The 144,179-nt window shown below is 42.0% G+C and overlaps 2 protein-coding genes and 1 pseudogene across 3 annotated transcripts in view; 2 read left to right on the forward strand and 1 right to left on the reverse strand.

The window, feature by feature from the left end:
• Positions 1-16,423: 16,423 nt before the first annotated feature.
• LOC139280631 (zinc finger C3H1 domain-containing protein-like) lies at positions 16,424-92,987 on the forward strand. 2 transcript variants are annotated; one of them, XM_070900203.1, is made up of 35 exons: positions 16,424-16,998; positions 23,689-24,093; positions 24,182-24,249; positions 24,368-24,596; positions 28,210-28,445; positions 29,396-29,516; positions 31,713-31,789; positions 32,280-32,489; positions 33,751-33,906; positions 35,462-35,599; positions 39,076-39,194; positions 39,807-39,953; positions 41,485-41,659; positions 42,911-43,039; positions 43,782-44,327; positions 51,548-51,657; positions 57,613-57,744; positions 59,953-60,074; positions 60,262-60,363; positions 61,386-61,511; positions 65,517-65,703; positions 69,834-70,020; positions 70,915-71,106; positions 80,417-80,657; positions 80,752-80,857; positions 81,075-81,273; positions 82,336-82,430; positions 85,127-85,237; positions 85,469-85,573; positions 85,705-85,870; positions 90,153-90,253; positions 90,423-90,524; positions 91,186-91,228; positions 91,698-91,760; positions 91,986-92,987. In XM_070900203.1, exons 1-35 carry the CDS (start codon positions 16,485-16,487, stop codon positions 92,115-92,117), a joined length of 5,892 nt encoding a protein of 1,963 aa, XP_070756304.1. In that variant the 5' UTR covers positions 16,424-16,484; the 3' UTR covers positions 92,118-92,987. The 2 variants fall into 2 exon arrangements, with proteins under 2 accessions (XP_070756304.1, XP_070756305.1); XM_070900204.1 differs by lacking the exon at positions 85,469-85,573.
• On the forward strand, positions 77,740-77,840 carry LOC139226001 (U2 spliceosomal RNA; annotated as a pseudogene).
• A 37,622-nt stretch (positions 92,988-130,609) lies between the features above and the next one.
• LOC139281364 (leucine-rich repeat-containing G-protein coupled receptor 5A-like) overlaps positions 130,610-144,179 on the reverse strand; it is a 250,652-nt gene continuing 237,082 nt past the window's right edge. The window contains exons 14-18 of the mRNA XM_070901516.1: positions 142,065-142,136; positions 139,622-139,747; positions 137,572-137,717; positions 136,701-136,784; positions 130,610-131,700 (exon numbers count right to left, since the gene is read on the reverse strand). Of these exons, the coding sequence (XP_070757617.1) occupies positions 130,610-131,700; positions 136,701-136,784; positions 137,572-137,717; positions 139,622-139,747; positions 142,065-142,136 (1,519 nt within the window). The remainder of the gene's footprint in view (positions 131,701-136,700; positions 136,785-137,571; positions 137,718-139,621; positions 139,748-142,064; positions 142,137-144,179) is intronic.

Genomic DNA, 144,179 nt, shown 5'->3' on the forward strand with positions numbered 1-144,179 from the left:
AGTCACTGTTGATATCATCATAGCCAGTCCCTCGGAATCGAGGAAGACTTGCTTCTACTCTTAAAAATGAGTTCTTAGGTGACTGAACAGTCCACTACAAGAACTACAGTCCCTGTCACAGGTGGGGCAGATAGTCGTTGAGGGAAAGGGTGGCTGGGACAGGTTTGCCGCATGCTCTTTCCGCTGCCTGCACTTGATTTCTGCATGCTCTCAGCGATGAGACTCGAGGTGCTCAGTGCCCTCCCGGATGCTCTTCCTCCACTTAGGGCAGTCTTTGGCCAGGGATTCCCAGGTGTCGGTGGGGATGTTGCACTTTATCAGGGAGGCTTTGAGGGTGTCCTTGAAATGTTTCCTCTGCCCACTTTTGGCTCGTTTGCCGCGAAGGAGTTCCGAGTAGAGCGCTTGCTTTGTATCTAACAATGGTGGCAACCAATTTGTGCACTCTCGGGTCCAGCAATAAGAGAATGGACAGTTAATCTGTTCTTGGTGGTGTTGGTTGAAAGATATATGTTGGTCAAGACCCTGGGCAAATTCTTGCTCTTCTTTAATTAGCACCATGAATTCGGGTGTCAGCCTGCGCTCAGTGGCAGTCTCTGAGTTTGTAAGTCATAGCTTCAAGCATCACTCCAGAGGCTTGAGCACATAATCTAGGCTGACGCTTCAGTGCAGTACTGAGGGAGTACTCCTTTACCAGAGATGCCATCTTTTGGTTGAGATGTTAAACCGATCTCTGCTCTCTCAAGTTGGCACAAAAGATCCTATGGCAATATGCAAAGCAGAGCACAGGAGTTCTCCTGGTCCTGGTGTCCTAGCCAATATTTATCCCTCAACCAACATCACTAAAACATATTACCCAGTCATTTATCTCTCTCATTGGCATTTGTGGGACTTAGAACAGTGACTACACTACAAAAGAAACTGTGTCATTAACTGTGAAGCACTTTTGGGATGTCATGAAACTCGCGATACTCAAATGCAAATTCTTTCTTTGTTTAGGATGGGATCTATAACATCCTTTTGCACAGTCAGATGGGCTTCAGTTTAGCATCACAATGTTTCAAAAGATGAATTGTTGCATAATATTTGGAGACTCCTTCTCAGAGAACTGTCTTGTTTTTGTTCAGGGGCAGTCATCAGAACTACAGGCCCAGCTTCCCCCCAGTGGCTGGAGGATAACACTAATAAAACTGCATATGCTGTTCAATTTTCTTTTATCACAGGAGTCTAATGTAAATGATAATTTGGATGTTGAAGTTAATGAAACAGTCAGAGCAGATAAGGAACTATGCAAGTTGAGGTTAGTGAGAGTTTAATTTCACTTGAGGCTGCAAGGCTGAACTCAGGATGATGAAATGTTCAACTTTCTTTAAGTGTGATTGTTAAGGTTACTTTTCAGATCAGAAGTTACAGGCATTCATATTTCTGTTTTAAGATATTGACACAAAAATTGCTGTCAAAATAATGGCGCGAGTAATAATGCTTGACGTTATTTATGTGCAAATGCCACAGGAACTTTAGGCGAGGGCAGATGCACGATTAAACGTGGAAATTGAAAAGTCACTGTTGGAGATGTGCCGCTCCACTGTTACCTTTGCAAAAATATCATTGCGTTGTCTGGCTCCCCATTCAAATGCATTGAACAGTGTTTAGTTCCTATACTTGCGCAGTAAACACAAAGTAAACTCGCCACAGAAAGTTAAGTCAAGTCATTTCATTCTAAGTACCCTTTTAACAAAGGTTAAGTGTTAATTACTGCCAGTCAAACTCGTTGGCACTGAAAAATAACTATTACAAGTGTGGAGTCTCATTGCTTCAGGTTTAATTGTTTTGGGAGATTTATTTTAAAAATGTTTTTAAATTATTTATTTTTTTACTTTTTCTTTCAGTCTCTTATTTCTCTCTCTATTTTTCCCATCTTTCTTATCCTGCGCTGTTAATTTCACAATGCTTCAATCTGATTGATTAAGAAGATACACAGTTGCTTACCTTGTTCACTCATAACCCAGATGCCCTGTAGATGTATTGGCACATGCGGCGGAGCCTGGTCTCTAGTCGTCTTGGATCCCCTTGTCACTGGACCAAGACCTTGCTCCGTCAAGCCCGTGTGGTGGCTGGTGTGCAATGGCCATCCCACATTAAAAGAATTCACGCACAGGCACCTTCCACCGTTAAAAATGTGTTCATCAGTCACCTGAGTACTCATTTTCAGTGTGGAAGCAAGTCATCCTCGATCCCGAGGGACTGCCTATGATGATGACGATGATGATGCCCTGTAGAGAGTGCTGTGCCATTTCCATCATGCATTTCCATCAGCTTGCAGCGTAAAATATCATCAACATTAAATGGGCAAGGACAAATCTAACTGACAGTGAGCCCAATGTTCCTGTTTAGCTGCACAGAAGTTTGAATGGGTTGTGCAGCCCCTTAAAGGGGTCATGCACCCAATAAAAATTATAAGGAACATTGAGTGGGCACCAATTGTTGCCCTCCAATAGCAAATTTTGTGTCAATATCTATATTGAATTTTACAGCACAGATATAGGCCATTTGGTCCAACAGGTTTATGCTCCACCCACCTGACTTCATCTCACCCTATCAACATATCCTTCTCTTTCTTTCTCCCTCATGCATTTATCTAGCTTCCCCTTAAATGCATCTCTGTATCTGTTGATGCAGGAGCACCATTAGGACTGTACAATTACACGGGGCTCTGAGTCAGTGACTTTTTCCACCATGTTGCTGTGTTTCTGATCTCTGGTCAAATAAAAGAGCTTGTGACAAAAATGATGCATGTTTAGTTTATGATGTACGATATTAACTTCCTTCTTTCTGTCGTGGTAGATACAGGGTTAAAAAAAATCAGAATCACTCAAAGAAAATGGTCCAGTTCTTTTTGATACACAAGAGCACCAGAAGATAAATTAGGGTTGTTCAAGATATTCAGGGTAGGCTGCCAAGCCATTCAATTCAAATCAACCTGGAACATTAACCTCACGTTCCTCTCTCCACAAATGCTGCCTGAGCGTTTCCAGCATTTTCTGTTTTTATTTCTGATTTTATATCTGCAGTATTTTGTATTTTACAATCATCTTGTGGGTTTCCTTTGAATATATATGTTTAATTGGCAGCCCTTTTTGAGTGTTAGAGAGACTTCATGGATGGTCAGTAACCAATCACTAGGTAAGGAAGTTCAGGTGAGGGCATGTAACGTAACCAATAAGATGAAATGTAATGATTCAGTGTTCAATCTCTGGGATTGTGACTAACTATCTAGGTATTGAGAGGTAAAGGCACACACTAGGTCACAGGGAGTGAACGCTTGCCTATAGGTGTGGTCTGAAACACTGAACCACTGAACCAAAAAATGAATTATTACAAAGTAGCACAGTTAGAGAGTAAGAACTTTGATTGTTGAATCCTACCTTTTCTGATTTACAAAAATCTTGAACATATTCATTTTCATTGCTTGATTACACATAAAATCCATAGTTTATAGGCATAAATAATTTCAATACAACATCAATCTGTATTTATATAATGCCCGTAAAGTAGAAAAGCTTTCCATGTTGCCACACAGAGGTGTAATCAAAAAAATGTACGCTCAGCCAAACAAAGAAATATTGGTCAAAAAGATGCGATTTAAGGGAAAGGTCTTAAAGGAGGTGGGAGGTGGAGGGGTAGAAATGTTTAGGGACATGGCCACCAATGGTGAGGCGAAGGAGGGGGGGTGGCAGGGGGGAGCCAAAGTCAGAGGAAAAGAGAGTTTGGTCAGGGAGGTTTAGAGCTAGATGAGGTTACAGAGATATTGAAAGACATGGCCATATATTTAATGTGTTGGAGGCCCAGGAGCCAAAGTAGGTCAGTGAGGACAGTGGGTGACAGCTGAAGGGGATTTGGTGTGATAGTGTTATATTTCTCTTTCACCAAAAGTTTAATTGTACAGAACCAGCTGAAACTATTGCGTTGGCATTTATTAACTTTTATTTGACTCAGGAGCAGAGGGAATCAGGAACCAGTTATGTTTTATTTAAAAGTTGATGTCAGAGGTCCTGTGATGGGATGAACTTGACTTGTGGACAGGATGGGGTCAGTATGGAGCACGGGTAAACTAATGTCCAGATTCAGAGAAGGTTTTCATGTGGAAAGTGGAGGAGGTGTGGAGAATCGACCATGAGCCAGCCTTAGGTTGATCCAGGGGTCCAGCGGAGGTGAATCGTGGCCTTGGTGATGAGTAGTGCACACCAATAGATCGCGTATAACAGTGGAAAGCAGCAGAGCAAAGGTCATTCAGTAGCCGTGGAGCAGAATCTAGAGCAGGGTGGGAACCAGCAAAAACAGATCAGAGCTAACTCATGGTAGAGTGGAAAATTCCCAACAGAGAAGTAAAAAACTGAGAATCCAGTAGCAGATAAGATACTAGAATCGAGACGACCCAGCAGAAAATAGCATCTCCATGGAAACAACGATGATGTTGGAGGTCCAGAAGCAGTGAAGAAATGGTCTACACCACACCTTGCCATTCTTTGTGTGTAAGTCATTGGCGGTCATAAAAAACTTTTCACGACCACCGGATATCTCAAAACACTTTACAGCCAATGAAGTAATTTTGAAGTGGAGTCACTGGTTGTAATGTGGGAATTTGTGCACAGCAGCCAATTTGTGCACAGCAAGCTCCCACAAACAGCAATGTGATAATGACCAGAAAATCTGTTTTGTTATGTTGGTTGAGGGATTCAGGAGTTATTTATTCAACTTATTTTCCGATTGGAAATTGCACTGAGAAAAAAATCGCCGCACAGATGTAACTTCCTGCATATAGTGTAAAATGAGTCCGAAACCATGTTTAGCGAGCTGGCACAGGTAAGATGGGCCTAATGGCCTCCTTTTGCACTGTAACATTCTATGATTCTCTGATATACCTGCAATCTGTAAACCTATTTGGAAAAGTTGATCGGTTGTATTTTCTTGTATAATATCATCCATTTGCATGGCACCTGCTACAGTTTGGGGTACATCAATTCAGCACAATACAAAGATAGTGGAAGCATGGAAAGAGGTCCAGATGCAAAGTGCAAGATTGTGGCGTCGAAGGAGTTTGACTGAAAATTTGATTTACGTTAAAAGTCCACTCCCGCCTCCATAATTTAATGGTCAAGTGGCCACCTGGTTGGCTATAAACCCTGCAGATCAGGTTTTATTTCTGCTCTGTGATGATTAAAGGCATTTCAATGGGTTGACACTTTGACATTTTTTTTCATTTTTAAAAAATTATGTGGTCATTCACACCTGTGAGTTTTATAATTGATTTGGAAATCTACTAATACTCTCTTTTTGAAGTTGTAATTGCATTATTCAGATTCCTTGTGCAAATTGGACCATACCACTCTTGCTTCAAACCTTTGGCTATTTGTATTTCCGATGTCATTTACTGCATGCTGCATTTTAATGGCCATAAATCCATTATCACTTTTAAAATCTACTTCAACTATATTAAAGAAAGACTTGCGTTTATATAGCTTCTTTCACGACCACTGGACATCTCAAAGCATTTTGCAGCCAATGAAGTACTTTTGGAATGTAGTCACTGTTGTAATTTAGGAAACACGGCAGCCAATTTGCGCACAGCAATCTCCCACAAACAGCAATGTGATAATGACCAGATAATCTGTTTTTATTATGTTGATTGAGGGATAAATATTTGCCAGGACACCGGGGATAATTCCCCACTCTTCTTCGAAATAAACTCCCTCAGCACTGCACTGGAGTGTCAGCCTAGATTTGTGTGCCTAAGTCCCTGGAGTGGAATTTGAACCCACAACCTTCTGACTCAGAGGTGATAAGTGCTAGGCACTGAGCCACAGCTGACACTCAAACAAAGTCTTGCATTTATAGCACCTTTCACAACCACAGGACATCCCAAAACGCTTTGCAGCCGTAATGTTCCTACATTACAACAGTGACTATACTCCAAAAGTACTTCATTGGATGTAAAGTGCTTTGGGAAGTCCTGAGGTCATGAAAGGTGCTGTAGAAATGCAAGTCTTTTCTTTTAATGATTATGGCATTGGGTGCCAGGTTGATCAGCGTTTACTGAGCGTGTTGCACGTTATATTCAAGTAATGCTCGATCAGCTCACTATTATTTCTTTATTTTGGATGGGGGATGGGGCCGGGAAGGAATGGCTTACAACGCTTTGAAGTTTTCAGTGCACTCAACAAAGGGGCTTGCCAGGATCACACACAACCACAGCGAGCAGCGGGTGCATGCAGGTGCAAAACATGCAAAAAATAGCACAGATCCTGGCAAATAGGAATGATACAAAGAACAGCAAAGGTCACAAAACAGATAGTAAGAGCTCTAAAAAGGGAGTATGAAAGGAAACTTGCAAGGGATATCAAAATCAATACAAAGAATTTTTACAATTATATTAAGGAAAATAGGTAATCAGGAGCAACGTAAGCCCCTTAAAAACTGAAAGCGGTGATATTGTACTGTCAATGATAATAAGGAAATGGCAGACGTGTTGAATAATTACTTTGCGCCAGTATTTACAGTAAAAGAACAGGATAGCATGCCGGAAATCCCAAGGAAACTAATACTGAATCGGGGCCAGGTACTCAATGAAATTAACCTAAGTAAAATAACAGTAATGAAGACAATAATGGCACTAAAGAGTAACAAATCCTCAGGACCAGATTGTTTCCATCCAAGGGTTTAAAGGAAGCAGGTGTGCACATTGCAGATGCCCTAACTATAATCTTGCAAACTCCTCTCAACTCAGGAACCGTTTCTTTAGATTGGAAAATTGCATATTTCACTCTGCTATTTAAGAATGGCAAGAGAAAAAAAACAGGCAATTATGGACCAGTTAACCTAACATCTGTTGTCAGGAAATTGCTAGAGTGTATAATTAAGGAAAGGATGACTGATAGTGCTACGGACCAAGAGCTGGAAAGTAGGATTAGGCTGGATAGCTCTTGGTCGGTCGGCGCGGACACAATGGGCCGAAATGGCCTCCTTCCGTGCTGTAAATTTCTATGATTCCATGAACTCCTTGAAAATTTTCAGTTGATCAGAGAGAGCCAGCATGGATTTATGAAAGGTAGGTCATGCCTGATAAACCTGATTGAATTTTTTGAAGAGATGACCAAAATAGTGAATAAGGGAATGTCTATGGATGTTATTTATAAGGACTTCCAGAAGGCATTTGATAAAGTTCCACATAAGAGACTGTTAACTAAGGTAGAAGCCCATAGAATTGAGGGCAAATTATTAACCTGGTTAGGAAATTGGCTGAACAGCAGGAGACGAAGAGCAGGGATAATGGGTAGGTACTCAAATTGACAGGATGTGACTAGTGGTGTCCCGCAAGGATCTGTGTTGGGGCCTCAACTATTCACAGTATTTATTAATGACTTAAATGATGGCATAGAAAGTCTTATATCGAAATTTGCTGATGACACAAAGCTAGGGGGCATTATAAGCAGTGTAGATGAAACCTTAAAATTACAAAGGGATATTGATAAATTGAGTGAATGGGCAAAACTATGGCAAATGGATTTTAATGTAAGCAAATGGGAGGTCATTCACTTTGAACCTAAAATGGATAGAACAGGGTACAGTCTAAATGGTGAAAAGCTAAAAAGAGTGGAGGTCAAAAGAGACTTGGGGGTTCAGGTACATAGATCATTAAAATGTCATGAACGGGTACAGAAGATAATCAAAAAGGCTAATGGAATGCTAACCTTTGTATCGAGAAGACAATTAGAATACAAGGGGGTACCAAGTTCTGCTGCAGCTCTACAAAACTCTGGTTAGACCACACCTGGAGTACTGTGAGCAGTTCTGGGCACCACATCTTAGGAAGGATATATTGGCCTTGGAGGGAGTACAGCGTAGTTTTACCAGAATTATACCCGGACTTCAAGGGTTAAGTTATGAGACGAGATTACACAAATTAGAATTGTATTCCTTATTATTCAGAAGGGTAAGGGGTAGTCTGATCAAAGTTTTCAGGATATTAATGGGAACAGATAGGCTTTTTCAGCAGCACCTCCCAAACTCGTGACCTCTACCATCTCGAAGGAGCACCATTACCTGCAAATTACCCTCCAAGTTACACACCATCCTGACTTGGAACTATATTGCTGTTCCTTCATCGTCGCTGGGTCAAAAGCCTGGAACTCCCTCCCTAACAACACTGTGGGAGTACCTTCATCACAAGGACTGCAGCAGTTCAAGAAGGTGGCTCACTCATCATCATCATAGGCAGTCCTTGACATCGAGGAAGACTAGCTTCCACTCTAAAAGTGAGTTCTCAGATGGCCATACAGTCCAATGCAGGAATTTCAGTCTCTGTCACAGGTGGGGCAGACAGTGGTTGAAGGAAAGGGTGGGTGGGGAGCTGGGTTTGCCGTACGCTCCTTCCGCTGCCTGCACTCAGCGCCCTCCCGGATGCTCCTCCTCCATTTTAGATGGTCTTGGGCCAGGGATTCCCGGGTGCCGGTGGGGATGTTGCACTTTATCAAGGAGGCTTTGAGGGTCTCTTTGAAATGTTTTCTCTGCCCACCTGGGGCTCGCTTGCCGTGTAGGAGTTCCGAGTAGAGCGCTAGCTTTGGGTGTCTCGTGTCAGGCATGCGGACAATGTGGCCTGCCCAACAGAGCTGGTTGAGCGTGCTTAGTGCTTCGATGCTGGTTGGCTCACTACCACCTGTCATGTTTGTAACTACAATGTAACACCACTGTATAAGAACATAAGAACATAAGAATTAGGAACAGGAGTAGGCCATCTAGTCCCTCGAGCCTGCTCCACCATTCAACAAGATCATGGCTGATCTGGCCGTGGACTCAGCTCCACTTACCCGCCCGCTCCCCGTAACCCTTAATTCCCTTATTGGTTAAAAATCTATCTATCTGCGACTTGAATACATTCAATGAGCTAGCCTCAACTGTTTTCTTGGGCAGAGAATTTCACAGATTCACAACCCTCTGGGAGAAGAAATTCCTTCTCAACTCGGTTTTAAATTGGCTCCCCCGTATTTTGAGGCTGTGCCCCCTAGTTCTAGTCTCACCGACCAGTGGAAACAATCTCTCTGCCTCTATCTTGTCTATCCCTTTCATTATTTTAAATGTTTCTATAAGATCACCCCTCATCCTTCTGAACTCCAACGAGTAAAGACCCAGTCTACTCAATCTATCATCATAAGGTAACCCCCTCATCTCCGGAATCAGCCGAGTGAATCGTCTCTGTACCCCCTCCAAAACTAGTATATCCTTCCTTAAGTAAGGTGACCAAAACTGCACGCAGTACTCCAGGTGCGGCCTCACCAATACCCTGTACAGTTGCAGCAGGACCTCCCTGCTTTTGTACTCCATCCCTCTTGCAATGAAGGCCAACATTCCATTCGCCTTCCTGATTACCTGCTGTACCTGCAAACTAACCTTTTGGGATTCATGCACAAGGACCCCCAGGTCCCTCTGCACCGCAGCATGTTATAATTTCTCCCCATTCAAATAATATTCCCTTTTACTGTTTTTTTTCCCAAGGTGGATGACCTCACATTTTCCAACATTGTATTCCATCTGCCAACCCTTAGCTCATTCGCTTAACCTATCTAAATCTCTTTGCAGCCTCTCTGTGTCCTCTACATAACCCGCTTCCCCATTAATCTTTGTGTCATCTGCAAATTTTGTTACACTACACTCTGCTCCCTCCTCCAGGTCATCTATGTATATTGTAAACAGTTGTGGTCCCAGCACCGATCCCTGTGGCACACCACTAACCACCGATTTTCAACCCGAAAAGGACCCATTTATCCCAACTCTCTGCTTTCTGTTCGCCAGCCAATTCTCGATTCATGCTAATACATTTCCTCTGACGCCGCGTATCTTTATCTTCTGCAGTAACCTTTTGTGTGGCACCTTATCGAATGCCTTTTGGAAATCTAAATACACCACATCCATCGGTACACCTCTATCCACCATGCTCGTTATATCTTCAAAGAATTCCAGTAAATTAGTTAAACATGATTTCCCCTTCATGAATCCATGTTGCGTCTGCTTGATTGCACTATTCCTATCTAGTTGTCCCGCTATTTCTTCCTTAATGATATCTTCAAGCATTTTCCCCACTGCAGATGTTAAACTAACCGGCCTATAGTTACCTGCCTTTTGTCTACCCCCTTTTTTAAACAGAGGCGTTACATTAGCTGCTTTCCAATCCACTGGTACCTCCCCAGAGTCCAGAGAATTTTGATAGATTATAACCAATGCATCTGCTATAATTTCTGCCATCTCTTTTAATACCCTGGGATGCATTTCATCAGGACCAGGGGACTTGTCTACCTTGAGTCCCATTAGCCTGTCCAGCACTACCCCGCTCGTGATAGTGATTGTCTCAAGGTCCTCCCTTCCCACATTCCCGTGACCAGCAATTTTTGGCATGGTTTTTGTGTCTTCCACTGTGAAGACCGAAGCAAAATAATTGTTTAAGGTCTCAGCCATTTCCACATTTCCCATTATTAAATCCCCCTTCTCATCTTCTGAAGGACCAACATTTACTTTAGTCACTCTTTTCCTTTTTATGTATCGGTAAAAGCTTTTACTATCTGTTTTTATGTTTTGCTATATCGGTAAAAGCTTTTACTATCTGTTTTTATGTTTTGCTGTATACACTCAACACAGATGCACACCTTGACCACAGGTGGTGAACTTGTGGGAGACACTCCTTACCTGATCACTCACGTATATAAAGGGAGGTCCCACACAGGGTCATCACTTCTGGAGTGCTGTAATAAAGAGTTAAGGTCACTGAGTGGCCTTGTCCCTGGAATGTGCCTCGTGTGGTTTCATGCTGTAGAGTAAGGACTTTACATTGGCGACGAGAAACGGGAATTCACGACCCACGAGAATGGCCACCGGTAGCATAGATGAACGGTATTGTGTTGGGGAAGACTGGGACGATTTTGTTGAGAGGCTTCAGCAGAGCTTTGTCACGAAAGACTGGCTGGCCGACAAGCGTCGGGCTCATCTTTTGACCAGCTGTGGGCCAAAGACTTGTGCGCTCATTAAGGACTTACTGGCACCCGAAAAGCCGTCGAACAAAAGCTTTGAAGAGCTTAGCAAGTTGATTGGGGAGCACCTCAAGCCAGCGAGCAGCATACACATGGCTCGACACAGATTCTACACCCACCGATGTCATGAAGGACAGAGCATACCGGACTTTGTAGCGGACCTCAGGCGCTTGGCCAGCCTCTGTAAGTTCACAGATGCCTACAGGAGGAAAATGCTCAGGGACTTCTTTATCGAGGGTATCAGTCACGTGGGAATTTTTCACAAGTTAATTGAGACCAAGGGCTTGACCTTGGAAGCGGCGGCGTTGTTGACTCAGACTTTCATGGTGGGGGAGGAAGAGACGAAAATGATTTACGCACACAATTCTGCCTCCAATGCGGCGATGGATCAGGGAGTCAATGTCCTCAATGCTACTCAGAGCCCCGCGGGCAGGCAGGGGCAGTCCGACATTCATCAGGCAGTAATAGACCCGAGAGTAGGACCTCAACAGAGACAAAGGCAGGCTGAACGGACATTCACGCCATCACAGTGGACAATGCGGCCCAGGATAGGCCATTGATACCTACTAATAGGGTACTTAGGAGCAGTCAGAGGGACAGTCAGCACGGAATTCCTGACCACAACCCTTTTGTCCCTAACAATGGAAACTTTAACTCGTGCTGGAGGTGTGGGGGAAAACACTCAGCCAGATCTTGCAGATTCCATCAGTTTGTCTGCAGAAACTGAAACCTCAGTGGCCATTTAGCTCGTATGTGCAGAAAAGCCTGCAACCAGACTTATATATGAGGCAGATGGACCAGAAGAGGGTTCTGTGAGGCAGGATGACTTTTGGGGCAAATTGATGGACGCCGAGGTTCAGCGGGTCCATGCGGCGACTATTCACAGTTCATACACCAAAACGCCACCAATGATGATGAGGGTTTTATTGAACGGTATCCCAGTACGCATGGAGCTGGACACGGGGGCCAGCTAGTCACTCATGGGCGTTCAACAATTCGAGAAGCTATGGACACTTCAAGCCAGTAGACCCAAATTAGAACGTATCGAGACACAATTAAGGACTTACACCAAAGAAATCATTCCGGTGCTAGGCAGTACAATGTTGGCTGTCACGCACGATGGCTTAGTGAACCGGCTGCTGCTCTGGATTGTCCCGGGCAATGGTCCCGCACTGTTGGGGAGGAGCTGGTTAGCCGAGATGAACTGGAAATGGGGGGATGTTCACGCAATGTCCTCGGTGGAGCGAAGTTCGTGGTCACAAGTCCTACAACAATTTGAGTCACTTTTCCAACCGGGGGTCGGGACTTTCAAAGACACTAAAGTAGTGATACTCATCACCCCGGATGCCAGGCCAGTGCACCACAAAGCCAGAGCGGTGCCGTATGTGATTTGGGAGAAAATCGAGAGCGAATTGGACCGGCTATTTTGAGAGGGCATCATCTCGCCTGTTGAATTCAGCGACTGGGCGAGCCCCATCGTCCCCACCTTAAAGCGGATGGCTCTGTCAGGATCTGTGGCGACTACAAGGCCACCATCAATCGGGTGTCCTTACAAGACCAATACCCGCTCCCAAGTGCGGAGGACCTCTTCACCACGCTGGCAGGCGGCAAGCTGTTCAACAAGTTGGACCTCACTTCAGCCTATATGACCCAGGAACTGGCCGACGAATCTAAACTACTGACCACCATCACCACGCACAAGGGACTGTTCGTTTATAACAGGTGCCCGTTTGGCATTCGATCAGCGGCCGTGATTTTTCAACGTAACATGGAAAGCCTACTTAAATCCATCCCTGGAACAATCGTATTCCAGGACGACATCCTCATCACGGGTCGAGACACCGAGGAACACCTCCACAACCTGGAGGAGGTGCTACGCCGACTGGACCGGGTAGGCCTGCGACTCAAGAAGTCTAAATGCGTGTTCTTAGCTCTTGAGGTTGAGTTTCTGGGCGGGAGGGTTGCTGCAGATGGGATTCGGCCCACCGAATCCAAGACAAAGGCAATTCGACGAGCACCCAGGCCGTGCAACACATCGGAGCTGCGTTCATTCCTGGGACCGTTGAACTATTTCGGGAACTTTCTGCTGAACTTGGAGCACGTTGTTGGAAACGCTACACGTGCTCCTGCGTAAGGGTTGCGATTGGTTTTGGGGAGACTGTCAGGAACGGGCTTTTCATCGGGCGCGAAACCGACTGTGTTCAAACAAGCTGTTGACCCTGTACGACCCTTGCAAAAGTTTAGTTCTGACATGTGATGCATCGTCCTATGGGGTTGGGTGCGTGTTGCAGCAGGGTAATGCTGAGGGTCAAGCAGAACGGGGCTATGGGATGGTTGAGAAGGAAGCGCTTGCATGTGTCTATGGTGTAAAGAAAATGCATCCGTGCCTCTTTGTTCGGAAGTTTGAATTAGAGATGGACCATAAGCCACTCACATCCCTGTTGTCAGACAGCAAGGCTGTCAATGCCATCGCATCAGCCCGCATACACCGATGGACTCTTATGCTAGCGGCCTATGATTACTCCATCCGGCACTGCGCTGGCGCGCTCAGCAGGCTCCCACTGGCCACCACCAAGGGGACAGCTGTGCAAAGTGCTGAGATGGTCATGGCTGTCGATGCTTTCGACAGTGGAGGCTCCCCTATCACAGCCCGCCAGATCAAAATCTGGACAAACAGGGATCCCCTCCTATCCCTGATTAAGAAATGTGTGCTGACTGGGGATTGGGCGCCCGCACACGGAGCATGCCCTGAGGAGGTCAGACCATTCCACAGATGGATGGATGAGCTCTCCATCCAAGCTGACTCTGGGGCAGCCGTGTAGTCATGCCCCAAAGGGCAGGGAGGCATTCATCAGGGAACTCCACAGCGAGCACCCAGGCATTGTGATGATGAAGGCCATTGCCCGGTCACACAATGGCCCGGAAATGACTCAGACCTGGAACACTGTGTTTGCAGGTGCACGACGTGTGCCCAGCTGGGTAATGCCCCCAGGGAGGCCCCGCTCAGCCCGTGGCCCTGGCCCACCAGGCCACGGTCAGGCATTCACGCTGACTACGCGGGCCCGTTCATGGGGAAGATGTTCCTTATCGTTGTAGATGCGTACTCGAAATGGATCGAGTGCATCATCCTGAATTCATGCACGTCATCCACCACCATGGAAAGCCTACATGCGATCTTCGCAACCCATGGCTTGCCGGACTTCCTGGTTAGTGATAATGGCCCGTGTTTCACGAGCTATGAATTCCAGGAGTTTAAGTCGGGCAATGGCATCAACCACGTCAGGACTGCTCCATTCAAGCCGGCCTCCAATGGCCAGGGAGAACATACAGTCCAAATCGTTAAGCAAGGGATGCTCAGGATTTAAGGACCCTCCCTACAATGCCGCCTATCGCGCCTCCTGCTGGCCTATAGGTCCCGCCTGCACTCGCTCACGGGGGTCCCGCCCGCAGAGCTACTCATGAAACGGACACTCAAAACTCGGTTGTCCCTCATCCACCCATTGCTGACCGACATAGTTGAGGGCAAGCGTAAGGCACAAAACGAGTACCATGACCGTAATTCAAGGGGGAGATGTATGGAAATAAATGATGCTGTATTCGTCCTCAATCACACCATGGGGCCCAAATGGCTCGAGGGTACCATAATTGACAAAGAAGGGAATAGGGTCATTGTGGTAAAACTCACAATGGCCAGATATGCCGTAAGCATCTGGACCAAGTTAAAAAAAGGTTCAGCAATAACACGGAGGAACCTGAAGAAGACCATGAGATGGAGCTCACACTACCGCCAGTGAATGTGCAACAAAAGCAATCAGAGGAATGCACAGTTCCTGAGGTCAGCCCGGACAGGTCGGAATCACCACAGGTGACAGACACTCACGTCAGTGTCCAACAACCAGAGCCCCAACTGCGGCGCTCCACGAGGGAGCGCAGACCACCTGAAAGACTAAACCTATGATCCCAATAAGACTTTGGGGGTGGGGAAGGTGATGTCATGTTTGTAACTACAATGTAACACCACTGCATTACTGTATACACTCAACACAGATGCACACCTTGACCACAGGGGGTAAACTTGTGGGAGGCACTCCTTACCTGATCGCTCAGGTATATAAAGGGAGGTCCCATGCAGGGTCATCACTTCTGGAGTGCTGCAATAAAGAGTTAAGGTCACTGAGTGGCCTTGTCCCTGGAATGTGCCTCGTGTGGTTTCATGCTGTAGAGTAAGGACTTTACACCACCTTTTCAAGGGCAATTAGGGATGGACAATAAATGCTGGCGTTGCCAGCGACGCCCACATCCCAGAACAAATTTTTTAAAAGATAGACTGGCCAGGGGTGGGGCACAGTCTAAAAATTAGAGCCAGACCTTTCAGGAGTGAAATTAGGAAACAATTCTACACACAAAGGATGGTAGAAGTTTGGAACTCTCTTCCGCAAACGACAATTGATGCTGGGCCAATTGTTAAATTTAAATCGGAGATCGATATCTTTTTGTTAACCAAGAGGTATTAAGGTCGTGAATATGGAGTTACGTTGCAGGTCATTGAATGGCGAACAGGCTCGAAGGACTGAATGGTCAAGGGTTATAGGGAGCGGGCAGGGAAGCGGAGTTGAGGCCAGGATCAGATCAGCCGTGATCTTATTGAATGGTGGAGCAGGCTCGAGGGGCCAAATGGCCTACGCCTGCTCCTATTTCTTATGTTCTTACTGTGTACTCATATATAATTATGGAATATACTATTTAATTGTGTTTCATTATAATGAATTATACTGATTTTACTATTGTATACTCCTTATTGTATTATTTACAATATATTTTGAAATTCTTTTATTTACATTTTTTTCGCCTGTGTCTATCTGCCGCTTCAGACCCGCGCCTTTAACCTCTTTTTACACTTTCTTCTCCGGCTTTTTCTCTCTTTCCCTCAATGGATAATATTCGTTAGATATATTCAAAAGGGAGTGAGATATGGCCCTTCCGGCTAAAGGGATCGAGGGGTATGGAGAGAAAGCAGGAAAGGGGTACTGAGGGGAATGATCAGCCATGATCTTATTGAATGGTGGTGCAGGCTCGAAGGGCCGAATGGCCTACTCCTGCACCTATTTTCTATGTTTCTATGCTGTTTTAATAAAAGTTCTGATTCGTCCACTTCCTCTGTTCGAGTGAGCGCGCACCGCATCCCCTTCCCCTGGGAGCGCGCACGCCTAGCCTTTCCCTGGGAGCGCGCACGCACGAACCTCTGGGGGGGGCACACGTCCGCGCTCTCTAGGAACGCGCACTTCTCCCTCGGCGAAAGTGCGCACGCACCCCCCCCTTTTCGGGCAGCACGTCATTTCCGCTTCCGCCGACTGTTCGGGTGGTGCTGACGGAGTCGGGCTGTCGCCCTCAGTCTCTGCGACAGGCGACGCCATGGAGCTTGGTGCCGAGCAGCTGTCGCCCAAGGAGGAAGGCGAGCTGGAGGACGGCGAGATCGGCGACGACGACAATGACGAGAATGTCTTCCCGGAGCCCCTGCCAGCCCCGCCACCCGCCGCCAAGCCGAGGCCCAGCAACAGCGGCTCGGCCCCCAAGGCTCACCGGCCCGGCGCTCGCCTCTCGTCGCAGCCGCAGGGCTCGGGCAACGGCCTGCTGTACCGGCTCAAGGAGCCGTACCGGGGCTTCATGCAGCCACCGCCGCTGCCGCCGCCCGCTCTGCTGGGCGAGTCGCCTCGCTCCAATTTCTGGGAGCGGAGTCACGGCACCTTCGGCCGCTTCCGCTTTCGGGAAGGCTCGAACCGCGGCCGCTGGGGCCGAGGATGTCCGGGTCCTGGCGCGGGCCCTCGGGGCTGCAAGAGAGGGAGACCGGGCCCCGGTCCCAACTTCATCGGCGGCGGCGGCGGCGGCGGCAGCAACAACATCCGCAGGGAATCGCCACCCAGGAAACGTATCCTTGCCCGTCACCCTGACTCCCTGTGACCCCAGGCTGCGGGCCCAGCTCTGGCCCTGCCCCAGGTCACGGGCTGTCTGACCAAGCCAATTGGAAGCATCAGGAAAGAAAAAACACCCACTCACTCTGGAATCTCCCTTCGGAACCGGCTCATTTCCAGCAGCCGGATCAGAATCGAAACTTGGGATTGCTAATGGCAATGTTTTATCCACACAGAGAGAGAAAGTTCGGTGTCAGGGTGCCATGGTCTGATTTAAGAGTGTTACTGCTTTGGAGGAGCAGAGAGTGAACTTCCTTTTTAGGAGATGCCTTGGGGAGGGGAGGATGCAGGTGATCTATACATGGGGAGGGTCGCATGATCTCATTGAATGCTAATCTGTGTATGGCAATGCGACAGTATCTTCACTAATGGCTGGGGAAAGTAGCTGCTAATTTAATTTGAGGGCAGGGTTGGGACCATTCGGGTGTGACCCTAAGTCTGGAAAGTAGAGATTGTGTCATTAGTCTTATGAGCCCTTTGATTCAGTTACAACATGACTATTTGTGTGAATAGTGTACGTATATGTGTGCATGCAAGAATAGTACCCCATGACTCACAAGAGGTTGTTACGAAATATACTGATGTGGCAATACCAGATTATCACAATGCAGGGTGCATTGAATGCATAAAATATGTACCACTTACAATTTGAATGACGTGCAAGTCTCCATGGAGATGTGTTTGGATAAATTGGCAAATATTTAATTCAAATTTTTATGTATATGTTGATGTTTTAAGATATTGCCATTTCAGTTGTAGTTGAAATCAGTGTTACAAGGCCAGGCTTCGAATCCTATTGGTTGAATGTATATCACGGGTGGTTTGTAACTTGTGGGTTTAACCCGTTTTGTCATGAGGTATATAGATTGTGTTATTCCTTGCATCGAACCTTCAATCACGGAAAATACTTTGAATGAAAGGTTAATGTTTCAAGCCCATCAATTCTCTCTTTGGGTGCTAAATGGCCTGGAATTCACCAACAGTGATATTGGCGATTGATGCCATAAGTTAGATTGTTCTGCTCCCAGATCTACTGGCGAATTGTGCCAAAAGTTGCTGGAGAATTGACTAGAATATGTCGCAGCGAGCATAGTGGCAAGTCCGAAGCATGTAGTAAAGGGGCCCTTGGGAAAGAGTGACCATAATGTTATAGAATTTAATATTAAATTTGAAAGTGATATTGTTAAATCGAAACTAAGGTCTTAAATCTAAACAAAGCAAACTACGTAGGTATGAGGGGTGAGTTGGCTAAGGTAGATTGAGAAACTACATTAAAAGGTATGACAGTAGATGAGCAATGGCCAGTATTTAAATAATTAATAATTTACAACAGATATACATTCTTTTCAGGCACAAAAACCCCACAGGAAACAAGAGAAATTAAAGATAGTATTAGATCAAAGGAAGAGGCTTATAATGTTCAGCAAAGGAGGACCAAGAAATTGATTTTAAAAAAAATATAGAAAATAGGTACAGTAGTAGGCCATTCGGCCCTTCGAGCCTGCACCACCATTCAATATGATCATGGTTGATTATGCAACTTCAGTATCCCATTCCTGATTTCTCTCCATACCCGTTGATCCCTTTAGCTGCCTTTTGAATATATCTAACGAACTGGCCTCAACAACTTTCTGTGGTAGAGAATTCCACAGGTTCCATAGAACATGAGAATAAACTAGCGAGATACATAAAAACAGATGATAAAAGCTTCTATAGGTATGTAAAAAGGAAAAGATTAGTGGAAGTAAATGTGGGTCCCTTACAGGATGAGACAGGAGAAGTTATAATGGGACATAAGTAAATGGTAGAGAAATTAAACAAATACTTTGTCTGTATTCATGAAATAAGATGCAAAAAAGCCTCCTGGAAATAGTGGAGAACAAAGGGTCTAGTGAGAATGAGGAACTGGAAGATATTAGTATTAGTTAAAAAAAAAAAGTACTGGAGAAATGAATGGGACTGAAAGCCAATAAATCCCCTGGACCTGATGGCCCATATCCTAGAGTTTTAAAAGAGATGGCTATAGAGATAGTGGATGCATTGGTTGTCATCTTCCAAAATTCCATAGATTCTAGAAAGTTTCCCACAGACTGGAAGGTAGCTAATGTAACCCCGCTATTTAAGAAAGGAGGGAGAGAAAACGGGGGACTACAGACCATTTAGCCTAACATCAGTAGTAGGGAAAATGCTCAAATCTATTAAGGACGTGGTAACAGGGCACTTAGAAAAGAATAATAGGATTGGGCACAGTCAACATAGATTTATGAAAGGGAAATCATGTTTGACAAATATGTTTTTTGAGGTTGTAACTAGCAGAATATATAAAGGGGAGCCAGTGGATGTGGTGTATTTGGATTTTCAGAAGGCATTCAATAAAGTGCCACAGAAGAGGTTATTAAACAAAATGAGGGCTCATGGCATTGGGGTTTATATGCATGGATTGAGGATTAGTTAACGGACAGATAACAGAGTAGGAATAAATGGGTCATTTTCGGGTTGGCAGACTATAACTAGTGCGGTACCGCAAGGATCAGTGCTTGGACCTCAGCTATTCACAATCTATATCAATGATTTGGGTGAGGAGATCAAATGTAATATATCCAAATTTGCTGATGATACAAAGCTAGGTGGGAATGTAAGTTGTGAGGAGGATGCAAAGAAACTTCAGGGGGATATAGACATACTAAGTGAGTGGGCAATAACATGGCAAATGGAATATAATGTGGAGAAATGTGAAATTAGCCACTTTGGTAGTAAAAATAGAAAAAGAGTATTTTTTTATACGCAGAGATTGGGAAATGTTGGTGTTCAGAGGGACCTCTGTGTCCTTGTACACGAATCATTGAAAGTTAACATGCAGGTACAGTAAGCAATTAAGAAAGCAAATGGTATGTTGGCTTTTATTACAAGAGGATTTGAGTATAAGAGTGAAGATGTCTTACTGCAATTATATCGGGCCCTGGTGAGACCACACCTGGAGTATTATGTGCAGCTTTGGTCTCCTTACCTAAGGAAGGATATACTTGCCATAGAGAGAGTGCAACAAAGGTTCACCAGACTGATTCCTGGCTGGAGGGGATTATCCTATGAGCAGAGATTGAGTAGACTTGGCCTATATTTTCTAGAGTTTAGAAGAACGTGAGGTGATTTAATTGAAACATACAAATTTCTTAGGGGTTGGCAGGGTAGATGCAGGGAGGATGTTTCCTCTGGGTGGGGAGTCTAAAACTGGGGATCAGATTATCAGAATAAGGGGTCGGCCATTTAGGACTGAGATGAGGATAATTTTCTTCACTCAGAGGATGGTGAATCTTTGGAATTCTCTACCCCAGATGGCTGTGAATGCTCGGGCGTTGAATATATTCAAGACAGATTGATAGATTTTTGAATGTTAAGGGAATCAAGGGATAGTGCAGGAAAGTGGAGTTGAGGTAGAAGATCAGCCATGATCTCATTGAATGGTGGAACAGGCTCGAGGGGCCAAATGGCCGACTCCTGCTTCTAATTCTTACGAAACTGCAGTCAATGTTAAATGCACACGTTACCAGGGCCAAACACAAAATGGGACAGGTTATTTAACACTTCCATAAAAGTTTGAAGAGCTAAATGATTTGTGTATGTTTCCCATTTTTTGTCATATTAAGAATCTTTATACCTTGATCTGAGTTTATTATAAGTAGTTAGTTTTCTTATTTTGTAATTAATTCTCGTTACTTATCGGAATGGCATGAAAACAAAGGCCACTCATTATTGCACGTCGTGGTGTCTGGTTAATTTCCCTTCTGACCGTCTGTCCTGTCAACTGTCTGAGATCACATTTATTTTCCACATTCAGTACCCATTCAATGCAATTCCAGTGGATTAGCTCAGTGAAAGTAACAATCAATCTTCCTTTTCCATGGCCCGTTTTTAATTAATTTTCCTTCAGTTTTCTTGTAAGAATGATCATTGACTGGTAGTTTGTTGGTAAATGAAACGGGTTGAATGCCTTGCAGCTGATGCACAGTTTTGAGGCAAATGCCAGGGACGCTGACTCTTGATGTTGTTTTTGAAAGTAACACATCAGATTGAACAGGGGTGGATCAGAGCCACTCAGGATTGGCCACTGTACCGAGTGCACCGTACCCATGATATGTAGTTAATGAAAGTTCACTCTACCCAACTAAATTGGTTCTTTTAAAAGGAGAGATGGCAGGAGTCTTTTGACCCAATAAATAATCGATTGATATAATCATTCTGGCTTTTAAGCATTTTGCTGCACTCTCTGGCTGTGTTCGTTCCTCATTTATTTCTAAAACCTCCGAGATAGTACTAACGTGTATCCTCCTATATATTTGGGAGACGTCGCAAGTTGTGAATGAGGAATTGAATTCAGAGCCCACCAGCAACATTCTGTAATGGTCTAAGTGACAGCAGCGATTCAAGCAGTGTCATTTCATAAATTAGCGATCGCCTGAATTTGATGGGGGCCCAACAGTTTTTTTTAACTGTTCCGGTGAGGGTTTCGGCGGAGTGGTACAAAGGTTGCAGGAAATTATGCCCGTGCGTAAGTAATGGCATAAGTCGCTCACATCATTATTTCCTGGAATGCACTGACTTGTTCTGTAGCTGTACCATTTGCAAGTTTTCAGAAAATTCCAGCCCATTGTTTATTTCCAGCAATTTCTGTTTATATTTAATGCTGAGATGACCTCGATGTTCACTTTCACCCATTACTTGCTGATAATCCTGCCTCCACTCCATAAATTACAACATATCTATAACACCATGGCCCACATGCTCAACTGATTGCTTACAGAATTACCATACGGCAGCAGATTGATAAAAAATATTCACCTTAAATCCCTCCACGGACTTTCCCCACCTTACTCTGCAATCTTCTCCAGCTGTATGACTCCACACACAACCCTCTGCACCCAACATCAGGTTGTGCTTTTCTGCCTCCTGCCATCCTTTTGTCTCACCACAATCTTCCCTGCTTTCAGAAACCTCACTAAAATCCTTCTGTTTGAGCGTGCCCCATCCTAACTACTTCTTCTCCTTTTCTTAGTCACTCGGTTTTGCCTTTTCTCTTTCCTCTGCCTTGTGAAGTGCTTTGAAGTGCTCTGTGAAGGGTTGTGAAAATGTAAATTGTTGTAACTGGGCATATATTGTGTAAATCTAATGACATTGCTTGAGTTGAAATGATGGTATTGGCTTTGGATATGCTTATTCTTTCCTGGATGAATCTGGCAATATTCTGCAAGCTTTAGCAATTAAATTGGTTTCATTTGATGATTTAGCCAACCTCATACCAGTGAGTCAGCTGCTCAGTTCTTGCTGATTGCTCAGAAATCTGTTGAGCAACTGTGGATCGATATCACTCTGATTTTCAATTCCTTGTTAAGTTTCTTTTTCTACCATTTAGCCGTGAGATCGAAATCTCATTGGTTGATTTGTGGGTGTCAACCCATATCCTGTTTTGAGGCAGCTTATTGGTGCACTAATATCTTGTCCTACCTGTTTGTAAACTGACTTGTTTCCACTACATTTACAGCTCTGGAAAGTTTTGCATGTAGGAGATTTGCATTGATGGAAGACAGTTCTGGTGCTACCCTGTACCTTGAGATTTGGAAGCATTTGTAGCAGTTACACTTAGGAATACTTGCGTGTTTGTGCCGAATACTTTTCACTCTTTTGTTACAAAGTTTCTGGTGCAAATTGTTTCTTCTTCACTACAAGTGTTTTTCACAGATGAGCTGCTCTCTTTGATGTGCATTGATTGAGTTTTGCGTATGTGTCTTTGGACCTAAATGATTGCTTTCTGTTTATAGTAGGCTTAAAATAGAAAAGTGAATTTCGTTTCCCAGTACAATATATTAAGTCAGTTTTAAAACTGTATGTATTGAATTGTGTGTGTGTATAGTTAGTTACCTCTCAACTTTGAGTTATAGATTAGCTGTTCTGAGTGATTATACCTGTGCCATTAAGACTGTCAGTATAGGCTACTACTAGTAGTCACATTTTTGCTTATGAAGACATTGTAGTGCTTTTTCAGTTAAGCCACCAAGTTTTAATTTGGGCTACTTTGGGGATCTGCATCTATATTTCTACCCTTTTTTCTATTTCTCTTCTTGCCTTGCCCTCCCTTAGCAAAAGCAGCCTTGTCTGAACATGTATGACACCATGCCTCAGTTGGGTTACTAACTGGGTTTCTTGATACCCTGCCTCCTGGGTGACTGCCGAGTTCATGAATTATCTAAGTTGAGGGTGTACTATGAGAAACGTATAATTACATTTTTAAAAAAGAGCAATGGATTGATACGTGCTCTCATTTAAGCCCATGGTATGAGATCCTGAACCAATACATAAGAAATAGGAGCAGGAGTAGGCCATACAGCCCCTCAAGTCTGCTCCGTCATTCAATAAGATCATGGCTGATCATCGACCTCGACTTCACTTTCCTGTAATAAAGGATAACTTCCCCATGCCAGAATTGTACAAGCTTTTGCAGAATTTTTTAAAGTATGGAATTGGAACTCAAAATGCTGATTACAGAATAATATAGAAACTTTGACAACTCCATATTACAGGGTCATGTCAGATAGGGTCCAGTATTTAGTTAATTGGATATTGAAAATGTTAAGTTTCCTTTACGTTTAACTCAGCAAAATTTTTTGGGCGGTCACCATTAAGAAGACCGGCTCACTACTACAGAAATGAAGATGACATGGATGAAACGTTTGAAGACCTGCTTAGGAAATACAAGGAGATTCAGCTGGAACTAGAATGTATTAACAGAGAAGAAAAGATGTCTCAGAGTACCAAGGGTGAAAACTTGCTGGAAGAGGACGCTGGAGTTGTGCCTGGGAACAATAGTATAGATGCCAACAGTATTGAAAAGAACAATTCACAGTTATCGTCCACAGAAAAACCTCAGTTGAAAGCTTTTCAGGCATTTGAGTTAAAACCTGTCAGACATAAGCTACCTACTCCAGCTGAGATGGATCAAATCAACCAGATCAAAGACGATCATAAACCAGAGCCTGTGGTGCCAGGAACAAATAAGCAAGGTACACAGAACACAAATGATCATTCTTAAATAATTTATGAAATATTAATGTTACAATTTGTGAGTAACTCAACTGCATTTTCTTTTAGATGGTGAAAGTAAAGATCCAGACCTTTCTTCAAATAGTAAGGGGTTGTTGGTGGATTCTCCTTTGAAGGTAAATAATTTGTGAAAGTATGACTGCAGTTCTGTTTTTGCTACATGAGTTGTGTCATTTTGCTGGTAGAATATAACTGGTATTATTGTAGGGAAATTAATCTTGTGACATTTAACAGGACATTGTCAAAGTGGACGATGATGAGGATGAGGAGAAGGAGGAAGAGGAAGAATTGTCTGAACTCCAATTGCGGCTTCTTGCATTACAGTCTGCTAGTAAAAAGTGGCAACAAAAGGAACAGTGTGTAATGAAGGAGAGCAAGGAGAAGCTGACCAAGCCAAGAATCTCTCAGCAGAAGATCAGAAGTAGCCCGAAAACACTTGTGGTCAAGAAACCTCTTAGTGCAGGTAACACACAGATTTGTGGAAATCAATGTTACTTAATTCTGTTTGGAATTGGCAGAATTTGAATTGCCAATGATGGTAGAATGAGGAGCTTACACAGTCGTGAGAATGGTATTTTTAGTGAAGGGTATAGCTTTATTTACAGAAGAAACTTTATTTTAACAGGGTTTACAGTTTTTGAGTGCTAGTAAAGATTTGATACATTGTCCCCAGCTATTTACAATATACATCAATGATTTAGACGAAGGAATTGAATGTAATATCTCCAAATTTGCAGATGACGCTAAGCTGGGTGGCAGTGTGAGCTGTGAGGAGGATGCTAAGAGGCTGCAGGGTGACTTGGACAGGTTAGGTGAGTGGGCAAATGCATGGCAGATGCAGTATAGTGTAGATAAATGTGAGGTTATCCACTTTGATGGCTAAAACAGCGAGGGAGAATATTATCTGAATGGTGACAGATTAGAAAAAGGGGAGGTGCAACGAGACCTGGGTGTCATGGTACATCAGTCATTGAAAGTTGGCATGCAGGTACAGCAGGAGGTGAAGAAGGCAAATGGCATGTTGACCTTTATAGCGAGAGGATTTGAGTATAGGAGCAGGGAGGTCTTACTGCAGTTGTACAGGGCCTTGGTGAGACCACATCTTGAATATTGTGTACAGTTTTGGCCTCCAAATCTGAGGAAGGACATTCTTGCTATTGCGAGAGTGCAGCGACGTTTCACCAGACTGATTCCCAGGATGGCAGGACTGACATATGAGGAGAGACTGGATATACTGGGCCTGTATTCACTGGAGTTTAGAAGAATGAGAGGGGATCTCATAGAAACATATAAAATTCTGACGGGATTAGACAGGTTAGATGCAGGAAGAATATTCCCGATGTTAAGGAAGTCCAGAACCAGGGCTCACAGTCTAAGGACAAGGGATATGCCATTTAGGACTGGGATGAGGAGAAACATCTTCACTCACAGAATTGTGAACCTGTGGAATTCTCTATAATGGAAAGTTATTGAGGCCAGTTCGTTAGATATATTCAAAAGGGAGTTAGATGTGGCCCTTACGGCTAAAGGGATCAAAGGGTATGGAGAGAAAGCAGGAATGGGGTACTGAAGTTGCATGATCATATTGAATGGTGGTGCAGGCTCGAAGGGCTGAATGGCCTACTCCTACACCTATTTCCTATGTTTCTACCCATCATGAGTTCTTTTTAAACCACATTTCATAAGTGCCATCCATTCACCTGATTTGGGACTCATTTCATAATGAATATTTTTTAATTATTAATTGATCCTCCGTGTCATTACAAACGAATCATGACCAAGTGTGGCCTTCAGGTGAAGCGGTGTTAGGGCAGGTTATATCTTGCATTTATATAGTGTCTTTAATCTGCAAAAATGTCTCGGTGTTTCACAGTTGCATAATTCGACAAAAATGGAAGCCAAACCAAAAAGATAATAGGGGTGAAGAAAAGCTTGGTCAAAGAGGTGGGTTTAAAGAAGTCATAACGAAGGAGTGGGAAGTAAAGATGCAGAGACGTTTAGGAAGGGCAATCCAGAGCATAGGGCTTAGATGGCTGAAGGCACGGCTGCAAAAGGGGGCAAAGGAATAGAGGATGCTCAAGAGGCTAGTGTTGGAGTTCGTGGGGGTGGGGGGAGGTGTTGCAAGACTGTGTAGGAGTTTACCGAGATAGGAAGGTTATGGCCATGAAGAGATTTGAACACATGAGAATTTTAAATCTGAGTCATTGGGGGACTGGGAGCCGATGTAGGGCAGCAGGAACAGGATGGTAGCAGAGTTGTGGATGAACTCGGAGGGCATTGGAATAGTTGAGTCTGGAAGTGATGCAAGCATGTGGACGAGGGCTTCGTCAGCTGATGGACCGAGGCAGGTGTGAAGGAAGAGGAGGATGCCAGGATGGCCATGTTGGTGACACCAGAGGCAACAGTAAGAGGGTGAGAGGAGAAGCTATTGTTGGAGATGCTCTGGCTACAATTGGTTAGGTAAAAGTGAAACCAAACAAAGACAGTCCCATTGAGTTGGACAGTGGAGAGGCTTTGGAGGAGGATTGTGTGGTCGATTGTGTCAACAGCTGTTGAGAAATCGAGGCGGGTGAAGAGGGAGAGTGCACCATGGTCCCGATCACAAAGGGTGTTATTTGTGACTTTGATTAGGGCCATTCCAGTGTTGTGGCAGGGCGGAGATCTGATTGAAGAGATTCGAACATGGAGTTGCAGCAAAGATTTACATAGATTTGGGAGGCGATATTGCGTTCCAGAACTTTGGAGAGGAACGGGACCATGGAGATGGGACAGTACTTTGCAAAGTCAGAAGGGATGAGGGTTGGGTTGCTAACTCTGGTTGGACATATTCCTGAAGGTCACCCCCTAATTAATAGACAAAAGTGTTCAAAGAAAATGTTTTTGAAAAGACAATTCTTTATTGCCCTTGTGACATCTCCTGGCTGGTTCGCAGCAGTGTCCTGGAGATCAGTCTTCAATTCCTGGAGACTCCAGAGCAATCCTGGAGGGTTGGCAACCCTAGATGAGGGTATGTTTTTTGAGGATGGGAGTTTTGAAAGGGACGGGGATAGTACCTGAGACGAAAACACTTACAATGTCAGCTAGTATGGGGTCAGGTATTTTGTGTGGTCAGTTTAGTAGGAATAGGATCAGAGGGTTCCTGGACAAGATGAGCACAGAGGGCATATGGGGAGATCGGAGAGAAATCAAAGAAGGTCGTGGGTTCAGGACTTGGGCGAGGGGGAGGGAGCAGCAGAATAGCTGAACAGATTGTCCCAATCTTAGTGGAAAATAAGTCCATAAATTCCTCATACATGTAGGTGAGGGTAGAGGGGCTGGGGATATGTGTTTTAGATGACTGGTAGTGGAGAAAAATGATCTGGGGTTATCTTTGCTTACCGGGGTGGTCCTGGATTAATGATTGGTTTTGGCAGAGAGCGAGGCCTAATGGTGCTTGATGTGGTTCAGCCAGATCTGGTGATGGATGACTAAACCAGTTGTGTGTCAGGTGCACTTAAGTCTGTTCCCTTCGAGGGAGTGAAAATGGGGTCTGTACCTGGCGAACGATCAGGAAGGGAGGGGATAAAGGTTTTACTGGAGGAGAGGGAATAGTTGACCATTGCCAGCTGCAGAAATATAATGGCGAAAGGAAGGCCAAATGCTCGACAGTTGGGGATGTTTGAAAGTGCAATTGTAAGTGACTTGAGGAGGGCGAATGCAAGTAGGGTTGGATGGGATTGGGGGATGTTGATGGCAAGGAATTCAAGGAAATCATCTGATTTAAGACCATGGGAGTAGAGAGGCTACGTGAGCTGGGGCAGTCAAGGGTTTAGCTGTGAACATGGGTAAGAGAGTTTTTCTGGAGATAGTGGTTTAGGGAGGACAGGAGGGCAGTGAAATCAGGATTGAGGGCAAGTGATAATTTAAATGGAGTGAGCGGATGTAAATCAGTCCCCATATTGAGGCATAGTTTCATCCATATTTTTATATTTCCATTGTAAATTCTTATGTCCACATTTACAATGGAAGCTGCCTATATAAACTTGACACGCTGTAATTGCACCACTGTAACCATTTGCTTTAACTATTTTCTGTAGCTGCTGCTACAAAACAGGTTTTGCGAAGGCAGAAAACTAGAGCATGGAAAAAATTGCAGCAGCAAAAAGAACAGGAAAAGCAACGAAGGGAAGAAGAGGAGAGGAAACAAATGGAGGAGGAAGAGCGAAAAAAACGTGAGGATGAAATCAGAAAAATTCGTGACCTCTCCAATCAGGAGGAGCAGTACAATCGTTTTATGAAACTTGTAGGAGGGAAACGAAGATCTGGTAGCAAGGTAAGACTGATGGCTTGTATCCATTTAGCTGGGGTGTTTTTGATCAACTTTTCTTCCAAGCCAATATGCCACAAATGTTGTACAAGATGTGCATCATTTGGGGCGCTTATTACTTCAGCTTTAACTAGGTGCTGAAGAAACATTAGCCCCAATTTTCTATAAACTCATAGAAATTACTTGCTGTTCAAGAAGAATTTGGCTAAAGTAAGTTGCACTTGGATTCTGTGCAATGATAGATGCCATTTCAAATTAGCTGTTGTAAAATTGGAAATGCATTCGTTACATTATTAAACTCAAAATAGTCGCTACACCATGCAGAGTGAATGCTGAAGCTGCTCAGATCAAAAGTGATGCCCAAACTGAGATGCTTTGACAATTCATCCCAAATATTATAATGTAGCTTGTCTGTTTGAATTGATCTGTCCATTTAACTTGTTTTATTTAGCATATGTATATTGTGCAGCCAGGTTAGTGTAAAACGATCCAACTTCTCAGACTCTAAATCTACATTATTCCCAAATTGTACAGGTTTTAGTACAGTAGAATGATCGTAAGATTCTTGTTGAGAATTGGATATAATTCTGTGTATTGCATTGAAAGTAAAAGCAGGCATACTTGCAAAAATTATACGTGTGTGTTAACTCTAGGTGCAGTCAGTCATTACTGTTTCTGTCGCAGGTTACAATATGATACGTTTGGAAGTGAGCAGCATGAATAGGATGGTTTGTAATAGTGTGTAAAGTGCAACCTACATCCAGATTGTTGTGTAAGCCAATGGTTCAGAAATGGGGAGGAAAGGAGCGCAAGGGCACTTGCATTGTACTTCACAAAGTAGATATGGTTAAACACTTTATTATTAGATATGCTGTGAAATATTAAATAATCTTAAATCAATCCAAATGTAGATTTGTGTTGGTGCAGAGATGAGATTTTATTTTGGATTTTCTTAGTCAACAGATGCAGATATGAAAAAATCACAGGATAAACCAATAGAAGAGTCTGGCAACCTATACCAGTATGATAACTATGAAGAGGTTGCTATGGAAACAGATAGTGAAACCAGCTCACCAGGTAAGCGGCACCTATGATCTGTAACTAAACCACATTTAAGATCTTGTCACTAAATTGATGTTCCAAGCCATTCTTTGTTGTCAAATTGATGCCTGGATTTTGCACAGATAATAATGGTGAGGCTAACAGCACTCACTTTATTGTGGAGTAAATTGGACTGCAACTTCTGTCGTTCGCATATGCACAGTTAAGCACGGAAATCTGGAAGTTGCTGTCCGAGATACCTCACTCCTCCACAAGGTGCATAGTAACAGTGCAGCACTGAAATCAATGCAATGGCATGTAGTTGGGGTAGTTGCCCACGAAACACAGCAGATTAAGTTAGGGCTGGTGTATTCAGGTGACAGATTAGGAAAAGGGGAGGTGCAAAGAGACCTGGGTGTCATGGTACATCAGTCATTGAAGGTTGGCATGCAGGTGCAGCAGGCGGTTAAGAAAGCAAATGGCATGTTGGCCTTCATAGCAAGGGGATTTGAGTACAGGGGCAGGGAGGTGTTGCTACAGTTGTACAGGGCATTGGTGAGGCCACACCTGGAGTATTGTGTACAGTTTTGGTCTCCTAACCTGAGGAAGGACATTCTTGCTATTGAGGGAGTGCAGCGAAGGTTCACCAGACTGATTCCCGGGATGGCGGGACTGACCTATCAAGAAAGACTGGATCAACTGGGCTTGTATTCACTGGAGTTCAGAAGAATGAGAGGGGACCTCATAGAAACATATAAAATTCTGACGGGGTTAGAAACATAGAAACATAGAAAATAGGTGCAGGAGTAGGCCATTCAGCCCTTCTAGCCTGCACCGCCATTCAATGAGTTCATGGCTGAACATGAAACTTCAGTACCCCCTTCCTGCTATAGAAGGTTAGATGCAGGAAGAATGTTCCCAATGTTGGGGAAGTCCAGAACCAGGGGTCACAGTCTAAGGATAAGGGGTAAGCCATTTAGGACCGAGATGCGGAGGAACTTCTTCACCCAGAGAGTGGTGAACCTGTGGAATTCTCTACCACAGAAAGTTGTTGAGGCCAATTCACTAAATATATTCAAAAAGGAGTTAGATGAGGTCCTTACTGCTAGGGGGATCAAGGGGTATGGCGAGAAAGCAGGAATGGGGTACTGAAGTTGAATGTTCAGCCATGAACTCATTGAATGGCGGTGCAGGCTAGAAGGGCCGAATGGCCTACTCCTGCACCTATTTTCTATGTTTCTATGTTTCTATGTAAGTGAGTTTTTAACAGCATGATATGTGACAATTACTGACTAACGACCTCTCTGACCCTGGAAATTTAATTTGATCAGTATAGAGTTGTCATTCCTGCAGAAGTGAATTAGTGTTGGAGATAAAAAAAAATTGGTTGAAGAACTTGCTCACAGATTCCACAGATCCAATGTAGAGGGCGTCGTGCTGGATCAGACGGCAGATTGGAGCAATTCTCTGTTCAAACGCCCACAAAAGCTTTGTGAGCAGCTGTCAGTGAGGTGAACGGTGAGCGCCGTTCCTTCACTGCTGACCACAAAATCCAGGCCAATGACTTGAGAGACACTTGAGTTAATGGCAACATCTTTTAATTGTAAGGGACATTACACATGAATATAGGATAGTTGTGGGAAAATTAATGTATTCATGGTATTCTGTGTGAGTTTGGATTTTTTTTCATCATTAAAAGACTTTACAAATGTTTGAGAATCTTTTTGCAATGTTTTAGACAATATCTAATTGTATTTACATGCTGATGTGCAAATCATATGACAGGAAAAAGAGTAATATAGTTTACACCAAATGCTGCTAGAAATCCAATCATGTATTTATAATGATACTAAGAAGGGGCAAGCCCAAAGATCTGCGTGTGGCCACGCAGTAATCTGAAAGGTCCCACGCAGGCTGCTCACAGGCTTTTACTTTGTAAATACCGCACATGCGCAGAAATTTAAAGGGATCGCGCATTAGAAGAAACGTGCTGTGCAGAACAAAGCGCAGCTTACAGGCCACATTGTGCAAGCCCCACAAATAAATAGTTTTTGTGTCCATTGCTTAATATCTATAGGTAATTACATTTCAGGGTCGCCAGTTGAAGGGTTTTGATAACTGATTTACTCATTTCTAATAGATTGGCAGTGAACTTTCATCCATTCTGGATTTATAAAGCCATGTGAAGACTTTTGTCACTATAAAATGTATTTTCTTCCCCTTTTCTGACAGTGTCATCTCCAGTGCCACCTTCATTCTCCACGGATTACCAGGCAGGGTATTTTGTTCCAGTATCTTTACAACATCAAGTTAGTTTCTTTTCTACGTTATCCTAATACAAAAAATATGATTTTGTGATAGTGTTGCTGTGTTGTCAGCCCTTAATTAGTTCCATAGTTTGATGTGTAAATTGTCTTCCATGTAGTCTAACTCTTATTACCCTGGACGTGAACTGTCTGTACAAATCAGAACAGAATGATTGCTTTCAATATTTTTTCTGTTGTAACTGCACCTTTATTATTGTGCATGCACTGTTGCCAATTTGCAGTTGATACTATCCCAGTTAATTGCTTCAGGAGTAACTGAAGATTGCTTACTGTCGTGGTTTTATTTAATTATTGCAGGGGTGGAGACGGCGAACAAATAAGGTGAAGACTTCATACCATATACCACTATAATTGGATCGTTGTATAAGCTGCAAGAAAATAATCTGAGCCTTTTCTGTTTTATAGTAGTTTAAAAAAAAAAAAGTTAAACCTAGAAGGTATGTAAATATTTTGCAAATCTGTTCCCTTTTAGAACATGGGGGATTCTGTGATTCCAAATTTCTTGGAGTCTTACTTCCCCGGTCCCTTGGAGCTGCCTCCACCACCGCCACCACCACTTCCTCCAGAGGAGCCAGAGCAGCCACCTAAACCTCCATTTGCTGACGAGGAGGAGGAGGAAGAAATGCTCCTCAGAGAAGAATTGTTAAAATCTATCGCAAATCGGCGTGCTGTGAAACCTGAGGTGATTGAAATAGCTTTGGATTTTTAAAATTACATTTCGCCAGCAGAGGGCAATCTTTAACAAGTCAGGAGCGTTAGTTGGAATGGCTAGTTCTCGAGACTTTTTTTTTGTTTTCTCATCGATGAGTTGAGTCCAGGATGTTTGAGTTTTAGTTAAGATGCAAGCCTTTACATTTTGCTACCCTGCAGCAAGTCCTCGAGTTCAATTTCTACTCTGTTGCAGCTAGTTGGTTTTGGTTGGACCACAAGAATTTCTTGAACCAATATTCTTGCACCTGGTTGCAATCTATTGGCCCCAGCTGGAAAGTGAAGTGTGGATGGCTAATAAGGACAGGGTTTGGCTGGGCTTTGATGCTCTTCATTGTGAGGTACCCTGCTTGATACTCAGTTACTTCGCACAACTCGAGCCTCAGCGCCGAGAGCACGCAAAAAGCAAACGCTGGCAGTGGAAGGAGCGTGCGGCAAACCAGACTCTCTGCCCACCCTTTCCTTCAACGCTTTATGCGGAGCTTCACGGCAAACGAACCAAAGGTGGGCAGAGGAAACGTTACAAGGACACTCTCAAAACCTCCCTGAAAGTGCGACATCCCCACTGACACCTGGGAGTACCTAGCCAAAGCCTAAGTGGAGAAAGTGCATCTGGGAGGGCGTTGAGCACTTCTAGTCAACGGCGAGAGCATGCAGAAATCAAGCACAGGCAGCGGAAAGAGCATGCTGCAAACCAGTCCCACCCACCCTTTCCCTCGATGACTATCTGTCCCACCTGTGACAGAGACTGTAATTCCCGTATTGGACTGTTCAGTCACCTAAGATCTCATCCTTAGAGTGGAAGCAAATCTTCCTCGATTTCGAGGAACTGCCTATGATGATGATGATAACATGAAGAATGACTACTTTGTTTGCTGGTGCCTGTTGAACCATATGCCGTAGGAGTCCATGCACTGCAGAAAAGAAAAGCAAGAGAAAAACCTTCCCATCACAATGAACTCCTCTACGTAATTGCCGATACCAATGGGGAAAAAAATTGATCTTTTACTTTAAAAAAAAAAAAAAAAAATCTCATTCTAACATTTAGCTGACAATTTTTTTGGTTTATTTATGTTTATATTGTGAGTGGTGGGGGTGGGGGGGTTGGGCTGGTGGCGGTGGCACAAGGGTTAAGACTCAGGAGTGTGAGTTGAGCATTGCTAGAAATAGAAAAGAATCACATTTTCATTATGCATGGCTACAGTTGACTTACTCTCCCCAATTTTCCTATGCAGGATTCAGCTGATAACTGTGATCTATCTTTGCCACTTCTTCCTAATGAAACTGCACCAGTAAATAATTTTTCAACTGCTAGCCTGAATACATTACAACCGCGTCCCCAAACCACGAAGTTTGTGAGAGGACCTTCAGTCCCTCGGCCACTGATAATGGTAAGTATTTTGTGTAGATTGTCTTGTCAGTTTAAGCTGACAAAATGGGTTTTCATTTCAAGTACAATATTTTTGGATGTGGAGGATTACAGGTACAAAACAATTCCTGTCCACGCTGGAGTAATGCACAGTTTTAAGGTTTTTTTTCACATTTTACAATGGAGTGAACCTTTATCAAAATTGAGTCAAGCCCAAGTAAGATTTATTGTTTAATTTTGTCCAATTAAAAGCTGTATCTTGAAACCATTCATTTTGTTTTCTGTTCTGTACAATTATGTCATGGTATGTTGGATTCCTGAAGCTTCCTTTTAAATACTAAAATGTTCCAAAGTATCTTTTCAGCAGTGACTAATATAAATGTTTTTTATTGACGGTGGGATTGTGGTAGTGGAATGTATTAAACATTTTGATTTATTGGTTAAAATGGGTCGGTTTAGATCTAATACATGGAGGATAACCTTTCTACGCTACTTAATGTTTCAGTTACTGCTGGAACTTGTAAAAAAAAATAACCACTTTATTAACTTGCAAGGGGCCTAAAATATCTAAACGGAAGCAATACTGCCTTTAGCAAAATACCATTGGGTTCACACCCTCAGTCACTTCAATGCAAGAAAACTGTTATCAGATGATGTATTGTAAGTTGCAAGAAATTTTGAAACAAAATAACCAAGTTCATGCAGGTTGTTATAGAATAGATCTTCTGTGTGATTTTAGCCGTAGATTTTTGTGTAATAGTTCTCATTTTTTCATTTGAAAGTCCATCCTGCAGGTACTTGTCAACATATGGGTATATATAGTATAAGTTTCAACAGCTTCTCTGTGAAGGCAGGAAATTACATACAGTTAAATAGAATATACGGCACAGAAACAGACCATTCAGCCTAACCAGTCCATGCTGTGTTTATGTTCCACTCGAGCCTCCTCCCATCCTTCCTCCTCTAACTCTATCAGCAGAACCCTCTATTCCCTTCTCCCTCATGCTTATTTAGCTTCCCTTTAAATGCATCCATACTATTTGCTCAACTACTCCATGTGGTAGCAAATTCCACATTTTCACCCCTCTCTGGGTTAAGCAGTTTCTTCTGAATTCCCGATTTGATTTCTTGGTGACTATCTTGTATTGATGGCCTCTAATTTTGCTCTTCCCCACAAGTGGAAATGCTAATTTAGTGCATGTTTTTCTTGGCTTAATAATTTCTGAAATGTTGACTGGTCTAAATGTGCATCTCTGGGAGGTATATGGAAGCAAAATTTAATTAGTAAGTCCTTTTAAATTTCTTGTGTAAAAATTTGAGATATGGTGATCAACATTCCCTTTAAGCTGCTTGGCTGTGCAGAGCTCTGCAGGTCCCGCACAGCCAGTGAGCCGGCTTTTAAATAGAAAAACCGCGATTGCACAGAATTTTGAATGGCCTGTGCAACCTGATAGAGGCCACGCAGTCCAAAAAAAAGAGGTAACATTGACTCTTGACATCAATTGCAGTGTAGTGCAACATAGCCTGGCATTTTCCCTGTTCTCATTTTAAGTGTTTTGCTTTTTTCAAATTTGCAGATTCCAAGGCACAAATCAGTAGTCGTGAGACTGGATGACTCTGACGATAGTGAGTCTGATAATGAGCAATCCAGTTTAAATGTGGGTGTCTTTGGAGGTTTGGAGACCATGATTCGAGAAGCCAGAAGATCTGCAGAGGTGTGGAGAAACATAATCATATAGCTACAATAGTAAAACATTTTTTGTAGGGTATATAACTATTGTGTTTCCTCAAGATCTCAGGATGTACTCAAAGTGCTTTACAGCCAATTAAATACTTTTGCAGAGCAGTCACTATTGTAATGCAGGAAACGCGGCAGTCAATTTGTCCACAGCAAGGCCCCACAAACATAATGTGATAATGGGGCTGAAATTCTGGTCGGAGGCTTCCCGCGGGCTTCTGACCTGAAACATTTCTACGAATTTACCTGGTGGTCCGGGAGGAGACTGCTATTCCGGTGGGGAGGCCTTCTCTTCCCGCGCTGCGAAGCGCACTCCCATCCTCCTGGTTCCCGCACAGAAGGTGCAGTCATGTGTGACTGCTTAGTCAATCAGGTACAGTATTCCACAGTTTTCTCATTAGTAGCAATGAGAACTCTTATTACATTGCTATTAATGAGGAAAAAAACCCAAAGACACTAAATACATGTAATAAAAAATAAAAAACACACCTCACAATTAAAATTAATTGAAATTAAAGTTAATAAATATCTTGAGAATTTTTTTTCCGAGTTTTTTAAAACATTTTTTAAATTATGGTTAAAATAAATGTAACGTAGTGGGCATGGTTTTTACAAATGTTTTTAAATGTAATTTTATTATATTGTATATTTTGAAACTCTTGCGCCTGTAAAAGTAGGCTATGCACCTGCTTTTATCAAGCGCAAGAATTTTGAGGACATTTGCTGGGCAAGATATGGTAAATCCCGCAATTTTGCCCTTGCAAATGTCCTCGCTTCCGATATGTGGAGGATCTGTCAAGCTCCAGCTTGACGGATTGAAAAAGCCGGTTTTCAGCGCACGCGCATTGCGTGCTGAAAAGCGGCTTTTGCGATGTCTTCCCGGGTCCGTAGACACTCCGTACGGACCCGGGAATGCTGGAATCTCCAGGCCAATCTGTTTTAGTGATGTTAGTTGATGGATAAAATTTGGCCAGGACACTGGGTATGAGTCCTCTGCTCTTCAAAGTAGTGCTATGGGATCTTTTATATTTACATGACAGGGCAGACAGGGACCTCTGTTTAACCTCTCATCCGAAAGAAGGTGCCTCTGACAGTGCAGCACTCCTGTACTGCACTGGAATGTCAACCTAGATTGTGTGCTCAAGTCTCTAGAGTGGGACTTGAATCTACAACCACATGAGAACACATTTGCCTGATAAATTGCATATAATGTGCAAGAGTCCACCATGTGACAATTTAGTATGGAAACTGCCTTTGCAAACTTGACATGCTGTAATTACACACTCCTGCCAGTAGAAGTGCTGCAGCTGGCAGGATGGTATAATTACATGACAAGTTTCAATTCGAAATGTGGACGCAGCATTTTGTAATGGAAAACGTTGCTGGAAACGTGCACAAACTAAGATTTTACAGCTAGAACTGGGTATACACAGTTGGTTTTTCGCACTGTCCCTTTGCTTCAGTTTTTAGGTTTAAATATAACCTAAGTTAGTGAGATGAAACAATCGCTCAATTAAATATAAAGATCATAAATTTGGATTGTTTCAATCATGTCCGATAAATGCACGGTACAATCTGTTAATAATGTGGCACTGAATTGATAACTTAATTTAACCTGCAAGGAAGACAGGTGTGGGAGTTGAAAAGGAAAACTGATTGATGCAGCAGGGTAGGGATATCCAGCCTGTGATCCACCACCCCTTCCCCGGCCCCCATTCCCTGAAGCCTTGTCGATCCGGCCCTCAAAGCGAAGGCTTAATGCTGCTGTTTCTTATTAGCTTATTTGTCCTGTTTGCATTATGTGGGCTTGGAGGTATGGAAAACTGATTTTGGTAGATAAATTTTAAATTACAACTGCAACACCATATTGCACGCATCATGTTTGGCATCGAACAAAAAGTGCAAGTTCAAAAGATATTCGGCACTCAAAAGGGTTAATCGACGTTGTTGCATTTCAGTAATGTATCGACAGCAAGGTCCCACAAACAGCAATGTGACAATGACCAAATAATCTGTTTTCGTGATGTTGGTTGAGGGATAAATTTTGGCCAGGACACTGGGGAGAACTCCCCTGCTCTTCATATTGTAAGACACAAATAAATTAATGGTAACCTGGATTTTAACTTTGTGGCCTTTGGGGCTCCATATTACACACGTACCACTCATGAAGACAGAAGCTTTGACATCTGTGAATGCGATGTATTTAAATATAGTCAAAGCTTTTTTTAATACTGTCACAAAATCTATTAATCACCAAGGTATAGAAGGTCATCCAATAGGAGGCAAGCTTCTGAGGTGGATCGAAAATTCTCTAAACTAGTGAAAGCAAAAGTTATAAATGGAGTTGTCGCTAGGCATGGCATCACTAGCAGAGTGCCACGGGGATTTGTACTGGGGCCAATGCTGTTTATATTGGACATGCATTATTTGGTTTTGGGAGCAAAAACAAAGCCAGTTTGTTTGCAGCTGATACCAAATCTTGGTGGGCGTGGGGGGGCTGCTGGGGTAGGGCATTTTCAAACATTAGTGAAGACACAAACTTATATACACAAGAACCTGGATAGATTGACAAGGTGGTTAGATGAGTGACACATGATATGTAACATGCACAAATACAAAGTGATAAGACGAGGGAATGTAAACTAAATGGCTTAAGCTACAGAGCACAAAGGAAAGGGATCTGAGGGTATTGTTGGATAGCCCACTAAAACCAACAATGCAATGTGCAGCAACAGTAAAGAAAGTTAACTGAATATAGGGATGGGATGGAGCCTGATTCCCAGGAGGTGGCAATGAGGGCCTGTACTTGGCACGTGTTTGACCGCACCTGTACTTCTGTATACAATTTTAGTCACTACCAAAGAGAGAATTATGCAGACATTGGAGGTGGTTCCCAAAAGAGCAAAGAAGCTTAAGGCATCTTAAGTTATCAGGAGAGATTGAAAAGTATGTAATTGTTTACTTTGTAAGAGAAGGCTCAGGAGATATTGAGCATCCTTCAAGGAATAGATAAATTGAATAGTATGTTTGAGATTGCTACAAACTAGAACCAAAACACGTTGTTTCAAGCGAGAAGAGGGAAGGCAAGCGGAGGGTGGAGACTGTAAAACAGGCAGCAGCCCAGAGAGACAGTGGAATAATTGAAGAGATCAGTGGGTAGATATTTGAAGAAGGGGCAAGTGAGGGGCATTAATTTTTAAGAACGGGCAGATAGTATAGCAGTCTCTTCTGATACTGTACTATCCTATGATCCTATACACAACATTACACCTTTGCAGTAGGGACTGCTTTTCAGACACACAGTGGGACAGAGTAAGTCCATCAGAGTTGTCATGCTGTATCTAACCTGAGTGTTTGGTATTCAATCTAAAAGTGGATATGAGTTTCAATCCTGAGCACTGGCATTCATTGCTAACAGAATGTATGTATAAAGGTTGAATTTTTTTCTTAAAGGCCTCAAAACCAAAACCAAGACTAAAAGCAGAGAAAGAAAATGATCCTGCAGTAACCAAAGGTGGCTTTTCAGAAGGAGGGAAAAAAGAAAATAGACTTTTAAAGGAAGAAAATGCCAGGTAAATATTCAGTATTGATTTTGACTGTTTTATTTGTTTCTGTTCATTTCATGCTTAAAACAAAAATGAATACTAAACTTAATAGTGCTTTGTTTGAGATCAATTTTGTGAATAAACGTTGTCATTTGATATTGAAATTATGGCTAATTAATTCCCAATAACTGTTAAATAGGTATTTGTGCAGAAGAAATCGAATTTTGTTACCAGCTTTTCGTTAAGTTAGCGAATGTGAAATTGCAATCTTACTGTTCAATTTATATACATATTGTCCTGTAAGCTGTTTACTTTCCTTTAACTTTGAATGAAAGAAGACATCGGCAGCCAATTCTAAAACTAATCAGGATAGTTACTGCAACTTGAATATTTCCTCACTCCAGTGATGTCATTGAACTAATCTCCTGCCAAGTGAAAACCGGAAGATAAAAGAATGTCTGGGCGTAGTCTGGACAATCTAGCTTAATTCTTGTGACCACAAACTTGTACCAAATCTATTCTATTTGTGTTTGCTGCCAAGTCTAAGAACATGTCTTCTGTTTGTCAGAAGGATATGTATTAGTTTCAGTGCTTAGCACAGTGCCATTGTACTGATTGGTTTGTCTTGATTTTATTCAGTCGTGAGAAGCAGCGATTGTTGAAATTGGATTTGTCAAGGAGTAGTCCATCACCGGTTCACTCAGATGCTGAAGTAAATGCTGTTGGAAAGAGAGTTGTGGTCAGTAAACAACTATCAGAAGTTGAAGATAGACTGAGAAAACACAAGTAAGTTTTGCTTGTGCTTAATTGGTTAAGTAGGTTTTCTTTAGTCTGAACACCAAGAAAATCATGACAAACAAATTTGCATTAATAATAGAAACTTTCCCAGGATGTCGTTTAGATAGCAATTATGTAAATGACCAGACACACTGTTTTGCTGGTTGAGGGATAAATGTTGTCCAGGATGCTGGGAGAACTCCTTGGCTTATCTTCAAATAGTGCCATGGGATCTTAACAGACAGATGGGACCCAAGTTCAACATCTCATCCAAAAGATGGCATCTCTGACAGTGAAACCCTCCCTCTGTACTGCACTGAAGTGTCAGTCTAGATTTTCTGCTCCTGTTCTTGTAGAGCAGCTTGAACCTATGACAGAGGTGAGAGTGCCACCAATCAGCTCATTTGCTGTTTCCATTGGGTCTGCTTGCATTTAAAAAGTGTTTCTTCCTAATTTGAAATTCGATATAAAATACAGGTTGAGTGTCTGAAATCCAGAGTTCCAAAACTCGGAATGTTCTGAGTTACGGAATCCGGACACAGAGCCGATCCATAGCGGGGTTGTCCGGAATCCAGAAAATGTTCTGATATCCCGACATTGTTTTAAACCGATTCCCACTGTGAGTTGGGCCTAGGGAGGGGGAAACGCCCCCCAAAATTCCAAAAAAATAAAAATTCACAAAACCCTTGCCTACTAAATCGCTGAAAAAGAATTAAAAAAAAAAATTAAAACTTTAACGCGCCTTTATTTGCAGGTCTTCAATGCAGGTTTTTCCCGCCGCTGCCAGAGCCATTGATCCGGAGCTGCTGCGCACCCCACCCCACCCCACCTCTTTTTTAACCTCGGCCCAGGCGTTTTCTGGACTCTGGACGTTGTAAAGATGTTCCGAAATCCAGAAATAGCCGAACCTCGGCCTGGGCGTTTCCGGATTCGGGACGTCGGAAAGACGTTCCGAAATCCGGAATGGCCTCTGTCCCGAGAATTCTGGATTTCAGGCACTCTTACCTATACCTTCATTTCATGTTTGATTTTTGTAGGGTTCCCAACGACAGTCCTGCGTTGCTGTATTTAGGGCTAGCATAGTTCATTCCATACACTCATACTCAAAATAACTGCAGAACATGAAATAATTTGGACTTCACTTTCATATAAGTTACAGGAAGGGCCATGAAAATTCAAGCAAAATTGTAGGTGTCTCAAATTTCAAAGCACAATTTTCCACAATGGTACTACAACAACCATTCTCTATCTCCTATCTTTGAGCAGCTGGTACAGCTTCCTCAACACTTTCAAACCAAAACCTATTTTGAGTATGATGTTTACTTGAGATTTGGTAACCAAATAAACTTCCCTCAACATGGTAATGAATCTATTTCATTTTAATGTGTAATATTTCTTCTTGTAAAGTTTTTGAAAGCACACTTCATGTACAATCTACACCTAATACTCCAATGAATTCTACCTCTTCTGTGTTTATATTCTGTTTCTTAAAAAAAAAAACTTGGGGTTTATGACTTGGTGTTCTTTGTTTATATTTTAGTCTCCTGTTGACAAAAGATGAATCTCTCTTATCAAACTTACTACAACAAGAAGCAAAAAAGAAAGAAGCGCTACGCCAAGCTGAAGCCAAATATATGAAGCATAAAGAACAGTTGCAGGCAGCGGAGAAGATTGTGAATGCCAATAGAATGCTCCTTAAAAAGCTTCAAGAACAGGTCGGCAATATAATAGCTTTCTTGAGCTTCCTCTTTTCTTCCTCTTTCCTAAAGCGTTCCAAGTTTAGTTTTGAAGGACATGCTCGTTTTATAAGCGGTGCAATGAAGGTTCACTAGATTGATTCCTGGGTTCTATGAGGAGAGATTGGGCCGATACCCTCGTGTTTAGAAGAATGAGAGGTGATCTCATTGAAACATGTAAGATAAGATTCTGAGGGGGATTGACAAATGTTTCCTCTGGCTGGAGAGTCTAGAACTAGGGGGCATTGTCTTGGGATTAAGGATCGGCCATTTAAGATTGAGATGAGGAGGAATTTCTTCACTGACTGTTGTGAATCTTTGGAATTCTCTACTCCAAAGGGCTGTGGATGCTGAATCATTGAGATAGAGATTTTTGGATTCTAGGGGAAACAAAGGATATGGAGCTAGGGCGGAGTTGAGGTCGAAGATCAGCCATGATCTTATTGAATGGCGGAGCAGGCTTGAGGGGCCGTATGGTCTGTTCCTGCTCCTATTTCTTATGCTTTGTTCAATTTTATTCTGCAAGCTAAGTTGATCTGTTTAAAAAGCGATTCTTCCTGGATCAACAGTTACAGTAGTGCAATTGGTTTTTGACCCGGGTGTAGGAAGGGAATGGGAAATCAGTCAGTTTCCCGTTCTTGATTACTTTGCTGGAATGTCTTTGCTGGAATGTAAGTGTGGTCATTAGATGAGGACAAGATCAGCTGCAATGCCCTCCAAATCAAATAGTCTGCCAGCGCTCTGCTGTCTAGGTGCATAGGTGGGCACTTGAGGGTGGTACCTGAGGGCTCCTGTGGCAATGTACCCCAGCAACAATATTACTTTCAGGAAAGGAGTGAAGAAAACAGAAAGTCAGTTATTCTCCTATACAGTCTCCTACACACAGAATGAAATGAATCACCAGTTAAGTATTTTTTGAGTGGTGGTTGAGGAAAGAATCATAGCCAAGAACCTGGAGAGCTCCCACCTCTTTGAATAGTTCCATGGGATCTTTATTATTCATTTGAACCATGGAACAGAATTTGGTTTAATATCTCACCTGGCTGACAGCTTTAATAATGCAGCAGTTCCTCAGCATTGTGTGGTGTGTCAGTCTAGATTATCCATTACAAGTCTTAAACTAATTTTCTCACGTTTTGTGTATTGCCATTTTTGATTGACTAAACTGTGTCCATTTTAAGTAATTATGAATTTTTCTACAATGGCAGAAGTTTTTTTCCCCCTTTTTAGATCCATAAAGTACAACATCGAATACAATTTAAGAAGAGTTTGGCAGTAAAATATGAAGAATTTGCACGAGCGAAAGCTGTTGCTAGTCGAGAAGTGGGAAAACGTAAACGTGAACAAGATTCATTTGTAGTAAGTTGAAAACAGATTAGGACCAAGGTTTGAAATATGTTCAAAGACTTTGATTATAATCCTACAGTAATTTGGTTAAAAATGTTTTCATATAAATGGGCAAATTGCAGAACCACTGCGATTAGGGGTATAGTTTAAATAGTAAAATGGTTTATCAAATCTGCATATCAGGCCCTTTTAAATAACTTCAAAAAATACTCTAAAACTCTCTCGGTAATATATCAGCGCATAGTTTTAATGCCTAGTGTATGGCTGCTACATATAAACCTTTGTACTTAAGAAGGTTCATTTTTGGTTTTTAACTTTAAAAATGCTACAAATAAACTTAACTGTCATGCAAAATTCACAGTAAACCTGCTTGATCGCTCAGATCTCGCAATGTTTATCAAAAGATCTAATTCTCTATTCCAGCTGTATATGATGGTGTCTAGTCTGCAATATTTTGTGTACTGTCCACTGTACCATCAAATAAAATAAAACCTGAAAAATGTGCTTGCAACAAGTAAATGAGTATGCAGAGTTTGTGGGTTTGTAACTGAATTTCCCCTCTATTTTTCTATTATATTTCGTTTCTTTAATGAAACTAAATACAAATTGATTTTCTTTACCATTTGATTTTCTTTACTTCAGACATCAGGGCCAAGTTACGATAAACTTACAGCCTTTGATACTTCAGTGTTGTTTAGATTTTTCACATAAATAGTATTGGTGATTTTAAAAAGAACACACTTTTTTTTTCCAGTCTAACAAGAATATCCGATTGGATGGCTCATCTAAACATGCGGCAATCTTAAAGAAACAATCTGCTGAATATATAGCAATGGAGAAAAAACGTTTGCAGCAACTTGAGTATGAGTATCGGCTAAAGATTCAAAAACTAAAAGAGGCGCAGGCGTTAAGGAATGCAGTGCAACCTGGCATAGAGGAAGAGCGTGCATTTGTGGTGACTCAGCCTTCTCTCCATGATCTAACGCAGGATAAACTTGTCCTTGATACTGAAGAAAATGATGGAGATGAAGAAGTGCAGTCTCCATCTCTAAGGGAACGAAGGAGGTCATTTCGGGAATCAAACTCTTTCACGAAGCCAAATCTCAAGCACACTGACCTAAGTCAAGGGAAGGAAACTTTAAGCAAACCTGCAAAGAAAAGTTTTGATGAGCCTGAACTGTTTCTTGGACTCAATATTGATGATCTTAAAAAGCTTCATGGGGAGGCTGACAACTTGAAAACATTTCTACAGAAAACTTTACATTGTGTGTCTTCAAAAGCGAAACCGGTATATGGTCAGGTTAGTAGAATGGAGTTGATATGTTTGTATTGTGAAGTAATGCACAAAACTGTGGACTTTGAAGCTGATGAGCAAATGTGGTTTTCCTTTTCTCAGGATTATTAATAGATGTGTCATTAAATGGGGAAACATAGAAAATAGGTGCAGGAGTAGGCCATTTGGCTCTTTGAGCCTACACCGCCATTCAATAAGATCATGGCTGATCGTTCCCTCAGTACCCCTTTCCTGCTTTCTCTCCATACCCCTTGATCCCTTTAGCCGGAAGAGCCATATCTAACTCCCTCTTGAAAATATCCAATGAACTGGCATCAACAACTCTCTGTGGAAGGAATTCCACAGGTTAACAACTCTGAGTGAAGAAGTTTCTCCTCATCTCAGTCCTAAATGGCCTACCCCTTATCCTAAGACTATGTCCCCTGGTTCTGGACTTCCCCAACATTGGAAACATTCTGGTCCAGTCCCGTCAAAATCTTATACGTTTCTATGAGATCCCCTCTCATCCTTCTAAACTCCAGTGAATAAAGGCCCAGTTGATCCAGTCTCTCTTCATATGTCAGTCCAGCCTTCCCTCGAATTAGTTTGGTGAACCTTCGCTGCACTCCCTCAATAGCAAGAACGTCTTTCCTCGGATTAGGAGACCAAAACTGAACACACTATTCCAGGTGAGGCCTCACTAAGGCCCTGTACAACTGCAGCAAGACCTCCCTGCTCCAATACTCAAATCCCCTAGCTATGAAGGCAACATACCATTTGCCGCCTTCTCCGCCTGCTGTACCTGCATGCCAACTTTCAATGACTGATGAACCATGACACCCAGGTCTCGTTGCACCTCCCCTTTTCCTAATCTGCCGCCATTCAGATAATATTCTGCCTTCGTGTTTCTGCCACCAAAATGGATAACTTCACATTTATCCACATTATACTGCATCTGCCATGCATTTGCCCACTCACCAAACTTGTCCAAATTACCCTGCAGCCTCTTAGCATCCCCCTCACAGCTCACACCGCCACCCAGTTTAGTGTCATCTGCAAACTTGGAGATATTACACTCAATTCCTTCATCCAAATCATTAATGTATATTGTAAAGAGCTGGGGTCCCAGCACTGAGCCCTGCAGCACTCCACTAGTCACTGCCTGCCATTCTGAAAAGGACCCATTTATCCCGACGCTCTGCTTCCTGTCTGCCAACCAGTTCTCTATCCACGTCAGTACATTACCCCCAGTACCACGCGCTTTGACTTTGCACACCAATCTTTTGTGCGGGACCTTGTCGAAAGCCTTTTGAAAGTCCAAATACACCACATCCACTGGTTCTCCCTTGTCCACTGCTAGTTACATCCTCAAAAAATTCCAGAAGGTTCGTCAAGCATGATTTCCCTTTCATAAATCCATGCTGACTTGAATCCAATCCTGTCACTGCTTTCCAAATGCACTGCTATTTCATCCTTAATGATTGATTCCAACATTTTCCCCACTACTGATGTCAGGCTAACCGGTCTATAATTACCCGTTTTCTCTCCCTCCTTTTTTAAAAAGTGGTGTTACATTAGCTACCCTCCAGTCCATAGGAACTGATTCAGTCTCGTTAGACTGTTGGAAAATGATCACCAATTTCTATCACCAATTTCCAATTACCAACTGCTTATTTCTAGGGCCACTTCCTTAAGTACTCTGGGATGCACACTATCAGGACCCGGGGATTTATCAGCCTTCAATTCCATCAATTTCCCTAACACAATTTCCTGCCTAATAAGGATATCCTTCAGTTCCTCCTCCTCACTAGACCGACTGTCCCTAGTACATTCGGAAGGTTATTCGTGTCATCCTTCGTGAAGACAGAACCAAAGTATTTGTTCAATTGGTCTGCCATTTCTTTGTTCGCCATTATAAATTCACCTGAATCTGACTGCAAGGGACCTACATTTGTCTTCACTAATCTTTTTCGCTTCACATATTTATAGAAGCTTTTGCAGTCAGTTTTTATGTTCCCTGCAAGCTTCCTCTCGTACTCTCTTTTCCCCCCTCTTAATTAAACCCTTAGTCCTCCTCTGTTGAATTCTAAATTTCTCCCAGTCCTCAGGTTTGTTACTTTTTCTAGCCAATTTATATGCCTCTTCCTTGGTTTTAACACTATCCTTAATTTCCCTTGTTAGCCACGGTTGAGCCACCTTCCCCATTTTATTTTTACTCCAGACAGGGATGTATAATTGCTGAAGTTCATCCATGTGATCTTTAAATGTTTGCCATTGCTTATCCACCGTCAACCCTTTAAGTATCCTTTGCCAGTCTATTCTAGCCAGTTCACGCCTCATACCGTTGAAGTTACCTTTCCTTAAGTTCAGGACCCTAGTTTCTGAATTAACTGTGTCACTCTCCATCTTAATAAAGAATTCTACCATATTATGGTCACTTCCCCAAGGGACCTCGCACAACAAGATTGCTAATTAGTCGCTTCTCATTACACATCATTCAGTCTAGGATGACCAGCTCTCTCGTTGGTTCCTTGACATATTGGTCGAGAAAACCATCCCTAATACACACCAGGAAATCCTACTCCACCGCATTGCTACCAGTTTGGTTCGCCCAATTAATATGTAGATTAAAGTCGCCCATGATAACTGCTGTACCTATATTGCACACATCCCTTATTTCTTGTTTGATGCTGTCCCCAACCTCACTACTACTGTTTGGTGGTCTGTACACAACTCTCACTAGCGTTTTCTGCCCTTTGATATTCCGCAGCTCCACCCATACCGATTCCACATCATCCAGGCTAATGTCCCTCCTTACTATTGCATTAATTTCCTCTTTAACCAGCAACGCCACCCCGCCTCCTTTTCCACTCTGCCTATCCTTCCCTGGATGTTGAATACCCAGCCTTGATCACTCTGGAACCATGTCTCCGTGATGCCAGTTACATCATATCCGTTAACTGCTGTCTGCGCAGTTAATTCGTCCACCTTATTCCGAATACTCCATGCATTGAGGCACAGAGCCTTCAGGCTTGTCTTTTTAAACACGATTTGTCCCTTTAGAATTTTGCTGTAACGTGGCCCTTTTAGTTTTTTGCCTTGGGTTTCTCTACCCTCCACTTTTACTATTCTCCTTTCTATCTTTTGCTTCTGCCTCCATTTTATGTTCCTCTGTCTCCCTGCATAGGTTCCCATCCCCTGCCATGTTAGTTTAACTCCTCCCCAACAGCACTAGCAAACACTCCCCGCCCCCCCCCACCCCCCCACCCCCCCAGACATTGGTTCCGGTCCTGCCCAGGTGCAGACCGTCCGGTTTGTACTGATCCCACCTCCCCAGAACCGGTTCCAATGTCCCAGGAATTTGAATCCCTCCCATTTGCACCACTCCTCAAACCACGTATTCACCTGAGCTATCGTGCGATTCCTACTCTGACTAGCACATGGCACTGGCAGCAATCCTGAGAGTACTACTCTTGAGGTCCGACTTTTTAATTTAGCTCCTAGCTCCCTAAATTCATCTCGTAGGACCTCATCCTGTTTTTTACCTGTATCGTTGGTACCTATGTGCACCACGACAACTGGCTGTTCACCACCCCTTTTCAGACTGTCCTGCACCCGCTCCGAGACGTCCTTGACCCTTGCTCCAGGGAGGCAACATACCATCCTGTAGTCTCGGTTGCGGCCGCAGAAATGCCGATCTACTCACCTTACAATCGAATCCCCTATCACTTAAGCTCTCCCACTCTTTTTTCCTGCCCTCCTGTGCAGCAGAACCACCCATGGTGTGATGAACTTGGCTGCTGCTGTCCTCCCCTGATGAGTCATCCCCCTCAACAGTACCCAAAGCGGTGTATCTGTTTTGCAGGGGGATGACCACAGGGGACCCCTGCACTACCTTCCTTCCACTGCTCTTCCTGTTGGGCATCCATTCCCTATCTGGCTGTGTAACCTGTACCTGCGGTAAGACCAACACACTAAACGTGCTATTCACGTCATTCTCAGCATCGTGGATGCTCCAGAGTGAATCCACCTGCAGCTCTAGTGCCGCAATGCGGTCCGTCAGGAGCTGGAGGTGGATACACTTCCCGCATGTAGTCGTCGGACACCGGAAGCGTCCCTGACTTCCCACATATTACAGGAGGAGCATCACACGTGTTCGAGCTGTCCTGCCATGACTTAACCCCGAGATTAACTTAATTTGGCAATAACAATGCTAAATGTAACTTACTGATATAGAAAAGTAAAAGAAAAACTACTCACCAATCACTTACCCCCTTGGCTGTGACGTCATCTTCCGATTTCTTTCTACTTCTTTTTGCCTCCCTGCTGCAGCTGCACCAGCTGGCCTTTATAGGCCGCTCCGCCGATCCTGGGACTCCCCCACTGCTCGCACTCCCGCTTCCGATGACTGCTGTGCCTTTATAGCCGATCCCCGGACTCCCCCACTGCTCGCACTCCCGCCTCCGACGACTGCTGTGCCTTTTATAGGCCGATCCCCGGACTCCCCGCTGCTTGGGAAAAAGGAAAGACTTGCATTTATATAGCACCTTTCACAACCTCAAAGTTCCAAAGCATTTTATAGCCAAACTTTTGAATTGTAGTCACTGTTGTAATGTGGGAAACGCAGCAGTCAATGTGCGCGCAGCAAGCTCCCACAAACAGCAATCAGATAATGACCAGATGATCTGTTTTTGTTATGTTGATTGAGGGATAAATATTGGCATGGGGATAACTCCCCTGCTCTTAGAAATAGAAATCATAGAAACTTTCAGCACAGAAGGAGGCTGTTTTGGCCCGTTGTTCCAATGCTGCCTCTTTGAAAAAGCAGTCGTGCTTAGTCCTACATCCCCACTTTTTGTCCGTAACCCTGTAAGTTCTTCGTCCTCCGGATCTGTCCAACTTCCTTTTAAAATTATGGAATTGGCTTCCACCACCTTTTCAGGTAGTGTTCCAGATCCCAACAACTGCATGAAAAAAATCGACGACTCTCCCCTTTGGATCTTTTTGCCTATAACCTTTGGTTATTGACTCACTCGCTAGAGGAAGTCCCACAGAGAAATTTGGTATTTTTTGGAGGTGAGGAACATCCTCCAGTTTTGAGCAGACTGAATAAATCATTGTTTTCTCACCGAGACACCAAAAAAAGCAACTTCAGAAAGATAGAGATACATTTGTAGATTAGCCAAATAGATCAGGGTTGAAATTAATGCAGAAACATTTTAGGTGATACATTTTGGGGAGGAAGTCTAAGGGGAGGACATATTCATTATTTTAAAAGGCGTAGAGGAGCAAAAAGATTATCTTCTTCGAAATAGGGCCATGTGGTTACGCCCACCGGAGAGAGCAGATAGATGGCCTCTGTTTCACGTCTCATCCGAAAGAAGGCACCGCCGACAGTGCAGCACTCCTGTCAGTACTGCACTGGAGCATCAGCCTAGATTTTTGTGCTCGTCTCTGGTGGACTTGAAGTCACAACTTAGTGACTCAGGTGAGAGTACGACCAATTGAGCCACAGCTGACGTGAGTTAGTATTTTGTGCGTGTGTTGTAAGTTTGATTCTTTCCCTGTGCCATTTTGCAATTGATCATTCAGGTTGTGAAACTGCATGTCATGGACCTAAATGTAAGTTCAGTGCAATCATTTATATGATTTAACTTTAAAAAGGATACTTGGTTTTACTGGGGCAATGCAAGAAGTGGATTCCTCTGGATGGTGGCTTATGATCAAACTTCATAGACTTTTATCAGACCACTCTTGCATATTTCATCAGCACTTTAAAAGCAAGATTTCAGATTTTTAAGCTAACCTCCAAAAGATGCTAGGTTCATTTAATATGAACATAGCATGATTATGTAATTAGTCCAATTTCTAAATTGTGCTATCTGCAAAATGCCAAAAATCAATAAGTATAAAACGTACCCGTATAAAACTTGTGCATTCGTATTCTAAAGGGGTGCCACATTTTCTAACAAAATTAAATATTCGTGCTAATGTTTTAAAACTTTTTTTGTATACATCTGTTGCACATTTATTCTATTAACAAATTTTCTACGCTTTGCTTTTAAATTTGGAATTCACTTCAAGCACTTGGTAAAGTATTTCTGGGTAAAAGCCATTAAGGACATTATATTGGCCCAGAACTCCCAGTCGGCTGCTTCCCGCGGGCAATCGAGGGAAAAACTTTTTTAAAAAAAAGATGCGCGCTTACCTGAACCTGCTGCGCCCACGAGAGATCCCGGTCCTGAGGCCTCCACTGACTGCGCATCGCAGCACGTGCATGTCAGGACGCCCGCAGAGCTGGAGTTGCAGTCATGTGGCTCTAGGCAGCCAATCAAAGTAAAGTATGTTCTCATTCATAATAATGGGAACTCCGTAAGTTATTATTATGAATGAGAACCCCCTCCCCCCTCCCCCCTGCCCCCAACACCAAAAACACGAATTGAAAATATACACCACATTTTTATTAATTTAAATTAGTTATTTATGTATTTTTTTAAATTCCGATTTAATACTTTTTAAAGTTTTAAAAATAAACTTAGCGTAGTCGGGAGGGTTTTTTAACAATAAAATGTGTTTTTATAATTTTATTTTAATGTTTTTGTGTATTTTAAATCTCTTACGCCTGTAAGAGTAGGCTATGTGCCTGCTTTTATCAGGCGCATAAGTTTTGAGGACATTTGGTGGGCAAGATATGGGTAAATGCTGCAATCTTGCCTATGCGAATGTCCTTGCTCCTGATATTTGGAGGATCTGTCAAGCTCCAGCATGATAGATCGGAAAAGCCCGTTTTCAGCGCATGCGCATTGTGGGCTGAAAACCGGCTTTTGCGATGCCTTCCCAGGTCTGTACACACTCCATATGGACCCAGGAGGCAGGAATTTCTGTGCTAGTATTTCCACACTCTCACAACCTAAGTAAACTGCTGGAAATTTCTATCACTAGCAACATTATTCAGTTAAACACAGACAAAAGCTCACTATAATGAGAAATTACCGTTTATCCACATTTATAATTAGAGTGGAATTGCAATTTTTTTGGAAATGTTATAATTTTTACACCTCAAACTCCATATAATTTAAATACACAGTTTAGAAAGCTCTTGATCACAGTACTTCCTACTCAGGTTACAAGTAACTTTTTCTTTTTGAATAGTTCTTTAAACTTCAGAACATGTAAAGTGATTTTTCTAAAGGTCTTGAAATGTTAGTACTTTTAAAAAAAAAAAAAAGAATTGCTGTCTTCTACAGGAGATTCCTGTGGATTTGGATGTAGTGTTGGCACAATCAAGACAAGTCGATTTGAAACCAACTCCATTTGGAACATATAATAGCCCTCTTTTGGTCTTCAAATCTTACAGGTATGAAAGAAAAATATATTGGCTTGCTTTTACTACCCTTTTGAATACTTTTATATCTTGAAACAAACTCAATCCTGATAAAACTAATTAGTTGGAATCTAAATGGGGAAGGAGAAAAGTAAATAAGATAATTTACTTTGAGACAAACCAGAACTTTAAATGGAGCTTTTGGCTGAAGGTTCATTTGACTTCAGCACACACAAAAGCCCATTGCATCCACCAAGTCTAACAAAACAGATGTATATGGAAACATTCCTTTTAGCATTGGTTTACATAATTGGTTAGCATTAAAAGGATAATGAAACAAAGGAGCATTTATTTTTGTTAAAGGTACAAATGCCTGCTGGAAATACCATTTATAATACTAGCAAATCTCCCATGGTATTGCCCATAGTGAATTGCAGATACAGTCGGAGTGCTATACCAGGTAACAGTTAGTGGGGCCACTGGTTAACATTGTTTAAGTCAAATTTTGTTCCATTAAATCAACAAAGTGTGACGGGTAAAGGGCTAAAGGAAGCAAGTGTGACACTTGCAGAAGAGGTGCACTATACACAAAACTCTTAATATAGAAACATAGAAAATAGGTGCAGGAGTAGGCCATTCGGCCCTTCGAGCCTGCACCGCCCTTCAATGAGTTCATGGCTGAACATGCAACTTCAGTACCCCATTCCTGCTTTCTCGCCATACCCCTTGATCCCTCTAGTAGTAAGGACTTCATCTAACTCCTTTTTGAATGTATTTAGTGAATTGGCCTCAACAACTTTCTGTGGTAGAGAATTCCACAGGTTTACCACTCTCTGGGTGAAGAAGTTCCTCCTCATCTCGGTCCTAAATGGCTTATCCCTTATCCTTAGACTGTGACCCCTGGTTCTGGACTTCCCCAACATTGGGAACATTCTTCCTGCATCTAACCTGTCTAACCCCGTCAGAATTTTAAACGTTTCTATGAGGTCCCCTCTCATTCTTCTGAACTCCAGTGAATACAAGCCCAGTTGATCCAGTCTTTCTTGATAGGTCAGTCCCGCCATCCCGGGAATCAGTCTGGTGAACCTTCGCTGCACTCCCTCAATAGCAAGAATGTCCTTCCTCAGGTTAGGAGACCAAAACTGTACACAATACTCCAGGTGTGGCCTCACCAAGGCCCTGTACAACTGTAGCAACACCTCCCTGCCCCTGTACTCAAATCCCCTTGCTATGAAGGCCAACATGCCATTTGCTTTCTTAACCGCCTGCTGTACCTGCATGCCAACCTTCAATGACTGATGTAACCCAGGTCTCTTTGCACCTCCCCTTTTCCTAATCTGTCACCATTCAGATAATAGTCTGTCTCTCTGTTTTTACCACCAAAGTGGATAACCTCACATTTATCCACATTATACTTCATCTGCCATGCATTTGCCCACTCACCTAACCTATCCAAGTCGCTCTGCAGCCTCATAGCATCCTCCTCGCAGCTCACACTGCCACCCAACTTAGTGTCATCCGCAAATTTGGAGATACTACATTTAATCCCCTCGTCTAAATCATTAATGTACAGTGTAAACAGCTGGGGCCCCAGCACAGAACCTTGCGGTACCCCACTAGTCACTGCCTGCCATTCTGAAAAGTCCCCATTTACTCCTACTCTTTGCTTCCTGTCTGACAACCAGTTCTCAATCCATGTCAGCACACTACCCCCAATCCCATGTGCTTTAACTTTGCACATTAATCTCTTGTGTGGGACCTTGTCGAAAGCCTTCTGAAAGTCCAAATATACTACATCAACTGGTTCTCCCCTGTCCACTCTACTGGAAACATCCTCAAAAAATTCCAGAAGATTTGTCAAGCATGATTTCCCTTTCACAAATCCATGCTGACTTGGACCTATCATATTACCTCTTTCCAAATGCACTGCTATGACATCCTTAATAATTGATTCCATCATTTTACCCACTACCGATGTCAGGCTGACCGGTCTATAATTCCCTGTTTTCTCTCTCCCTCCTTTTTTAAAAAGTAGGGTTACATTGGCTATCCTCCACTCCATAGGAACTGATCCAGAGTCAATGGAATGTTGGAAAATGACTGTCAATGCATCCACTATTTCCAAGGCCACCTCCTTAAGTACTCTGGGATGCAGTCCATCAGGCCCTGGGGATTTATCGGCCTTCAATCCCATCAATTTCCCCAACACAATTTCCCGACTAATAAAGATTTCCCTCAGTTCCTCCTCCTTACTAGACCCTCCGACCCCTTTTATATCCGGAAGGTTGTTTGTGTCCTCCTTACTGAATACCGAACCAAAGTACTTGTTCAATTGGTCCGCCATTTCTTTGTTCCCCGTTATGACTTCCCCTGATTCTGACTGCAGGGGACCTACGTTTGTCTTTACTCACCTTTTTCTCTTTACATATCTATAGAAAGTTTTGCAATCTGTCTTAATGTTCCCTGCAAGCTTCTTCTCATACTCCATTTTCCCTGCCTTAATCAAACCCTTTGTCCTCCTCTGCTGAGTTCTAAATTTCTCCCAGTCCCCGGGTTCGCTGCTATTCCTGGCCAATTTGTATGCCACTTCCTTGGCTTTAATACTATCCCTGATTTTCCTTGATCGCCACGGTTGAGCCACCTTCCCTTTTTTATTTTTACGCCAGACAGGAATGTACAATTGTTGTAGTTCATCCATGCGGTCTCTAAATGTCTGCCATTGCCCATCCACAGTCAACCCCTTAAGTATCATTCGCCAATCTATCCTAGCCAATTCACGCCTCATACCTTCAAAGTTACCCTTCTTTAAGTTCTGGACCATGGTCTCTGAATTAACTGTTTCATTCTCCATCCTAATGCAGAATTCCACCATATTATGGTCACTCTTCCCCCAAGGGGCCTCGCACAACAAGATTGCTAATTAATCCTCTCTCATTACACAACACCCAGTCTAAGATGGCCTCCCCCCTAGTTGGTTCCTCGACATATTGGTCTAAAAAACCATCCTTTATGCACTCCAGGAAATCCTCCTCCACTGTATTGCTTTCAGTTTGGTTAGCCCAATCTATGTGCATATTAAAGTCACCCATTATAACTGCTGCACCTTTATTGCATACACCCCTAATTTCCTGTTTGATGCCCTCCCCAACATCACTACTACTGTTTGGAGGTCTGTACACAACTCCCACAAATGTTTTTTGCCCTTTGGTGTTCTGCAGCTCTACCCATATAGATTCCACATCATCCAAGCTAATGTCCTTCCTAACTATTGCCTTAATCTCCTCCTTAACCAGCAATGCTACCCCACCTCCTTTTCCTTTTATTCTATCCTTCCTGAATGTTGAATACCCCTGGATGTTGAGTTCCCAGCCCTGATCATCCTGGAGCCACGTCTCCGTAATCCCAATCACATCATATTTGTTAACATCTATTTGCACAGTTAATTCATCCACCTTATTGCGGATACTCCTTTTATATTTTTTATATATTTCACGAATTCCTCTGTTGCTCAGTGGGTAAGTTGGAGGATCACTGAGGACAGAAGCATATAACATTATAATGCTTAATGAATTAATTTGCTGTTAAAGCGTAAAGGCATGTATTTGTTCTTCATTTCTAAAGCATTGTTACAGGTGAGATTGGTTTTCTCTCCTTTAAGTGCATGCAAGGCCATAAAGTCTAATTTTAGTAAACAGAGGCTGAGTTAAGTCAAAGTGTCATTGTTTGATCAGGGACTTTTGTGCATTGGAAAGTGCTCACCAGTTTTAGGGTGAGTGGGGGTGGGGGGGGGTGGAGAATACAGAAATGGGCAGCATTAAGTCACTGCTGTTTTTTTTTTCAAAGATTACATTTGTAACAAAAGTGTGACCACACACCTGCATTAATATATAACACCTTTAACCGAGAAAAACATCCCAAGGTGTTTTCACAGCAGCATAATCAAGAGAAAAATGGATGCCGAGCCAAAGAAGGAAATATTAGGTGGGGTGTCCAAAGGTTTGGTCAAACAGGTGGGTTTTAAGAAGGAACTAGGAGGTGAAAGAGAGAGGCAGAGGGGTTTAGGGAAGGAATTATTGGGTCCTACTTTGGAAGTTCAGCTCAGGATTGAATCTGACGTGGAGGTTGCTAATAGTCTGGTTCAGCCTGAAAATGTGATCCGGTGGTGGAGGAGAGAGAATCAGTGGCCAGGGTAAGCAGTTTGGGGAAGGGGCCAAGGACGATGGTTTTAGTAATCCCAATGTTTAACTGGAAGAGACTGTGGCTTAGTGGAGACTGAAACTTGGAATTTGACTTGGGACCATAAATCAGTGGCTCTGTTAAGAGATTCTGCATTACGTATCATAAAGATGTATTCTCTGACTTGCCCTGGGCAATGCCATGGAAAATCCACTAGCAATATTTATAGCACATTTCATGTGACTTTTCAGTCTTTCACATGAAAATTTGTGTAACTGTTTTAAAAACAAATAATATAAGGAAACAGGCCATTTTTTCAAATGACAACTGTCAACAGAAAATACCAGTTAACATCTGCAGCCTCTTCATTAACTTCTATATATAATGAACTCACTCGCTTTAATTGGTTTTTGTAGTGAACTCAGCCAGTGGTTGCTGAACAACAGTTAGACGTTACAGCTTTAAAGAGGCAGTTTCATCTGAGCAATAAAGTAATACTTTCTGCATGCGTGATAACGTGCCCCTGTTCTTAAAAAAAAAAAATGATTATCCCACTTGAAGTGCCACAGGGGAGACGTAAAATACATATTGACATAGTTGTATTAGACCAAATGGGTATTCAGCTGCATTCCTTAATTTAGTGGTGGATTGCTAATATAGTGGAATCTTTATTCTGATTCTGAATATGACACTCCTCTTGAGGCATTCGATTTCATGAGGAAAGAGCTGCAGTAATGCTTGCCATTGTTTTTCTATTGTTTGCCTTGATTTTAATTAAAATTTGGTGCACAAACAAGATATTTATGCCTTTGTCAAATCAAAATTGCAGAGCAGCAAGATTCTAATGGATAGTTAACATTAAACAAAAAGTTGAAAAGTTTGAGTTAAGGACACCTTTCACTGAGTGTCTGTGCCTTTAAATTTCTGCTGTACTTGTACTGTTATTTAATACAAAAAGCGCACCTTTATTCTGACACAACAGCAGTTTTGAATGTATGGCCTGTGCATTTAAATAGAATATACATCACAGAAACAGGCCATTCGGCCCAACCAGTCCATGCCAGCGTTTATGCTCCACTTGAGCCTCCTCCATCCTTCCTCATCTCACTCTATCAGCATAACCTTCCTTCCATTCCATTCGCTCTCATATGCTTATCTAGCTTCCTCTTAAATGGATCTAAACTATTTGCCTCAACCACTCCCTGTGGTAGCAAGTTCCAAATTCTCACCACTCTCTCTAGATAAAGAAGTTCCTTCTGAATTCCCTGTTGGATTTCATAATGACTATCTTATATTGATGGTCTCCAGTTTTGTTCCTCCCTACAAATGGAAACACTCTGTGTCTGCTCTTATTTCTGTTAACATTTTTGGATGGTTCCGTTTCATGAAGCGCACACGTCACAGTGACAAATGATGTAGGTTAATTATGACATTCTCCCTGACTTAGCGAATGGATTAAAGGCGACGAGACCAACTGCACTGGGTGATTGATTAACTGATACAATTTTTTTTAAATTGCTGAGCCAAGAATTGGATATATTGAAACTACACTTAAATTTTACAAATTGAGAACTCCAGTGACAATTGCTCTCAGCATAGAAAACCCATGAGCTTTAGAGGAAATCCATTTGCTGGTAAATCTGCACATTTGAAATTGGCGCAGGACCAATATAACTGAAATGTTTTTTAGATTATAGTTGAGATGTTTTCAGACTGAAATGTGTGGTTTATTTCCTTAGTTTTTAAAAGCTATCAAAGTTTGTCCTGTAGTGCGTTTTCATGTACTTTTTTAAAAAAACCTCTTTTCTGCAGATTCAGCCCTTACTTTCGCAACAAGGAGAAACTTCTGATTAGTTCAGTTTCCTACAGCAATTTGATTGAGCCCAAGCAGTGTTTCTGTCGTTTTGATTTAACCGGTACATGCAATGATGATGATTGCCAATGGTATGTATATTGTTTGGTAATGCATGAATATTAAATTAGTTTAACATAAAATCAACGATGCAGTGAAGAATTTACATGATAACTACTTTGTCAATGGAAGAGTTTTAGGACAAAATTCTATGGGCTGGACTTCAGGCTTTTATGTTTTTGGGAGGATAATGGAGGTGGGGCGGGAAAGTTAGCGGCCACCGTAGTTAAGTTTGGACATCTGGTCCCTGCATCGGGGGCGCAGCGCTAAGGGAGATGATATACACCTCTCTTGGCGCTAGGATGGGAAACTTTCGAACTAATGAGCTGGGCCCGGGAGCACTCCGAGAGATGTCTTATGGGGGGGGGCCTAAACAAATACCTCAAAAATAAAAACCTCAAACATTCCCAAGACATTGACCATGCAACCACAAAACAAATCGCTAAAAACAAATTTAAAGGAAAAACAATCTCATTTACCTCAGGATTCCATTACTTACCTCTTCACCAATGGAATGGTTGGACCTCCCTGATTTCCCAGGCTGTCATTGCAAGGCCCGCTTCCAGGCGGACGGGTCGGGCAGGAGCTCAAACTCACACCGGTGTTGCAACCGGGGCGTTGTACACCGGCGCAGCTCTTCCCGGCGGGCTGCTCTGCATTGCCGCAAAACCGGACCCTAGGATCGTTTCGGGGAGCTGGAGGCTGACCGCCCGACCAGAACACCTCACCGCCACCATTGCCGCAGCTCCGGGGCAAAAAACGGAGCGGAGAAGACTGGGAAGTCCAGCCCTATATGTCTTATTACTTGACTATATGTTTGCACTAAAGATATAATGGTCTGTTTTTCCTAAAACAGTAGGATCATTGGAAATTCCTTAAATGAATACTACTTGAAAAAAATATATCTATCTTTTTACAAGACTATAAAGTCTGTTAACAGATTTGGGATTCCGGTCACTGTGAATAAATTACTCAATCACTTTCGCCAGACGTCTATGAAATTGCAATGCTTTATTAGGAATTGGAAACTTTTTTTTCCCCCCCACATTGTTTATTTTCAGAATTGCCACAATTTTGGATTCTGGTCCTGACGGTGCAAAAGTGGCCTAAACTTCAATGGCTTATCATTACAGAAGTTATTTTGCACCCATCTCAGTGGCCCTGAATTTGTGGTCGCTAAGGAGTATGCCGCCGATATCCGAACAAAATCCGCACTTACCTGGTGCGATTTTCCCCCCCCCCCCCCCCCCTCGAGAACTTGTGTTGTTTCACTGCGGAGTTGTGCGCAGGGCAGTGGCCCACAGAACCCAGATGCCATTATGTGTAATCGTACCTGGGATCATGTGGCCAGTGCTCCTTTCACTAGTCAATCAGGAAACCTAGAAAGCCCCACAACTTGCAAATGAAACGGTGTGATACTAATTCTATTTAATTGATGTACAGTACTTGCCTTTTTTTTTTAAAAAAACACATACAATACTTTGGAGCAAGTAGTGTTATTTACTGGAAGGCTCCAAGATTGGAAAAAATTAAAACTATCTCAGCCCTCAAACCGAGCCTTGGGAATTCTGTTCCACATTACTTTTTTTTCCACAAACTATAACACAAAGCTACTTTATAATGTCTCTCTGATATTCTGCACGGTGGCTGCAATGTCCGGAATTTCAACCGCAGTTTTATCTTGGTTCAGATTAGCTTTTCTGTCATATAGTGCACAACTGTGATTTTCTATCACTTTCAAACTATGAAGTAGAAATATACAGGTGCACGGTGCAACAGAATATTTCTGAACTAATGCTAATTGTTTTGATAGAAACTGAAATACAGTCAATGTAATGACTGTAATAGGTAAAATATGACAGTCCTCACATCCTCATATAGCTTGACACACAGCGCTTACCATCTTCGTTTCTTATTACGATTCAATTTTCTAATTCCCTCTCTTTTTCACCCCTTCCCTTACTTGCACCAGCCATAAAAACCTCCATCGTAATTGATGCGCAGTAGTTGGGCAATTAGCCCAACTTTTTGCCAGCGCATCATTTGAATGAGGACTTGAAAGGCGCAGTGGATCATCTGTCTATTCGGAAGCTATTAAGTCCTGAACTCACATTCAATTTCCAAGGCGGTATGATAGCGTACTCTGACTGCAAATTCAGGCCCATTGTAATGTTTGGCGATGTGGGAAGCGAAGGATTTATAAACATATTAAAATCTGGAATATTTTTTCTTCTTTCTAGGCAGCACATGAGAGACTGCATTTTAAATCAGTGCCAGCTGTTTCAAGATCTTCTCTCCTACAATTTATCTCTGATTAAATGTTCAGATTTTAGTACAGATGAAGAAATCCGGGTTTCAGCGGGTAATCAAATTACGATTTACTGTTCAGATGTTTATGTAAACTGTCTTGATTTATAAAATGTGAAGTACTTGTTACCGTGTATGACAGTATTCAAAATTTGATAATTTCTTTTGTTGAAAGTGTTGCATTTTGAGGCAAACATCGCAGCGTAGAATTAACTGACTTTTTTTTATACATATATATTCAGAAAATTATGTCGATAAACAATTTGGCAAAAACAAAGATCGTATGACCACAGATGAGATGGCTGTTCTGCTTGTTAGCAAAGTGAATGAGACTACTGGTCACAGTAAGTAACAATGTTTATTTTCTCAGTTAACTCTTTTCGATACTTATTGTATTTATAGCCCACAAATGATTGAACTTTTTATGTTGAATTTCACAACTTGCGGTGGTGGGATTTGAACTCATGACCTCTAGTTTGCTAGTCCAGTATCTACTTTAATAAAAACACCCTGCTCCTGAACTGAATTGAGAATTGGGCTCAGCTGTGATGCATGCACAGCCTATCATAACGAGACTTATCTATGAAAAATAAACACTTGGTTAATGCACCATAAACGGTGCAAGTTAATGCCTGCAGAAGACAAGGAGGGGAATGGAGTGAGGAAGAAAATGTAAGTTGCAATAAGGACAGATATGTCAGAGGGGTCAACAATCGGGGCATAGATTTGAAGTAATTGATGGGAGGTTTAGAGGAGATACGAGGGGAAATGTCTTTACCCAGAGGGTGGAACTCGCTGCCTGAAAAGGGTGGTAGAGGCAGAAACCATCACCACATTTAAAAAGTGCTTAAAGTGCCGTTATCTACAGGGCTAGGGATCAAGAGCTAGAAAGTGGGATTAGGCGGATAGCTCTTTGTCACGATGGGCCAAAATGGTCTCCTTCCATGCTGTAAATTTCTATGATTCTATGATGTCCATATATGTCGTATGGAGATAATCCAAAGTAAAAGCTTTTTACTAACACTTATGTACTGAATTAATCAAAAAATGTGCCATAATAGAGTTTGAGTGTTTGACTTTAACTTGGAACATGATTTGAAGTATATTACAATAAAACAAATGCATTGTGAATTTGTGAGCTGGTATAAACACTCATGAGTTTCATTAAGTTTCATATTTACTGAAGAAATATACTCATGGAAATGTTACTTTTTCCAAAACTCATCTTAAGTTCTTGGGTGTAGAAATGCTAACTGATTCAGGAATGTTGAGTTTGGAAATTAAATGACAAAAATTACACATTTGCAAGTTAAAACAGTAGGAATTTAAAATTGTAGCATTTTAAAAAAGTGTTAACTTGTTTCAGCACCTCCTTACACAACGTTCAAAGACAGAAGGAAATGGAAGCCCAAGCTTTCGAGAAAACAAGTTTCTGAAAGCAGCAGCAGTAGTAACAGTGATGATGAACAAAATTCTGGACCAGTAAGATATGGTATGAATAAGCTTTCTATAGATAAGATTAGAATGGGTTTTAAAAGTAAAGCCATTGATTTTGTTCTTGCAATATTTGGAAAATGCGATCTTTATCTTGTCTGAATACATCGGCATCTCCTTTTAACTAATGTGATGGTGGATCATTGATAAAGCACTGCACACATTAAATAGCTCATCTGTTCAGTATTTCATTCATGGTGAGATTTTAGCAGCGTAGTCTTCTATCTGTCCTTTGATAGTAGATTGCCCTGATAAGTGAATTATACAGTGTTTATTGTATAAGTGGAATTTTTCCCTCCTTTTTTTCACTGTAGATAAAAATGCACCGATAAATCTGTCCTACAAAGGTCAGCAGTATATTCCTAGCAACAATTCAAATAAACAACGTTTAAGACACACCTGGTATTAACTCTTGAAATTCTTGTATGGGAATTCTTGATTAATTTAACCAGGGATGGGATTTTCAGAATGGCTGCATTCTTTAAAGGGACAAAGTGAAGTTTGTAAATTCTGTTTTGTTCCATGGTTGAGAGAAAAGAATGAAAGAACTTGCATTTGTATAGTGCTTTTCACACTCTCAGGATGTCCCAAAGCACTTTGCAGCGAATGAAGCACTGTTGTCGTGCAGTCATCGATTTGGGTTTGAAACTACAGGACCATAATTAAAAATTTAGACTTAACCATGTAAAAAAGTTGATCTGAAAATTTGTCTGAGGGAATTTCATTGCAGGCCCTTTTAAAATGTTAAATAATTATGACAATGTGTTTTTTTTAAATGAACTTTTCCAAACAATTCCCTTGATGTCAACAGCACTCATAGCCTTTTAGGGTTGTTGACCTTGATCTTAGTCTTTAATCAGGTTGTTTGTGTTTTTTTGAAAATGAAGATGTTCTAATGTTGAAACTACATTATTATAAACTGGTAAGGTCATCTGAGGTTTCAAAATGTGTGAAAGACTGTTTGTGCTGTTGCTGGCCTGTATATAAGGCTGAGAGATCACCTACCCGTGGCTATAAAATAAGTGATCAGTGACATCTGGTAGCGCTAGTTCACCAGTGGCAGCACTTTGTCTCTCCTGGTCCCTTGTAAACCCATTTGAAGGTAGATCTCCACGCTTCTGAAGGCACCAGTACCACTTTAGTCATATTGAAATGCTTTTCCACTATACTATAAAAAACTTTCATCACTGGTTAGGTCTCAGCTGGAGTATTGTGGACAATTCTGGGCGCCACATGTCAGGAAAGATGTAAAGGCCAAAGGGTGCAGAGGAGGTTTACCAGGGATGAGGGACTTGTGTTTTGAGGAGAGGTTGGAAAAGCTAGGACTGTTCTCCTTGGAACAGAGAAGTTCAAGAGGTGACCTAATAGAGGTTTTCAAGATGATGAGCGGTTTTGATAGAGTAAACAGAGAAAAATGATTCCTTCTGGTGAGTGGGTCAATAATCAGAGATCATATCAAAATCATTGGCAAAAGATCTAGAGGGGGGGGATGAGAATTGTTTCACTCAGATAGTTGGTGGAAGCTGATTCCATAAGTCATTTTAAAAGGGAGTTGGACAGGGACTTGAGGATAAGGAACTTACAGGGTTATGGACAAAAAGCAAGAATATGGGACTAAACCAGATTGCTCTTTCCAAGAGCCAGCACAGGCATGATGGGCAGAATGGCCTCCTTCTTTGCTCTAACTTTCTGATTCTCTAATCTGCTCAGAAAGCCTGGTTAGAAGTTCACACATTTGATTGCTGGTTTTCTCACTGATCAGTTATTAGTTACCAAAATTATTCAGTAGATTCCTTTCATGTCAAATTTCAGCCTATTGAGCTATAGGTGTTACTAAACTTAGTACCAATCTGATATATTTAGAAATAATCTAGAGGTCTATTCTGATCATGATCCCTTAAGTATTATCTTAAAAGATAATATTGCACAGTTTTAAAAAAAAAACGTGAAGCAGTTTGTGATAAATCTTGTAACTTCTATGTCAGGACTAGTCAATATACATCTCACACAAATGACTGATTGATTCATAGCTGGTCCAATCGTTTTGTTTGTTGCCCATAGAGATGACCACCAGAGGTGTGCAATAATGGTTCAGCAAATGGACCTGATTCTGTAGGAGAACAGTTTCTAAGAACTAGTGCTCCAGTACCTTGGATTGAAAAGAATCCATATGGATGAGTTGAAAATAGTCCTTGAAAGGTCAATGTTGAAATGAGTTTGGATTCGTGCAATGCAGTTCATAACAGGCATAGGTCCACAGTACAAAACGATATCTAATGTGATGTAAAATGGCACAAAGTCTCGCAATCTCTTAATGTGCACAAAAATAGACACACAGGCCCAGGAATCCCGGCCTCCCCGGGTCCATAGTGTGTACGGACCCAGGAAGGCATCGCAAAAGCCGGTTTTCAGTGCACAATGCGCATGCGCTGAAAATGAGCTTTTCTGATCTGTCAAACTGTAGCTTGACAGATCATCCGCATCTCAGGAGCGAGGACATCCGCATGGGCGAGATTGCGGTATTTACCCATATCTTGCCCACCGAATGTCCTGAGAACTCTTGCGCAGGCGCATAGCCTAGTTTTACAGGCGTAAGAGTTTTACAACACACACAAACATAATTAAATTAAAAAAAACACTTTATTGTTAAAACCCTGCCCACTATGAAGTTTATTTTAAATCATAATTAAAAAAAAAAATTATAAAAATTGGAATTTTTTTTCTCAGACCTTTATGAATTAAAATTAAAATTAATTTAATTAAAGTTGTGAGGTGTTATTTTTTATTGTGTAGTGTTTTTTTTCTCATAGCAATGAGAACTCGGAGATATGGAGTTCTCATTGCTATTAATGAGAAAGCTGTGGAATACTGTACCTGATATTATGTGACTGCACCTTCTGCGTCCGAACGTTAAGGACAGGAGAGCCCTTCGCAGCGCGGGAAGAGAAGGCCGCCCCAACGCAATCGCAGGCGCCTCCGGGTACTTTTGTAAAAATTCTCTGGTTGGAGGCGTTCGTCCGAAAGAAGCCTCTGACCAGAATTTCAGGGGCATTATTTCCTCTAAAGGGGAAGTGTGTGGTAGCCATTCTGTATGCTCCAAGAACACTTATCGTACCAGAATTGGGAACACAAGCTGGCTGTGCATTTGTTGGTCCATTCATCCTGCTGAATTAAATGCAGCGGAAGATTTGAATAATTCTTTCCAGCTGTAAACTTCTGGTAAAACACTTTGTAAGGAAAACTATGCTGAGAATGCTCGTGTTTAAGATTGTGGTCACCTCAGATACCTCATATTAGCTTTTTACTAGATTTGACAGGTGATTTCCTCAACTTATCTACTTGCGAACCTGGAGATTTTGGGAGCCATCACTGCCTCTGGCAATATCTCAACGCCGTCTATCATTGTGCAATCGTATCTCGTCCCTCCAACAAACAATATTTTATAGTATTTAATCAAAGTTGACCGATGATGTCTTGCCATCAAGCTTGTAAACTGAAAACCATACCGTTGTCCAAAACACTGAAGTCTGGAAAATACACCAACCACTAAGTGAGCTGGAGCAAAGAATAGTAGCTTAAGTGCCAAAAAAAATCATTAAAACACAAACCACCTTCATCTATAGCATTATCAAAGTTGGTGAGGTGACCGACTGGCATAGTGTTGGTGTGTTAATGCACAAAGTGGTAGGATACGGCTTTGTGCGGTACAGTAAATAAAGTAAATTTGTGGTAACTTGCAAAGTTTTTTTTGGAAGGACTGACTGGAGTGTATCTTGGGATTTGACTTGACTGGTGCTTCACTGAGGAGCAGAAAAAATAAGTTGTTAAAGGCTGCTTGTAATGTGTTTGCTGGGACAAAGGGTGACATTTCTGAAATTGTGTACTTAACATAGTGGTTTTTAATTGACTTTTTTGCATCAGATCAAATTAATAATTTTCATGAGGGTGTTTTTGTAAATGTTCAATTCCTCCAGTTTGAATCAACAATATCCTTATATTTTAGCCAAGTCTGTGGAACGTCCATGGTCTGGAACTCCAGCTTTGGATGCAGTTATTACTCCAGATGACGTTCGGTATTTTACAGCGGAGACTGATGACATTGCCAACCTAGAAACAAGTGTGATGGAGAATCCCCATGATGTACAGCTTTGGATTAAACTTACATACAAATACATGAATCAAAAGGAAGGGTATGTGCTTTTTAGTAATTTCCTGAACTAATTTGTATGAAATTAATTGCAACTGTAAATACAATTAATGTTTAATTGTCTTGTCTAATTCATTTAGTGAATCATTCTTTTGCTGCAGACAAGTTCAAACAGCCACAGACAGAACTCAAATAACTTACTATATTGACAGACATTAGTCCTTATTAAGTAACTTACAAATGAAATTTGAGAGTTTACTTTGGGCATAATTCAGCAATATGTTGTGCATTAGGTGAGTACTGTTGTTTGGATGAACTTTCAGGTTAAAGCAAGTATTGTGCCTAAACCTTGCATCCTCAAAATGCCCATACAGGTACAATGTCTGAATTCCCGAATCCTTTACTGAATCTGTTCTGGTTTTGAGGTTTTTCTAGATTTCAAACAAGAAAATCAAGTCTGAAATCCGGAATCCTTGACCGAATCCGTGCTGGATTTTGCCTCAAAAATGGTCGGTTTTCGGACAATGATTCCAGACGACTCCATCAGCTATACACAAAATGTCCGGTTTTCGGTTCCGGATTCGGGACGTTGCACCTGTATTGATTTGTCAAATGGTGTTAGAAGTTTTTCAATTTTTGTTCTATAAAGTGACAGGTCAACAATGCAGGCAAACCATGAGAACTTGACACATTTGCCCAACTATTTTTGCACTAATTTTTGCAGGTCATCAAAATGGGTACATTTATACACGTGCTAACTTGTAAATGCCTTTTTAATTAATTTTAATGTTTTTACAAACATTGGAGGTAATGTTACAATTCGGATTAGGACTGTTGCTTTATAGTACACACTTACTTTAAATTCCTTTCAGTCAGTATTGATTTAAAGCTACTCAGCTGCATAAACACTAAAATTTAAAGTGATGCTTGATGATACTTATCAGTTACAACTTAACTACACAAAGGTTTTCTGTTTTGAATCTAGTTTTTTTTTATTGGGAATGAGATATTTGAATCTAGGACTCTGTTAAATCAGGAAGTCCTGCCACCTGGAGCTATGAACTGTATAAACACTGCATAAAAACTGGAGCTGAACAAACCATAATTAAAAATAGAAAATGTATTTGGTCATGCAGGGCGTAAACTTTAAAAGCAAATTAACCATCGTCAATTGATATTTGGGGTTAGGTCCCAAGCAGGTTGTCTATTTAGTGTACCATCACAGTCAACTATCTTAGTTTAAAGAATCAACATTTTATAAAGTTAAAATGGAGCCATCTATGGAACATTACAGCAGTACCTTTTTACTTTCCCCCCCCTTGTGGCCTCCAGTATGGTTGTGACTCCATCCTCCTGCCTTGGAGGTTCACCTTCGTACCGTCCTCATGATCCTACTCCATCCACCCTTTCACACTCAGCATGTTTTGTTCACTCCTAACAACTTTATTCCTTTTCAAGTGAGTTTGAATCACCATCTTTTTTAAGTTCAACTTCCATATAAATTTCATGGACAAAAACTTTGATCTGCCATTTGTTTTGTGCAGGAATGGAGGGTAGAATCCGATCCATACCTTTAGAAATCATTTTGGTTTTCCATTGATTTGATTTTTTTTAACGAGTATTTTTATAGTGTCTATCCATTAACAGGCAGTTGGCACTTATTTGCTATCTCTGCACCCAAACCAATTTTGTCTTACTGCCATCCCATTTTGCTGTTCTGATATTCTGTGACACAATATTTTCTTCAATTTTCTCCCCTTTACATCCTCTGTGATTTATATTGTAATACAGCTCTGCTGGAGCTGGCAATCTTCCAGTATCTCAACCAAGTGGCCGTTCGTGTACGTCCCTAGTTGGTGAATGTTTGGCCATTCGATGGCAGCAGGAAGGAGATGAGGAGTAAAGATACAGCAACCAACCCTGATCCTTGTTCACATACGCGCTTTCTTCCACTCTCGCATTCTCCTCCCTTCATCCCTGTCTTGTATACACGTGGGTAAATTAAAATCTTGCATATTGTGCACACCTCCTGTTAATGCTATACAAATACAAGTCCTTTTAGTTTGCTGATTAAATATTTTTATGGGAATTTTGAGTATGACACTTGTCTGAAAGCACAAGAGGCTTCAAGAGAGTAGAGATGGGATTCCCCGCATCTGGGAGTACTGCAGAAGGGCAAGCTGGGATTTGGCAGCATCTCAGATAGAGCAGTGCTGAGCATGTTTCTGGAGTGTGAAACACTGAAGCGTGGCCTTGAGATGCAGGAATTCTGTTCTGGGATCTGCTAATGGAGAGAGAAATGTTCTGGTGTTTGTTATTTAAAAAAAAACTAACATCCAGGATTCTGACACTCCATCAAATCTGAATATGTTCACCCAGCCAATAGACTTGGCCTTAAAGCAGAATAATACTTTGGTATTAAATGGCGTAATCCCCCTGTTCGTACTGCAGTGTTTCATGAGACCTGCGGCGAGTAATGCCGTGAGATCCGCTAAAACACAAATCTATATCAACATTAAAAATCTTGTACAGAGCACGCACTTCCTGTTTTCAGTTTTTGGTCACACTTCTCCAACATTTCCCATTGGGTTTCGCGAAGTCAACTGTCAGTGCAGTTGCAGCTCTGGCTACTAGGCGGCTCTGTGGGCCAAGTTTCTGAAGTCTCCCTCCCAACTCTGTCACCATTTTGTGTGTGTGCCGACTGACTTGTGGGCAGCACCATGGGCAATGTCTTGTACATGGTGAGCACTTTCTGTTCGCATTAAGCCTACTTCCTTTGACATGAGTTTTAGGCCAACATTTTAAATTGGCAAGATGCTCATTTGCTATATCCTGTCACGTTGTAGCTGCACACCTTGCTACTGGCGTTGCCAGAGTTTGACGTCGATTTTTTTTCATCTGAATTTCGAATGTTCTTTCCACACTTTCTGGCGTGTTTAAAACTCAAATTTTGGGCTTTCCATTTCTTTGGGCATCTGGGACCCTCGCTGCTTTTTACAGGGGTCCCCCGACCTGCCGGATCCACTTATGGTTGGCCGACTTGGGGCTACATTGTACCTGCTCCCTATCGACACTGTGTGGTTGGGCCTTGAAGCTTGTGCTTGGGCCTTCCCACCAAGCCTGTTGTCAAGATAAGCTACCACTGAGCTGTTAAACAACAGGAATCCTTTACAGGCACTTAAACTCATAATACAAATATATACCGATTGTTGCCGTACAGTCATAAGAGCTTTTTAGTTTAAAATAGTAGAGGCATTTAATTTTTTTAAACTTGCCTTTCATGTCAGTGCAGCTTTGAGCTCATATAAGGACCGTATGTTAAAATTATTACACACCTACAAATCCAATTGCCTTAATGATTCAGAGACCTCTATTTATTTAATTAAAATAAAACACTCAAATATAAAGAGGCTTTCAGTTTTTTAAGTTTCGTGGTGTGGGTGCTATTTGCACACCCTCTAACTTAATGAGCAATACCATGGAGATCTGTTAGTGTAGAACAAAACTTTTTTTCCAGTAGCAGTTACTGGCTACAAAAAGCAATGTTTCAGTGAGGAAAAGACTGAAGAAAATGTTCATCTCGGCACTAGTGGAGGTTGTCAGAAATGTCATCTGAAGATTGTTTAGAAATCTGCTATGATTTAGCGTTGCTGTAGCCCCATATATGTTAAACTTTATTGTACATCGAGGGAACTTTTGGGAAATAGGCAAGACTCTGAGCATCGTTTTTTAATACTTAAGTTAGCATTAGGCAGTTACACTCCACCAAAACCTGCTACCGGATTAAAATCTGTTAGTGCTACTTTCTGCAGTAATTTATTCCTTTATAATCTTCATTTACTCATGTAGTGCTGTTTTTTGTCAGTAGATGTCACTGATGCATTTTGTTTCAGAAAGTTTTAATATGTTAAACGATTTGAAGGTGTGCTATGCAAAAATAATTTTCCATCTCCTCACCCTCACCCAAAACACAAAATCATGCATTTTCTCTTGGAAAAGTATCCCATGTTGCTTTGCATCTTTATTTTGCTCTTACCTTCTAATAAATGATCGGAAGTCAGCATATGATTATGGGGAAGGTGTCTGCATTGCTGTGCTTGACGGTACAATTTCTATTTGAGAAATTCATATTATTTAGGTGGTTTTACAAATACTTTATCTCCTTTCTACTAGGACTCCAACAGAATGTTTAGATGCTGCATTGAATGCGTTAGCTCGAGCACTTGAAATTAACAGAGGGAATCCTGAAATTTGGTGCCATTATCTCAACTTGTTTTCAAAGCGAGGTACAAAGGAAGAGGTTCAGGAGATGTGCGAGACAGCTGTACAGTACGCTTCTACAAATGTAGTTTGGTGGACTGTAAGTATTTGAAATTCTTCAACATTTTTCCACATTAAAAGCTACAGCTATATAACTTAATTATTTGAGCACAAAAATCTAGGCTGACATTCCAGTGCAGTGCTGAGGGAGTGTTGCACTGTCGGAGGTGCTGTCTTTCGGATGAGACATTAAACCGGGGCCCCGTCTGCTCTCAAGTGGACGTATAAGATCCCATGGCACTATTTCGAAGACTAGCAGGGGAGTTATCCATGGTGTCCTGGCCAATATTTATCCTTCAACCAACATCACTAGAAAACAGATTATCTGGTCATCATCACATTGCTGTTTGAAGGAGCTTACTGTGTGCAAATTGGCTGCCGCGTTTCCCTACATTACAACAGTGATTACACTTCAAATGTGCTTCATTGGCTGTAAAGTGCTTTGGGACATCTGGTGGTTGTGAAAGATGCTATATAAATGCAAGTCTTTCTTTCATTAATGTTGGTACCGTGTAACAGCATTTCTTAGCAACGTATCCGATAAGTGTCAGCCTGGCTTCGTGGTAGTACACTTGCCTCTCAGTCTGAAACTCCAAGACTTGAGCACATATTCTGCTCACTGAGGAAGTACTGCATTGTTGGAAATGCCGTTTTTCAGATGCAATGTTGAACTAAAGCCCTATCTGTCTATGCACTATTAGAAAAGCAGATCTCCCAGCGTTCTAGCCAACGTTACATTTTTTACATTTTTAACTTATCAGTTATATTGCTGTTTATTTGTAAATTAGCTCAGCTGTTGCGTTTGCCTATCGAACAACATTGACTAGATTTCGAAAGTAATTCAGTGGTTGTGAACCACTTTAGAATGTCCGAGGAAAGGTCTTCCATCAGATGATTGAAGGAGCCTTAATCTTTATTTTTTTTCTGATTGCAGTATTTAATGCTAGAGAACTCCTTTGATGGAAAAGACTACGTATGTGGCCGAATTGTGCAGTTCCTTATGGAAACAGTAGAAGGATCCGAAAAATCGGAAATTCTGTCTTTTCAGCTGCTTCAATCCCTGCTTTTTTGGGTACAATTAAGTCTCTTTACTGGAAGGCAGCAGAATGCGCTGGCCATCTTTCAGGTTTGTATTTTGGAATTTATTATAACATTGAAACTAAATGTTCTGGAACATCGAAGGTGGCGGGACAAGTTGAAAAGACGATTAAAATAGCATATGGGACCCTTGGCATTAAGAGGCAAAGAATACAAAAACAAGGAAGTTATAAAAGTTTATAAAACACTGGTTAGCTCTCAGCTGGAGTATTGTTCAATTCTGGGCACCATTCTTAGGAAGGATGCGAAGGGTGTCGCGTGGATGTTGAAAAGATTTACTGGAATGGGGATGAGGGACTTCAGTTACATGTAAAGACTGGGATTGTTGAGATTAAGCGATTTGATAGAGGTGTTCAAAATCATGACTGGTTTTGATAGCGTAAATAAGGATAAACTGTTTCCAGTGGCAGGAGGGTTGGTTACCAGAGGAGACAGATTTAAGATGACTGGCAAAAGCACCAGATACGGCATGAGGAAATTTTCTTTTTACACAGCGAGTTATGATCCGGAATGTACAGCCTGAAAGGCTAATGGAAGCAGATTCAGTCGTAACTTTCAAAAGAGAATTGGATAAATACTTGAAATGAAAAATGTTGCAGGACTATGGGAAAGAGTGGGGGAGTGGGGACTAGTTGGATAGCTCTACCAAAGATCCCACACAGGCACAACGGGCCGAATGACGACCTCCTGCGCTGTATAGTGCAATGATTTTAAGATTTGGAGACCTCTGTTGACTGACCTGTGAAAGAGGCTGTTTTTGTTTTTGTTCAATTTAGACTGTGGGCTGGAGCCTAGATTTTTAGTTCCGTAGTATCCACGTGGGACATACCTAGAACCATGTTAAATATGTTAAACATGTATCTGAAGCAAAAACCAAATGTTCCCAAATCTGAAAATTGAGTGTTACCCATGAAGTGGCCAAAAACAAAGAAAAATGTAAAAAAAAAAATGGTTGCTATGGACTTTTTTCCCTAGCAATAGTGACGTTTCAGTGCTACTTCTAAATTTTAAGCATGGATAGTGTTAAGAATTGGTCAAAAGAAGTATTACTGAGGACATCTGAGGTCTGGACGCATCATATGGTGCAGTTATGCATAAATCTAAGTTCTGATTTCATATTTTTTGCTAAGAAAGAAATCTACTATAGCAGCTATTTATTTCATGCACAATTATTGACATTTCAGACAGACACCTGTACTCATTTGTCAACCATATAATTAGAATTAGTATTTTTTTTTAAAGATGGAAGTACTGAAATAACAAAATAGATCTGAAAAAAAGTTAGGCTGAACAGAAATGCATATCTATGAATCATCAGAATCAAGGGTATCTGTTTCCTCAGTCCTAGAAGTCTAGTTCAAAAATGCAGCATTCTCACAACCTACACACGAACAGATATCTGTGCAAGGTAGCTTATTGAGAAGACACGAACACCTTCCTTGTGCACACTGGGTCTTTTTGCATGAACAGTGTGCAAACTCCATTACATTTGTTGGTGCTGGAGTAAGTGTCATCTAGTCTGTGACAAGTACATCAAGTTTCCACCCATAGTCCTTTGGAGATGGGATTTCCGGCATGCTCTCAAGACATCGCTTGTGAATTGCAGACAGGTAATTGGCACGCCGTATAGGCTTGTACAGTGAATCTTTATTTAATGGCACACACTTCTCTACATAACTTCCGGTCTTGAGCATTTGACATCTGGCCTGGTTCCACTCTGCCTGTAGAATTCGCAAGTGTATGCCTCTAGTTCTTCACAAAGTGATTGTGAAACAGAAAACGAGGTCCCTAACTTCTCAAATGTCGAATAATGCTCTTTGCTGGCGATCAGGACCTTTGCTGATTTCACCTTCCCCATTCCATACAGAGTGCACTCTGAATCACATCCTGAAAAACAGTGAAACCCTATGTGAGCAACACATACATACATCTTTCCCAAAATGATCAAAGATGCAATGAACACCTATTGTACGCGTGTTGTTTCCACTTCCTGTGCGACAGTAGAACTTGGCATCAATGTCCTTGCAGAACACCAAGCACCGTACAAAGACTTCAGTGTCAGGACTGTTTATGACATGCTCACTGGAGCTGGCAGCAAATGCGCTGTGAAGCAGTAGTTGTGTGTCTGCTTCTTCCTGGTTGGAGAACAGAGCTGGGATTGGAACCACCTCCAGATCTGTTTTGCTGTCTTTCTGCCATATAGCATGACATTCACTTCTGTGTTCAATGAAGAGTATTACATCATCAATAATCTCCTTTGCAGACTTTCATAGAGGAACTGGAGAAGACTTTCCTTGTCACCGCAAGACAGAAACTTTGTCCACTGCTTTGGAATTTTCTGGTCATTCGAGAAGATTTTACTGATTTGTGTTCTTTCAACTGACCTCCATCCCCTTTCACCACTTTTGATGTTGGTCTTGTATCTGTCTAGAACAAAGTGGTTCACTCTGGACTTAACCAACTGCTTGTCTCACAAGAACTTTCAGTACTCTGTCAGTAAACTATCCAAATGTTGTTTGTGGTTTCATGACTTGAATCAATGCCATAGCATCCCACACCCATGTTGAACCACTTGGGGATCCCAACAATGGTATGGGGTGGGTTGACTGACCCCTCGAGAAAGTGTAAGAGCTTGGCTTTGTTTGTCCTGATGAGGGATCAATCATGATTAACTAGAGGCAAGGTCAGTGGTCCTAATGTATGAACCAGCATCTCGTCGATGTCCACTTTTCTCACTGTTCCAACAACTATTAGTCTGGCAAATAAGTTCCAATCTGCTTTCAGAGCAATCTCTCTCTCCTTTACTTTCATTATGGTAGATTTTACGGAGTCTTTGAAAGTCTTCAGTTTCATCTTGACAGGATCATGAAAGCTGACATCTTGGTTTTGTAGTTGATCTGACAAGTCATGAATGCTTGCTCTCCCTTTTCCTCGGCTTCTGTAAGACCTTTGACTACAGGTGCTTATGCAACTTGGCCTGATATAATGTGATACAACTGATCTGTCTCCAAGGAAGGGTCAAAAGGATTAACCATTTTCAGAATAGTGTCCATGACATTCCTCACCATCCTTTTCATTACACTCCCTTCTTGTCCAAGTCAACGTGAGATCTTGTTGAAGTTCTATGACCATCCACCTCGACATTCTCTGCTTATACTGTAGCAAGGTCTATCTTTGTACAGCTCCCTTGTGGAGAGTAAATCCTGTCAAACCTCCCTTTGTCTTCACGTCATGGTTTGCCATCTGTTCTAAACTTGATCACTAGTCTGAGAGAAGCCATAATCCTGCTGTCTCTGGGCAACAAACTGTACATGCTTATAGCTCTGCATTGATATCTGGATGACTTTCAAGCTGCACATCTCGAGCCAGTAAGTTGAAAGATACCTGGAATAGTTGACCCGTTCATACGAGAAGAACCATGGCATCATGGAGTGGACACTTGACAGATGAAGATCCCAGCTGGTTACTCTGATAAATAGCAGCAGTTTTTCAACCATACTGATATAACTGCTCCAGAACCGAAATGTTAGGTTTTTATTGTTACTAACAAAGTTCTTGTAGCTACTGATGAGCGTCTGGAATCTGAGTTGAGGATGTCATCGAAATCATCATTGGGGTAGGCAAACTAAAGATCAATTGCAAGATTGTAAACAAAGTCTTGCTCCTCTTCTGGTAGTGTCCGTGTAAGCCAGCAATCTCAATCTGTGGAGCTTCACACACTATTATGAGTTTGCACACTCTTGTTGTAATGATGGCCGCTTACAATACCATTGACAGAACCTGCCACAACTAGTTCAAATTCGATGACAATGTCTTGAAGACTGGCATCTGCGAATGTTTTCCTGGTGCAAGCTGTGAAGACCATTGCAGTATGAAACTCCCCCATGCAAAGAATAAGTCTCTGCATGAAGAGGGCATTCGTCCAACGAATCTCCTGGGCTTTTGCGTAAATTGCCTGGTCCATTACCACGACAATCTTCTACAGCTTGTCTGCAATATCAAAATTTTGTTGCAAGATCGTATATACTGTACTAAGCTCAGTAGGGCTGTCAGCGATGACTGGAAGGACTGATTGGTCATTTAAGTAACTCACAATTGCGTCATCACTCTGGGTTTTGACGAGATTTCTGCCTATTTTCTAATGAAAATTCCTGCAAAATGCTCACTTTTTGAAGATGGGACCATTGATTTTTGTGATAAGTGGTCCCTAAACTAGTATTGATGTGGATATGAAGTACTTCCACAGAGGGGACCAGGGAAAGGCGTTTGTTTGAGACTTGGCCCACGAACCTGAAGGTATTTATAAGTTTTAAGAAATTAACCAAGATAAACATTTTCAGACTCGAGATGTTGCTTCTTGGTAATTGGCTCCCCATGGGAATAGTTTTTAGTTTTAGTAATATAGGCCCCAAGTTTCCACATAATTTGCTCCTGATTTTTAGGAGCAACTGGTGTAGAACGGAGTATCTTAGAAATCTGAATTCTCGTCATTTAGTTTGCTCCAGTTCTAGTCAGTTAAACAGTTTCACTTTGGAACGGAATTTTTTTTTCAAAAGGGGGCGTGTCCGGCCACTTACGCCTGATTTCAAAGTTTTGTGAGTGAAAACTTACTCCAAACTAACTTAGAATGGAGTATGTGAAGATTTTTGTACGCTCGAAAAAACCTTGTCTACACTTTAGAAAATCAGGCGTAGGGAATGGTGGGTGGGGGGGGGGTGTTTAAAGGGAAGTTTACAAACATTAAACACTTCAGTTTTACAAATAAAGAGCCATCATCAATAATAAATGATAAATACATCAATAAATCAATCAATAAATCAATCAAAAAAATTAATAAATAATTTTTTTTTTTAAATCAATAAATAAAACATTTTCTACTTGCCGACTGCAGCACCGGGAGCCCTCCAACAGCGTGCTGGGATGCCCCCCTCAGTGTGTCTCTGTCAGTGTCTCTATCTCTCTGTCTGTCTGTGTGTGTCTCATTCTCTGTCTGTCAGTGTCTGTGTTTCTGACAGCGAGGGGAGGGGCGGGGGAGAAGGGTGAGGGAGGGGAGTGGAAAGGAGATGGGGGGGGGGTAAAGGAGAGGAGGAGGGTGGGGGGGGAGAAGGAGATTTGGGGGGTGGGGGGGGAAGGAAAAGGGGGAGGGAGGCTGAGTGGGCCAGGCCCGAGACTTTGGGCAGGGCCCGTCCCCAGCACCAGATTTACAGGTAGGTGGCGTCGGGTCGGGGGGGTGGTGGAAGGGAGGGAGGGAGGTCAGGTCGGATCCAGTCCGGAGGCGGGGTGGGGGGGGGGAGCGGGTGTGGGGTCCGGTCCGAGGGTGGGGGGGGGGGGGTGGAGCGGGTGTCCGGTCCGGGGGCGGGGGGAGGAGCGGGTGTCCGGTCCGGGGAGGGGGGGGCGGGGCGGGGGGAGGAGCGGGTGTCGGGTACGGTCTGGGGGCGGGGGAGCGGGTGTTGGGTCGGGAGGAAGCAGGAGCTGGCCGTGGGAGGAGTCTTATTCACGCAGCCCCAGTGAGGCCATTTGGCAAGGGCTAGGGGCTGCGTGCTTCGGGCCCCTCCCACACAGTGTCGGGCACCTGGAGCTACTGCACTTGCGCGCCCACTGTAGCGCGCATGTGCAGAGGTCCCGGCACTGTTTTCAGCGCAGGGACTTGGCTCCGCCCCCTACAGCTCCTGCTGCGCTGTGCCGAGGGCCAGAGGACCTGCAGGGAGGTGGAGAATACGGATGGTTTTTTTAGGCGCACTTTGTGGCGTGAAAAACGGGCGTCCAAGTCGGGACTGCGCCGTTCCAGGCGCGGCTCAAAACTTGGGCCCATAATTCCTCTGTGTGAGACTTTATGTTCCAATAGAGTCCATAAATATATATTTAACTTAATATGAAGCTTATTCCTCAGTATATTTCTTTCTTGTGCTGGAGAATTCTAAATTTTGAAATGTACCTTGCAGAGTTGAAGTTTTACAGATATTCTGATTATGTTTACTCTGATGTTCCATACCCCCTCCCACCATCATTAGAGAATGCTGAATCTCTGGATGCAAACCTGGGAAACTCAGTTCTGTTTCCATGGTCATTTCTTGCTTTCTCATTTGTCCTCATTGAATTTAATGGGCATGCCAGTTTGGCTGAAACATTCTTGTGTTGTCTCATTGGTGATAAAATCCTAAATTAGAAAACCAAGTTATTAGCAAATTGAGATATTAGGACAGAACCATGTTCTGCTGGCCTTCGTGATTAAGTGGTCTGCCTTGGCATGGTACTGTATAGTTACCAGGGCCTGATAAACCATGCTGCAACAGGAATTATGTCTATCAAGGCAGGAGGATGGCAGGCATGGTGATGATGAGGGGGTGGTGGGGGAGGAACTGCCAGGTCCACACTTCCACATAACACAAGTTGCCATATAGGTCAACTGGGAAATGTAGTGTAGACCTGGTGGCCCCAGCACTCCTATCAGAATGGAAATTGTGGTGTGACTTATTTTCCGTTTGCCTTAGTTGTTCTCTCGTTTGGCAGTGCTAGTTATCCTGGTAAGGAGTCAGAGTATCTTGAGTTTAGTAATGTGCTCATACTGCCAATATCTAATAATACAATAACACCATTGAGAAGTGAAACAATAGGGGCTCACTTGTGATCTGAACTGGATATTGTGTGCTTCTCTAGTCCTTTCGCTTCTCGGCCTTTTGGCTAAGATCCAGGTAATATCTGTTCTTATCAGTTTAATATCTGATCCCCAGAGTTGGTCTTCAGTCGTCTTGGGTAATCGTTGCCACTGGACCAAGACCTAGCTCTGTCAAGCCCATGTGGTGGCTGGTGTGCAACAGCCAGCACCCATTTTAAAAAAATCCATGCACAGGCATCTTCCACCTTTCAAGATGTAGTTCGGGTCCTTCATTGAAACACCTGTGAACTCATTCTTTTTTGGTGTGGAAGCAAGTCATCCTCGTTTCGCGGGACTGCCGATGATGATGATGAGCCCTTTGACAGATGGACTGAAAACACTTCAGTGAGAGGAGGCCTAATGTAAATTGTTACGCTGCTTTATTTTGCAGGCAGTTAATTTCAATGAACTTTGAGAGCAACAGTTATTAGTTGGCTAACTTAACATTTCTTGATCGGCTTTGGGCTAGTCGTAAGCTAGTTTTCCTTTGGCCAGGCTCCTTTCTTGCACCACTTGGACTGACTTACTGATCTTCACATGTCCTTTGTCTTTTTCTTTCTCCACTGTCACAGGAAGTAAGAGGGCTGCCATTCTGAGTAGTTTCTCATTCAGGGATTCATCCCTGTAGTCATGTCAATAAAACTGACTACCTTGAAGTGTGGGCTCTGAGAAACTATTTCTTGTTCTCAAAATGAATGGGGGCAACCTTACTGAGCGTCCAGGATGAGTCAGTTGACTCTTGTCTCAGTTGGACGTTTTCTGTGAGCAGCAGTATACCCAAACTCGTCTTATCTAGCCCATCTGCCTTGCTGGCTAACAAATAAGTTCTTCTTTGTCTCAGCAGCTGGCTGTAAAGCAATTGTAAATTTTTGGGACTTATTTCCAAAACCTTAATGTGGAAAATTGGTCAAAACTGTCTTCCTGTTCCTAATGGTTCATGTGGATGTTAAAGAATCGGTGGCACTATTTGAAGAATTGGGAGTTTTCCCAATGTTCTGGCCACGATTCTTCTCTCAACCAAGGCCACCAAAAATAGCTTAGTTGGTCATTTGTTTCAGTTCTTTTTGTGGAGCATTGCTGGATGTAAAATGCCTCCCATATACACCTACATAAATGATTATAATTCAAAGAGCATTGGATGTAAAGCATTTTGGGGTGTTTCATAAGGCTCTATACAACTGAAAGTTTCTTTAGATTCTTGGGAGTTAAGAGCGGCTAAGAATTTCTGACATGACAACTTTAAATAAACTTATGTAGATTATACTAGTCTCTGTCAGCGTGATGTTTGTGGACCTATAATTGGTCCTGTTCGCCCGAGCCAAGAAAGTTGAAGATGTGGCCTTGTCCTTTCTCAATTGCTGTTAAGATGTTTGAATTGTCCATATATGTGTGCTGACTGGGTCCGGATCAGGAATATATGGAATTACATAGACATTACATAACGGAAATGGTTATCTTGGCCCAGTGGTCCACATTGGTGTCTGTTCTCCACACGGGCAGTAGTCCTATTCCCATGTGCCTGCCCTGTTCACATATTGCTTTACTTATTTTTCCTTCAACCACCTATCTAATTTTTAAATGTTGATATGGTCTCTGCTTCAGTCGCTAACTCAGGTAGTGCATTCCACAGCCCCATAACCCTCTTGTTTTTTAAAAAAAAGAAGCAGCTTTTCCTGCTCTGTCCAAAAGTTCTGAAGCTAATCTTATCGATATATCCCCTCATTCAAGATCCATCAATCATGAGAAGCAGTCTGCTTCTAATGACACTAACCTTCCATCCCTTCATAATTTGAAACACCTCTATCAAATCATCTAGTACTCTCCTCTGTTCTAACAAAAACACCCCTTTGAGTCTTTCTTCATACTTGCATTTCCTCATCCATGCAGCATCCTAGTGAATCTGTGCTGTATCCTCTCTATTGCCGCAACATCCATAGTGTGGTGCCCAAACTACACACACTACTCCAACTGTGGCCTTAAGGTTTTAGATAGATTCACCATTACATCGTGACTTGTATTCTGTACCTCTTGCCATAAAGCTCAGTATTCCACTAGCTTTTATTTAACATCCTCATCCACTTGAGCTGCTGCTTTAAATACCCGCTGAATGTAACCACCCCCGACGTTGCTCTGGGCTTCCACGTCACCTAGCTTTCCCCCATTCAAATTTGCCGACTCGCATTTACTGATCTTGAAATCCCTTGACTAGTTTTTTTTCTTCCATTATTTTATTAAGTATTCCCTTGCAGCGTCATTTGATACTCAATTATTTATAATGCCTCCTATTTTAGTATTGTCTGTAAATTTGGACACCCCTCTAGCCCTATATCTAAATCTGTTCAAACTTGCCCCGTTGATGCCCAACTATGACTATTCTCTTCCTAAACTCATATTTTGAGACTCCTTCAGGTTTTATATGAAATAAATTCAATATACATAAGGTGACTCTAGTTTTTTAAGTCTCCAACATTAATTTTATCAATAGTTGAAATTATAATAATTCTAAATACATTTTCATGGTAATGAAACTTCTCCAGCTTGCAAATTTTTGGGGCTTATTGAGAGTTACTGATGAAAAGGAGTTTCCTCCCCATACTGGTAGTTTTTCTTCAGAGTTTTGTCATACTGAATGCAAGTTGAATGTGTAAATTGGAATGTGCATTTTGACATCTATGTTTTACAGAATGCCTTGAAAACTTCAGATGGTAACAAAAGTGTGGCAGAATATTTAAATGCAAATGACTGCTGCCTGGCTTGGCTAGCCTATATTCACCTCATTGAGTTCAACAGTCTCCCTTGCCAATTCTTTGATCCAGCTGTAGCCAATCCTTCCAAGCTTGTAATGAAAGAGCCATTTCTCATCCCTTGGCAAACTTCAAAAGATATAAAGACACATCCTGACACATTACTTGCACTGTTTGAAGGTGAAGTCAATCAATTTTGTATCTTTCATTTGTAAGTCTTAAGTTGTCGGTCAAAATTTCAATTTATTCATGATTCTTTTAAATCTGTGTTCAGATGCTGTCCAGGCATGTTCTGAGAACTTCCCTTCAGTGGAGGAGAGGATTACAGTCTGTCTCTCAGTTTATAGAAATATGATTTCAGCATTGAAGCTAATGGAAAGGTACGGTTACCTAAAGTTTCTTGAGCACTGTTGAAGCATAAATGGAGCATTGTTTCAGTACCTAAATTGGTGATATTAATTTTAACTTTGCCACGTTTGAGAATTTTTGATTTGTTTGCACAATCTTAAATCACAATTGGTTGTTTGGAGTTCACTAACTTAGATTTGAATGTATTTTTGTTGGTTTTATTACGATGACTGGAAATCTATTTTTCAGGTGGGAGGCTGCTGAGAAACTTTGCAAAACACTGCTGCAGTCCTGCCCAGCTGCCTACCAACTTACTGAAGTTCTAGCTAACCTTTATTTAGAGAGAAAACAGACGGATGACGCTGTGAATGCGTGGCTTTGTGCGTTTAAAAGGAGTTCTCATAATGCTCAATTATTCTATCATGCATTGAAGTTCTTTATTTCACTGGTGTGTATTTATATTTTTTCATTTTCCCTTCCTCAAACTGTTACTGAATACATGCCAACGATTGACAGATTCCATAAGTGGCAGCAAATCTTTCACAAAGAATGTTTTATTTGATATATTGGGAGTTGAAATGTTTTTGAATAAGTTTTGCTAATCACCTGAGGGTGGGAAATGAATTTTTTTCTCCATTTACCACGTATGCACCTCTTAATCAGTGATTTGCTAAACAAGTTAGGCATTCAGGAGAAAAATTTAATTGAGTAATTCTGCTGAGTTATCTTCAAGGAATGGCTAAAAAAAAAGCTATTTTGCACTACATTTTTTTTGTACTGTCAGTTTTGAACGATTCTGAAAAACACAATTTTAATTTTGAAATTTGGTTATAAGATTTTTGGGTATAGTAGCCTAATTAAGTTACTGGAGGAGCAACCTGGAGGTCATGAGTACAAATCCCACCACAGCAAGTTATGAGCTTGAATTCAACAAATCTAATTTATGGGCAAGGACCCTGAAAGCTGCCAGATTGTCATAAAGATCCAGTTGGTTCACTAATGTTCTTCAGGGAAGGGAGCCTGTCACCCCTACCTTCTCTGGCCTACGTGTGACTCCAGTCCTACTTTATGGGGTTGACTTTTAAAATCTTCGGGGTAATAAATATGTCTTGCCACTGTTGCTTACATTCCAGCAACTAAAAATAAATGCTGGAAATAAACAGTCAACAAGCAGAAATGGCAGGTTTAATATTGAGAGTATACCTGAAGAGATTACATCAAACATATTAACTTGTCTCTTATTTTTATGCTGACCTATGTATTTCCAACATTTTCTGTGGTGTGGGAGGAGCCAGTTTCGGTGGGCTGGGTGGCCTTTTCTCATCTTACATGTGTTGAAGCATTTCTCTTCCTGTTTGGTGAAGTTTAAAATATATAATCAAATACCAATTGTACCTAACTGTATTTTGTATTAAGTTATAAATAGATGTGCTGTTCTAAATGTGTTAAAAATGAAATACTAACTTGTGCATAAAAGGCCCATTGTCATTTTGGTGTTCATTCATTGCAGAAAAAGCTAGACATCGTTCCTGTTTTGTTTCAAGAATTTATCAACTCCTTTTTTGAGGGGGAAGCCCCTGAACGCCACCCTGCAAATACTTTACGGTATGTTTTGAACCAAAAATTAGGAAAATAAATAAAAACCCCAGTGCCTAGTTTCAGCCTGTTAAGAATGAGCTTTGTATGTTGCCAGTTTGGTAAAATCCTTGTCTTAAAATGAAATTAAAACCTCTATTTAGGCAATTGAACTTGCATGAATGTGGCCTGTATACCAGATTTGACCTTTTCTCCTATACGTGATTTTAAACTAGCAAAAAACTTTTTTTCCTTTTACACCATGGGAGCAGTCCTAGTTTGAGAAACACAGCTATTAACAGTTGGATATGACCTTTTCACTGATCGCAACTCGGCAGTCATTTGCTCAAGGAAACTGATAATGTTATTAATACCACCCATGTTAAAGTAAATTATTTGTTAATTATGCCATTTGGTAACTTTTCCATTATAGATAGTGAATCCATGATATTGTGGGTCCCACCAGAACCAGTGTGTATAGTCAGTGAAGTAATGCATAATGTGTTAACTGCATTCATTAATGCTTTTAAACAAATTTCATGTTATCCAAGTTCGGAGAACCACATGGGCGCTGCCTTTGAATTATTCATGCAAGGTGATCTTTGCCATATTAAGCCTCGATCTTGAAGCATACATGGCTCTTTTACCTCTTGGTGGCGGCGTATTATTTTTGGCGGTATAATGGAAGTTATTAATCACCATGCTGATAATCTTTCATGTTTAATTGTATAAAATTTAGATTTAAATTGAAGTTTCTATTCCACAAAGTCCTTGGTTTCAGATGGGAGCTGAGGAAAGCATTTTGTTGTGTTTTCTCCATTAAGTTGCTGAGAACCTGTATCGTGGCTTTAATTCTGCTGCAAAGGTGAACTAAAGGGCTAGAAATTCGGTTCTCAGCCATAATTGTGTATTGTCACCCAAATTATCGTTATTGCAACGCTATTGCTATGAAGCAGTAAATTAGAGCTTCAATTTGCACAGCGGTAAAAATCGACATTGCATGAGGATTCGTGGCGCATACCCCGATCCTTGCCAACTTTACTCCGAGGCCAATACCGCTGCGAGTTGGGCCTCGGGAGGGGGGGGGGGAAACACCTAAAAAATAAATAAATAAATTGTAAAATACAAAATCACAACATTCGCAAGACACTAAACCAGCGAATCGCTGAAAAAGAATTAAAAGATAAAAACTTTAACTTGCAGGTCTTGATACTTGCCTCTGATCCAAGGGCTGCAACGCAGCTTTTTCCTTGGCGTTTTTTTTTGTCCTAACTACTCAGCCAAATTTTTGGCGAAAGCGATATTTTGAGTCTTGCATTACAGCGCTCCTCTCTCCAGTGGTATTTGAAAAGCGCGGCGCAAGACTTCCCCGAATTTCCCAGTTCGCTGTTTTTTGCCAAAAACGACCAAATATCGCCGAAAAAACTAGTCGCAAAATCGGCGAATTTTTAGCCCCAAATCTTTCAGTGAGAAGTTTAGTATAGGCAGTCCCACAGCTGCTTCAGTTACTCAGAATTGTTCTTAGGATCCGGTCACATATGAAAGGGTAATTGTTTGCTGAGGAATGCTTTATTTTTGGAATTCAGTATTATTTGACCCACTTGGTCTTGATGGGTGTGTCTCAAACCAGATCATTTGTGCCTGACATTCCACTTGAGGATGCAAACCTATTTGCAGATTTTAGACATAGATGTCCTATTGGCATCTAGAAAAGGTTACACTAGGTTAAATCAACTTATTCATTGGTGTCGAGATACAGTCCCTTGGAGAGGTGATGTCAGTTCTCCTCACCTGTCTCCTGTATTTAGTCAGTCAAGATTTGTCTCACAACTCATTGAAGGATCTTTGTCTGTTAAATGTTGGAGCTCCATTCTTTTCTGTCCATCAGTTTTGTGACACCTTTGAATTGTGTTTTTGTATCTAACTTCCTTGTAAACATTAAGACATAGATTTTCAAACTGTGTTTCTAGCAGATTTCACATTTCTGACTGATGGGTTTTGTGTATTTGTTGACTGGTGGCACATTATTTCTCTCCAGATTATTAATGTTTTCTTTTGTGTAGGCAGCAATGTCAGAAGTTAGGACAGGGTGTCACCAGAGAATAGGTCAATATTGCAGGCCCCTCATCTCGAGTGTGTCACTATATGTAGGGAGTCCATGGTAATTTTTCATCCAAACACTGCATATCTTAACATTTAAAAAAAAAAACCTTTTGGACTAAATTACTTTTGTAAAAATTTCACTATTTTTGTACTGCACAAAGCAATAAATAAGAGTTTAAATGTATGGTTAGAAAATCGACTATGGGCATCTAAAGTTAAACTTTTCAAACAGTCTGAGAAATGCTAACAGAAAGTCAAGTTGCCATGACACTCTGAGGAGCTATATGTTGAATGATAAGATGGCTGTAACATTTCAGATATTCTGTATCAGATGCCAGCACCTTGAAATGATGCCTGTTCAGAAGTGCAAATGATTTTTTTATCCGATTCATTTTTCTTAGTTTTGAACCTAGAGTGAATTTTATTGCTCCAGCAATTTAGCCACTGATTTTTAAAACTCAAAACTAAGTGATCATTGTTTGCAGGAAGACTTTGAGATGAGAATCGAAGTTATTTTGATAGGTTTTTCACTTTGCTATCTCTCGTTTCTAGTTGGTGTACTTGTATAGTTCGAAGAGATGATTTTAAAATGTGCAGTGTTTTAAGGCTTTTTCTTTCTTCAGTCACCTCCTGAATTATCCCATGCCTTATGACTTCAGAGCACCTTCACGCAAGAAACTATTGAATGGGGAACTGCTGAACACACAGATCCCCTACCTGTGGTTAATCTTCTGGTAAGAAATCCTGGTGACCTAAATAAATTTGTATCTGCCAAATAGTAATGTCTGTCTTTTAACAAGCCTCAAACCATTAAATCTAATAAATGTATATGCATACTTGGAACTTTAGTGAGAGAAAATAAGTGACATTATCTAATAGATGAACAATCCTGTCTATCAGCAGCTAATGCCTGTCTTAAATGTTTTCCTCAATTCTTTTCACATTTTACCATATAAATATAACAGCTTGTGGCAGTCCATTAATGCAAGCACACGAGAAACTGTGGACACGTTTGAAGCAGCTCTGGGTACAGTTATGCAGAATGATGTAGTGCAGCAAATCTGGATGGAGTAAGTAGAACACGCAAAAAAAAATCAGCTTCCTAATCAGATTAAGATAAACTAACTGTCTCTGGAGCTAATGTCTTCATTACCAACCGTTGTGTTCAGAATAATAATGAAGCTGGGTGTTTTCTCTGCAGTTATCTTGTTTTTACCAGTAGCCAGCTTGTTGGAAGCAAGAACAAGATCAGAGACTTTAAACTGTTTACAGACCTGGTGCATAGATGCTTGGCCACTGTCCCAACAAGAATGCCTATACCATTCAGCTCTGCCAATTATTGGACAAACTATGAGTTTCATAATCAGGTAATAGACTTTGACTTTATTTCTAGTTTCCAAAAGCTACAGTTGCATAGGAAAGCAGTGTGTAGGCCTGGCGGTCATAACAAAAGCGCTCTCATTTTTGCTTTCACCAGATGGTTCAGCTGGTTATGGCTGTGTTAAATAGATGAGCTGTACGGACTGGGATTGTTGCAGCTTTAATCCTCTACTTGTTTTAAATGAGCTGATCTCTGCCAAAATGGAGGTAGGGTAGCTGCAGTTGGTCTCAGCACCCCTAGATTAGGGAAAAGAAAATCTGCTAGGATCTGCGCTACTAACTGTTATCCATCCATCTCTGCTCGAGGTTTGCATATGTGGTGGAGATAGGATCAAACCTAGCTGTGATGCTCCCAGAGTTACTATGGTCTCAACACTCGCTATTTAGGCTCACACACGATAAATGACCACTAATGCCTGTGGAACCATGCATCAGGAAATAATCAATGCTGGAGGGAAGAAAATTGGTGGATGAGATTTATTAATATATTAATGCAGTAGTGTTGGTATCGATTTTATGCTCAAGTCCTTCTGGCTTGGGCAAGAGTGCTACCAACTGAGCCAAACGGAAACTCCAATATTGCACTCGACATAAAAAGCCTTTCCTGTTCTTTTCTAGTAATCACATCACAAGTCTTCTGCAAACTATCTGCATGTTTATGGTGTTTTCAAGAAATGGCAAATATTCCAGAGACTTACTTGAGCGTATCTGGCACACAAATGGCTTAGTCATTTCACCAGAACTGGCTAGACCAGGGGTTCTCAACCTTTTTGCTCCTGTGGCCTCCCCCCCCCCGTGCTACAAAGATTTCACGGACCCCCTGTAACACAATGCAAGTATTTTTTCCGCATAACAATTAGTTATACAATTAAACATATATATTATCTTTGTTTTATTTGTATTCCAGACCATCCCTTGTATTATCCCCAGTTCAGCATATATATAGTCCCTGGGATCTGATGCTGGCAGTAATCTGTTGTGTTCCTGCCAGTCCAAGTTTAATAAACTAAATGGCCTCTCGTGGAAACTGAAAGTAAGTGATTGTAGAGCCTGGAACAGGCTCACAGATGGTAAAATAGGGCTGATGAGTGAACATTGAATGGACAGACGGCTTAAATCTCTGCGCTGCAGAGTTTGGTCCTGCTGAGTTGCAAATGGTTACTGTTACAAAGTCACTCTGTTTGATATCAAATATTAGAGTTGAACACCCACACTGTCGGAGCCATGTCCTGAATACAGCAGAGTTCAGTTCGCTCATTTACAGCATGACCTCTAACCTGGGGAACGATCCTGTTTATTACCGTCACTCACAGATTGGCCCGTGCCTCCTGTCACAAGAGGAAAACTGACCCACCACTGGGAACCCCCGGATTAATGGCAGGGAGCAACACTGCTCTGCCTGCTATCATCTAAGACTTGTTTTTGGTGGATCCCTTGAAACCTTCTCACGGACTCTTGGTTGAGAACTCGTGGGCTAGACCATGTCAAGCACCCTCCTCTCCTGTGCCAAAACCATGCAATACTATGGGATCATCATGGACGTCAACGTTAACCTCTGGCTTCTCTCCACTACCAAGAATCTCCTTAAACTCCTCTCTGCTTACTGATTCGGAGAGTTCATGGGCCTCTTTCTCACAGTTGAGATCGTCTATCCAGCTGCTTTCTCCCCCCCTCCCCCTCCCATTTGGTAAAAACACCAATATTTCTGTGTTCATGGAAATCACTAGCAAGCATTTATTGGCAGTGCTAAGCCTGGCTGGATAGAGTATGCTTAGGAGCCTTTTCATACTGTGCCCAAGAACATAAGCAACAGGAGCGGGAGTTGGCCATTTGGCCCCTCGAGCCTGCTCCGCCATTTAATAAGATCATGGCTGATCTGATCATGGACTCAGCTCCACTTCCCTGCTCACTCCCCATAACCAATCACTTCCTTATCGTTCAAAACGGGGGAGATGGGGAAATTGTGAGTCTTGAGAGAAACTCTGACAAGTGCCGTACTCACATTTTTTTGCTAACTTCAAAAGTAATTTGCAGTAACAAATACCGATGGCAGAGAGTTTGGTGAAATCTCCTGTGGTGCTTTATTAGTAAGAAAATTATAGTTTTCAATCTAGCTGAAATGTTGAGCCCTTCCTCGGCCAAGTATGCTGGACGACTTCTTTCAGAACCTGGGGGACCCATGCACATCCAGCGTGTAGCTATCAAGCTAGGGTTAACCTCTCTCGAAGTCATAATCCCTGCTTTGGAACCTGGACTAATTGGAGGCATGTGACATTTCAAGACTGATGCAATGCACAGTAATCTTCAAGCAGTACTTGTTGAACCTGACTACTAATAGATGCGGTTAGCAGTCCCATGCTCAACTTCATCTTGGGTTTTGGGCAGATAGATTCTCCCTCTTTCCTGAGATATACTATGTTTGAAAGTGTTACCAATGATGCATACAGTTAGGTTGTTTTTAGGTGCAATAAAGGTTTGCTTCCCAACTTGCATTTCTCCCTCTCCTGGTCTTCGCTACATTACCTTGTAGTTTAATTTTTCAAATGTGTATTTAGAATGATTTTCTGTTCTCTGGTTTTCCTTTAATAATTTTGTGCAACAGTAAACACATTTGTTTAAATTTAGATTTGCTAATATTCTGTGCTATTGCTTTAATTCAAGAAGAGGAGTATGTCTTGTTTGACAGGAAATAACCTGATGCTTTCTCTGGTTGAAAGTCAGTCTTGTAGGATATAATGTCAAGGTCACACTGGGTGCAGCTTAATGGTCTCTTGAAAGACCGGGTGTTTTATTCTACAGTTGCAGCAAGACATCTTGTCTGTGACATTTATTGTTTTCAAAAGGATTGAATTCTTGTATATTGTCAAAGGTTTACAAATTTAATTTTCTGATTATATAATTCATTACATACACATTGCATATGTACGAATGAATGCATCAAGAGTACTTACAGTAAATTCTCGAACAATTATACTTCAACTAGATTACTGTAATCTGAAAGAAAGACAGACTTGCGTTTATATAGCGCCTTTCATGACCACCGGACATCTCAAAGTGCTTTTTAGCCAATGAAGTACTTTGAGTGTAGTCACTGTTGTAATGTAGGAAACGCAGCAGCAAATTCCCACAAACAGCAATGTGATGATGACCAGAAAATCTGTTTTTGTTATGTTGATGGAGGGATAAATATTGGCCAGGATACACACATGTAGAATTTTTATGTGGAAAATTGCGCCTCAAATATAATGGTCCAATTTTGCGATCAACGACAAATGAATAGTGCTCGCCATTCTTTATACTTGCTCTTGCCCACAGCCTTTTGTATGGGCTTTTGCACTGAAACTTGCAGTAATTAGAGTTAAAACAGAATGGTGCCCTCTACAGGGAATCTGGGACTTGTGTATCTCCTTACCAATCAGAATGAAGAATCCGTTTTGAGACATGCAGAACCAAGTTAGAATAGTTAATTAGTTAATTCAATGTCATCATGTACAGAAAACAAAATACTGAGGGAAAGAAAGGTGGGATTAAGGGAGAGAGATAAAAGACAAAGAAAAATGGGAAAAATTACACTTGTATATTTTTTTTAAAATCTCCCAACAATAATTAAAATCTGAAGTAAATTTTCAGTGCCAGAGAGGTGGCTTTGCAGTAATTAAGACTTATGCCATTAAAAATTCACTTCGACTGGAATGGACAAGCCCTATCTTTTTCTGGCAAGCTGAATGTGTATCCATCATGTAAGTACAGTGACTTCATGCTGTTGAATGTATTCGAATGCTGAGTTTCCTGGTGAGGTACCGGTGTAGCGCAGCTTCTGGAGTAGCAGGGCAATTGGGACGGCAACTTCCTGATTTCTGTGTTTAACTGCATGTGTGGTCGCGGGAAACTTTTATCTGATTTACTCTTTAATAACAGTGAGTGCTGATCGCTTCATCGTTCATTTTATTGCAAAATTCAGGCCATTAAAACCTGAAGATTTACCAACAAAATAACCTTTATATATTGAATACACTCGCTTTGTTTTCTAAAATGAGCTTTAGCTGATGGAAAAGGACAAAAATGGCAGGACATTTTTCCATGTGAAATTTAATGTGAAGTTTTGCATAGTTTTCATTTAACAGGTTTCCTAGTGATTACTGTAATTAACATTATCCTAATGCTTATTTGACTATGCAGTTAAAGGTTTGGGGTGTCTTTTCACGGAGTAATTTCTTTGGAAGAATATATTTGGCATAAAGATTAACTGAATTTACAACTATGTTGTAGGTGGTTTCCTTTTACCTAAGCTGCCTCCCTCAATCCCAGCATTGCAAAGCCCTGGAGAGATTCCCTTCCATGATGCCAACTAATGTTGGACTGGCACTAAGGTAAATGTGCAAAAATGTGGATTTCTCAGTTTTTGATAATGGATGAAAATGTGTATCTGCTCTTTGGGTTGAAAGTAAGTTGTATTCTTGTATTGATCTAAGTTTGCAAAGAATGGCTAAGTGATTTAATGTGGAAGTGTTGATTTCAACTTTTTTTTTTTCAATACAGGATACTGGAGCAGGAGTGGAAGGAGGGTAATATCCAGCACCTCAAGTTACAATTGAAGATGTTTACACATTCTCTGCCAATCTGTTTGCCGATTTGGAAAATGTAATAGCATGTTTTTATTATTCTTTTGCTAATTCATAAAATTTGATTCTTAACAGTTGCTAATACCTATTTTGAATAGGATTAGCTTATTTTTTTCTGGATTTGAACTGGTTTAGTTGTTTTTAAAAAGTCTATCATGGTAAGAAACTTCAGGTTTACTTGCTATAATTGTCAAGCCAATCAACCAGTCTGAAGTTTGGCTTTGGGTCACCCAAATTTCAATTAAACATCTTTAAGTCAACTTTTGTTCTTAAGGTGAGGGTTATCAGCTGGGCAATGGAACAATTTTCCATTCCGTACCCAGTGTCGCTGGCTATTCCCAGGTCACGTGTAGCATGACCAAAATGTAAAGCTCCCTCTATGCTGCTACAACAATGAACCTTAAAGTAAATCTTAGAAGAATACTCCCTTGCTTTCTGACTGTGAATATTAATATTCTGACGAAGGATCAGACACCTGAAACATTAACTCTGTTTCTCTCTCCACAGATGCTGCCTGACCTGCTGAGTATTTCCAGCATTTTCTGTTTTTATTTCAGATTTCCAGCATCCGCAGTATTTTGCTTTTGGGTTAATATATCTTGGTGCTTTCTAAATGTTAATGTGGCAACTATAAGCCTTAAAATATTACTAAACCGGTTCTTTGTTTCACTTTGCACTAGAGCCATAGCTGTTGAAGGCATGTTAAAGGACCACCAAAATGAGGTAAGTGCATGTGCTTCACATTCTTGGTGCTCTTATATTTTAATGCTGAACTCTAGTGGAAATTAACAAAAAAAATTCATTTACATTTAATTATGCTGAATTTAAGTATCAAACTGTAGTAATTATGCTTTTGCTTAACAGACTACATTCCAGCCAATCCATCTGCCTACTTTGTCTTCTATGTTCAAAAAAATTAGTTTTTTGCTTTTCAAATCTTTCAGCAAGATTTTGATCAAGCAATAGTATTATTGCATTACTGCCTTTTTGCCGCTGAATACAGTACTGTGCACATTTAGCTTTTTTCTTGGTTTAATGTTAACTTTTCACTCTGTTCCACTGAAAATGTATTATCTGCATGAATCTCCTCTAAATCAATAATTGCAGCTGTTGTAGCAGTTCTGTACTCTTGTTTCCCATGGATTTGTCGTCCTCACATAAGTGCTCCCACTCGTTATCTGCTATTTTTCAGGTTCGGCATCTTTACCAACGAGCCCTTCAGAAGTTACCCCTTTGTGCAACGCTATGGAAAGATGTAAAGTTTCCCACTTATGTTTTCTTTTTTGATTTAATTTTCTATATTTTAGATTTTGTGCAGCAATGATTTAGGTGTTCGAGAAGCAGTATTTTGAGCTCTGTTGTTCTAGTTTGCAAAGAGAGATTATACAGATCATTTATATAAAAGCAGCCATTTCCAGTGACAAGGTAATATTTAATTGGTGACTAGGTCTTACCTAAGTGCTTCCCCTATCTCTTTCAGCAACTCTTGTTTGAAGCTTCAGAAGGAGGTAAAACTGATAATCTCAGAAAACTAGTTACCAGGTGCCAGGAGATTGGCGTCAGCTTAGATGAGCTCTTAAATTTAAGCCCTTCCCAGAACAGAGGGCAGTGATTACAGAGCGTAAAAAATCTTTCCTCATCCCCCTACGTTAAGAGGTGGCTCTTCAAGACTTGGCTGCTCTGTAGCTGATGTCTGCAAATGCAGACAGTAATCAGTGGAGATGCACTTGCCCACCGGCTTTCTTCACTACGTGGTCAAAAATCTTGGGAGTTTACGAACCAGTGACCCAAAACAAGATCAATGAACTCCTACTTGGCCTCTCTGGGCCCTGTCAGAATCTCGTAACATCACGTCCGTAAGTATGGTACCTCAGAATGATGAATCTTTTTTTCTTAATGTTGTGTTGTCTTTAGTCTTGACACAAACTGATGCATGTAAAATTGGCTATATTTAGTGCAGTTTTATGCACGTGAATAGGGCAATTTAAATTTTTTGTTTTCCTTTCCCCTCCTCCCTCCCTCGTTAAACTTCTGTTGAGATTTTTTATTGCAGGTTCAAAAGCAGCAGGTTTCAAAGAAAAAGTGTTATTGCCATGGTAGAGTGTCCAAAGTGACTGCTTACCAGGTGAAGATTCCAGGAGGGGTTGCATAATGCCCTTTCTTATATGTTCAGTGTGGTGGACTTGCTGCTGCAGGAACTCTTTGTTTTACGTATTAACATACTTGAAGACAAAACCTACTGCAGTGGAAAAGTTGGAACACTAAAATTTATGCATGCCAGTGCATCAGTTCTTGAGGCTGGTCAAAATTTATGTGCAATCTTGTTTTGTGAAAATTTATTTATTTTATGGTTTAAACAAAACTTGAAGAGTGACAAGTATTTGACAAATAAACTTTTGTACGAAATAATTACTTTGTAAGTATTCTTATACAAACAATGTTTATATTTGAGTATTTTCAATACATGCTTTATCAAAGAAAATATGAGTGGTCTTTTTTTAAACCCAAATACTGGGAAATATCTACATTACATAGACAAAATAGCCCATTGGCAGTTGCACATATTGAAAGATTGTTGAAATCCAAAGAAGTAGCATAGAAAATATGCACAGAAAATGCATATGATCAATTTTATTATAATTTGATGAAAATTTAAGTAAATTAGAAAGATTGTCACATCCTTGAGGCAAATCTAAAGCATTTTCACAGGCAATGAGTTATTTATAACATACAGTTGCTGTTTAGACAAACACACCAGCCAATTTGCACTCAGCAAAGTCGCACCAACAGTAGTGAGATAAGTGAGTAGTTAATCTGATTTGGTGGTGGTTGAGGCATAACTGTTAGCCAGGATATTGGGAGAACTCTCTGCTCCTCTTTGAATAAAAACAAAGACTTGGATTTATATAACGCCTTTCACAATTTCATGATGTCCCAAAGAGCTTTACAGCCAATGAAGTACTTTTGAAGTGTAGTCACTGTTGTAATTGCACACAGCAAGCTCCCACAAACAGCAATGTGATAACGAGCAGATAATCTGTTTTAGTGATGTTGGTTGAGAGATAAATATTGGCCAGAACATCGAAAAGAACTCAACACTTTTCAAAATAGTGCCATTGGATCTTTTAAATCCAGCTGAGAGGGCAGACAGGGCCTCAGTTTAATATATCTGATAGAAGGCACTTCTGATGGTGTATCATTCCCTCAGTACTGCAGTATCATGCTAAATTTTGTGCTCCAGTCTCTGGACTTGAACCCACAACCTTCTGAACCAGAGCTGACTTGAGAATAGTGCAATGGGATCTTTTACGTTCATCTAATGGGCCCTTAGTTTAATGTCTCATGTAAAAGATGGCACTTCCAACAATGGAGCACTCCCTCCGTACTGAAGTGTCGTCTTAGATTACATGCTCAAGTCCGATGAGCCCACAACCTACCGACTCAGATGAGAGTACTACCACGGAGCCAAGCTAACACTTGGCACTTAGTTCTTTAGTGGATGGGTAATTGGCTTGGCAGTTAGTTGCATAATGCTTCAACCTGAATCACCAGAGATTTCAATTCTGATAATTAGCAGAGTTCTAAAACAATTACTGCTATAACACACTTTGGAGTTGATCATTTCTGTTAAATAACACTAAGCTTCAAAACATTATTGTTTTATTTTTAAATAAGGCTTCAAATCTCAGAGGGACTGCATCAGAGTTGGAATATTCTGATGCATAGCCAAATGTGTGGAGGAGTTCTGAAATCCCCAAAAGAAAACACAAGCTATACTTAAAGATAATATATTTAACATCTGATTACTTTAAATTTCATTATTGTAGCATTCAATCTTTCTGAAGTTCCACTTATTGGCCCAAAAATTGCGGGCTCTCTGGGTGAGTACAATGTCCTTCAAACTCTTACGCCTGGTAAAAGCAGGTGTATAGCAAACAGAGCTCCTATTATTATCAATGAGAATATTACATTGTGATTGATGGTCCAGGCCCCAGGTTGCTCTTGCGTTCCTGGGATGCGTCTGAGCCCATATGCTGGGTTGCGCATCTAGGCCTTAGACTGCAAGTCTACGTTGCTCCTGGACCACCAGGTACTTTCGGGGGGAAATTTCCAGGCCATTGTCATTGAAAACTACAGCCATGTAGCCGGGTGGCTATATGGTACACTTACAATTGTGGTATCACTGGGAAGATTTACTTAGGCTTATCATGGAAATTGATACCAATTTCTGTGCCTATTTGTCTTGTATGACTTGATGCTAGATATTTTTGCTTCATGAATATCTACTTTTCCTTACTTGAATTGCTACTATACATAGGCACAGGAGAAGGCCATTTAGCCCCTCGCCTGTTCAGTCATTCAGTGAGATTATGGCTGATCTGCGACCTAACTCCATATACCTGCCTTTGCACCATATTCCTTACTACCTTTGGTTAATAAAAATCTATCAATCTGATTTTAAAATAACAATTCATTTCGCATCAATTGCCATTTGCGGAAGAGAGTTCTAAACTTTTACCACTGTGTCGAAGTCTTTCCTAATTTCAATCATGGAAGGTAAATCCTGTGCTGATAGCCTCACTGTTATTCCTATTGCACAATCTAGGCCAATATATTTAAATGTACTAATGGGAAACTACCACTTGGTCTGGAATTGCATTTTCCAGTATCCATTATTAAAATTAAACTGCATTATTGCAAGAACATTTTTTACATTCGTTTATTCCTGCATAGTGCGCAGCAGATTTAAAGTCATTTAAAGGTGCAAATAAAATTTGTGCTGTACCACATACTTTTATTTTGTCCCATAGTTATGATGTATTTCAGGTGCACAATTGTGAATTTTGGCACTCTGCTTTAATTTTGCAGCATTAATCTACACAAGGTTACAGAATTAACTGCCTATCCCTATTGTAATATTTAAAGCTGTCAAATGTCCAGGCCACTTGGGTAAGGTACCAGAGAACCATCAGTACCTGCGAAGCAGCACCCCAGCAAGATACAACACCTGGAGAGGAGAGAGAGAGAGAGGTAGCTCTGTAACTAACCTCAATGCCCCTTTGTTAGAAAGGGGGAAAATTGACCAGGATTTTAGCCATGACTGCTACCAGCAACCCCTGTTGGAAGTGCATGTGTCTACAGGGTTAGCGTGGCCACGAGCTTCCCTTGACCTCCCCCCCCCACCCCCACCCCCACATCCATCCAACAGTAGTTAAATAGCCTAAACACAGAGGTCTACACATGAATTTTAGCCATTTGGTCAATATACTGGAAGGTAGCTGCCATTTGTATAATTGTACTCCAATGCGGAGTCAACACCTTCAGGCAAAATAATTGGTGAGTGGAGAAATATGAAACTAGCCTTATTTTGAATAAAATTGTTCCAGCTGAATAATTCATTTATATTTGCGTGCATCCTCCACGCTAAGTTGCGTTTTAGCTTGGGAGCACAATTAAACTTCATACTAAGAAAAGAGTGCATTTGTGATAAATGAGAATTCACAATGTTTATTGTAAGAAATGAATTTGGACAATGCTCGATAATAATGGCTGTCATCGTACAACACAAACCTTTTCACCACGAATCACTCAAGCTATAACAATGCTGTGGAGCATGGAACAGCCTGCACTGATTCTATAGAATGTAAGGTTGAGGTTAAAGCAAAGATCTTTCTCCTGTCTATTTGCCTTTCTTCAATCATATATAAGCAAAGACCCTTTTTATTTAATTGCTCCAAACAACTTCCTAACATTTCCAGAACCTGAAGGCTACTTAAACCATGGCCAACTCAATGACACATCAGTGAATAAATCATCTGCCAAAGTGCATGAAATTCAGAGCTAATATATAAATGCAAATGTGCTTAGAATCACAAAGCTGCGGTAAACATAAGAACATAAGAAATAGGAGCAGGAGTAGGCCATATGGCCCCTCGAGCCTAATATGGTCATAGCTGATCTGATCATGGACTCAGGTCCACTTCCCTGCCTGCTCTCCATAACCCCTAGCCCCTTATTCCCTCATCGGTTAAGAAACTGTCTATCTTTGTCTTAAATTTATTCAATGACCCAGCTTCCACAGCTCTAAGAAGAAATTCCTCCTCATCTCAGTTTTAAATGGATGGCCCCTTATTCTAAGATTATGCCCCCTAGTTCTAGTCTCCCCTATCCTCTCTGCATCCACCTTGTCAAACCCCCTCATCGAAATGTGTAAGATTATAAGATCACCCCTCATTCTTCTGAATTCCAATGAGTAGAGGCCCAACCTACTCGACCTTTCCTCATAAATCAACCACCTTACCCCCGGAATCAACCTAGTGAACCTTCTCTGAACTGCCTCCAAAGAAAATATATCATTTTGTAAATACGGAAACCAAAACTGCATGCAGTATTCCAGGTGTGGCCTCACCAATACCTTATATAGCAGTAGTAAGACTTCCCTGCTTTTATACTCCATCCCCTTTGCAATAAAGGCCAAGATTCCATTGGCCTTCCTGATCACTTGCTGTACCTGCATACTAACCTTTTGTGTTTCATGCACCAGGACCCCCAGGTCCCACTGTACTGCAGCACTTTGAAATTTTTCTCCATTTAAATAATAACTTGCTCTTCGATATTTTTTTCTGCCAAATTTTTGCCCACTCGCTTAGCCTGTGTGTCTTTTTGCAGATTGTTTGTGTCCTCCTCACACATTCCTTTTCCTCCCATCTTTGTATCATCAGCAAACTTGGCTACGTTACACTCAGTCCCTTCCTCCAAGTCATTAATATAGATTGTAAATAGTTGTGGTCCCAGCACTGGTCCCTGTGGCACCCCACCAGTTACTGATTGCCAACCCGAGAATGGACCATTTATTCCAACTTTTTTTCTGTTCGTTAGCCAATCCACAAGGCTGAATGAATAATAATTTAAGGGGAACAACTGAGAGTTTCTGAAATTAAGCATATCGTACTTGAAAGCCAGCGAAAAACAATACTGCAGCTGTTGGAAATCTAAAATATAAACAGAAAATGGAGAGAGAAAGGGAGTTAACATTTCAGGTTGATGACCTTTTGCAAAATTGTTTCTGACTAGGAAGAGCTTTTTCCAGAAAGCTACCAACAGCAAAAGAGCTATTTGGACTTGGGGATACAAGTTACCTTGAAAAAATGCTTTCACCACCACGTAGTCTTGGTGACAGTTAAGACAATTAACAATAATTCCACTTGAACTGTTAGTGATTCAGTAAACTGTCGGCTTCTATAACCTATCCTAATTGCATTTTTTAATGGTGAGTGGGAATCCCTCATTTTGGCCACTCCGAGTTAGGCAGAGCGTGTGTCCCTCTTAGAAGAGGGACTAAATCTTCCTAGATTATGCTAATTCCCAGAAAAAATATTCCAGTGTCCTACAGTTTAAATAGGTAAAACTATTTTTTCTGTTACCCTGCACCCTTCATTCCTTACGCTTGTAACAGTAATCCTGAAACTTTTCTTTCTTTACCCGCCCCAAACCTTTTCTGTTAATTCAATTTTCTGCCCAGGTCTTGGTGGGGGACACTATGAACAAATGTAATTATGGTGCACGATCAACGCATCCTTCGAGACCTGAACCTATTTGCAGTGCTTTGAGCAATTGCCCTAACAGCACGTGAATATTTCAGCATAACTGCAGTGCTACTTCACAATTGCATTTGTCTTTTTACCATGCATCAATGTCACTGAGCATCACTGATGGGCCAAGTGACCTGTGGGAGCTGTTAGCCCCGTCTCGTTAGTCTGATTCATCTTGTCTTTTAATTAAAAAAAAAATCACACTCATAAATATCATTTAATATTGTCAATGGCATTTAACTGCACCAAAGCCCAGGTTTACTGAGCAGGAGATATGGCTTTTGGTAGAGAAGTTAGACAAGCTTCTCCTCTTAGAGGTGTTTTAAATTTAGAAGTAGTGTCAATTCTTCTTTTCCTTCCTTCCCTCCCCCTATGGCTCTCAAAAAAACTACAAGTGCCAGGGAGAATGTCTGGAAAACATTTGCTGGATGTTTAAAGGCAATCTCCAGAAAAAAACTGCCATGAGGAGATGGTTTACCAATGCAAAGACCAGCAAGACGAAGAATACTGACAAATGAAAAGCCATATGATTCGAGGAGCAGACACCAATGTAGCAGAGAGTGACAATATAGATCTGAGGTTTGCAGAGGTTCATGCAAGAGGCACTGAAGCAAGTTAATTAAAGGTCACATTTTTATCAATGTCTAATATCCTTAAGTGTCTTAACATTTAAATTTTGACATGTATTTTGGGTACATTACTTCATGTTTGTTACAATCTATTTTGCTTGCAGCTGATGAGTGATGTTTTTGTTATGCCATTCTCTCCTCAGCAGAACCTAAACTATCCAGTGTAAATTCATCCAATGCACACCATGCAGCACAAACACTAGTTCAGCAAATGACAGGACAAGAGTTCAGGCATTATACCAACTGTAAGGGCTTATCAGTATTGGGAGGTTCTGAAGAATCGTGAGTTCCTCTGTCTTTATAGGGATTGTCATTGTATGTAAAGCACGCTTATACATTTGCTTGAATGGGTTTTAAGAAGGAGAAGCAGCAAAGCTTGCTATGCTGCAAAGCTTGATGGTTAATGAACCATCATAAGTAGCCAACACTGCATTGAACCTTAGCACAGACTGATAGAAGAAAACATACACTCAGTACTGAATAACAAGGGCAATGGAGAGTCAACAGTTTAGAAAGATAGCAAACCCTGGGAACCATAGAAAATAGGTGCAGGAGTAGGCCATTCGCCTCTTCGAGCCTGCACCACCATTCAATATGATCATGGCTGATCATGCACTTCAGTACCCCATTCCTGCTTTCTCTCCATACCCCTTGATCCCTTTAGCCGTAAGGGCCACATCTAATTCCCTTTTGAATATATCTAATGAACTGGTCTCAACAACTTTCTGTGGTAGAGAATTCCACAGGCTCACAACTCTCAGTGAAGAAGTTTCTCCTCATCTTGGTCCTAAATGGTTTACCTCTTATCCTTGGACTGTGACCCCTGGTTCTGGACTTCCCCAACATTGGGAACATTCTTCGTGCATCTAATCTGTCTCATCCCGTCAGAATTCTTTATGTTTCTATGAGATCCCCTCTCATTCTAAATTCCATTGAATATAAGCCTAGTCGATCCAGTCTTCATATGTCAGTCCTGTCATCCCAGGAATCTGTCTGGTGAACCTTTGCTGCACTGTGGAACCAATGTCCTAGAGGGAGTGTTTGCTGGTGCTGTTGGGGAGGATTTAAACTAATAGGGCAAGGGAATGGGAACCTATGCAGGGAGACAGAGGGAAGTAAAATGGGGTCAGAAGCAAAAGGTATAAAGGAGAAAAGTAAAATTGGAGGACAGAAAAATCAACGGCAAAAATCAAAAAGGGCCACATTACAACATAATTCTAGAAGGACAAAGAGTGCTTAAAAAAAACAAGCCTGAAGGCTCTGTGTCTCAATGCAACGAACATTCGTAATAAGGTGGATGAATTAACTCTGCAGATAGCTGTTCACGGATATGATGTAATTGGGATTACGGAGACATGGCTTCAGGGTGACCAAGGCTGGGAACATCCAAGGGTATTCAATATTCAGGAAAGATAGACTGAAAGGAAAAGGAGGTGGAGTAGCATTGCTGGTTAAAGAGGAGATTAACGCAATAGTAAGGAGGGACACTAGCGTGGACATTAGCAAGGTCAATTCAAACGTCATGAGAAACTGAGGCAAAGTTGACACCATGTGAGATGGACAGGTGGGGGAGAACCAATCCGAGCCAGTGTGAGCAGTAGGCCAATCAGTGGTTTTGTAGGAGGGTCGCACACCTTGAAAAACTGTATAATTGTAATTGTAAACCCTCTGATCGGGGAAGTGTTCATCGGAACCTTCCTGAGCATGTTCGAATAAAAAACGGTTAACTGAGGTTTGGTCTGAGTGATTCCGTGGTCACTATTCAATACGGGCAGGTGTTGATTCCTTATATCAGGGAGTCCACATTGAGGAAGAGAAGTCTTTTTACCCCAACACCAACACTACCATATGAGTCTAGAATGCAGGAAAGAATAGTGGAGAGCCCTCTGAGGACACTGATGTGATCTTAATGCATTTGAGGAGGACCAGGTAAATGAAGATAGTGGTCATGCCTTGAAATCTTTGAAGGTACCAGGACAAGCTGAGAAGGCTGTTAAAATCCTTGGCTTTATTAATAGAGGCATTGAGTACAAAAGCAGGGTATTTATGCTAAACATTTATAAAGCACTGGTTAGGCATCAGTTGGAGTATTGTGCTCAATTTTGGGCACCACATTTTAGGAGAGGGTGCAGAAGAGATTTACTAGAATGTTACCAGGGATGGGGAACTTCAGTTATGGGGAGAGACTGGAGAAGCTGGGGTTGTTTTCTCCTTAGAGCAGAGCAAGTTAAGAGATTTGATAGAGGTGTTCAAAATCATGAATGGTTTTGATAGAGTAAATGAAGAGAAACTTTCCAGTAACAGAAGGGTTGGTAACCAGAGGATTTAAGGTGATTGGCAAAAGAACCAGAGATAACATGAGGAAACATTTTTTTACACAGCATGGTCTAGAATACAGTCTGAAAGGGTGGTGGAAGCAGATTCACTACTAACATTCAAAAGAGAATTGGATATATATTTGAAAAAAAATACAGTGCTATGAAAAAAGAGCGGGAGATTTGGGAATAATTGGATAGCTCTATCAAAGAGGCCAGCACAGGCACAATGGACCAAATGGCCTTCTCCTGCGCTGCATCATTCTATGATTCTATAAATACATGTTTGAGGAGCAGCAGTAAGATACACACGGTGCCAATGTTCCCTTCCAGAGTGTAATAGGTATGAGATTGGATGCTCTTTAGGGGTTGGCCTAAGGTAATTGCCATTGAGATAACAGAATGGCCCTGAAATCCCGGCCTTGCCATATTCTGTACGGACCCGGCAAGGCCTCGCAAAAGCCGGTTTTCGGCGCGCAATGCGCATGTGCCGAAAACTGGCTTTTCTGATCTGTCAAGATATCTCTTGACACATCTTAGAAACATAGAAAATAGGTGCAGGAGTAGGCCATTCGGCCCTTCTAGCCTGCACCGCCATTCAATGAGTTCATGGCTGAACATGCAACTTCAGTACCCCATTCCTGCTTTCTCGCCATACCCCTTGATCCCCCGAGTAGTAAGGACTTCGTCTAACTCCTTTTTGAATCTTCCGCATTCCCACAGGAAGGATACTCGCGGAGGTGAGATTGGGATATTTGCACATGTCTTGTCCAGAGAATGTCCTTCAAACTCTTGCGCCTGATAAAAGCAGGAGCATAGCTTACTTTTTACCAGTGTAAGAGTTTTAAAATATATAAAAAATAAAATTTAAAAACACATTTTTATGTTAAAAACCCTGTCCACTAAGGTAAGTTTCTTTTAAACCCTAATAAAACACTTAAAAAAAAAAAAAAATCCAAAAAAAATATATTTTTTTATAAAACATTTGATAAACTTTAATTTCAATTGGTTTTGGAATTGAGGTGGTTTTTTTTGTTTGTTGTGTTGTGTTTAGGTGTTTTGGAGTTTTTTTCTCATGGATAGCAATGAGAACTCGGAGATACGGAGTTCCATTGCTAACAATGAGAATACCATACCATGATTGGTTGCCCAGGCCTACGTGACTCCAGCTTCTCCATGGAAGACGTGGACGCGCTCCGGTGCGCGGGAAGAGAAGGCCTCCCACCACAATCTAAGGCGCCTCTGGGACCACCAGATATTTTCGGAAAAAATTCTCGGGACGGAGGCCGTCTGAAGGAAGCCTCCAACTGGAATTTTAGGCCCAATAATTCCACAAGATTCCGTTATACAGGGGCAGTCATCCAAAATGGCGACTGCAGTGGAATCAGTGAATCATAGATATAGCAACATAGAGTAGAATTGCACTATAGTTGTATTAGACAGGGCTTCATCTTGCTAAGACTGGTTGATATTAGACAGAGTTTGTGATCATCATAACGGGAAATTAGAATTACGAGATGCCATTTATTCTGGTCTCGGGCAGATAAATAACAGTATTCAGCATCGAACGTGACATTTTGCAAGGTCTGTGACATAAACAGGAAACCAGGATGTTGGCTCTTTGGTTAGTGAGTTGTCTCTCATGACACAGAAACCACACTATGTGTGCTTCTTTCTCTTCCCCCTACCCCCTATGCTTTACATACACACACCCAGCATTCCGAGTGTAAAATCATTCACAAACTTTGTATCAGTATTCCTAGAGAAATGAACGAGCCTGTCAGAATAGAGTTACCCTCACCTCCTAAATGCACATGGACATGGGGCCCTTGTTAAATATAACAATCACCCCTGACACCTGGATTGATCCTGTGGTCAAGAAATTGATAGTTGCTGTCAGTTAAACAGCCATAGGCCCCACCAATTAAGGTGTCAACATTTGACATAACTCACCTTTATGGCCGATAATTGAACAGAGGGTTTTCAAAGGAATTAGCCCTCCTTTATAGTGTTCTCTTGTTTTCTGTCACTACAGAAAGAGAAATGCTATGAATTACACTGAATATACATAAGGTCACAATACTGAGGCAGGAGGTTGGGGCTTGTGAGAAATTTCCTTGCAATGTGGAAGTTGGTGGGCTTGATTATATATAATATATAATCACTCTAGAACATGTTTCACTAAATACACTACTCATTATCATTGGAAAATATATGCATATCACTATATGCAGTTTCCATATATGTATATATATGTGTGTTAGCATATCTATTTTCACTATATACGTTCCTCCATTTTCACCTTCAGCAGTTTAATTCTGTTTCTGCATTATCTGTTTGTGACTTGTAGATGAGTTAACTACTATGCAAAAATTGCTGTCATCAACAAAGATGACTGAGAATTTGATAGCATGTACCAGGCTGCTGCTGAAGGTGAGAAGTATAATGGAGGAAAAGATGTTTTCTGATATTTTGCAATAGAAAGGCAAGCATTCATTATCATTGTTGATCTAAATGATAATGGAAATTTCAGCTCAGGAAACTATTTAATCCTTTGTGCCTATGTAGGTCCTCCTTTCCCCATCAGAGCTTCCTACTGTAATCCTATCTCCCTGCTCTATTCCTGTGCTCTTTAATATTTTTAATCAAGTAATTGTTTAATTCCCTCTTAACTATTGTGTTTGTCTTGGTTTCAATATCCAATTGTAGCAAAGCATTCCTTACGCTGCTAATAATGCCTGTGGGGAAAAAAAACATCTAACCTTCCACTTTATGTGCCAACCACTAATGCTCAGTTGATGGCTTCTTGTTACTGATTCCCTGAGCAGTGGAAATAACTTTTATCTGAAGCTCTTCTGTTAACATTTAAAGTTTTATAAATATGGGCCTGGAGTAAAAGTGTTGATATATTTATACAAGGCGAGGTTTAGGCCACAGTTGCAGTACTGCTTGAAGTTTTGGGGCCTATTATATCATCATAGGCAGTCCCTCGGAATCGAGGAAGACTTGCTTCCACTCTAAAAATGAGTCCTTGGGTGGCTGAACAGTCCAATACGAGAACCACAGTCCCTGTCGCAAGTGGGACAGATGGTCGTTGAGGGAAAGAGTGGGTGGGACTGGTTTGCCGCACGCTCTTTCCGCTGTCTGCGCCTGATTTCTGCATGCTCTCGGCGTTGAGACTCAAGGTGCTCAGCGCCCTCCCGGATGCACTTCCTCCACTTAGGGCGGTCTTTGGCCAGGGATTCCAGGTGTCAGTGGGGATGTTGCACTTTATCAGGGAGGCTTTGAGGGTGGCTTTGTAATATTTCCTCTGCCCACCTTTGGCTCATTTGCCATGAAGGAGTTCTGAGTAGAGCGCTTGCTTTGGGAGTCTCGTGTCTGGCATGCGAACAATGTGGCCTGCCCATCGTCATCGCCCCAACCCTCTTGTCAATCTTTCTTGCTGCCATGCTCCACTTCACAGTCAACAAGCTCCCCGCTGGAGTGGAACTAAATTTCAGAACCAATGGGAACCTGTTCAACCTTCTTCGTCTTCAGGCCAGGTCCAAGACCATCCCAACCTCTGTCGTCGAGCTACCTATTATAGAAAGTACATTAAAACCAAAGAAAGTGTAAATTCACCAAGATGACACCAAGAATGAGAAACATAGAAACATAGAAAATAGGTGCAGGAGTAGGCCATTCGGCCCTTCGAGCCTGCACCACCATTCAATGAGTTCATGGTTGAACATGCAACTTCAGTACCCCATTCCTGCTTTCTCGCCATAACCCTTGATCCCCCTAGTAGTAAGGACTACATCTAACTCCTTTTAGAAGTTATACTTATGAGGAGAATCTTGAGATAGATTGGAATTATTTCCATTGGAACAGAAAACCTTCCCGATCCCCAAATTAATTCAATTTAAAAAAAACATCAAACTCATCTTTAAATCGCTCCGTGGATTTGTCCCACCCTATCTTTGCCATCTCCTTGAGCCTGAAGTCATCCCCCCTCTCCAAACATTTAATTTCTTTGACTCTGAATTTTTATGAATCCCCTCTCCTTTTACTCAACATTGGCCAAAGATCCTTCAGCTGTGTGGATCTTACTTTCTGGAAATTCCTCCCTAAAACACTCTGTCTCTCTTCCTCTCTCCTCTAATAAATACCTCAAAACTCATCGCTTTGTCCTGGCTTTTGGTCACATCTCCTCATCTCTCCTTTCCTGTCTTGGTGACAATTTCCTTCATATTGTCTGTGAAGCACCTTGAACATTTTTTACATTAAAGGTGTTATATATGCAATTTTTTATTGGAGCAAATAAAAAGGAAGACTTGCATTTGTATAGAGCCTTTCACACTCTCAGGCTGTCCCAAAGTGCTTTAGAGCCAATAGGAATAGTTGAGGCAAGCACCACTGCATCTTTTAAAGGAACAGCGAATAACTATTTGAAGCAAAGGATGATACAGGGTTGTGGGGAGAAAGCAAGGCAGTGGAGTTAGTTTTGTATTGCTCTAACCAAAGAGTCAATTCAGATGTGATGGGGCAAATTATTTCCTTCAGTGCTGTAAATGTCAACGGTTCTATCTTCACTTAACTTTCTCTACCCCAGTTTCTGAGTCTCTCATCACAATCCTATTCTCTCATCTTTGCTATCATCCTAGTGAATCAATATATTATTTTTATTCGTTCACGGGATGTGGGCGTAGCTGGCAAGGCCAGCATTAATTGCCCTAGAGAAGGTGGTGGTGAGCCGCTGCAGTCTGTGTGGTGAAGGTACTCCCTTAGTGTTGTTAAACCGAGGCCCCGTCTGCTCCCTCAGGTGGATGTAAACGATCCTATGGCACTATTTTGAAGTAGAGGTCACAGGAGAGTTATCCCTGGTGATCTGGTCAATATTTATCCCTCAACATCACTAAAAACATATTATCTGGTCATTATCACATTGCTGTTTGTTGGATCTTGCTGTGGGCAAATTGGCGGTAGCATTTCCGACATTACAACACTTCAAAAGTACTTCATTGGCTGTAAAGCGCCTTTGGACGTCCGGTGGTCATGAAAAGTGCTATTTATATGCAAATCTTTCTTTCTGATTCCTTGAATTCACCCACTCTAATTCACCCTCCTTCTCAGTCCTTTCCTGGTTTCTTTTTCAATCCTTAAATCTCATTGGTTAAGGAGATAGACTGTAGGTCCCTGTGTTCACCAAGGTCCCAGATGCCCTGTTGCCCTCGTTATGCTGTTATCAGTTTGCACTTCCAACAACTTTCAGAGCAAAATTCTTTTGTACTGAAGGGTGTAGGAAAAGGGCTAACTAACTGTGAGATACCCCTCTCCAGCTAATTCCGGCCCAAGGATTGGCAAAAAGGGCATAACTCGTCATGTTTGTGAGGCAGTACAGCACTACATTTCATAAATCCAGACTTTTGCCATTTATTTAAATGTTTTATTCATTTCACAGTTACTCATTTAACGGGGCAGCTATCATTGAAAAAGATAGAAAAGGAAGTTGTGCATGAAAATGTTATCCTGATGTTATTTTGTCAGTTATTCCAGCCCACACTATGATATGTGTGAGCACTAGGTCTGTGCAGCAGAGCAGGTCTCCAGTCGTCCTGGTTAACCCTTGCCACTGGATAAAGGCCTAGCTCTGTCAAGCCCGTGTGGTGGCTGATGTGCAACGGTCACCACATGTTAAAAAAATCCACGCAAAGACATCTTCCATCCCTTCAACTGGAGTTCAGGACCAGAACATCGGGTCTTCCATTGAAACATCTGTGAACCCATGTGGAAGCAAGTCATTCTCATTTGAGGGACCGCCTATGATGATGATATTCCAAGTATACTGTATTTGTTGCTCACGGTGCGGACTCCTATACATCGAGGAGACCAAATGCAGGTTGGGTGATTGCTTTGCTGAACACATTGTTCTGTCTGCAAATGATACCCTGAGCTCCCAGTTGCTTGCCACGCTGACCTTTCTCTCCTTGGCTTTCTACAGTGTTCCAATGAAGCTCAACACAAGCTTGAGGAACTGCAACTCATCTTTCTACAAGACACTCTGCAGCCCTCTGGCCTTAACATTGACTTTAACAACTTCAAACCTTAGCCACAGCTCCTATTTCCTCTCCAACAGCAGGTGCTATGCTATAATGGTTGTACCAGTGCTTCTGAGGATGGGGGAGGTCGTGGGTTGGTGCAAGGGATGGGGATTATTAGTACACAGCTGGTGGAGTGGTCTGCACCCCTGATATCGACCTGCCTTTTTCTTCCATTGCACACACAAGCCACTGGAGCCTGTTCAGCTTTGCCAGTTTTCCATGATTCCTTCCCCCTCTTGCTATTCTGCTTTAACCATTATCACATCCTCTGGGTCTCGTGTATCTTTTGTTTCTCTCATTTTTCTCACTGTGCCTCTTTCTGTTTCATGCTGTTATCAATTCTGTCATGTGATCATCTCCTGTTCTCCACCTCACTTTACAGGTCATTCTTTTTCTTTTGTATATGCTGATATGTTTTCCTTGCCCCTCTACTCTTGCTCTGTTCCTCTTTACACGCTGTAGTAACATCTTCTGTTTTTGACGAAAACTCATAAGGCTTCAAAAGTGAACCATTTTCCTTTCTCCTGACACTCCAGCACGACCTGCTGAGTGTTTTCAGGATTTTCTGTTTTTACTCCAGCCCCTTCCTAACATAATATTTACATTCTCTGAGATGTGTATTCAATTCAACAACATTTCAGAAGTGCATATTTATTTCTTGTATATCTTACTTAAATTGCATAGATTTCATTATATAATGTGTGACACTACAGAATAAATCTAAAGTGTGCAGATTATGACCATAATGGCTTCTAATGGATAAGTTGCAGCCTAGCCAATAAAATGAAACTTAATGTGAAGCACATCTATGGCTGTGTCGCAATGATGATTATATTCATTTGGCTTCCATTTAAACAATGGTAGATGAAACAGGAAGCCAAGATAGCACATAACAGGATCAACAGTAAAAGTTCCAGAAATGTTTGACGTCTAGGGAAAGTCATAAGTAAGATGCACGTCCAGCCAGAAAAACAACCAGTGATTAAGACGACTGCATGCTTAACATTTATGTTGGTAAAAGAGCACAATTTTTAAAAATTGCTAAGTGTAGTTTGGTTGTGTCAGAACCAATACTCTTCTGTAAGGGCACCAAGTGACTTAGACTCTGGAAAGAGAATATTTTCCAATTTCTCTTCAAAGGTTGCTGATGAATGCTGTGGTATACTTTTACAGCTGCAAGCAGTCCTGTGGTCTTTCACTCAGGTAGGCATTTAGCATGTGACTCTGGACAATGAGTGTTGGCAGGCTATTTGATCTTGGGTCAGCATCCAAGGCCCACGCGAACGTTCTTATAAGTGGAGTATTTAATCATTATGAGACATTAGAAGATGGTATTTATGGATTCTTTTCAAAAATAATTCTAAGCAAAAGAAAAATTATTCTTTTTTAAGATCAGTATCTCGTAGTGAGGAATTCATACAAAAAGATTGTCCTTTAGTACTGAAAAAAATATCTATTCTATTTATGCCATCATATTTTAATATTGAGATTGTGTTTCCAAAAAGAATTGTATGTGATGGGGAGATAGAGAAATTACTCTGCACATGTGTCATTACATACAAATGCACATATCATTTATTTTATTATCTTTCACCCAAATATACTGCACCTTCGCATTTGTGAGGTTTCCCTCAACTTCTATCCCAGACGTGGCCTCCTAAATAATAAAGCCATGCCCACGTGTTCACTTTGTTGGAGACTCTCCGAGGAACCCATTTCGTGAGAAGGGATGATTAACAGATGATATTGGATGCCAAAGATATCATGTTCGATAGCAACATGGGCTACAGGGCTACGGATGAAAGCTGGAAAGTTGGATTAGGCTGGATAACTCTTGATTGGCCGGCGTGGACACGATGACTTGAAATGGCCCCCTTCCGTGCTGTAAATTTCTAGGATTCTATGAACATTGCCCTCCCCCATCTTGATGAATATAGCTTTCACATGCATCTCTTAACAAATACTAAAAATGTATAAATTATGGATCATTTGAACGTGTCAGCCATTTTTGGAGTCTTTATGTACGAGGTTAAAGGTTTATGGATTTAGGCAGATGAAAGGTTCTTCGCTTAAAAGGTTAAATATAATGTGCACTGTATTCAATTTGTTAAAATCATCTTCTCAAAGGTTCTAAATAAAATGAGGAAAATAGGGGGTAAGTTTGGTAAGCATAACTATTGGCCTTCTTAATGGACTTAATGACCTAACCTTCCTAACTACTGGCATTCTTATGTACATCATTACTTGACATTGAAAAATGACTCTTCCCTGCAATGCTCCAGGGTTTTTCCTTTGTTTTCAGGAGGAGTCAATCTGATAAAGTGAACAAAAACTTCTGCATTCAGAAAGACGTGGCAGGAAAAAGAAAACACTTAACAATTTAAGGCTCGGATTCTCAGCCTGGTTATTTGTCTCCAAGGCCAAACATGATAGCAGATAAACAACTGGAAATCAAATCGGTGACTATTTCTTTGGCAATATTGCTGATGGGGAACGTCTCAGAGGGGAAAAAAAAACTTTTTTTCATTGAGTATTATCTGCTTTTTATTTATTATACGTTAAACTCAAAAATAACAACACTTGTCAAAATAGCAATTGAAGAATGTGAAAAACATTGCCAATGCTCTTATTTCCATTTATTCGGTTGCATTTCCTAACTGAGTCTTGGACATAAAGTGTTTTTTAAAAAACCATATTAACTATTCTGCTATTAATAACACCTATATATAATTGCATAAAGTGTTGCTGGTCTGTGGTGGCTTATAAACATATCTCAGCTGCAGAGGACAGGAAGTCAACGAATTAAAACAGCTCCCAGATGATTATCCATGTGCCTTTTACAATGCAAGTTTTAAACAGAAAATAGAGAATGATTGTAATGAAGATAATTGTCTTCCTCCCAATCTTAAGATGTCTGAACTTTTCAAATTATGCTCATACTTGCATGGTCCAACTGATTTGCTTCCTGTTGCCATTAAATAATTGAATAATGGTCATTTTCCTGATAAACAAAACTTTTATTTACCGGCATCCTGTATGCCTAGGAGGCTTAAACATACAAACAACTAACAGTATATAGAGGTCGGTGTGTACCAAGTTCTGGTCATCAGTTCATCCAGCAAGTACTGATTAAAACTATTTTGTTTATGTTACTACAACCCATTTATAAAGTTATTTCCCCAACTCTGGGTTCTCACTGCTCCTAGGCCTTTATTGAAAACTATGTGTAACTTGGCAGGATCTGACAATGTGAATTGCTCGGTAACTTCCTGCCCTCCTCCCCTTCGGGAAGAGCTTGTTGTCTAATAAGCCTCTCCCTGTAATAAGGTAAGATTAGGAACCCACCATATGGAGAATGGTAGATCCTAATGTTACAGCTCTAGGCCACCACCTGATTACATGCTTGAAAGTATAACAGCAATAAGCAATTATTCATTGTGGAAGTATAGTTGCTGTTAATCCACTGGTTGGTGTAGCTCATTTCATAACACTCGTGCTTCTTAATCAGAAAGTTCTAGGTTCAAACACCACTCCAGCACTTGAATGCGTAATCTTGGCCAACATTACAGTGTAGCACTGAGGGAATGTTGCATTGCTATAGATGCTGTCCTTTGGCAGAGATATTAAACTTAAGGCCCCATCTCCCTGGATGAATGTTAAAGATTCCAGGGCACTATTTGAAGAAAAGATGATGTCCTGACCAATATTCCTCTATCAACCAAAACCACCAATATGGATTAAATGGGCATTAATCTCATTGGTATGCAAAATTGCAGTTGTGTTTCACAAAATCACAATTTAATTATGGAAGAGGAAGGCCATTTAGCCCATCTTAATTCATCCACCCAGAGAGATCTTAACATCCTCACATTGCAGCATTCAATTATTTCTTAAATAATTCAAAGGTATTTTCCTCCACTACTCTATCTGAAAGTTTATTTCATACGTTAATGACGTTTTGTGTGAAGACATTTCTAATATCATTCCTAAATTTGCCTGATATTAGGAATTGCTTCACACAAAGCATGATCAACCGCCCCCCCTAGTTTTAATTCACAATTTACTTTAAAGTTATGTGTTGGGTTAACTTTTTTCTGTACTCTTTACAATCTTTTATATCTCTAAGATCACCTTTCACTTGCCTCTTTGCTAGGCTGATAAAAACACAGGGTTTTTTTTCCAATACTTCCTCATAACTTAAAACCCCTGACACTCAGGATCAGCCTCATGGCTCTTTCTATATGGTCCCCAGTACTTGAATGTCTCACTTGTTTCTTGGTACCTAGAGCTGGACACAGTCTTCACGATGTGGTCTGATCACTGTAAACTTTGATCGCTATCGCCTCTGACTGTGGGTCAATATTTTATTGGCTTTGTGAATTGGTCCGACATTGCTAAGAATCCTGCATCTCTTTTAGCTTCATTCCGAGCTGTTTCAATACTATTCACGGAGTATTTTTCCTTCCTTCCACTTTATGCTTGTCTGGATTAAATTTTATCTGGCTCATCTTGTTGAACTTATTCTGTAACTTGTGATCTGCCTCCTTCGATTTCATCACCCCTCCTCATTTATTATCATCTATGATCACTTTGCATTGAGTTTCTGTATACGGGTCCTTCAGATAAAATAGAAACATTAATGGATCCAGCACCAAGTTCTGAGGCACTCCAAACAGTACTGCCCCCCACTCCCCCCCACCCACCCCCAAAAACTCTGACGTAACTATTTTAATGAGTTTTCTACCTTTCAGCTAGTTTCTTATCCAGCCTCCGGGGCTTTTCCAACTCTGTAACCTCCTCCAGCCCTAATACCCTCCGAGATAGCTGCACTCCTCCAATTCGTGAAGGTTAAAGAGATAGGGAGGGCGGAGGCCATGGAAGCTTCATTTTCACAGTGTTCATTGATACTCTCATAATGATTGTCAGAGCCTCCCAAATCTCCTCCCAAATGTCTTTCAGCACTCTGTGATAAATACCATCTGTCACGGGGCAATTACTTGGTTTGAGCACATTTAACATGTCTAGGAAATCCACCTCATTTAACACAAAGTCATTGATTTTTCTTGGTATATCTTTGCTCGAGAACAGCATTGTGCTCAAGTCTTCCCTTCTGAATACTTGGAGGTAGTTGCCATTTCGAATATTTACTATTTACGGCTCATCCTTGGCTTTGAGCTTGTCTACTGCACAGTGGCTGAACTTCAAGGTAATTGTGAAGCACTCTGGGATGTTTTTGAAAGTCTTGATAAGCCGCTATTAAAATGCAAATCTGTTAATCCATCTTCAGCCTTTCTCAGGTGACGTATTGAAATATGGTATCTGTACGATTTCTGGATTATCATGCTATTATATGGTATTGGTACGTATTAACCATTTTTAAAGGCGCGTCGCTATTAAATCCTGAATTATAAGGGATATTGTTTTAGGAATTCGCACTCCCAGTGTGGAGCATTGCCCGCTGGGAACGCCTAATCAGGAATTTGGGCGCAGAGGTCCGTGGGTCATGTGGGATTCTGGCCATTCGTTTCGGTTTGTAAAATTGCCCTCTACTGTCAGACAAAAAAACTTTTGAACATTATCCCTAGTTTCAATTTGAGCTAGACGCACTGGACAGCAAACCTTTCCACTTTTTTCTGTGATCGTCAATCAAGATAGAAAGAAGGCTGCACTCACATTCTATCCAGGCTGCTTATTTTATTATTGTTGATTGAATTCATATATAAATACATTAATTCTGAATAACTAGTCTGATCATGGACCAATCACGAGCTGCCCTTTTCATTTTGAGATGATCCTACTGAGTCTTGTTTTCAACATCAAAAAAGATGGATTTCTGATCAGTCAGGATTTTATTCAAAATGAGACACGAAGTATATTGTTGTGGACTGAGCTTTCCTCCCATCAGCCTAAGCACTACTGCAGGAAAAATGTGCTCTTGGCATGTTTGTTAATAGATGCTGACATTCTTAATAAATCAGCACTTCCTGGAATTTCTCCAGTTGTGGTTGGCTTTGATAATTCACGAAGATTGCTAACTCACTGGGATATATCTTGGCAAGAAAAAAATCAGGGCACGATTGTTTATTATCCATCTAAAGATGTAGCAGGTTCTCCTACATTTAAAGAATATTCTGCATATAGAGCAAAGGCTGCAACATTAAGCCGGAGGCTCTGATTTCAGAAACTGCAGGAACAAAGGTCAAACAGCTTATAAAATGCTCATCATGAGATTGTTTTACAACCCATAGCGCATTCATACACATGTGATTTAAGGGTACATGTACACTGCAAGGTTAGCATTGGTACAAAGTTGTTTTTGGCTTGGCACTGATGCTAAATTTATTGGGAGTAAATTCGACTTTGTGCGATATTGCACAAATCGTCAGTAACTCAGGAGCCTGAATTTCCTCAGGGCCAGAGGTGCACTCCAGACTTAAGTTGTCCACAAGTGCCTTGCAACCATAGGAACGCCAGGTGAGACTCGAATCGGCCGGGTCCTAACCTGGGATGCCAATTCCCAACAGGACTTGGGGTGGGCGGAGCCTCCATTCGGACAAGACGTGTTGCGTGACATTGGAGGGGGTGGGGCTGAGGGCTGAGGGGAGAGATTACTCACGCTGACAATTTCCTTTGACCTATCTCACTGCTGCTGTGTGACCTGGACACTGAAATTAACCTGGTGTGGACCCCCATTCAAATACAAGTTCCATTATTCTTACTGCAATCCCTCCATACGCGGCTTGAGAGGGTTACTGACACACAAACTTCACGGCCAGTGGTGCCGAATTCAAAATCATAGAATCATAGAAATTTACAGCACAGAAGGAGACCATTTGGCCCGTCGTGTCCATAGGGACCTAATCCCAGGCTACACCTTGCAAATCTCCTCTGTACCCTCTGTAATGCAATCACATCTTTCCTGTAACATGGTGACAAAAACTGCACGCTGTACTCTAGCTGTGGCCGAACTAGTGTTTTATACAGTCCAAGCATAACCTCCCTGCTCTTATATTTTATGTCTCAGCTAATAAAGGAAAGCATTCTGTATGCCTTCTTAATCTTATCTACCTGGCCTGCTGCCTTCAGGGATCTGTGGACTTGCACTCCATGGTCCCTCTGTTCCTCTACACTTCTCAGTGTCCTACCATTTATTGTGTAATCCCTCGCCTTGTTAGCCCTCCCCAAATGCATTACCTCACACTTCTCCGGATTGAATTCCATTTGCCACTGTTCTGCCCATTGCTATCTTCCTGCAGTCTACAGCTTTCTTCATTATCAACCACGCGGCCAATTTTTGCATCATCTGCAAACTTCTTAATCATACCCCCTGCATTCAAGTCTAAATCATTAATATATACCACAAAAAGCAAGAGACCTAGAATTGAGCCCTGCGGAACCCCACTGGAAATAACCTTCCAGTCACAAAAACACCAATCGACCATTACCCTTTGCTTCCTGCCTCTGAGTCAATTTTGGATCCAATCTGCCACTTTTCCTTGGATCCCATGGGCTTTTACTTTCATGATCGGTTTACCATGTAGGACCTTATCAAAAGCCTTGCTAAAATCCATATGCACTACATCATACGCACTACCCTCAATCGACCTCCTTGTTACCGCCTCAAAAAATTCAACCAAATTAGTCAGACACGACCTCCCCTTAACAAATCCATGCTGACTGTCCTTGATTAATCCGTGTCTTTCTAAATGAAGATTTATCCTGTCCCTCAGAATTTTTTTCAATAATTTTCACACCACCGAGATTAGGCTGACTGGCCTGTAATTATCTATCCCTTTCTCCCTTTCTGAACAACGGTATAACGTTAGCATTCCTCCGGTCCTCCGGCACCACACCTGTAGCCAGAGCCGATTGGAAAATGATAGTCAAAATGAGCATCTTGCAAGCATAACTTCCCGCCACCCACCTCCCCCACTGGGCACCCAAGCTATGCCCATAAATGTGCCCAATAAACCAATATATGCTAAATATGTAAGCCCCCACTTTGACATCAGGCACTCCAGCGACATCAGAGTCCGCAGTCACCTGCACCTACACTTGTGTCAGCAGAGTGGGGCCGATGATTGTTCTCCCGCGCCCCCCCACCCCCACCCCCACTGCCCCAGGTGTCTGAACTGACTTTGACAACAATCAGAGTGCCAATTCCTCCCCCGGGAATCTCGCTCCACTTCAGCCTGGTGTCATGTTAGATCCTGACTCCCAATTTAAGCTGTATTTAATCTATAACTGCAGAGTGATTGCAAAATGAAACTCCTTTGGAAATACAGCCTGAATTGGGAGTGAGGACCCTAGTTTGATATCAGAGTGGAATAGAATGAAACTCCCTGGAGGATTCTACAGTTGTAGTGTCGTACTGTTATATAATGCATACAATATTCCATTCTGGCTTGCATTCATATTTTACTATTCACGGTTACAAGATAATTACATATGAGAAAGGCCATTTGGCCTGTCATAATTTACCCACCCTGAGAGATCCTAATTTCCCCTCAATCTAGCATCCGATTGTGTCTGAAATGCTTTGCTGCAGAGGTGTGTGTGCAACAACCATCACATTTGGTCATCAAGGCTCCTACCACCCATTTTCCTTTTCGCCAGTTTTCTTCACCATATCTCAGTTTTGTTCAAATTATCTTCTCTTGCTCTTCGTGGTGTTGGTAAAAGAGGCAACGTTTCACTGTACATTCTTGTGTAAAAGGACAAGAACATAAATCAGGGATCATACCTTAGTGAAAAAGCTCACATTATGTATTTATCAAACATGACGCGGGGCTGGGGGGCAGATTGGTCAATGGCAGTAATGCAGAATGGGCTGTTAGCGAATCGAGCCACTGGAAGGCCGTGTATGAAAGGGGCTGCTGATTCACTATTGGTCAGATGTGCGTTAACTCCCGTTGACCAATTTCACCCCCACTAACCCTTAGAATGCTGGTAGCTACAGAACAATTCCAATATATGCCAGCAGAGTAGGTTTTCCAATATCAAACATTTAAAGGCTTGCTTATCTGCCTCTTATCTCCAAGCTGACACTCCCAGTGCAGTACTGAGGGAGTGCTGCACTGTCAGAGGTGGAGTCTTCGGATGAGATGTTAAACCGAGGCCCCGTCTGCCCTCTCAGGTGGACGTGGATGGTGCCATGGCACTATTTTGAGGAAGAGCTGGGGTTGAGGAGGGGATGGGATGGGTGGGGGGGGGGGGGGGGGGGCGTGTCCTGGCCAGTATTTATCCCTCAGTCAACATCACTAAAAGAGATTATCTGGTCATTATCACATTGCTGTTTATGGGAGTTTGCCATGCACAAATTTGCTGCAACGTTTCCTACATTAATATAGTGGCTACATTTCAAAATTACTTCATTGGCTGTAAAGTGCTTTGGAACATCCTGAGGCCCTGAAAGGTGCTATATAAATGCCAGTTATTTCTTCTGCTGGCTTTCATTCAGCTAATTGAGTTGTGATATTTTAATGGACGTTTTGATACCTGAGCTTAGATTTCAGATGACATTTTAGCGAATATTGTGTCCATTAACTATGCTTTAACCACAGGGAAGAGGCACCTGATTTTCTTTCTCTCTCCTCAGATGTGGTCACTGTGTAAGCAAAAGTTCAGTAGCAGCTGAGAGAATGGGTTCACTTGTCCTGTAAACAGGATAACTGTATCTAAATCATGACTTTTCCAGACTTCCCTTCTTTACTTAACTGTATTGCTGTAAACATTTAAACAGGCCTATGTATCCTGAGTTTTTCCTGTGTCCATTCCCGTGCGCACGTTGGCTGCTGCTCCGGACCTGAGCCATTCAATACTTTTCCACTTTATCACCCTCTTTCCTTTTCTCTCTATCTCTCCCTGACCGCGCTCTCCTGTCATCATGCCTCCTTTCATCTCTCCTCTCTCAGATACTCTGCCCTCCCAAATCCCGACCCCAAACCTTCACTACTCCTTGACCAGCTGACTCTCCTGCCGCCATCCCAGGCTTGCCTCCCTCCTAGATAAGCCTACAGCTTCCATCTGTGCCTCGCTTGGCACCCTACGAAGGGCCCACGGAGGCATTCGTTGCTGCCTCCTCACGAGTAGCAACCCCAACTGTCCCATCCTACATTCTCGCCGAGCTTCCCACCCATCGTGCTCAGTGGGGGCTAATCTTGCCAACTGTCTGCCCCCACCCCAGCGCTGGCCCAGTGGATGCTGGCAGTGGAGCATCCATCACTGACCCTCTCCGCACCTCCCTTCAGAAAGTCCGTTCACTTGCGAACAAAGTCCTTGCAACCCATGAGCTTATCATAGATGTTAGCATCGACATCATGGCCCTGACGCAAACTTGCTTGAGGGTCGATGACACCTTACCCTTAAATGAAGCCTCCCTGCCTGGCTATACCTTCCATCGCCTGCCGCGCTTAGACCGCCGTGGTGATGGTACAACGATTGTACATCCCTGACTGGAGTAAAAATAAAATGGGGAAGGTGGCTCAACCGTGGCTAACAAGGGAAATTAAGGATAGTGTTAAATCCAAGGAAGAGGGATATAAATTGGCCAGAAAAAGCAGCAAACCTGACGACTAGGAGAAATTGAGAATTCAGCAGAGGAGGACAAAGGGTTTAGTTAGGAGGGGGAAAATAGAGTATGAGAGGAAGCTTGCAGGGAACATAAAAACTGACTGCAAAAGCTTTTATAGATATGTGAAGAGAAAAAGATTAGTAAAGACAAACGTAGGTCCCTTGCAGTCAGATTCAGGTGACTTTATAATGGGGAACAAAGAAATGGCAGACCAGTTGAACAAATACCAGTTCTGTCTTCACGAAGGAAGACACAAATAACCTTCCGGAAGTACTAGGGGACCGAGGGTCTAGTGAAAAGGAGGAATTGAAGGATATCCTTATTAGGCGGGAAATTGTGTTAGGGAAATTGATGGGATTGAAGGCCGAAAAATCCCCGGGGCCTGATAGTCTGCATTCCAGAGTACTTAGGGAAGTGGCACCAGAAATATGGATGCATTAGTGATCATTTTCCAACAGTCTATCGACTCTGGATCAGTTCCTATGGACTGGAGGGTAGCTAATGTAACAACACTTTTTAAAAAAGGAGGGAGAGAGAAAACGGGTAATTATAGACCGGTTATAACGCCTGACAACAGTAGTGGGGAAAATGTTGGAATCAATTATTAAAGATGAAGTCAAAGATGCGGTCCAAGTCAGCATGGATTTATGAAAGGGAAATCATGCTTGACAAATCTTCTGGAATTTTTTGAGGATGTAGCTAGTAGAGTGGACAAGGGAGAACCAGTGTATGTGGTGTATTTGGACTTTCAAAAGGATTTTGACAAGGTTCCACACAAGAGATTGGTATACAAAATTAAAGCACATGGTATTGGGGGTAATGTACTGACGTGGATAGAGAACTGGTTGGCAGACAGGAAGCAGAGAGTTGGGATAAATGGGCCCTTTTCAGAATGGCAGGCAGTGACTAGTGGGGTGCCGCAGGGTTCAGTGCTGGGACCCCAGCTATTTACAATATACATTAATGATTTGGATGAAGGAATTGAATGTAATATCTCCAAGTTTGCAGATGACACTAAACTGGATGATGGTGTGAGCTGTGAGGAGGATGTTAAGAGGCTGCAGAGTGACTTGGACAGGTTAGGTGAATGGGCAAATGTATGGCAGATGCAGTATAATGTGGATAAATGTGAGGTTATCCACTTTGAGGGCAAAAACACGAAGGCAGAATATTATCTGAATGGCGGCAGATTAGGAAAAGGGGATGTGCAACGAGAACTATGTGTCATGGTACATCAGTCATTGAAAGTTGGCATGCAGGTACAGCAGGCGGTGAAGGCGGCAAATGGTATGTTTGCCTTTATAGCTAGAAGATTTGAGTATAGGAGCATGGAGGTCTTACTGCAGTTGTACAGGGCCTTGGTGAGGCCTCACCTGGAATATTGTGTACAGTTTTGGTCTCCTAGTCTGAGGAAGGACGTTCTTGCTATTGAGGGAGTGCAGCGAAGGTTCGCCAGACTGACTCCCAGGATGGCAGGACTGACATATGAGAAGAGACTGGATCGACTGGGCTTGTATGCACTGGAGTTTAGAAGGATGAGAGGGGATCTCATAGAAACATATAAAATTCTGACTGAACAGGTTAGATGCAGGAAGAATGTTCCCGATGTTGGGGAAGTCCAGAACCAGGGGACATAGTCGAAGGATAAGGGGTAAGCCATTTAGGACTGAGATGAGGAGAAACTTCTTCACTCAGAGAGTTGTTAACCTATGGAGTTCCCTGCCGCAGAGAGTTGTTGATGCCAGTTCATTGGATATATTCAAGAGGGAGTTAGATATGGCCCTTACGGCTAAAGGGATCAAGGAGTATGGAGAGAAAGCAGGAAAGGGGTACTGAGGTGAATGATCAGCCATGATCTTATTGAATGTTGGTGCAGGCTCGAAGAGCCGAAAGGCCTACTCCTGCACCTATTTTCTATGTTTCTATGTTTCTCTCATCAGGAAATCACACCTTGGTCTGTCCCCGTACTCCTCCGGCACTTTCTCCTCCTTTGAGCATCTTGCCTTATTCCACCCCTCTCGCCTCGCAATTAAAATTCTCATTCTCTACTACCCACCCAAGTACCATAAAAAGTTACTACCGATATTTCTTCACTACTTTCCTCCCTCAGCCTCTGCACCGAACAATTTCTCATCCTCGGTGATTTCAACCTCCAATCTCAATTCATCAAACACTCTCCTGAGTTCACTAGCCTCCTATCTTCCCTTAATCTCTCCCGATATGTAAATTCCCCAACCCATATTCACGGCCATCCCCTCGACCTTGCCATCTCTTGTGGCCTCGCTACTCCCACTGTGTCAGTCACAGATAAGGCCATCTCTGACCAATTCCTCATTTTGCTCTCCACTCACCCCCCCCTCCCCCTCAGCCCTACCTCCTTTTGTGCCCACCCCTGGAAAAATCTCTCTTCTGACTCTCTTACAGCTGCACTTACAAACTTGCAACTATCCAGCCTTTGGCCCTCCATTCAACACGACATTTCTGCAGCCACCGATCTGCTCAATCACACCCTCATTACCACCTTTGATGCCCTAGTCTCTGTTAAAACAATTACTCTCTCTCACCCTGGCCATTCCCCCTGGTACAGCCCTGATCTTCACTCCCTTAAGTCCAAGGGACGCAGACTTGAACAAATATGGCGGACAACTGGTTTAACCTTACACCGCCAGATCTGGCTGGACCACATAAAGCATTATTGGGTCCTACTCTAGACTGCCAAAATTACTCACTATACCAGAATCATCTGGGAATGTAAAGATAAATCCTAGCTTCATTCTCCACTGTTAACCGCCCTTTTAAACCTCTCTCCCCAGTCTCCACCCTCACCTCCGACAAGTGTGAGGAGCACATGGACTTCTTTGTCTCTAAGATTGAGACTAACCGTTCCGCCACTTCTGCCTCTTCCCTTCCTTCCCCTAGCCCACCAGGCCAAACGTCTTCTAAGGCTTACCCCTGCCCTAGCCCGGATCTCACATCTTCAGTTTTTCTCCGATCTCCCCTCATGACCTCTCCGAGCTCATCCTGTCCATGATACACACTTCCTGCTCCCTTGATCCTATTCCCACCAACACTCCACCCCTCTGTCCTTGCAAACTACTGCCCCATCTCCAACCTTCCTTTCCTCTCCAAAGTCCTTGAACATATTGTCACCTCCAAAGTTTGTGCCAATTTTTCCCGCAACTCCATGTTTGAATCCCTCCAATCCGATTTCCGTGCCTGCCATAGTACCGAAACGGCTCTCATCAAAGTCACAAACGACATCCTTTGTGACTGTGACAAAGGCAAACTATCCCTCCTTGTCCTTCTTGACTTGTCTGCAGCCTTTGACATGGTTGACCACTCCATCCTTCTCCAACGCCTCTCTGCCGTCCAGTTGGGTGGGACTGCACTCGCCTGGTTCCATTCTTATCTATCTAATCGTAGCCAGAGAATAACCTGCGACGGCTTCTCTTCCCACTCCCACATTTTTACCGCTGGGGTCTCCCAAGGATCTATCTTTGGCCCCCTCCTATTTGTCATCTACATGTTGCCCCTTGGCGACATCATCCCAAAACACAGCGTCAATTTCCACATGTACGCTGATGACACCCAGCTCAATTTCACTAACACTTCTCTTGATTCCTCCATGGTCTCTAAATTGTCAGATTGCTTGTCCGACATCCAGTTCTGGATGAGCAGAAATTTTCTCCAATTGAACATAAGAACATAAGAAATAGGCACAGGAGTAGGCCACCTGGCCTCTCGAGTCTGCTCTGCCATTTAATAAGATGATGGCTGATCTGATCATGGACTCAGCTCCACTTCCCTGACTGCTCCCCAAAACCCTTTATTCCCTTATTGCTCAAAAATCTGTCTATCTCCGCCTTAAATATATTCAATGACCCAGCCTCCACAGCTCTCTGGGGCAGAGAATTGCATCGATTTACAACCCTTTGAGAGAAGAAATTCCTCCTCATCGCAGTTTTAAATGGGTGGCCCCTTATTCTGAGACTATGTCCCCTGGTTTTAGTTTCCCCTATGAGTGGAAATATCCTTTCTACATCCACCTTGTCGAGCCCCCTCATTATCTTATAAGTTTCAATAAGATCACCTCTCATCCTTCTGAACGCCAATGTGTATAGGCCCAACCTACTCAACCTATCTTCATAAGTCAACCCCGTCATCTCCGGAATCAACCTAGTGGACCTTCTCTGAACAGGTATATCCTTCCTTAAATACGGAAACCAAAACTATACGCAGTACTCTAGGTGTGGCCTCGCCAATACCCTGTACAGTTGTAGCAGGACTTCTCTGCTTTTATACTCTATCCCCCTTGCAATAAAGGCCAACATTTCATTTGCCTTCCTGATTACTTGCTGTACCTGCATGCTCACTTTTTGTGTTTCATGCACAAGGACCCCTAGGTTCCTCTGTACTGCAGCACTTTGCAATTTTTCTCCATTTAAATTATAATTTACTTTTCTATTTTTTCTACCAAAGTGGATAACCTCACATTTTGCCACATTATGCTCCATTTGCCAATTTTTTACCCACTCACTGAGCCTGTCTATATCCCTTTGCAGATTTGGTTTTTTTACCATTTATTCCTGCTTTGACCCCACTTTCTGATTCATTTTTATGTTTATATATTCTGTCCTTTCCTGACACGCTCTGGTTTTCATTTTCCCCAGTGCTACCCTGCTCTAATGCCTTCTCCATATTCTTTGACTTTTTAAATTTTCGCTCACCTGAATCCTTTAATTTAAAGCCCTCTCTACAGCCCTAGTTATTTGATTCGCCAGGATCCTAGTCCAGCACGGTCTAAGTAGAGCGCGTCCCAACGGAATAGCTCACTCTTACCCCAGTACTGATGCCAGTGTCCCACGCACCAAAACCCATTTCTCCCGCACCAGTCCTTGAACCATGCGTTAACTCTCTGATCTTATTTACCCTATGCAAATTTGCTCGTGGCTCAGGTAGTAATCCACCGAAGCCATTGTTTTCAGTCCCCGCCACAAACTCCATTCCCTAGCCACTGACTCCATCCCTCTCCCCAACATCTGTCTGAGGCTGAACCAGACTGTTCGCAACCTTGGTGTCATATTTGACCCTGAAATGAGCTATCGACCACATATCTGCAGCATGACTAAGACCGTCTATTTCTACCTCTGTAACATTGCTCGTCTCTGCCCTTGCCTCAGATCATCTGTTGCTGACGCCCTCATCCTTAAAACTTGACTATTCCAATGCACTTCTGGCTGGCCTCCCACATTCTAACCTACATAAACTAGAGGTGATCCAAAACTTGGCTGCCCGTGTCCTAACTCGCTCACCCATCACTCCTGTGCTTGCTGACCTACATTGGCTCCCGGTTAAGCAACGCCTCGACGTCAAAATTCTCAGCCTTTTTTTCAAATCCCTCCATGACCTCGCCCCTCCCTATCTCTTAATCTCCTTCAGCTCCACAACCCCTCGAGATGTCTGCGCTCCTCTAATTCTGCCCTCTTGTGCATCCCTCATTATAATCGCTCAACCATTGGTGGCCGTACCGTCTGTTGCCTAGGCCTAAACTCTGGAATTCCAAAACCTCTCTGCCTAAACCTCTCTTTCCTCCTTAAAGATGCTCCTTTAAACCTACCTCTTTGACCAAGCTTTTGGTCACCTGCCCTAATTTCTTCTTATGTGGTTCGGTGTCAATTTTTTTTCTCATAATACTCCTGTAAAGCGCCTTGGGAAGTTTCACTACATTAAAGGCACTATATAAATGCAAATTGCTGTTTGTTGTAAAGAAAAATATTTAACAAAATAGATGTGCAATAAATTCTGTATGCTGGAATTATGCCTTTGGGTATTTTCTCTTATAACTGGCTAGTGGTGGTTGTAGTTATACAAATCAACACACAATTCCACATTATTAACTTACAAGGGGTGACAACAGATCCAATTGAAGCTTCTGGAAGCACGTGTCGTACGCTATCAGCCCCATTGTTGCTGAAACAATGGCCAAAAGATTGCCGCATAAATTTGCCACGGGAGTCTTGAAGAGGTTTGGCACATCTTCAAAGAGGGTCACCATGACTCCTGGGTACCTGTGCTAATTGTGAGCCCTTTGATCGTTTCAGATTAAAGGACTCATTTATATAAGGAACCAATCTGGTGGCATAACACATATCCACTGGTCCATGAGAGAGAATATAGTTGATACCCATGGCCTCAGAACAGAAAATGTTGCATGAAGGCACAACTGTCAAGTTGAACTTCAGAATAATTTGTTTTCCCACAGCTCATCCGTTCCGTGTACTGCTTTCATCTGCATGGTGCTACATGTAGCGTGATTCGTGATCGGTATTGAAATGTATCCTGGAATGTAATGTACATCTGTTCTTATCTGCTCCATGTAATACCCTTATTTGCACAGTAACGTGATTTACGGATTGTACTAAACTGTACCTTGAAATGAAATGTACGCTAGTGCATTGTATGCAACTGCTGTCAGCATCCAAATGAATTATATGGAATTGCTGACCGCAAGGTACTGAACTATTTTGCAATGCATTGTGAAAATTTTATATAAATAAAGAATATTTTTGAAAAAAATAATTTGTTTTCCCACAGCAATGATATGTTGTTTGCCAATCTATATGGCAGGAACAGGAGTTACAATTCTACAGTTATATAGGGTGAAGAAAAAATAACAGGAACTATTAAGCACTTGGTGACTACTTATCGATTGCTATTCAGGAGGTACATTAAGTCACTCAAAATCTTTTTTGTCTAATTCTTTATTAACTGAAACTTTTCAGCTACTTGTGTAATTCATGAAAAATGGTCAGAAGGACAGTTGCAGCTGTTTTCATAAAACATTTAGCAAGCATTTTTAGTGACCGAAATACAGTTCATAATTGAAGACTTGATTACACATGAAAGCGGCTAATCTCACCTGTAATCATTTACCTAAAATAACATTCTGGAAAGCATTTCTTTCATGACTCATTACCTGTTCTTAGTAATAAAAATTCATATGAAGTAGTACCAGGTAAAATAATGAAGTAGTCACTAATCACTAATGAAGTAGTACTAGGTAAAATAATGGGACTAAAGGCGGACAATTCCCCTGGACCTGATGGCTTACATCCTAGGGTCTTAAGAGAAGTGGCTGCAGAGATAGTGGATGCATTCATTGATTGTAATCTACCAAAATTCCCTGGATTCTGGGGCAGTCCCAGCAGATTGGAAAACCGCAAATGTAATGCCCCTATTTAAAAAAGGAGGCAGATAGAAAGCAGGAAACTATAGACCAGTTAGCCTAACATCTGTCATTGGGCAAATGCTGGAGTCCATTATTAAGGAAGCAGTAGCGGGACATTTGGAAAAGCATGATTCAATCAAGCAGAGTCAGCATGGTTTTATGAAAGGGAAATCATGTTTGACTCCCGCCCGCATCAATATCACAGCTCGACAGGCGGGAAGTCAGTTGCGTGACTCAGCCATCCGCTGACCTCGGCAGGCGCTTCCCGACGGCTCTTCCCTCCCTCCTGCTCCAGCCCGCTCCAGGCCATGTCGAAAGTGGCACTGAACGGTTCAACGGGAGGAATGTCGGCGGCAGTGGGCGGTAAGTTCTTCAATTTTGGGCCCATAAACTCTTATGTCCCTATCTTCTTACCAAACAGGTGTAGGATCCGTTCCTTCCCCTCAGTGGTAAAAATTGGTCTATTGGATATAAAAACTCAGAACTGCATCACAGGTTGCAAAAAGAGCTGGGCAGGAAAGGGTTATTTCTTACATTGCAGCCAAACCATCAGACATCATGAAGGACTATCACCAGACAATAGCAGCAGAAGAGAGACATTCACACTTTCAATGGTTTCCTGTCTGAAATGATACAGGAATATTCATATATTCATTTACCATAAGGGGTTACATTGTTTAAAAAACGCACCCTGGATTGTGGCTCCAGAAAGGCTGGTATCAGGGTTGGCCAATACAATGGACCGGACCCTGAGTCATTTGGATGTGAATGCTGCTAGAAACCAACAATTAAGTCACCTTGGGAAGGTTACTTTGTATAGGATCTCACCCCTACAGACAAGCGGGGGCCAAGGTAATCATGGACAATGACTCTAGATGAGGAACTATTAGCCATCAAGAGTTCACATTTGATGCGGCCATCGAGTTAAATCTGTTCCAAGATTGCAAGTTGGTTTTTGGTGTAAAGAAGATCCATTTTCAAAGGCAAAGGACTCAGCAGTACAGAAGCAGTACAGGAACAGCAACAGAGGCCAGCCAGTCTTCGGGACACAAGCTGCCATCAAGGAAAGGGCCTACAGTCAACCTCAGAAGACAGCTGAGGAATTGGTGAGGTTTTGTTCCAGCCAAATCATCGAAGGGTTTTGTGTTTGGGTCTGGGTAACTTTATATGTAACGGTCAAATCATGGACGGGTTTAACTGTGTTAAGTTGTGCCGATGCATATGACCTTTTCGTAGGGGTATGTATTCTGGGTCTGTTAGTCCCTGATAGATCATAGTGATTTAGCTGTGTGTATGTTCAATAAAACAAATTAATCTTGGTTGAGCCAAAAACCCTGCGCCGTGTGTAATTTTGTTCTTATAAATCCTGACACCAAAAAACCGTGTAACGGGGGATTAGGCATTTAGTAATCCTTACACAGGGTCCTCCATCATCATGACCACAGTAAAAAATTAACTAGAATGTCCCAGTAAGACCCTCTACCTCCAGAGGAGCAACTTCACCACAGCCCAACCCATCCAATCGCGATTTGGCACAAGTAGTGGTAGCAACAAGAACCTGCTTTCTTTCTCAGTAATACAAAAACTGCACGACAAAGCCATGACAAAAACAGTAATACGCCTGTATAAGATTTGTTGGTGCGTAAGTCAAGCAGCATGTTTTTGCTAAGGACACCAGTTTCACATGCCACTTCTCCAGCTTATCCTAGCTAGTACAATCACCTGAGGCCTGCCTATAATTTTCAGAAGTTAACATGCAGAACAAACCATTCTTTGCTGAACTTCACCTTTTTGGAGCATGCATTAAAGACCTTGCAGTGACATAGTGCCTTTCATGACCTCAAGATGTCCCAAAGAGCTTCACATGTCAATGAAGCACTTTTGAAGTGTAGTCACTGTTGTGATTTAGGGAAATGTGGCAGCCAATAAGTTCACAGGAAGGTCTTAAAAACAGCAATGAGTTAAATGACCAGATAATACATTTTAGTAATTGTTGGTTGGGGGATAAATATTCTTTAGGGTAACTCCTCTGCGAATCTTCAATTAGGGCCATGGGATCATTTACATCTACCCGAGAGGGGCCTTGATTTAACGTCCCATCTGAAGTGTCAGCCTAGGTTACACGCTCAAGCTTTCAGAGTGAGGTATGAACCCACGACCATCTGACTCAGAGGTGAGAGAGCTACCATTCAGCCAAGGCTGACACCCAAGTCCTTAAGAAATATCCGACTTGCTCTTCCCATGTTGGAGTAATTTATAAAAGACTTTGGGGTCAAAATTGGGTTGTGGAAAGCTGCTCGTTACCGCTGGCGGTAGGCGGCAAAGGCCTATTGTCATCGTTAGGCGGCGTCCACGCCCCGGCTGAAATTCAGTCGGCTCTTTGGCAGAGGCGCCAAAAGGCAATGCTGCGCCAGCTTACGCCACCTGCGTGGTGACGTCATCCAGCATGCAACGCCTCTTTAATGCCTCTATTTGCTTTGTACGGCTGCCGTACCGGCAGGTGGCCATACAGCCTGAAAAAAGTGGTGGTTAAAGAGCGGTTCTCAGCTGGAATCGCCCAGAAAGGAAGGTAAGTTTTTCTCATTATTTATTTCTGCATGTTTTCATTCGTTTTAAGAGTGGGTTTGTGCATGTGTGGATCGATGAAATTTTAGTTATTTTTTTTCCCTTCCCTTTTCCCATTTTTTCCCCTAGCATGGCAGCAGCCTCCCATTGTGAAATTCAGACGTCCTCCTGAGCTTACACCCGTTGGCACTGAGGATGAGGGTGCGACACCACTTTTTTAGTGCTGCTCTCTCATCTTTGGGAATTAAAACTGAATTTAGCAATTTGGGGCTGCACCTAACACCAGGCGCTAAAATCAGCACTGAGGTGGTGAAACCGCCTCAAAAATGGTCATAACCAATTTTGACCCCTTTTTGTGCACTCGGGAACCACCAGGCTTCAACTCGTGACTTCAGTCTTCATTGCAGCTGTGGATACATCCAGTTTCACCCTGTTATAGTATCTAACCTAATTGTAAATAATACAAGACAATATAGCAACAGCACATTTTAAGGATTAAGATAATAAAACATCTGTTGTTTATTGTAAGTATTTATTTGAACATGTTCTTCTTTTCTCTCTGAAATAGAAATTCCAGCCACCAAACTATTTACAGCTAAATGTTTACATACATTATATACAGCCCAAAAATGAGTTCACGGTGATATAGTTCTGCTTCGTATAGTACTTTAAAAATGCACAGAAAATGTTATACTCAACAGGAGGGGTTGAATTTGTGATTCCGTTCTTCCTGGTAAAGTATTACACAAGAATATCTCGTTTGGATACAAAATTGGTATTGATCTTATAACAGAAATAAATACATTTCTTTTATTTTCATAAATGTACATATATTTTATAGACATCTGGATTTTTTTTCCAAAACTTCAATGGGTTACAATTGCTGTTGATGAATATTTAATTTCTAAAACGCCTTTTGAATTTTTCTTCTTTCTCTAGTTGGATTTTGTAAAGTTACTCCACTGAGTCTTTTAGGGGGATGTTTTATTTTGTGTTTTAAAACAATTTTCGATACATATTTATTGCAAACACTGCCTTTAACTGTTGCTGAACTATTTCTTACATTTAGTTTTCGAAAAGTGCAGTTCCCTTTACTAAAGATACAATTCTCAAAAAAATAAATCACATAAAATGTACATAATTTAAGTAAATACAAGAATGAATATGCAATCTATTCTGTGATTTGAATGAGTCATTTATCTTACGCCAGGAAGTTTTTCATAATATTACAGAACTGTCAAAAAAATGAAGCAATATCTTCAATAACTATGCAGAATTAAATTTACAATGTCAAATAATAATAGGCTGTAGTGATTTAAAGTCTAGATTTAAGTCCCCTGTCCCAATGGATCACGGTGTAAAAAGATATCACTGAAAGAATGCCGTGCTGAGTTTGGCACATTGACCCATTAAAATCACAAAATGAAAGTTTGGATATGTCCCTTTAAATGATCAGTTATCAGACATTTTTAATGCAACATGTTTTCAGAAATGTCTCGAGTCATAAGTGCATGCGGATATGCTTTTGTTGTCTGTTCCACCTAAAGGGAGCAGATAGTTTATGAGCTTCAAGGTAGGACACAGGCACTTCAGCTATTTGTACCTCGAGTGAGCGAAGAGGGAAAAGAGGAAATTAAGATGCACATCACACACAATACTCAATGAGTTGCAGGCAAAGTCACATTTTCTTTATCCCTCTCTCATACACATATAATTTGGAAGAAGTGTTGCGTGGTTACACTTCTTGTGTCAGTGAGAAAAGTCTTAAGTATTAGAAATTTTTTCTCGTAACAAATCGATAGAATATTATTGTATGAAGAGCAAGTGTTAAAAATTAATTAGATACATCAGTCAATACAAATTGAAATTGAAAATATGGAATGGAAGTGCTGCTGTGAGATGGCTTATGCAACAAATCCGCGGCAGTCTTTACTTTTAAAACCAAATGCACCCAGGGCCTGACTGGAATTTGAGTGGAGTTTGAAGCTACAATGAACAAAGTAGACCTGGTAATAATTTCACCTATGCTCAAAATAAATTTTTGTACTTCTTATCTATGAGACAATCTGCATGAAGTGAGTTATTAGCTACTTCAAGAGACTGTGCATTAGATTTTGAAACTATCGTGTATATGCTGATAAAGTTGTCAAACTTTTCATCAGTGAACTTAAATTTCAAAAACAAAATGTTTAATTATAACATTTTCATTGGTTAAATAAATGATCGATATGCCGACGTGTCAGACTGGGGAACTGCCTGAAATAATGAAGACCAAAGTATTACGTAGATCTTCTGGTCTGTTAAGGCTTTTCACATAATTTGGTCTCTCTGACAATCTGGGGGAGAAATTTGGTACCGTCCCATTAACAGCAGTTCCTGTGCCAGGTGTGGAAGTCCCGGCACGTGACCTATATTCAGGTTATCGCCCCCGAGAGCAAGTGGATTGCAAAATATTGCGCTCCGCTTGCTCAGCGGGCGGAAAGCCTCCGCGAAGTTCGCAGCGTTACACAGTGGAACGGGTAGCGCTGCCGGGTGGAGAGGGCCCTCCCCTTCATTAAAGGGGAAGGCCAAGCTGCCGACTCCGCGGGCGAGAAACGGGGCCATCCTTGGACCACCGGGGAGCGGGTGCCATGGCAGCACAAGCGGAGTGCCGGGCTGCAAGCTCGCGGCGCAGACCCCGCGATCGAGGAGCAAGAAGGCCGCGACCGGTCAGTCAGCCATTTTTTGTTGACGTTCCCCACCTCCCCTTTAGTTATCGCCCCAGGAGCGGCAGCATCGGGGGCGCTACCAAATCTTCGCTCATGGGCGAAAATGGGTCGCAGCGCACAGTGATGACGTTGTCAATGCCAGTGCAGCGCAGTGGGTTGCTACCGGTTACCGCTGCTGCTAAACCCCCGTGGAATTTCGCGGGAGTCGGTCGCAGCACCGCGCCCAGGCGAAAAATCGTTTGCGCCCCATTAACGGGAGGCGCAAACGCCTCAAATTTATCTTAAATGTTTTGGTGGGATGGGGTCGTGCATAAATATGTGTCTTTTTAAAAGAACAAAAATTGTTTAGAACTATTGGAAGCAAACCAATTTAATCTTGAATGGATGATGTCGTTGATCCTTCACCCTTGCAATCTAATGACAGTGAACAAAAGTGACTGATGACTGTTGACTGGTCTCCATCATCTGGTAAGTGGATGGCGCTGAAATATTGTTCACTGAGTCACAGGATGTGTCACCGGCAGTGCTGCTGCCTGGGCGTGTCACTAGTTCTTGAGTAGAATCACATGACTGTTTCTCTGCATCTTCGGAATTTATAGAGGACAAGCTTCTCTGCTTTGATCTCCATAATCGGCCATGCTTCCTCAGCAGTCCAAGATCATCTTTGAAATGTGGGTTGAAAAGAATGTAAAGCAAGGGATTTAGGCATCCTGGCAGTGGTAGAATCACGAGAAGTATTGACTTGATTACTTCTGGACTAATAACCGTGAGGTTCAGCAAGGAAGAAAATGACAGGAAAGCCACGGGGCAGTAGAGAATACAATTAGTGAAAAGCAACCAGGCAACATGTTTCACCATTGAACAGTCCCAAAGACTGTGCAAGTCTCCCTTTTCCAAACCGCAGTAAAGCTTTGTGTAGGTTATTGTCATTACAAGGAAGCAAAGAGAGTTCAGCAAGACTAAAGCCACAAGGAAGCCTAACGTGGAGGGTTCCCCAAAGGGTAATGGAAAGCAAAGTGGAGAAATCCCGTAATCTCCAATGTGGAAGAGTGGAAGCGTTGCTATGATGGACGCCAGAATCACACAGAAGGTAGCTGCTAGCTTGATGCTACTCAGGGTTTTTCCTTGCTTGGTGTCACATTTTGTGGATAGACTGCGTTCAACGGCTGCAACTGTAAGTAAGAAAACGGACATCTGCGAAGCAAAAACTGAGAGAAAACCTGCAAGTTGGCAGCCAACTCCGTTCTCCCACCATGCTCCATATTTTGCAAATCTGCCTAATGTCAATAGATCCACAATTGCCAAAATACCACCATAAACCCCCATTAGAGCGTTAACTACTGACATTAGGCCGATTAAAAGTTTTGGTGGGGAAATAAATGCTGGAGATCCAAAAACTGTTGTGGCGACTAAGCCATTGCAAACAAGAGAGAGCAGAACAATGGTCCACACACCAAGACGTATCATCCAGCTGCCAAACAGGTGATCACAAGGCTTGAAGGGCCCTAAAATTAAGAAGAACTTAATTAATTTCTGTTAACATGTTAACATTTTCACTTCATATCAAGGAAAATCCACATAGTGGGGGTAATTTTGACTTTGTGCGAGAGAGTAAAGTGGACGATAACGAATTAGTAGCCTGTTTTACATCTCGCCCGATTGAAGTCAATGGAACTAAAATTCGGGAAGGTATAAAACGGGCTGGCTTTACACCGCTGCACAAAATCAAAATGACCCCCAAGTGAAATTTAGTTCCAACATACCTCTAAATGGAACCCTTTATACTAAATGGCAACTTTTCAACATTTTAATGATCTATTGTTACAATAAAAGCCCATTTTGCATTTGAATAGAATCAATACAATGAAGCTAGCCCTAAAAAAAAATCAAAGCTATTAGATTTAAATCATTCGTAGTTTTACCAAACTCAGTGTAGGATGGGGTCATCATCATAGGCAGTCCCTCGGAATCGAGGAGGACTTGCTTCCACTCCCTAAGTGAGTTCTTTGATGGTTGAACAGTCCGATACGGGAGCCACAGACCCTGTTACAGGTGGGACAGACATTCGTCGGGGGAAGGGGTCGGTGGGGTTGGTTTGCCGCGCGCTCCTTCCGCTGTCTCCGCTTGGCCTCTTCATACTCCTTGTGTCGAGACTCAAAGTGCTCAAAGCTCCCGGATGGACTTTCTCCACCTCAGGCGGTCTGCGGCCAGGGTCTCCCAGATGTCAATAATGAAGTCGCACTTTACCAGGGAGGCTTTGAGGGTGTCCTTATAACGTTTCCGCTGTCCTCCTTTGGCTCGTTTACCATGAAGGAGCTCCGCATAAAGCATTTGCTTCGGGAGTCTCGTATCTGGCATGCGTACTATGTGGCCTGCCCAGTGAAGCTGATCGAGTGCGTTAGTGCTTCAATACTAGGGATGTTAGCCTGGTTGAGAACACTGATGTTGTTGCGCCTGTCCTCCCAAGGGATTTGCAGGATCTTGCAGAGACATCGTTGGTGATATATCTCCAACGACTTGAGGTGCCTTCTGTATATCGTCCATGCCTCAGACCCATACAGGAGGGCGGGTATTACTACAGCCCTGTATACCATGAGTTTAGTGGTCGATTTGAGAGCCTGGTCTTTAAACACTCTTTTTCGCAGGCGTCCGAAGGCTGCGCTGGCACACTGGAGGCGATGCTGAATTTTCGCATCAATGTCTGCCTTTGTTGATAAGAGGCTCCCGAGATATGGGAAATGGTCCACGGTGTCCAGGGTCACGCCATGAATCTTGATGACTGGAGGGCAGTGCTGTGTGGCGATGACAGGCTGGTGGAGGACCTTTGTCTTACGGATGTTAAGCGTAAGGCCCATGCTTTCATATGCCTCAGTGAATACATTGACTATATCCTGGAATTCAGCCTCTGAATGTGCACAGAGGCAGGCATCGTCCACATACTGCAGCTCAATGACAGAGGTTGGGGTGATCTTGGACTTGGCCTGGAAGGGGCATAGGTTAAACAGTTTCCCACTGGTTCTGTAGTTTAGTTCCACTCCAGCGGGGAGCTTGTTGATTGTGAGGTGGAGCATGGCGGCGAGGAAGATTGAGAAGAGGGTTGGGGCGATGACACAGCCCTGTTTGACCCCGGTCCGGACGTGGATTGGGTCTGTAATGGATCCGTTGGTAAGGATCACAGCCTGCATGTCGTCGTGAAGCAGGCAAAGGATGTTGACAAACATTTGGGGGCATCCAAAATAGAGGAGGACGCTCCATAGACCCTCATGGTTGACAGTGTCAAAGGCCTTTGTAAGATCGAAAAAGGCCATGTATAAGGGCTGGCGCTGCTCCCTGCATTTTTCCTGCAACTGGCGCGCTGCAAAGATCATGTCTGTTGTGCCCCTTGGGGACGAAATCCGCATTGTGATTCCGGGAGGAGCTCCTCGGTCACAGGGAGAAGACGATTGAGGAGAACGCGAGCGACAACTTTCCCAGTGGCTGATAGCCGGGAGATTCCCCTGTAGTTGCCGCAGTCGGACTTGTCCCCCTTTTTAAAAATGGTCACAATCACTGCATCTCTGAGATCTCCCGACATGCTCTCCTCCCTCCAAGTGAGAGAGATGAGGTCATGTATTCGTGCCAACAGCGCCTCTCTGCCGTATTTTAGCACCTCAGCAGGGATTCCATCCCCACCCGTAGCCTTGTTATTCTTGAGCTGTTTTATGGCTTTGTCTACCTCGTGCAACGTTGGGGTTTCACTGAGGTGGTGGCGGGTCGCATGCTGCGGGATGGAGTCGAGAACACTTGAGTCAAAGGCAGAGTCTTGATTGAGGAGATCTTCAAAGTGCTCCTTCCATCGGGCCCTGACAGCCTCAGTGTCCTTGATGAGTGTTTCCCCATTCTTGGCCAGGAGTGGGGTGGGGCCTTGGGAGTTTGGACCGTAGGTGGCCTTGACTGCAGTGAAGAATTCTCGCATATCGTGGCTATCGGCCAGTTGTTGTATCTCCTGTGCTTTCTTCATCCACCACCTGTTCTTTAGGTCCTGAGTTTTTTGTTGGACCTGAGCCTTGAGCCGTCTGTAATGTTCTTTTGCAGCTCCCGAGTTGGGCTGTTGCTTGAGGCTCAGAAATGCTTTGCGCTTGCGATCTATTAGTTCTTGGATCTCCTGATCATTTTCATCAAACCAGTCCTGATGTTTTCTGGTTGAGTGACCAAGTGTTTCTTCACAGGTACTCGTTATAGAGGCCTGGAGGGCAGACCAAGTGCTGTGGGCATTCAGCATCTCAGGGTCATCAAGGCATACCAGATTGGCTGTGAGGCGCTGGCTGTATAGGGCTCTCTTAGCTGGGTCTTTAAGTGCCCCGGCATTAACTTTTTTGCGGAACTGATTCTGCTGTCCCCTCTGCTTTGGGGCTATGTTAATGTTGATGATGGATCGGATTCGACGGTGGTCCATCCAGCAGTCGTCAGCTCCTGTCATGGCGCGGGTGATGCGCACATCCTTGCGATCCCTGGCTCGGACGATGACATAGTCAAGCAGGTGCCAGTTTTTGGAGCGAGGGTGTTGCCACGCTGCCTTGTATTTGTCCCTCTGGCGGAACAATGTGTTGGTAATGAGGAGTTCATGTTCTAGACATTATGTCAGGAGTAGGGTACCGCTGGAATTGGTTTTCCCTACCACCTCTCTGCCAATCACGCCTCCCCAGAGGGCTGTGTCTTTGCCAACCCTGGCATTAAAATCATGCAGGAGGATCAATTTGTTGCCCATGGGAACACGAGACAAGGATGTCTCGAGGTTGGAATAAAACCCTCTTTAGCCTCATCCGTTGCATCGAGTGTAAGGGCGTACGCACTGATGGCTGTGGCACATTGGTCCCGAGATAGGGTGATACGGAGAGTCATGAGGCGTTCGTTGACCCCACAGGGGGAGTCTTTGACGCAGTCGACCAGCTCATTCTTGACGGCAAAGCTGACTCCATGAAGGCGGCATTCCGCCTCTGGTTTCCCTTTCCAGAAGAAGGTGTAACCGCCACCATGTTCCTTCAACAGGCCTTCCCCTGCCTGCCTGGTCTCGCTTAGGGCGGCGATGTCAATGTCAAAACATCTGAGTTCCCGGGCAACTATGGCGGTGCGGCGTTCCGGCCTGTTGCTGTTGGAACCGGCTGAAGGGACCGAGGTGTGGCGTCGTCTCATACTCCCAACCAACTTTTAATTAACTTTTAAACTTTTAGCCAACTTTTAAACTTATTAAACAATTTAGGAGAACTTTTAAAACTTACATTTTAGACTCTCAACCGAAACACTTTTAAACATCTATTATTAACTTACATCTTTGACTTTTAACAACTTTTAGAAACTTTTTAAATTGGGGAAACTTTTATAATCTATTATTGACTTACATCTTAGATTTTTAACAATTCTTAGAAATTTCTTAAAACGTTTTAACAAATCTTTTGAAATAAATTGGGAACCTTTATCAACTTTTAATCTTTTAAAATAACTTTTGAAGTCACCTTCCCAATGCCTGCCCCCCAACCTAGCCTCGGGCCATCTACCATCAATGGTGCTACCCGGCGTCGAGCTTGCGGCCAACACTTCGCTGTAGGCAATTAGGCTTATCGAGCTGTGTCTTGGACCCCCTTGCCACTGGACCAAGACCTTGTTCGGCTAAGCCCGTGTGGTTGCCGATGTGCAGCAGCCACCTCACGTTAAAAGAACTCACGCACAGGCATCTTCCACTCCGTAAGTATGAAGTTCGGGATCTGGGACGTCAGGACCCTCATGGACAAGATGGGGTATGCTGAGTCAGACTATCATAGAATCATAGAAATTTACAACACGGAAGGAGGCCATTTTGGCTCATCGTGTCCGCTCCGGCCAACAAAGAGCTATCCAGCCTAATTCCACTTTCCAGCTCTTGATCCATAGCCCTGTAGGTTACGGCACTTCAAGTGCACATCCAAGTACCCTTTAAATGTGGTGAGGGTTTCTGCCTCTACCATCCTTTCAGGCAGTGAGTTCCAGGGTCCCACCACCCACTGGGTGAAGGAATTTCCCCTCAAATCCCCTCTAAACCCAGACTAGAGTGCTGAGGAGTGTATTTGCTAAATAAAACATCTAATTATATTGAAAGATCAGAAGATGGCTAAGGGTGAGGATGAGACAGACCATTTCGGGTTAGACTAGCTTGCCCACTCCCAATACCCTATCCAGTCGTCCACTCTACACACTGATCACTCTTTGTGTGAAGAACTATCTGACGTCAGTCCTAAATTTAGCTTTTGTTAATTTGAAGATTTTGCTCATTAAAAGTTTTGGTGGGAAGTGAGAGCTATGCTGAGTGTTCCCTCTCTAACCCTAGGGGTGTTGAGGTCAATTGTCCTGCAGCTGAGATCATTTCGCTTAGCATCATCCAGGGATCGAACTTAGACCTTCCTGGTCTCTGTGATCAGCTGCTCACTTGTGGAGTCATTAAGGGATCGCATACTTTAAAAAAAAGATTACAAAATACATTCCTTTAACTTACCTGGAGTTGGAGTGCACTGGACAGAATAATGGACTTTAGGATCTTCTTCAAAGTCAATTAACAAATCATCTAGGTCCTGATCATCTGTACATTACATACAATTCAGCAGTCAGTTATGCATTATATTAATTTTGTCTTGTGTGCAAAAACATTCAGTAATTGGACTTCTATTTCATTAATAGGCAATGATGCACTGCAGCAACTCGCCAAGGCTTCTTCAGCAGCACCTCCCAAACCCGCGACCACCTAGAAGGACAAGGGCAGCAGGCGCATGGGAGCACCATCACCTCCAAGTTCCCCTCCAAGTTACACATCATCCTAACTTGGAAATATATAGCCGTTCCTTCATTGTCGCTGACTGAAAATCCTGGAAATCCCTCCCTAACAGCACTGTGGGAGCACCTTCACCACCTGGACTGCAGCGATTCAAGAAGGCGGCTCACCATCACCTTCTCGAGGGTAATTGGGTATGGGCAATAAACGCCCACATCCCTGAATGAATAAAAAAAAAATTTCAACCATACAAATGGCTTAAAATGCTTCTTTCTTAGGTTATCCTACACGTTTATGCTCCCCAGCAGCCTTCTCTGCTGTAATTTCCTTTACATTTTTTAGAGAATGCATAATCAATAAAACTAATTGTTTCAATGTTTTGTTGTTTTGTAATAGAAAGAAGAAACATTGTATGGAATCATGGCAAATTTCTCCATCCATTCCTCGAAAATAAATGAAAATGTTATAATTATATGCTTTCAATTTTGCTGCAAGAACAGACTTAAATACAATGCTTTAGGGCTAAATTTCAGAGCATTAGATTTAGCTTGTATCAATTAAATAGCAAGTAGAATGAATGAACACAGTTAACCATTACCGTGACCAGACAGCATTCCAGCATCCCGTTTATGAGTTTCATCATCACTATTGTTCTCAACTTTCTCCCACTGATTTGTAAGTTTGTAGGAATTTTCACAAGATCCATATGCACAACACTGGTAAGCATATGGCATTTCTAGCACCCTGTGAATTCAAATAACAAAGCATTAAAGTACAGGATTGACGATACCTAAAAATCACCACAGGAAGCCTTATTTGTTCTTTTGGTCACCTGGGAATATGCGTGAAAAACCAATAACCATGTTTAAGTGTCTATGGAAATAAGCCACTGAGAAATCCAAAAGGTTAGCCTGTTTGCTTGATCTGGAGTGCGTAGACTCTCTTCATGTGTCAGCCGTGGCTAGGTGGTAGCATTCTTGGCTCTGAGTCAGAAGGTTTGTTTGAATCCCGCTCCAGAGACTTGAGTGCAAAATCTAGCTGATACACTAGGGCTGTACTGAGCCAGTGCTGTACTGTCAGAGGTATGGTCTTTTGGATAAGACATTAAACTGAGGCCCCTTCTACCCTCTCAGGTGGACATGGGAGATCTCATGGCACTATTTGAAGAAGAGCAGGGGCATTATCCCTGGTGTCCTGTCCAATATTTATCCCTCAATCAACACTACTAAAACAGATTATCAGGTCAATGCTATTTGAGGGACCTTGCTGTGCACAAATTGACTGCTACGTTTCCTACATTACAGCAGTGACCATACTTCAAAAGCACTTTGGGACATCCTGAGGTTGTGAAAGGCGCTATACAAATGCAAGTCTTTCTTTCCTCCTTCTTTCTTTCTTTATATCCCAGTTATCTAAGTCCAAAGACCTTAAAGGCAGGTTAGGTCAGGCTTAAAGAACCATGGGTAGTTATCTAGCCTAATCACTTTATAAGGATGAAGAAGAGCCCACTAATTCAATTGTGGTTATTGAACTGAGTTATGGGAGTACAAGACATGTTATCATTGGGACATTTGACGTAACTTGCTTATTTAAAATCAAACTATGTGGGATAAATATAAAAGGTTCCAAAAAGTGTGCAACTAACTTACTAGTTCAGTGTCCACATTTCATTTATAGTTCCTTCATATTACAGTTGCAAGATCCATTATAATTTGTATTGTCAATGAAGCAGATATCAATGTTGAAAGCATTTGAGAATTAAAAATACACAAGTGCGTGCAGGTTTTGAAAAGATAAATTCATATCATGCCTGAACATACTACTGAGTATTTATATATATATATATATAAATACACAATAGTATGTTCAGACATGATATATATATATAACATTTGCATTTCAGTTTTCATGAGCTTCAGTCATAGAGTAGGATACAATGATACACATTCACAACCTATGTATATATTTTATAATCATCATAAATATTAGGACAGATCAAGGTAAAGTGTCACATTTAACATGGAATCATTGCATTTTTACAGAATGAAAGACTTGCATTTATATAGCACCTTTCACAACCTCAGGATAGAAATGCTTTACATTGAAGAGGGAGTTGGATATGGCCCTTACAGCTAAAGGGATCAAGGGGTATGGAGAGAAAGCAGGAAAGTGGTACTGAGGGAATGATCAGCCAGGATCTTATTGAATGGTGGTGCAGGCTCGAAGGGCCGAATGGCCTACTCCTGCACCTATTTTCTATGTTTCTATGTTTCTATAAAGTACTTTTTTGAAGTGTAGTCACTGTTGTAATGTGGGAAGCCAAGTTGTGCATAGCAAGCTCCCACAAACAGCAATGTGATAATGACCAGATAATCTGTTTTTGTGATGTTGATTGTGGAATAAATATTGGCCAGTACAATTTGAAAATTTGTGGATGGTTAATTGGCTTTGCTTTTTCAGGGGTGTGAGTACAGATTGTTTTCATTATACATATCTTACTCTTGCTCGTATACTAGTGCAACAAAAAATACCCATCTGGTCAATTCTTGTGTAATGAACCACAACCGTTCTTAATTTACTTGCATGGTAAAGCCATCTCTTGGTGACTACAAATGAAGTGGAACTAATTGGTGTATGTGTGTCCTTACCTCAAGTTATGGAGGCTTTCCATTGGCAACAAATCTTGTAGTGCTTGATTGCCTGTTATTTTCAGATGTGTTAGTCCACTTAGTCCAGACACAGGAAGAGACGACAGAAGGTTGAAGGTAAGGTCGCTGCATGAAATTAATATTAATAAGTGAATAGATTACAAATTTGTGTATTACATTTTGGGAGTAACATTTACCGTACCATAACCCCTGCATTTCTTGTACATGATGTGAGTGAGGAAATATAGGCCCTGAATTCGCAGCCCTTACGGGTGCATACGCACCCCAAAGCGCATGCGCCTAAACCCGAAACTTGCAATCTGTCAGAAATCCTCTTGACAGAGGATCCAGAAGAAAAGGGCCTCTGCGGGCAGAAACTTCTGCCCAGCGAGTGCCCGTGAAATTCTTACGCTTGGTAAGAGTTTTAAAAAAATAGAAAAATAAAACTTTAGCACTCAATTATATATTAAAATCCTTGTCCATTAAGGTAAGTTTATTTTTAGCCCTGTTAAAACATATTAAAAATATTTTCAAAAAAAAAAGTTTTGTATAAAATATTTAATTAAATTGCATTTTAATTAATTTTAAATATGTAATGTGTTTTTAAAAATGTATTTAATGTGTTTGTGCATTTTGGGGGTATTCCCATTCATACTTATGGAAGCTCCGTAGAAATGGAACATTTTGATTGGTTGCGCTGGCCCACGTGATCCCAGGACTGTGTACGAAGCGCTTCACTCCCTGGGATATGCGGGCCTCTACACAGGCCTTCGTGTGGTGGCCCAGGACCACAGGTCTCCGAACCATCAGGTAAGTTCGTAGAAATTTTTCAGGGCATCTGCCCACGGAAGCTTCCAACCGCAAATTCTGGGCCATAGTAAATTGGGAAATATGGGTACAAGGAAGGTCTGTCTGCTTTTATTATTCTTATTGTTTCTCGTAGCAGAATTTCCAAGAAACATGTGAACTTACCGAGTCACTCTATACGATGTGTAAACTCAGGTTATCACATTTCACGATTGCCATCCTATGTGATGAATGAATCACTCAGCAATATTGCTTGTGCATTAAATTTCTATCAGTTTCAGGCTACTTAAAATTTTCCTTGCATACCCAGCCCAGTTGACCCTGCAAAGTCCTCCTCACCAACATCTGGGGATTTGTGCCAAAACTGGGAGAACTGTGCCACACACTAGTCAAACAACAGCCTGAGATAGTTATACTCACAGAATCAAACCTTTCAGCCAACGTCTCAGACTCCTCCATCACCATCCCTGGCTATGTCCTGTCCCACCCACAGGACAGACCCACCAGTGGCAGCACACTGGTATACAATCGCGAGGGAGTGGCCCTGGGAGTGCTCAACATTAACTCTGGACCCCATGAAGTCTCATGGCTTCAGGTCAAACATCGGCAAGGAAACCTGTTGCTGATTACCGCCTACCATCCTCCCTCAGCTGATGAATCAGTACTCCTCCATGTTAAACACCACTTGGAAGAAGCAGTGAGAGTAGCAAGGGTACAGAATGTACTCTGGGTGGGCCATTCAATGTCCATCACCAAGAGTGGCTCGGTAGCACCACTACTGACCAAGCTGGCTGAGTCGTGAAGGGCATAGCTGCCAGACTGGGCCTGCGGCAGGTGGTGAGAGAACCAACACAAGGGAAAAACCTACTTGATCTCATCCTCACCAATCTACCTGTTGCAGATGCATCTGTCCATGACAGCATTGATAGCAGTGACCACCACACAGTCATTGTGGAGATGAAGTCCCGTCTTCACACTGAGGACACCCTCCATCGTGTTGTGTGGCACTACCACCGTGCTAAATGGGACAGATTCAGAACAGATCTAGCAGTATGGGAACACCATCGCCTCCAAGTCACACACCATCCTGACTTGGAAATATACTGCCGCACCTTCATCGTCGCTGGGTCAAAATCCTGGACCTCCGTCCCTAACAGCACTGTGGGAGCACCTTCACACACGGACTGCAGCGGTTCAAGAATGCGGCTCACCACCACCTTCTCAAGGGCAATTAGGGATGGGCAATAAATGCTGGCCTTGCCAGTGACACCCACATCCCATGAACTAATATACTAAAAGATGCTAGGAGACAGCTCCTGGAATTAATATTTTTCTTAAATCAGTCTAAAAGGCTCGAGAGTACAATAAAAGGGGTTGAACATCCACCATACAAGAAGAAATAGCTCAATAGAGATTCAAGATCGCCTCTGGCACAAGTTTGATCAGGATTTAAATGTGATAAATTTAAATTCAGGCCCTAGTCAATGCAAATGTAATAATTTAATTAACTGAACATCTCCTAATTTACAATATTAAATTAATGCTAAAATTTAGGGAAAAAAATATAATTACTGTACATCTTAAAATTATTCCAAATTATTTTAATCTAGTAAATATATGGGACTGAGAGACTTACAGTTTGATTAAGGATGGTGAAGAAAGAAATGATTCTTGATGAATAAATGCAATCTTATTCCAGCCAAGGTCACTGTATGAGGATAGATATATAAAGATTATCAATGAGATGCCACCATCTGTATGAATTTACACAGACATTCCTGAACAGTGCAGCAAGCTTACAGTAAACATAAATGGAAATTGTTTATACCATTTTTGATAAATCTGCTTTAGATTAGAGAAAAATTACACCAAGCTGCATTTCCGTTGGGAATTGAATATATAACTTCCCTTTATCACACGTAATTGAATTTATCATTGGTGTCAGTTTGACTTAGTTGGTTCCTTCTGCGTTAGAAGGTTGTGGATTCAAGCCCTACTCTACAATTTGAGCATATGACCTGACACTTCAGTACTATGAGAGTGCTGCAATGTTGGAGGTGTCATCCTTCAGTTATCTAAGCACTGTCTGCCTGTTCCAATGGTTCACATGAACATCAAAGATCCCTTATACTTTTCAACCAAGAAACTTTCCCATGTATTGGACAAAAATTTTTTTCTTAACCAACACCACCAAAAATAGATCAACGGGTCATTTGTCACATTACTGTTTGTGGGACCTTGCAAAATGGCTGCACTATTTGCCCACAGGAGAACAATTGTCACTTGTGGCTCAGTGGGTAGCACCCTCGCCTCTGAGTCAGAAGGTTGTGGGTTCAAGTCCAGAGACTTGAGCACAAAAATCTAGGCTGACATTCCAGGGAGATACTGCACTGTCAGAGGTGCCATCTTTCGGATGAGATGTTAAACCGAGGCCCCGTCTGCTCTCTCAGGTGGATGCAAAAGATCCCATGACATTATTTCAAAGAAGAGCAGTGGAGTTATCCCTGGTATCCTGGCCAATATTTATCACTCAACCATTATTACTAAAAAAAAAGATTATCCGGTCATTTTCACATTGTTGTTTGTGGGAGCTTGCTGTGCACAAATTGGCTGCCGTGTTTTCTACATTACAACAGTGTCTACATGTCAAAAAAAAAGTACTTCATTGTCTGTAAAGCGTTTTGGGACACTCAGTCGTGAACAGCACTATATAAATGCAAGTCTTTCTTTAACAGTGACTGCACATCAAATTAGTTCATAATATATGAAGCATTTTGGGATGCTTCCAAAGTTACATAATAGAACATTTCTTTCTTCCATTTTAGTGTTCATACTCACTCTCCTTTACCATATCTAAAGTTATTTTTCAAACATCTGATCAGACTATTGAATTCTGACACAAGTTATTATTCGAAATAAACATATTTAAGAGTTTGTTTAAAATATAGTAAGTAATCCTTTGGCAGTTCCTTGGAGTCGAGGATGACTCAATATATTAATGTAAGGCTTCCGATAATAGGGGAGTGATTTTAAACTTAAGACTGCTTGTTTTGAGCTGGAAAAATGGGCGCTGGGCCTCCAAATTTTAGGTATGCATCTTGCTCGCCCAATGTCTGCTGATGCCATTCTGCGTCAGATGTGTTTTAGTCGTCCAGGGTCTTCACCCAAAACTGGCGGACAGCTAATGAGGCTCCTGCGCCTGTTTCAGAATGCTACTGCCATTTTCAACTTCCTCTGCACTGAAATTCGCCCATTCTAACACCCGGCCACAAATCCTAGGCGGGAACAGTCGGGAGGGATGCTGCACCAGAGTTATTTAAAGGGGTTCTCAGCTGCTGTTAGGTAAATAACCTGTTTAGTCATTTTCAAACTGCCAGAGGTCTTTTGCGCCTATTTCTGGCTCTGTTGGCTGATGTGGTAGACTGCAAAATTCTCCAGTGCCTCTATATCCTTTTCATAATATGGAGACCAGAAATGTGCGCAATATTCTCAGTGAGTGCTGAGGTTGTGGGGGGGGGGGGGGGCAATGTTCCCATTTAGCTGTGGGCCATACAGCTGTCTGAAGCTCCCACGCAGGCTGCTTGCTAGTTTCTCAAACGAAAAAACGCGCATGCGCGGTGGTTTGAATGGGGCCACGCAGCCCCTTAAAGGGATCCCGCGCAGCCAAAAGAAAATGAGTGGGAATGATGGAGGGGTTGCGGGTGAAGGAAGGAAAAACTGAAAGATGTTTGCTGCCGTCTGCATTTTGGTT

This window comes from Pristiophorus japonicus, chromosome 15 (assembly GCF_044704955.1).
Source record: "Pristiophorus japonicus isolate sPriJap1 chromosome 15, sPriJap1.hap1, whole genome shotgun sequence".
Lineage (NCBI taxonomy): Eukaryota > Metazoa > Chordata > Chondrichthyes > Pristiophoridae > Pristiophorus > Pristiophorus japonicus.

Bases quoted from the DNA above. Each gene is read 5' to 3' on its own strand.
- LOC139280631 (XM_070900203.1), top strand. From the start codon at position 16,485: ATGGAGCTTGGTGCCGAGCAGCTGTCGCCCAAGGAGGAAGGCGAGCTG. The intron at 85,238-85,468 runs GTAAGAAATCCT...TAAATATAACAG, and splicing joins TACCTGTGGTTAATCTTCTG to CTTGTGGCAGTCCATTAATG. The intron at 90,525-91,185 runs GTAATAGCATGT...ACTTTGCACTAG, and splicing joins TGTTTGCCGATTTGGAAAAT to AGCCATAGCTGTTGAAGGCA.